This window comes from Scyliorhinus torazame, chromosome 3, assembly GCF_047496885.1.
Source record: "Scyliorhinus torazame isolate Kashiwa2021f chromosome 3, sScyTor2.1, whole genome shotgun sequence".
NCBI classification, from domain to species: Eukaryota; Metazoa; Chordata; class Chondrichthyes; order Carcharhiniformes; family Scyliorhinidae; genus Scyliorhinus; species Scyliorhinus torazame.
This window is the reverse complement of record NC_092709.1, coordinates 42,353,934-42,498,112: the sequence shown is the minus strand read 5'-3', so window position 1 is coordinate 42,498,112 and position 144,179 is coordinate 42,353,934. Positions and strand designations below refer to the sequence as shown.

The 144,179-nt window shown below is 53.1% G+C and overlaps 1 protein-coding gene across 1 annotated transcript; it reads right to left on the bottom strand.

Annotated features, from left to right (window-relative positions):
* Positions 1-63,275: 63,275 nt before the first annotated feature.
* On the bottom strand, positions 63,276-142,955 carry LOC140408417 (cystine/glutamate transporter-like). Its single transcript, XM_072495574.1, has 3 exons — positions 142,804-142,955; positions 130,115-130,292; positions 63,276-69,300 (listed from the first exon to the last, which is right to left on the bottom strand). The coding sequence occupies exons 1-3, from the start codon at positions 142,933-142,935 to the stop codon at positions 69,236-69,238; spliced, it is 375 nt and encodes a 124-aa protein (XP_072351675.1). The 5' UTR covers positions 142,936-142,955; the 3' UTR covers positions 63,276-69,235.
* Between the last annotated feature and the right edge of the window lie 1,224 nt (positions 142,956-144,179).

Below are 144,179 nucleotides of genomic sequence, written 5' to 3'. Positions count from 1 at the left end.
CCTTTTCGATCTGCACGTAGCGCTGATGCAATGGGGGCCCATGATGAGGCCTCATCGCGTTGCAGGAGCACCGTCCCAATGCCGGATTGGCTGGTATCCGTTGAAATTTTTGTTTCCTTCGTGGGATCAAAAAATGCCAATACCGGGGCCGTGGTAAACTTGGTCTTAAGCTCCTCCCATTCGGGCTCGTGGGCGGGAAGTCATTGGAAGTCTGTCATCTTCCTGACCAGGTTCCGGAGAGCTGTGGTATGGGAGGCGAGGTTGGGGATGAACCTCCCCAGGAAGTTGACCATGCCCAAAAATCGGAGGACCGCCTTCTTATCCGCTGGCTTCTGCATGGCCGTGATGGCTGCATCTGGGAGATGTGGTCCCCGAGGAACTTGAGTTCGGTGTGGCCGAAGGAACATTTGGCTCTGTTGAGGCGAAGGCCTTGGTCCAGTATTCGTTTGAAAACGCGCTGGAGGTGACTGATGTGTTCCGGACCAAATGATGATGTCGTCAACATAGACGTGCACACCCTCAATGCCCTCCATCATTTGCTCCATGATCCGGTGGAATTCTTCTGATGCGGATATAATCCCAAACGGCATCCTGTTGTAGCAATATCTGCCAAACGGGGTATTAAAGGTACACAGCTTTCTGCTGGACTTGTCTAGTTGAATTTGCCAGAATCCTTTCGAGGCGTCAAGTTTGGTGCAGATGTTGGCCCGAGCCATCTCGCACGTGATCTCCTCGCGCTTGGGGATAGGGTAATGCTCCCTCATTATATTGCGATTCAGATCCTTTGGGTCAATGCAGATCCGGAGCTCGCCGGAAGGCTTCTTTACGCACACCACGGAACTGACCCAGTCGGTTAGTTCCGTCACTCTGGAGAGCACTCCTTGGTCCTGGAGGTCCTGCAGCTGCTGCTTGAGGCGGTCCTTGAGGGGTGCTGGGACTCTGCGAGCTGCATGAACCACAGGCGTGGCGTCTTGTTTGAGCAGGATTTTGTAAGTGTATGGAAGCATGCCCATGCCTTCAAAAACGTTGCGGTGCTGGTCGATGATGGTATTGAGTTGCGCCCTGAAGTCCGCATCCTGGGAGGCAGATGTGTCCTCTGGAGAGAGAGAGTGTACTAGTTGAATGAGTTTTAGGTGTTTGCACGCCTGTGCGCCTAGCAGAGAGTCCTTCGAGGAGCCCACAATCTCGAAGGGAAGGATGGCTTTTCGCGAGTTGTGCGTCACTTCGAGTTGGCATGAGCCGGTAGCAGGAATGACGTTATCATTGTAGTCCACTAATTGGCAGGTCGACGGAAGAATGGTTGGTTAAACCCCAAGGGTCTGAAAGTCTGACCACGCTAGGAGATCAGCACCAGTGTCCAGGCAGAATCGTATCTGGGATCGGTTGACCGTCAGGGTGGCACACCACTCGTTGTCTGGATCAATGCTGTGCACCAACAGCGGCTGGTGGTTTTGATTGGGAGACAGCCTGGTCTTTGTTATAACAGCGACTGGAAAAGGCTCACTCGGGTCCTCGGTGTCACTGGTCTGCGGGAAGTCGGAATCGGACTCGGTGAACGTGGGTTGAATTGCCCAAACGTTCCTGCGAGGCTGGCTGAAGCGATGCGAATTGGCAGGCTGAGCTGCTCGACAGCAGGCAGCATAGTGGCCAAGTCTGCCACATCGTAGGCATTGTCGCAATTTTGCAGGACATTGCTGCTTTAAATGGGTGGAGCCACAGTTGCCGCACGTCGTGACATCAGTACGCTCGTTGCGCCACCGCGCATGCGCGGTTCGGTCCTGCGTGGTGCGCGCCTGCGCATCACGTTCCTCCACGTCACCGTCCCCTCGTTTGGGCGATACAAGCGCGGGAGGCCACGAAAAGTGGGCGAAATGGCCACCCTCATCCAGGCTGCAGCCTTGGAGGTGTTCAAATGTTTGGACCTGTTCCGCCTCATGGGGACCTTGCTGCGCCGTTTCAGCCACCTGTATGTGGGAGTACCAGATGGTGGCATTTTCATGCAGGACACAGGTCTCGATGGCAGTCACTAGGGTGAGTTGCTTAATTTTGAGGAGTTGCTGACGCAGGGGGTCCTACAGAACACCAAATATGATTTGGTCGCGTATCATGGAGCCGGAGGTGGGCCCGTAGCCGCAGGACTGCGCAAGGATGCGGAGTTGTGTTAAAAAGGATTGGAAAGGCTCGTCCTTACCCTGCAAGCGCTGCTGGAACAGGTATCTTTCAAAGCTTTTATTGACCTCTATGCTGAAGTGGGTATCGAATTTGTGAAGAACCGTCTTGCACTTTGTCTTGTCCTCGTCGTCTGCGAATGTGAGGGAGTTGAAGATGTGGATTGCGTGTTGCCCGGCCGTGGAGAGGAGCAGAACAATCTTCCTGGTGTCCGAGGCGTTCTCCCTGTCCGTGGCTTAGAGGAAGAGCTGGAAACGCTGTTTAAAAATCTTCCAATTGACCCCGAGATTGCCGGCGATGCGGAGCGGCGGCGGCGGGTTGATGTTCTCCATACTTGAGGATGCCGGAATGTTGATTAGTTGCAGGTGGGTCTCAGAAGTGCTAGTACGCAACCACGCCTTGTACCATGATGTTTTGGGTGTTCTGGATCACAAGCAGGTCACCAACACTGGAAGTGGTGCAACTCTATTTTATTATAAACTTAACTATATTAACATACTTGAACTGTGGGTAAATGCAATACCAGCTTTAACTGTTGACCCTTGCCTAGTCCTAACCAGGTGATGCACTCAGCACATGGTGAATGTCTGTGTTGCTGGCTGCGAGCTCTGTGCTCCGAGCTGGCTGCTACTAGAATGAGCGGGAACTCTCCTGTCCCATGTCTTTATAGTGCGTGTGCTCTCACAGGTGATTGGCTGTGGTGTGTGTATGCTGATTGGTCCCACTGCATGTCCATCAGTGTGTGTGTGTGTGTGTCTGCACCATGATATACTGGTGTATATTATGACACGTTCCATTAGCCTTTTTGATCATATCACATATGAGCTAACTGGTCTCACTTTTGAATGAACACATTATCTAGCAACCATTTACAGATTTTATTCTTCATTCTTTATGGGATGTGGATATTGCTGGCAAAGCCAGAATTGTTGCCCTTCCCTAATTGCCCTTGAACTGAGTGGCTTGCGAGGCCATTTCTGAGGGCAGTTAAGAGTCAACCACATTGCTCGGGGTTGGGAGTCACATATAGGTCAGACCAGGTAAGGACATCAGGGGCGAGATTCTTCGAAAACCGGCGGGGCGGGCAACCCCGGCGTGAAGGAGTGGCGTGAACCACTCTGGCGTCGGGCCGCTCCGAAGGTGCAGAATTCTCCGCACCTTCAGGGGCTAGGCCGGCGGCGGAGTGGTTTACGCCGCGCCGCTGGCACCATGCCAATCGGCGCCGAAGGGCCTCCGCCATTCGGCATGAGGTGGCGCATGCGCGGGAGCGCCATCGTGTGCTGACATCATCCCAGCGCATGCGCAGGGGGGGTTCATCTCCGCATCGGCCATCGCGGACTGTTACAGCAGCTGACGCGGAGGAATATAGTGTCCCCACGGCACAGGCCCGCCCGCGGATTGGTGGGCCCCGTCCGTGGGCCAGGCCACCGTGGGGACACCCCCCTGGGCCAGACCCCCCCCGCGCCCCCCCCCCCCCCCGAGGACCCCGGAGGCCGCCCGCGGAGCCGGGTCCCGCCGGTAAGTATCTACCTTGATTTACGCCAGCGGGACCAGCCTAAAACGGGCGGCCGCTCGGCCCATCGCCATTCTCCGAGGCAGGCGGCGCGATTCAAGTCGGGGGGATTTTCAGGGGGCCAGAGAATTCGGCGGCCGGCGGGGGCGGGATTCATGCTGACCCCCGGCGATTCTCCGACCCAGCAGGCGGTCGGCGAATCCCGCACCAGATTTCCTTCCTTAAAGAGCATTAGTGAATCAAATAGCTCTTTATAACAAACAATGATAGTTTCATGGTGACCATTAGTAATGTATTCCAGATTTTATTATCTGAATTCAAATTCCACTAGCTGTCATGGTGGGAATTGAACCAATGTCTCCAGAGCTTTTAGCCTGGGTCACTGGATTACTAGTCCAGTGACATTACCACCACACCACTGTCTCCCCTTAAATGGGGCCATTGACATGCTGTAGCAGAGTGCCAGTGTCTGTGAAGGGATGTCCTCACCACCCACCCTGGCATAAGATTGAAATGTTGCAGCAACATTAAGCACAGGGCAGTTCTGAAAGGAATTGTCAGGCCATCTCTCTTTGGATGGGAATACCGGGCGGGATTCTCTCAGCCCGGGGCCGGGCCGGAGAATCCCCGCGACCAGCGCGAATCGCGCCACGTTGCCCCGATGCCGCCACGCGATTCTCCGCAGAGTGGAGAATTGGCACCATCAGTGCCGGCGTGGTTGGCGCGGCGCCCGCTCTATGTGGCCGGCCCGCCGATTCTCGGTCAGGGATGGGACGAGCGGCCGTCGTAAAAACGCCGAGTCCCACCGCCGACGTCCACACCTGCTCTCAGCCGGCGGGGAACTCAGTATGGAAGGGTCGGAGGGCTGCCTGGCTGGGGGCGGGGGGCGACCCCAGGGGGGGGGCCTTCGCCCCGACCCCAGGGGGGGCCTTCGATGTGTCCTGGCCCACGATCGGGACCCACCGATCGGCTGGCCAGCCTCTCTGGCTGGAGGCCTCCTTTTTCCGCGCCGGCACCTGTAGTCCTGTGCCATGTTGCGTCAGGGCCGGCACGTTGAAGGAAGCCACTGCTCATGTGCGCGTTGGCGCTGGTGCCGCTGCTCATGTGCGCGTTGGCGCCGGTGCCAGTGCGCATGCGCAGATCTCGCGGTGCACAGTTCACTCCGGGTTCAGCAGCTGGAGCGGCGTGAACCGCTCCAGTGCCGTGCTGGCCCCCAGTAGGCACCAGAATTGCTCATCGTGAGGCCACGTTGACGCCGTCGTGAAACGCGACGGCTTTTCCGATGGCGTCAACACTTAGCCTCAGGATCACAGAATCCTGCCCCCCATCTCCTCCCTGCGCTTTGGGACCATTGCGCAGCTGACAATATAGTCTGCACTTACTCTAGACAGTGAGAAGTCTGAATAGGTTTCTCAGGAGATGGACATGGAGGAATTTACAGTGTGAATTCAGGAACCTCCCCAACCCCCTTTGATGTGTGAGGCCAAGTGGGCAGAATATCCATCCATTGTGCCCTTACTGGAACCCACTGGCATGGATTTCGGTCCCATTGCCTGGCTCTGTCCGTTTTTGGCCCGTCCCGCCGGCGTGAATCACTCAGCTCACATACCAGCGGAACTGATGTGTTAGGCAGGTTGGTCCGATGTGGACTGCACTTGATGCAGGGAAGGTAGAAACAGACGTCTAACACAGGAGAAGATCCAACACTGTTTTATTCAACTAGATGAACTGCTGTACATATTCAGCTGTGGGTCGACACTATACTGATCTGACTAGTGACCTTGTGGTAGCCTGACCAGACCTACTAGCTACCGCATGGTGTTTGTGCTTGCTAGCTCGTGGACTCTGACTGTCTCAGTAGCTGGGTCCCGAGAGACCGGGAAACCTAGTGCCCTCTGGCTTTATAGTGGTAGTATCCTGTCTGGTGATTGGCTGTGCTGTGTTGTATGCTTACTGGTCATCCTATGTGTCAATCACTGCCTGTCTGCATCTCATTATATACATGAGTGGATATTATGACATCTGCCCCCCCTTTTTTTTGAGTTAAATAAATACTGAGGTGTGTATATATATATATATATGCCTGACTATATACAAACGGTGATTGAACAAACGTGTATAGACATGGGAAGGTGTCGATAGTGCAGATACATGGCAAACTAAGCAATATTTGCAAGAGTTAAGTCGATGGATTCAGTCACAAAAATTTACAAAAGTTAAGTCTACAGATTCAGTCTTTGTGGCGGGCGACAAATTCTTGTCGATCGCCGCAGAGGTGGATCAGGAGCCGCCTACACGTGGAGAGGTGGGATCGCTGCAATTGCAGTCGTCGTGTGGCCTCGTGGCAGGGTACGTCCGTAGGAAACATGATAGCCGGCGGAGCACTGCGGTCAGGTGGTGGGCATGGAACTCTTCGCAATGCCCGTCTGTTACGCCGTAGCAGGGAGCCATCAGCCATGCGAACCTCGGGGCAACTTGTTTGACAACAACAGCTGTGGCTGACCAACCGCCTTCAGGCAACTGGACGCAAACATGATCGGCTGGAACCAGCTCAGGTAAATCCGTGGCATGAGCATCATATGTGGCCTTCTATTGGGCCCAGGACTGCTGCACTTTTTGTAGTACCGTGAGGTGTTCAAGGTGTGGAACATGGATGGCTGGAACTGTGGTCCTCAGAGTGCAATTCATGAACATCTGCGCTGGAGACAACCCAGTGGACAGTGGGGTTGCCCTGTATGCCAGCATCGCCAGGGTGAATGTCGGAGCCTGAGTCTGCAGCTCTGTACAGCAACCGCTTGACAATATGGACCCCTTTCTCGGCCTTCCCGTTTGATTACGGGTAGTGGGGACTGGAGGTAACGTGACAGAAGTTGTAGGACTGTGCAAAATCAGACCATTCTTGGCTGTAAAAGCATGGACCGTTGTCGCTCATTACCGTGAGCGGTATCCCATGCCTGGCGAACGTTTCTTTGCAGGCTTTGTTGACCGCCTTAGACGTGAGGTCGGACAGTTTCACCACTTCTGGGTAACTGGAGAAGTAGTCGACCAGGAGTGCGTAGTCACGCCCCTTGGCGTGATAAAGGTCTACACCTACTTTGGACCACGGAGAGGTCACGATCTCGTGCTGTTGCCGTGTTTCCTTGGGTTGAGCCGGTTGAAACTTCTGACAGGTGGGGCAGTTGAGGACCGTGTTGGCAATATCCTGGTTAATGCCCGGCCAGTAAACCACCTCCCGAGCTCTGCGCGGCAATTCTCTACTCCAAGGTGACCCTCATGGAGTTGACCCAGCACCATAGCCTGCATGCTTTGAGGAATAACAATCCTGCTGAGTTTCAGAAGGATTCCCTCCACAACCGTCAGCTCGTCTTTGACATTAAAGAATTGGAGACAGTGTCCCTTCTGCCAGCCATGGGTAAGGTGCTGCATCACACGCTGCAGTAAAGGATCCTTGGCCGTTTCCTCACGAATTTGGACCACCCGTTCGTCAGAGGCTGGGTGGTTGGTGGCACACAATTGCACTTGCGCTTCTATGTGGCAGATGAAGTCACTTTGTTCACACGGTGTGGTGATGGACCGGGATAGGGCATCTGCAATGATCAACTCTTTGCCTGGCGTGTAGACAAGTTCGAAGTTATAGCGGCGGAGTCGAAGAAGAATTTGCTGTAACCGAGGTGTCATGTCATTTAAATCCTTTTGGATTATGTGGACTAGACGCCTGTGGTCCGATTTCACTGTGAATTTCGGCAGGCCGTAAACGTAGTCATGAAACTTGACTACTTCTGTCAGGAGACCCAGACACTCCTTTTCGATCTGGACATACCGTTGCTCAGTGGGCGTCATGGCCCTGGAAGCATATGCCCCTAGAGCCCAGGACGAGGAGCCATCCCGCTGGAGAAGCACCACCCCAATGCCGTCCTGGCTTGCATCAGTTAATATCTTGGTTTCCTTGGTTGGGTCGAAGAACGCGAGAACTGGGGCTGTGGTGAGCTTTGCCTTCAGCTCACACCATTCCGCTTCATGTGTGGGCAGCTACTGGAATTCCGTTGACTTTGTGATGAGATGGCGGAGGGCCGTGGTGTGGGATGCCATATTGGGAATGAATTTCCTGAGAAAATTGACCATCCCGAGGAAGCGGAGGAACGCCTCCTTGTCCTCCGGTGTCTTCATGGCGTTGATCGCCAAGACCTTGTCGGCGTCTGGCCGCACACCCTGCCGCGAGATGTGGTCGCCTAGAAACTTTATATCAGAGTGACCAAATGAACACTTGGCCCTGTTGAGCTGGAGACCATGTTCATGCATTCGCTGGAAGACCTGCTTGAGGTGAGCGATGTGTTTCTGGGGCGTTGTGGACCAGATGATCACGTTGTCCACGTATACTCGTACCCCCTCGATGCCCTCCATCATCTGCTCCATGATGCGATGAAACACTTCGGAGGCAGATATGATACCGAAAGGCATGCGGTTGTAACAGTAGCGACCGAATGGGGTGTTGAACGTGCACAGCTTGCGACTGGACGCGTCCAGCTGTATTTACCAAAAACCCCGGGAGGCGACCAGCTTAGTGAAGAATTTGGCATGAGCCATCTCACTGGTTAACCCTTCACGCTTCGGGATCGGGTAGTGCTCCCACATGATGTTGCGGTTTAGATCCTTGGGATCAATGCAAATGCAGAGCTCCCCTGATGGCTTCTTTACGCAGGCCATGGAGCTGACCCGGTCTGTTGGCTCCATGGCCTTCGAGATGATGCGCTGGTCTTGGAGGTCCTGTCGCTGCTTTTTCAGACGTTCCTTCAGGGGCGCCGGCACCCGGCGTGGTGCATGGATTACAGGGGTGGCGTTCGGCTTGAGCAGTATTTTGTATCGGTCTCCATTCCATCGAATACGCTGTGGTACGGCGTGATAATGTTGTCTATGTCGGCTTGCAAATTTCCATCGGACGAGGCCGTCGCCGGTGACGATGACATGGTGTGGACTCGCTGAACCAGGTTCAGGAACTTGCAGGCGCGAGCACCGAGCAGGGACACCCTGTCAGGCCTGACGATTTCAAATCGTAACATTGCCTTGATCGCCTTGTTGGATACCCCTAGTTGACAGAAGCCACTGGCAGCTATGGCATTGCCATTGTAGTCAAGGATCTGGTAGACCGGTGGAAGAATGCTTGGTCGGGCCCGGATGGTGTTGAGGTCTGATTGTGAGATGAGGTTCGCAGACGGGCCGGTGTCCAGTTTAAATCGGATGCAAGCTTTATTAACTGTAAGGACAGCACACCACTCGTCGTCGAGATCCACACTGAGGATCGAAACGTGTTGCGCAGGTGTGTTGGAGGCCAGCTCATGTGTGGTTATGATGCCCACCTGATATGGAGACTTGAGGCAGTCAGCATCAGGGTCCGTTGGGCTGTCGGGATCAGAATCTGGCATGCCTTGTTGTATTGAGCGGATACTTCTGCGCCGCAGCTGGGATCGTTGGTTGCTGAGCGGTGGAGCAGATCTGCAGACGGCTGCGTAGTGGCCAAACTTGCCACACTGGAGACATTGGCATCCTCTTGCCGGACATTGGCGCTTTAAGTGGGCGGAGCCATAATTCGGACACGTCGTGATGCTGACGTCAGCGCGGTCCGTGCGCAATCGCGCATGCGCAATGCGGTCGGCCGACGTACGCACCTGCGCAGTCGGGTTTTCGGTCTCGTCGTCCACTTGGTCGCGGCACGCCTGTGCAGGGATCCGAGAAAAGTGCGCAAAACGGCCACTCTCCTCGATGCTCAGGCCCTGGATCTGTGCAATGGCCTGCACTCTTTCTGCCTCGTCGGAGGCCAGCTTTGCAGTTTCTGATGCCCTGATGTGGGAGTAACGGTTCTTGGCATGCTGATGGACAACGCACGTCTCGATAGCGACAGAGAGCGTCAACTGTTTGATTTTAAAGAGCTGCTGCCGCAGAGAATCGGAGTGGACCCCGAAAATGATCTGATCCCGGATCATGGAATCAGCCGTCGAGTCATAGTTACATGACTGCGCTAGGATGCGGAGATGAGTCAAGAAGGACTGAAAAGGTTCATCTTTACCCTGAAGCCTCTGCTGGAAGATGTACCGTTCAAAGCTCTCATTCACCTCAATGTTGCAGTGGTTGTCGAACTTCAGCAGGACTGTTTTGAATTTTGTTTTGTCTTCGCCGTTGGCGAACGTAAGCGAATTGTAGATATGGATGGCGTGGACCCCGCAGTGGAGAGAAATAGCGCGATCTCCCTGGCATCCGATGCTGCCTTGAGGTCGGAGGCCTCGATGTACAAGAGGAACTTTTGCTTGAAGATTTTCCAGTTGGCGCCGAGGTTGCCGGAGATGCGGAGGAGGCTGGATGTTTTCTATTTCGCTTGCTGGCCGATGCTGATTCACTCGAGGGAGGTCCGTCAAGATCAATATCACTCTGGTACCATGATGTGTTAGGCAGGTTGGTTCGATGTGGACCGCACTCGATGCAGGGAAGTTAGAAACAGACGTCTAACACAGGAGAAGATCCAACACTGTTTTATTCAACTAGATGAACTGCTGTACATATTCAGCTGTGGGTCGACACTATACTGATCTGACTAGTGACCTTGTAGTAGCCTGACCAGACTTACTAGCCACCGCATGGTGTTTGTGCTTGTTAGCTCGTGGATTCTGACTGTCTCAGTGGCTGGGTCCCGAGAGAGCGGGAAACCTCTGGTTTTATAGTGGTAGTGTCCTGTCTGGTGATTGGCTGTGCTATGTTGTATGCTTACTGGTCATCCGATGTGTCAATCACTGCCTGTCTTCATCTCATTATGTACATGAGTGGATATTATGACCTGGCAGGTAAGTCGGCTGGGGGGTCCTTGGAGGGGCGCGGGGGGATGTGACCCCGGGGGGGCCTCCACGGTGGCCAGGCCCGTGATCGGGGCCCACCGATCTGCGGGCGGGCCTGTGCCGTGGGGGCACTCTTTCCCTCCACGTCGGCCCCTTAGGGCTCCGCCATGGCCGGCGCGGAGAACAGAACCCCCCACGCATGCACCAAAACATGCCGGTGGTTCCGCGCATGCGCGAGATCACACCGGCCCTTTGGCGCAGGTGCGAACTCGCGCTGTCCCTTCGGCACCGGCTGGAATGGCGCCAACCCCTCTGGCGTCCACCTGGTCTCTGGAAGAGCGGAGAACTCCGCACTTTCGGGGGCTGTTGACGCCGGAGTGGTTGGCGCCGGTTCTCCCGCCGGCGTGGGGACTTAGTCCCCAGAAGGGAGAATCCCCTGATGTTTGCATCAGGAATATTGCCATTGTGTTTAGTTTGATCCAGTATTTGGCTGGGACCTGCATTGCAGCCTATATCAAAGCTAATGATTCCTAGATTACTTTCATAGAGTCCCTGTAGTGCAGAAGGAGGCCATTCAGACCCATCAAGCCTGCACCAACCCTCTGAAAGAGCACCCTCCCTAGTCCCACTCACCCGACCTATCACTGTGAACCTGCCTAACCTTTTGGGCACTCAAGGGCTATTTAGCCTGGCCAATCCACCTAATCGCCATATTTCTGGACTGTGGGAGGAAACCGGAGTACGCGGAGGAAACCCACGCAGACATGGGGAGAACGTGCAAACTCCACACAGTCATCCAAGGTCAGATTCAATCCCTGGCGCTGCGAGGCAGCAATGCCACCATGCCTGACTGTACACCCCTATTTGTAATAAAACCCTTTGTATTCTGAAAATATATATAATCGTTTAAAACTTCATACACAATCTTCCGCGGCTGGGTTAAGAATCAACCTGAAAATAGACCTGCCAACCTGTGGTTATAATAACCACTGCAGCATGTTTTGTACTGTAGAGCAGGGGATAGAATGCTAATTGAAACATGAGGTTTAATCGGGCGTCTTAATCATCTCTCAGTCCAAAGCTTGCTGGAATATTCATTGCACATAATATCCGGGAAGGTCTCACTTCATAATGTTTTGAATAACCTCTAAAGACGATGTTTGGTTTTTCAGTTTCGTTGCTGAAATGTTAGTGTGTTCCAACAAAAAGCACATTCATACACAAGGGAAATAAAGTATAAAAAATGAAAAAATATTAGGATTTCTGTCATCTTATTTTCATTATTTTTCAACACGAAATCAGGTCCACTTTGAGTTCCAGAGTATAATTTGACAGACCTCAGTAGGGGGAGGTTTGCTTGTGGGGAGGGGGGGGGAGGGATACTGGGGGGAGGGGAATTATTCTTTCTGCTCTCATCTGAAATTGGACAGCCACAGAGAAAAGGAAAATGGGAGTCTTTTCCTCCCCTCTCAGTGTGTTAAAGTGGCGCTAGGATGATGGGGGGTGGGCATGGTGTATCAATGTCCTGCGCCCCCGAGATCCTACCCATTCACACACTTCAATGTCTTTTCAATATGAGAGTTGTAATTCATTGGAAGGCAAAGGGAACAAGGTCAATCAATGGAGAGGGGAGGGGCATTGTACTAGCCTCCTCCCATTCCCAATCGATGCTGTCATTTTTGGGATGCTTTCACCCCTTTTATTCTCTCACCGGGAATTTTCCACCCTCCCACTGACCATCTCCCACAAGGGGTTTGTCCATTCTTCGGACAATTAATTATTGAGTCGGTTAAGTGTCCCATCAACATCTGACAAGATGAAAATATTATCTTCCAGAATGCACTGAATACTGAACTTAATCCATAGGGCATTCTCCGGCACTGAAACACAGCTTTGTGAGCGACAAAGGCTAGAAGATATCAGCTTTGCTCTGCTGGTGGTATCTGAAGATAGCTTCATTCTGTGTCAAGCTTTCAGAAGACTGTGGAGCCATGGAATAATCATAGGATGTGGCTACTTGTCTGGAATGATTGTTTTGTTGACTGCCTTGAAATTGACGCAGAGTCTAAGATAGCCATTTTTTCGTCAAGCAATGACTGTGTTTGGCATCCACAACGTTGAGCCTATCTACCTCAATGACACCATCTACCTCTTAGTGTCTCAGCTCCTGTAACACCTCGACAGAAATTGAAAGTAGCCACCACGTCAAATTTTGCAAAACTGGTGAAACTGACTTGCCAATGTGAGGACAGTGCCCCCTTAATCTCCCCAAATCTGGTAAATAAGGAAGGATGTTGTTGTGTATGGTCATTGTCCTCAGTCATGCAAATGTGTGCTCTGGTGGGGTCTTATGGTCAAATGGACAGGATTCGAATGGCTGCCCTTTTTTCCCTCTCCTTGTTTGACTGCAAAAGGCTTTTTGTTTGCCAATTTAGTGGGTACTTAGCTGTTCACATGCTGCGATCATAAGTGAATAACCAATAGAACAGATTCTCTGGAGTTTGGCAAGCTTTATGATACTTAAACCGATCCAATAAAATAACTTAATATGCTCTGACTTCCACACACACACACACCACACATCCAAAAAGATCAATGACAAAGTGCGAAGGATATGTTGGTTAAATTGGAGCCCATATAAAGTAAGAGGAATATGCAGTCGGTAGTTTGGTCAAGCTAGCTTCAGGCCGAATTCGATTGTTTCAAATCTTCTGATTTAAAGCTGTAGTTGGCTGGTCTGTATGTTCTTTAGGAGACAGCAGTCTGGGTTAAAATTATTTTAAGAAGTCCCTGTCTTCAGCAGGTGTGTCCCTGGATGGTTACAGTCAGCAAACAGGATCCATAGCTTGCATTGCAGGGACGGAGAGAGACAGGAAGGACCGCACTCAGTTATTCTCTGCCAGTGTCTCAACTTCTTGTCCGCAGCCTTGCAGAGAAACAGGCGCTTAAACATACAAAGGGTCTGATTAATAAGGGGATCAGGGGTTATGGGGAGAAGGCAAGAGAATGGGGGATGAGAAAAATATCAGCCATGATTGCATGGTGGAGCAGACTCGATGGGCCGAGTGGCCTAATTCTGCTTCTATGTCTTATGGTTGGCTTGCCACGTGGCACCCGATGTTCAACTGCCCAATGAATCCAAATAAGGTAATTGCGAATGTATCCCAAACTTGACTTGTTGAGACTACGGGCGGGATTCCCGATGGCGTGGTACACTTGTGGTTTCATAAATCGTGAGCCTGCGTCGTGGCTGAGGAGTGAGAGAGGAGGTAGGACAGGGAATGGAGTGACAGCGGGCTGCCAGCCCGGGCACTGGCCATGCTGGCTGGGGTGGGGGGGCCTCCTGCCAGGGCCAGGGGAGATGGGGAACAGGCCGAGCAGCCGGGTGCCTCTCCAGAGGACTGGGGTGGTGTCCAGACACCGACCGCTATTACGGTGGCCATCTTGCTGACCACCCACCTCGGACCCTGGTTTTACACAGTGACACCGGCCATTTGGGTGCACCCACCATGGCATCCACCCACCCCCGGCCACGATGTGGGTTCGGAAGGTGATGTCTAAGGAACCTTGGCGAGTTACTGCAGTGCAACCTGTAGATGGTACACACATCTGCCACTGTTCGTCAGTGGTGGAGTGTTTGAATCTTTGTGGAAGGGGGAGAAATCGAGTGGACTGCTTTGTCCTGGATGGTGTTGATCTTATTGAGTGTTGTTGGAGCTGCACTCATCCAGGCAAGTGGAGAGTATTCCATTCCTGACTTGTGCCTTGTAAATGATGGACAGGCTTTGGGGAGTCAGGAGGTGAGTTACTCGCTGTAGGATTCCTAACATTTGCCCTGCCCTGGTAGCCACAGTATTAATATGGCTAGTCCAGTTCAGTTTCTGATCAATAGTAACCTCCGGGATGTTGACTGTGGGGATTCAGCGATGGTAATGCCATTGAATGTCAAGGGGCGATGGTTAGATCCTTTCTTGTAGGAGATGGTCATTGCCTGACACTTGTGTGACACAAATGTAACTTGTAGACTGGTAGGGTGATAATTGGCTTGGTTGGATTTGTCCTGTTTCTAATGTACATGACACATCTGGGCATTTTTCCACATTGCCGGGTAGATGCCAGTGTTGTAGCTGTACTCGAACAGCTTGGATAGGGGTTCAGCAAGTTCTGGAGCACATGTCTTCATTACTATTGCCAGAATATTGTCAGGGCTCATAGCCTTTCCAGTATCCAGTGCATTCAGACATTTCTTGATATCACGTGGAGTGAATTGTATTGGCTGAAGACTGATATGAGTGATGCTGGGGACCTCCGGAGGAGACCGAGTAAGATCATTCACTCGGCACTTTTGGCTGAAGATTGTTGCAAATGCCTCAGCCTTGTCTTTTGCAGATATGTGCTGGGCTCCTCCAACATTGCAGATGGGGATATTTGTGGAGCCTCCTCCTTCGGTGAATTGTTTAATTGTCCACCACCATTCACGGCTGGATGCGGCATGACTGCAGAGCTTAGGTCTGATGCGTCCATTATGAAATCACTTAGCTCTGCCTATTACTTGCTGCTTATACTGTTTGGCACAGAAGTAGTCCTGGGTTGTAGCTTCACCAGGTTAACATCTCATTTTTTGGTATGCCTGATGTTGCTCCTGGCATGCTGACATCAAAAAGAAGTCGGTGCATTCCAAGCACTAGGTGCACTCCAATCACTCAAGCATTTGATTTCATTGCTTTCTCTTTGATATGGTCAATGTTTGCAAACATTGGGGTGTCACCGGTTAGGCCACTGAACCATGAAGGGAGATGAATGAATCAAAGCTGCAGATGGTTTGTCAATCACAGATCATTACTAGAAAGCTATGAACGGCTTGCAGCTAATGGATCTGTGGGAACCAGATGCAGGTCACAGCTGTTCTCCTTCCAAGAATGTGTACGTGGAGCTGCAAGGTAAGTGTTACATTTGTAATACGTCTCACAGTTTCTGCAACTGCTCTCTAGTTTCCAGACCGGAGTGTCTTTTCTTCTGGGGGAGGGGTGGGGGAGATCTGTGGGGGGTCCCCTTAGGCAGGGGCCTTCTGTGGTGGGTTCCCCTATTATAGGGGTCTCTGGGGCATTCCCCCGTTACAGGGGTCCCTGTGAGGGGTTCCACTACTACAGGGGTCCCTGTGGGGAGGGGGGGGGGGGGGGGGGTGCCCACCGATGGGTTCTGATGGCCTCTACCAGCATGGTGCTGGCATGGTAAACCTCACGGTGGGCCAAGGAAGAAACTGTTGCCCCTTTGGCCCACCACAAGGTCCACAATGCAGGGCCATGCTGGAATAAACCGCCTGATTCAGTCGTGAAGACCCGGGAATCACGGAAGGCCGGAGCACAGCCCGCTAAATGCATTCAGTTACATGCTCCGCTGGCGTGTGGTGTGGACCTGGTTCCCACCGTCAGCAGGGAACCGGAGCATCACGATCGGGTGGGGCCTGGAATCGATCCTGATTTTGCCCCGGCACCTGATTCTCCGTCCCATCGAAGAAAGCGATCCCGGTGCCTCGGGGCAGAGAATTCCGCTCTCTGTTTTTAAAAGTTCAATTCAAGTTTCTCGCTGAAGGATTAAAAGTCCTCATTTGACATGAAGCACATTTTCATGACACTCACAAGGCCTTTGCCTCTGTTCAAAGTGAACCTGTCTGTGGTGACATTATTGTAGTGACTGAAACTATGATCATTCACAAAAATGGAATAGCCAAGCCAAGCCACTGTAATCTTGAAGAGTGCCTGTTTCGGGAGTGAGAAAAAGTTGTGAAAATAATGATGGTAGATTTTGTTTCCCAATATAGGTACTTTCACACCAACATTTGTGAGGAGATACACTGAGATGTCTACAATCTCTATTTCACGTTCCTTAAAATGACCTGGTGTTTCCTTCACACTGTACCTCAGTCTCAGGAAGAGGGCCATCCCTGTATCGAACCGATGAAGTCCTCTTCTAGGATGGCCTGCACACCCTCGCAAAGTGGTTCCATTATAAGCATGAATTACATTTTTACCCTTGGGCTAGACATGTTTTAAGGAACCGCTGAGCACCTGCACAATTTCGTCACATTTTTGAGCATATCTGACTGTGCTGGGTTCTCTGAAATCTTGGTGGAACGTACACCATTCAACCATCACTATTTGGCTTGAAGTATTTTTTGAGAGAACATCTTGCCATATCAAACAGCATTGTACCTCCCGCGAGCTGGTCGAATATTTATTGGCCGTCTGCTCCAAGACAATGTATGAGGGTCGCTTCTACATCCAGACTGCCCATCCCTGCAGCAAGCAATAGATCTTGAACCCCTAAATTTATTGATCCCATGGCATGGGTGGAAATCCTGGTAAAGAAAGGAAATGCGCTGGAGCTGGTAAATTTAAACTATTCTGCATTCTCGTAGCCAGCTGCTGTGTTTTATGCCGCGGAGATATGTAGAGATGACACACCACTTGTTTATTTTCAATGCTTCGACAAGTCTGCTTACAGCTTCTTGCTTTCAGTTTGACTCCTGTTTCACTCTGTAACTTCACCCAGGCTTGACTAACAGAAAGCAGTCATTGGACAACACAATCAAACACCAAGCCATTGAACAATTGAATATTACAGTGTTCACGTCTGGAAAGCTCAACTTTGCGCCAGAAGAAGTAAAAATGCAGAATTATATGGTTCCGTTTTGGTGCAGAGTTTACTCTACTTGATTCACTAGGTTCCTGCTGTACTTAGTTCAACTTGCTTGGAGCACCAGAGGCCACTGAGAAACAAAACAGTTTAAAATCTCAATCGCAAGACACAAAATGATCGCTGTGTAGTTGTTTCCAATTGCATTCGTAGTTTTAATTCGCTGGCTGCAGATTTGAGCTAAACGTGAAAATAAGGTGATTGGTTTAGTTGTGAAGCTGATAAAATGGTGACGTTTGGCAGCTAGCCTCTGGCTTAATAAATAGTACCATCTTGAAAGGTGCTGATTTATGTCTCTAGAATTGTGTGCAGCCTTTTTCATATAATGGAAGTGCTTTTCATCAGATGTATGACCATAATTCTTTCATAACGTCAACTTGCTCCAACCACTTACATGAGGCTTTATTGATAGTTGCTAATTCTTTGTCACCGCAGATAGGCAGCTGCTTCAAAGTCTATCCACCATCATACCCATTACAGCCATTACTCTTTATGCTTCACTGAGTTGGATTTGCAACCTGGCAGGTGACGAGTTTCTGTGTTATTCTTGCCTGGTAATATAGTTCGGAGTTGTGTTTACTCACTTGGCTGGACAGCTGGTTCATAATGCAGAGCAAGGCCAGCAACACAGGTTCAATTCCTGTACCAGAGGTTATTCATGAAGGCCCCACCTTCTCCCCCTTGCCTGAGGTGTGGTGATCCTCAGGTTAAATCAGCTCTCCACCTCAAAGGAGAAAGCAGCCTTTGGTCATCTGGGACTATGGTGACTTTAGCTTTTATTTATGCCTTGCTTGAAGGTATCTGTTTGTGGCGAAATGACTGAAAGGAGATTGGGAAGGATTTTGCCATTCTCCGGCCATTTTCGGGGCGTGAGCTGGGGGTTTCACCCGGCAACGCTGCCAGCCTGTCACCGGTTCCACAATCGGTGAGGGTTCGGCAACGATTTTTCGGTCGATGAACCCCCGCAAATTTTCCGTTTGAGAGTCCAACCCGATGTGCTTTAGTCTGATGCCAATCCTGTACAAATTATTTTGAATCTTCCAGTGCTTTTGCAAAATACACGTTTCTGAGATATTTGCTCCTGTTATAGTTGTCACTAGTTGTGTCTTGCTGTACTGTTACAAAAGGAACTACAAAGAAAACAAACTTCTTTTTAATATTTATGACATGAGATATCTTGTTTGAAATTCAAAACAGGTTTCATGGATTGCAGTGAACCAAAGTTAACTGCAAAGAACAAGACGACAAGAACAAATTAATACAACAGGTACAGTTCAGAGACCCATCAGTTCAATATTCAGCATATCAATAATTCCATTAAAATTTTATTTGTTGCATAATTTTTTTAATTAACGCTTATTCACAAACAGCTGTGCTGCAAAATCAGGCATGCGACAAGCTGTGAAGTTGTAAATTATGGTGACATGTATTGTAATTAAGCATTTTCAATTTGAGAAAGTACCTGGAAACTGCTCTGGAAATGCTGTCCTTTGGAAGGAGTGAGGACCCAAAGGGACGATGACACTCTGGACTCACAGTGCGAATCTGGACTCACAGCGCAGAAGGAGGCCATTTGGCCCATCAAGTCTGCACTGACCCTCTGAAAGAGCACCCTATCTAGGCCCACTCTGCCCACTAACCCTGTAACCCAACAACCCCACCTAACCTACACATCCTTGGACACTATGGGGAAATTTAGCATGGTCAATCCACCTAACCTGGTCAGGTAGGCAGGGTTGTGGGAAGGTAAGCAGGGTGAGGTGGTAGAATGAACATCAAAAATGTCTGATATAATCAATTTGAGGTCCGCGCCAGGTTACATTGCCGTCCTACAAGCCAACAGACAGAGTTGGCCAACTTTGACAGGTTAAAATTACAGGGCCTGGAAGCCACTCACTGAAACAAAAATAATCCATTGAATTGGATTGGAACTATTTGGAATGGGTTGCGGTTTGCACTTTTCGTGCATCAGAGTCCCAAAGTTTCCTTGTGGAGCCTTCCTGCTTCTCTTGGCTTCGCCATGGAATGTTTTTGATTTATAGGGCTTCCTCCTCTTTTCCATTTGATTTTATTTGCTGGTCGTCCATAATGGACACTTCACTCCATATACCACTGCGATCCGAATAATCTGCAGGATCCTGATTTACGATTCGGTCGGTTGCCTAAACAAAAGGCACAGTTAAGGTAATGGTGGGTGGGAAGCGATCAGGAAAGGAGTGGTAAATCCGTGCGCAGCTGTTTTCAATGTGCAGCGAACGAAGTTGAATAAAATTCGCATTGTCTCTGGCTGATTGGTAAGACTCTCCATTAACGAACAACTTGTAAGAAAATGCAGCTTTTCTTCCTGAGGCGGAGGCTGCCGGCCAGATCTTCCAATCCCACGCGGCGTTTTGTGTGGCTCGCACCCTCCGCCATCGTGAAATTCGCCACGGGGGGAGGGGGGAGACGGAAGATCCCGCCAGCGGGAAGAGCCCAATAATTCAGGACAATAAATATTAGTCGCAAAATTTAAACTAGCTTAATACAAAAGAATAATTTAGATGCATAACGTGATGAAACAACTGAAAAAATTGCAGAGATATATTAACCAGAACATTACAGTACAAATCTTCAGAGGTTAAGCTAAGTTTTACATTGCAGCAAATGACTGCGTTTGGTTCTGGCCCCTGTGCCATACAAGTGATACACGTAATAGAGAAAGTGTAGTAAACAGGTGCAAAATGTGTCCCAAATGGAAAGGATTAGTGGAAAGATTTTTAAATGTTTCCTAGCTCGACAAAAGGTGGGATATTGAATAGTATTGATGAGGTAACCTCTGAGAATTACTTGAAAGTAAATTGGAAACGTTGGATTAAAGGTTACTTATTAAAGTTAAGTAGTGTTACAGACAGGAGAAACAGTTCAAGCTGCACTGATTTCCACTTACCACCCTGTTTCTAAGCAGAAAGTGTTTGAATTAGTTTTTTCACGAATAAGCAGTGATGTGTCTTCCCAACCAACGGGGTTGTGATCAATTATGCTACTAAACCACAGCAAACTCGAATTAAGGTTGACTCAGGTTAGATTGTTTTAACATTCAAAACCCATGAAAGGGAGTGTCCATAACGCACATCAAACAGCAAAGGGAGGGATCGAGAAAAGGTGTTTTACATGACAAGAATCACAGGAAAACGAATATGGTTCATGAGAGTGCCAGAATGCAAAGTTTGAACCCAGTGAGAAATTCTTTCAAGTAAGTGTTTGTTGAATTCAGCTGACTGAAAACCAGCATTGTAGGATTTGCTTTTCCACTGCGGCTAATGGCGCAAAGTGAGATAGGCACGCAAAGATTGACTAATTTCTGTATGCGAGGATACAAAATCTTCCAACAGAGTCCAGATAACTGCTTAGGTTGTCTGGCCTGGAGGAGCCTGCTTCTTTGTTGCTTATCCGGAGGATGTTAAACAGCAGACTGGGTATCAAAACCAAATAAATAATAGTCAGAAGGCTTTGGTTTCAGGACTGATAATATCTCAGTCATTAGTTGTTGAAAGGGGTGCCATTAATTTTGAGAGTCCAGCATTTGGGAAGCCATTGTCTCAGGAGACTCACTGACTCCGTCAGCAGAGTTGGCTTATCAAATGTCTGACAAATGTATTTATTAAATAACATTTTTAAGACAGTCATCAAAACACACTCATAGAGAGTGTACAGAAACTAAAAGACAAGCAAATCTAATCTGTAAACCATGATGCCATAGAGGGTGTGATCTACTGGCCGCGCAGCGCCCCCGTTCAGGCAATCCCGCGAATCTCGCGAGATGTTGCGATTTGAATCCCGCCCATTGTGGGCGGGGTCAGTATTTTCCAAATCTGCATAATAGAGTGAGGCATCTTGTCTCACTCTGATATGCACTCGCTTGATTTACCGAAGCCCTGGGATCTAACCCCTTTGTCTCGGAGACCTTAGGTGAGTGCCATAACAAATGATCACCAGGTGGAACGGCACTTGGGGGGGGGGTTGTCCCAGTGGATCAGAGGCCCGCAGGTGGGTTGCCCTCTTGGCAGGGTGGCACCCTGGCACTGCTGGTGCCACCTGGACATCTTGGCCCTGCCACCTTGGCTCCCTGGCACTGCCAAACTAGCACCCTGGAAGTGCCAGCTGTGTGGCAGCCTGGCACTGCCAAGCCCAGGTGGCACTGTCAGGCTGACAGGGACACTGCCAGGGTGCCAGCTGGTGGCGCCAAGGTAACAGGCTGGCATTTTTCTCACGCTGCAGATTGGGCCTGGGGGTGTCCTACCCATGTGAGGTGGGATGCAGTGAGAGGCCCCGAGGACCCCCTAATAGGTGAGTTGGGGCTATGAGGGGTCGCCTCGGGAAGGGGTTGAGAGATTTGGACGCCATTTAAAAATGGCATCCTGATCTTCTCCGGCACTGAGGCACTCTGACAAACGGAGCTCTTCAGTGCAGGAAATGGGACAAACTGGAGCCTTGGCAGTGTATTCCCCGCTGAGGCCCCGGATTGCAACAGAGTCCTGTTAGATAGGCTAAATGTGCTCGTCACGGGACTCTGTTGCAATTCAGTTAGATCGCACCCAGAATCTTTGAATCACAGAATCTCATCACACAGGAGGAGGCCATTCAACCCATAATGTTTGTGTCAGTTCTTTGAAAGTGCTACCCAACTGGCCCCACTCCCTTGCACTTACCGCACAGCTCTGTAATTTCCTTTCCTGCAAGTAATTCTTCAATTCCCTTTTAAAAGCTATTGTTTAAACGTCTCCCATTACCCTTTCAGGTTGTGTATTACAATTACAGAGTTTGCTCTGAGAAAAACTTCATCCTGATCCCACTTCTGACTTTTTTGCCAATTGCCTTAAATCTGTGTCCTTTGGTTCCCGATCCCTCTGCCAGGGAGAATTCAGTTTCTCAGTTACCCTATCCATCTCTAATTTTGAACATCTCTACTAAATCTCTCCTGTACCTCCTGTGCCCTAAGAAGAAACTCTAATCTCTGCAATTAACCAAAGCCCCTCCACCACTGAAGCACAGTAGCAGCAGTGTGTAGACAAGATGCACTGCAGCAAATCACTGAGGCTATTTTGACAGCACCTTCCAAACCCGTGACCTCTATCACCTAGAAGGACAAGAACAGCAGGTTACGGGAATGCCACCATCTCCAAGGTCCACTCTACCCTCATCATCCTGACTTGGAACTTTGTCGTTCTTTCACTGTTTTTGAGTCAAAAAACTATGTGTGTACCTACACCACCTGGACTCCATTGATTGAAGAAGGAGGATCAGAACCACCTTCGCAAGGGCAATTAGGGTTGGGCAACAATGGCTGGCTTTGCCAGTGTGCTTGCATCCTGTGAAAGAATAAAATAAAAATCAGGAAACATGGGTAAGAAGTCAACTGAATAATATATTCAGAATTTGTAACAAAAGGTATACGTGTCCTCGTTCAGGCCTCATTCTCTGAGTACAATAATACTGGGAGCAATCAGCATGCAAAGTGTTCAAAGCCTTAATATTAAGTGTTACATTATGCTTTTAATCTTTCAAGGTGATGGTTGCCAGGTTTAAGGCACTCAGTGTCAGTGTCAAGCATCCCCGTGTCAGGTACAGCACAGCCAGCTTGAATGCTAATTCTGCTTCTGTTCTTGCAATTTGCCTTGGGACCCAGCACAAGTCAGGGCTGCATGTCCCATCGTGCATGGGTGCCGCCCTTTGTCCCATGTGAGCTAGCTAGGGACGGTTTAGAAAACTGACTACTCCTGGCACTGTCACATGGGTAGGGATTCTCCGCTACCCGGCGGGGCGGGGGGTCCTGGCGCCAAGGAGTGACGTGAACCACTCTGGCGTCGTGCCAGCCTCAAAGTTGCGAAACCCTTCAGGAGCTAGGCCCGCCCCGGGGTGGTTTGCGCCCCGCCGGCCGAAGGGGAAGGGGCTTGGCACCACACCAGCCGGCGCCGAAGGGCCTCCGCCGGCCGGCGCGTGTTGGCGCATGCGCGGGAGCACCAGCGTGTGCTGGCGTCATCCCCGCGCATGCGCAGAGGGCTTCGTTTCCGCGCCGGCAATGGCGGACCGCTACAGCCGCCGGTGCGGAAGAATAGAGTGCCCCCACGGCACAGGCCCGCCCGCGGATCGGTGGGCCCCGATCGCGGGCCAGGCCACCGTGGGGGCACCTCCCAGGGCCAGATTCCCCCCCCCAAGAACCCCGGAGCCCGCCCGCGCAGCCAGATCCCGTCAGTAAGGACCTACTCCAATTTACGCCGGCGGGACTGGCAAAAAACGGGTGGGACTTTGGCCCATCGCGGGCCGGAGAATTTGGGCGGCCCCGGGGCCCATTGAGTCGCGCCAGTCCCCGCCATTCTCCGAGGCGGGCGGCGAGACTCCCGCCGGGGCGATTTTTTGGGGGGCCGGAGAATTCGGAGGACGGTGGGGGCGGGATTCACGCCGACCCCCGGCGATTCTCCGACCTGGCGGGGGGGTCGGAGAATCCCGCTCATGGTCTTCCATCATTTGAGAGCAATGTCAGTTACTCTCAGAGGCTGGTGGTTTAGTTTCAGAAGGTGTCTGTTTTTTTTACTGATTCAGTAACTGATGTATTTGTGATGTGGATTCCGGTTTCAATCTTGTGTGAGTCAGGTCCATGGCAATAAGTAATTCCCATTCAGTGTTGCAATTTAGGCTCGGGGGGGCGGGTATTGATTAGTGCCGTCTGACACCACTCACTTTGAGTGGACAAGTCTTAATTTTCTCTATATAGGGCACAGGCTCGTGATGCCTCATGTGAAGAGACAGCATCTAAATGGATGGTGTCTTTCTCCATAATGCTATATGTCTATGTCATGGGGAGACGGCATACATTTGGGACTTGTTCCGCTGCAAAGGGATATTGTCTGTCACTGTATGGCACGTTCATTATCCGTTTCAAAAGGGGAAACCCAAATGAGTACCTTCTCTTTGCAAAGAGCATGACAGCACTGTAAAGCAAGACAATATGTATGCTCACTAATGTCATTTAGGAGAGGAATTCTGCTATCCTTACCTTGTTTGGTCTGCGTGTGACTCGAGACCTACAGCAGCGTGGTTGGCTTAATTGCCTCAGAAGCCTCTCAGCTGTACCTCAAGGGCAACTTGAATTGAGCCTGAACTTATCCACATTCCATGAATGAAGACAAAAAAGTGTCCACTTCATTGCTACAGACCCTGAGTGGACACAGATTTTTCTGTGTAGCACATGTGCTGGCCCTGGGAAGGAGGCTGGTTCTATTCTAGTGAACGTAATTAGTTCAGTTGGCTAGATGGTTACCATGTGGTTCCAAATAATGCCGACAGTGCAATAATCCTGTTCTGGCTGAGGTGAATTTGGGACCTTTCCTCCTTACCCTGCCTCTGTTCGTCAATTACTTATATTATTGCAAAGAAGGAAATTAATTTTAAAAAACTATAAAAAAGGGCGGGATTCTCCGGTCGTTGACGCAGAAATCGCGTTCACCAATTGGCCAGAGAATCAATGTTCGCGCCGAAACCGGGGTCGTGCTGCTTTCTCAATGCTCCGCCCCCTCCAAATTGTGCCCGGCCTTCGGCCGGCTCGCGACCTCTGGACCACCCTTCAACAGTGCCCCCAGCTCCTTCCTGCCCGAGCCCCATGTCCTGCCCATCCTCGTCAGACGAGAACTGGTATTCATCCTTCTCCTACGGCACGTTGCCCCTCTGCTGCGCGATGTTGTGGAGGACGCAGCAGGCCACCACAATGTGGGTGGCTCTCTCAGCGTCATACTGGAGGGCCCCTTCAGCACCTGAACCGCTTTTTCAGGAGGCTGAAGTACCACTCGATCATGCCCCTGGTCGCTTTATGGGCATCGTTGAAGTGGATCTCTGCACCAGTCTGTGGCCGCCGGTTAGGGTTACGGGGATAGGGTGGAGGCATCAGCTTAAGTAGGGTGCTCTTTCCAAGGGCTGGTGCAGACTTGGTGGGCTGAATGGCCTCCTTCTGCACTGTAAATTCTATGACTCTCTCACCCTCTCCAGAAGCTGCAGAGAACCTGGATGAATGAACCTATAGGAAAGCCATTACAGGCTGTAGGCAAAGACTAGGGTTCTCTAACCCTAACTCTAACCCTTCGACAGAAAGGTTGTGAGTGCTGTATTCCTCAAACTACTGAGGCCTGAATGAATCTACAGTACAAACCTCAAACTTACAAAACTAGTGACTGTAATCATTGGACAGCCAAGGGCCATAGACTTGGGAGTATTTTTATGAGAATTATTGGTAAATTCACTTGTGTTGTGACTCCGGGTCAAGTGGGGTTGGAATTGACCACGCAGTTGCTACACTAGTAACGGGACTTATAAATCACCATAGACTTCAATATTCCCCTGCTCCCATGATCATTGGGTTTCACGTCCTTCTGGTCCCTGCTGGACAATAGCTATTAGAAGGCCCAGATTCAGGCAAATAGGAGCCTTCAAAATCACCCTATAACTAACCTAGGCTAGGCTGGGAAATTTGCACGACATTACCTGTTACAAGAATAGTGCACCTCAGACCTGTTGCACCTTGTCGAGAGCAGAGCTCCGCCATCCTAAGCATGGCCACTGAAGCAGAAGGCATGGGCTGGGATCTGGAGACTCCTCTCACTACTGATGCATCAGCAGAGATTTTATTGGATCTGTTCCCAGGGCCAGAGGATTGCGGAATACGGTAAGCAGTGAAATACTGTGCACGTTCCCTAACAGTTGTGCACCACAACACGCCTAATTTTCCATTACTTGTTGCACCCGAGTAATCAATCTAGCCTGATCCATTGAAATCCGCAGTCAGGAAGATAATAGCAGCTTGAAATGAACTTCCAGCAACATGATGTGATTTGCCATTCCCTAGTCATTCCCCTTCAACTTCTCATACCTACTCTTTTCTGCTAGTACATAACCAAAGAGGTGTCACAGGAATATCCAAGGAGTAGCATATTAGAGAAAATAGGTACACCAAAATCCATGCTTTGTGGTATAGAAACAGCCAAAACGTAGCTTGGAAGCATTCCTAAAACGGACAGAAGATTACCATTTGTCCCACCTTGCCAGCTCTTTCAAAGAACTATCTAATCAGTTCCATTCCCTTGCTTGTTCCTTAATTCCCTACATTTTGTTTCCTGTTCAAGTATTTATCAAATTCCCTTTTGAAAGTTACTATTAAATCTGCTTTCACCACACATTTAGGTAGTGTATTCCAATGTGTAGCTTTAAGTTTAATTTATAGTTTGTATTTTGGGTGTTAAGAAAGGTGAAACCTGTTTTTAGTTTCATTTAGAGGTTTTTGTGACTGGATGCCTGAGGTCCTAATTGTTTACCTGCATTTTTAATTAGGCTTTACAACTCTTGAAGTGAAGAGCGGGGTTACCAAGGGGTTGGTACAGGAATTCAGAGACACACAGAGAGACAGGGAAACACAGAAGGACAGTCAGTTAATGTGTAAATGCCAGTTTGGATGTCACAAATTGTTTGTGCAAATATAAATGCTCTTGAAGGGCAGATAAAGTCTGTTTAACTGTCATGATCTAAAGTTCCTTTTTAAATCCCCCACTCTTTAAACTGTAAAACAAAACACTCTGCAACTGCAGTGATTGTTTAAAAAAAACCTCTGCTGCACTGGTTTGGTTGACAGGTCAGATGGTGTAGCATCTGCTCAAGTAGTTACAATAGAGTCAGTTGTTGATATTTACCTAAGGGCTATTGATAATGAATGCTTGTTTCAAAAGCTATAATTGTCCCAGCAGGGGTCGCTTGGTTCACAGCTTGATTTACAGCACAAAGCGGCTAGTCAAAGATTAGGGTAGGTAAAGCAGTGTGTTTGTAATAGCTTTGATGCCTTCATGAAGAAGAGTTTGAAACAAATAACAAATATGTATAGTGACAGCTATATTATATATTTTTTAAAATGCCATCTCCAAATGGCTCTTGAAGTCTGCCCACGGCGGATAATGAATGTGATGGCACTAGGTGGGCATGAGGGTATGTGGGACCATGATGGATATGTGGGGGGGTCACGAATTAACACTGAGTTGGAGGGTGAAGGCGGGAGGGAAATAATTCTTCTAAAATAGCTGAGAACAAGTCCAGGGAAGAGAGGCAAGCCTGCTAACCAACCCACTTTGGAACATGCCTACCCACATGTCCTCATGACATCTGCTTCCGGTGGGTCTGACCTCATCCCACATCCACCCCCTGCCCACGTACCCACCCCCAGCTCACCTTCCTGCCCCCCAAGTACCTGCAAAACCCTTCCCCCCACCTCCAATTACCCTCTCCTGCAGTAAAACTCTCTTGCTTTAGGCATTTTTTACCGACATGGGTATGATGAGTTAAGAAATTTCCTGACTTGAGCTCCCCGCCTTGGTAACCAAAATCTGCCCCTTTGTCTTTATTTATAAAGTCAAGGATCCATGTCCTTGCTTCAGCAGTCTTATCAACTTGACATGCTATATTGTACCTGTTATATGTATGCCCATTCCCTCAACCTGTCTGTTCCTGCAGTCATTTAAAATTGTACCATTTAGTTTCTTATGCCTCTCTTCATTCTTCCTTCCAAAATGCATAAAATGTAATCAGCTATGTGTCTGCCCAGTTCACTGGTCTCTCAATGTCCTCCTGAAATTAGATACTATTCTGTTAGTTGCTCCACTTCCAAGTTATATGTTTTGTGCAAACTTTGAAATGATGCCCTTTTATACCCATGTTTATATCATTAACATATATCAAAAAGAGCAATGTTCCTAATGGTTACCCATGAGGACACCATTGAATACTTCCCTCCAGTTGGTAAAGCTGCCGTTGACTGCTAATCTCTGCTTTCTGTCCCTTAGCCAATTTTGTATCCATGATGCCATTGGCCTGCGAACGGGGCCCATGGATCTGCGGGTGGGCCTGTGCCGTGGGGGCACTCTTTCCATCCGCGCCGGCCGCTGTAACGGTCCACCATGGCTGACGCGGAGAAGAACCCCCATGCGCATGCACTGGGATCACGTCAGAACACGCTGGCGCTCCCGCGCATGCGCCAAATCGTGTTGGCCGGCGGAGGCGCTTCGGCGTTAGTTGGCGCCAGCTGGCGTGGGGCCAGCCCCACCGGCGTCGGCCTAGCCCCTGAAGGTGCCGAGGATTTCGCACCTTCCGGGCGGCCCAACGCCTGATTGGTTCACGCCACTCCTCGGCGCCGGTACGGCCCACCCTGCCGGGTAGGGGAGAATCCCGGCCATTGTCTCTAAAGGTTTCCCAGCATTGACCCGAGGCTGAGTGACCTATAGTTACAGGTTTTAACCCGCTCTCATTTTGTAACAGAGTGCTAGAGGTGCAACTCTTGTTAACGCCTTAAGCTTTTCGGAAAAGCCCAAACAAAGAAACTCATGTGAGGTTCTGCGGTGCTGTAAAGTGCCTTGATGGAATATCAGCATGACGTCACTAGAAGGAAAATGTGCCATGTAATCCAGTCTTAGTTTTACTTTTGTTTTGTACAGAGTACATTGACACAGCTCTGATATCTTCAAGCTTTGCCCTTTCTGGAACTATCCTCATGTGCCTGGTGTTAATAAATGAACCCACAATCTGTTTACCCAATCTGTTATGAGTGATTGGTGCCTTGTGTCTTGTACAGTAAATAAACCCGTGAACAGAGTGGATAGAATGCAGCTGTTCCCCTCAGTTGAAGGGTCAGTTACGAGAGGACACAGGTTCAAGGTCAGGGCAGGAGGTTTAAGGAGGATTTGGGGAAAAACCTTTTTACCCAGACTGCACTGGAATGCACTGCCTGGGAGGGTGGTAGAGGTGGATTGCCTCACATCCTTTGAAAAGTACCTGGATGAGAATTTGGCATGTCTTAACATTCAAGGCTTTGGGCCAAGTGCTGGCAAATGGGATTAGGTAGGCAGGTCAGGTACTTTTCACGTATCGATGTAGGCTTTGAAAGCAGACCAAGGTAGGCCAGCAGCACGGTTCGATTCCCGTAACAGCCGCCCCGAACAGACGCCGGAATGTGGCGACTCGGGGCTTTTCACAGTAACTTCATTGAAGCCTACTTGTGACAATAAGCGATTTTCATTCATTTCATTCAAAGGGCCTCTTCTGTGCTATATTATTCTGTGATTCTGTATTATATCATTATAATAACACAGCAGGGAATGAGTGCAATGGGAAAAAGTTAGTATTTTTACAGCAGATGTTACAACCAACAAAAATTCTAAGCAGCATCACGGTCATCTCTATCAGCTATTCTGCAGGTGTGCGTTGAGATAATGCTGGCATGTTATTGGATCACTGGCATCATTACTAAATCTGGTATGTTAATATGACAACATAGTAATTATTCACTAATTGAGTGTGCTCCAGTATTCTGAATGTAATTCTGAAAAATGTTTTAACAGGCTGGCTCAATGAAGGTTCCTAATTTGTCTGTACGTCATTTTATAGTGAACCAAGAATTTCCACAACAGGTTAATTTATGACTTGCAATATTCCTATGTATATGCAGAACGTCTTTTTGCAAGTTGCTGTACTCTGAATCACAGTGTGACACAGATGTATTTGCACACTGTTTCACCATAATGTTCAATTTAGTTACTGGTTAATGGATTGAACAGGAGCAGTACATCGCAGGTACAGTGCAGGTTTTCAAACTACATAGAGGCACTGACTGGCACTTTACTACAAATTATGTATTCCTTGGTTTCTGTGTTATCCAGCACTTACATACTGACTAACTGCTTAACTGCATAGTTTTACTGTATTATCATGCCACATTATTAATGTTAACTGGAAATGTAACTGTAAGACACCGATTTACTTACAGATTACTTACTGTAAACTGTAAAAGACAAATCGATTGATTTACAGGTACAGTAAAATAGCATAGAAATATGCTACCATGTTAGTGCAAACCCCCCCTGCATCAACAATTATTTTATAGTAAAGAACTCCCTGTACCACCCCACCCTAGTTGAATATCTTCAAAATGTAATGGTATTTTACATTAATGTAGCCTGTGGAATCATTGGCATCCACAGTATATCAGGCATTAAATACCTTGCTACAATGCAGACAAAACCATCATTGGCATATAAAAGTTACAAGCGCCAATTGTAGTCTCTTGCAATGACATCACAAGTTTACTTAAAGCATCATTTTTAAGAGTTAGTTTGACTCCCCAACCTACCGGCATATGCCATGTCCTGATAAATTAACGAAAGCAGGGGCGGGATTCTCCGACCCCCCGCCGGGTCGAAGAATCGGCAGGAGCTGGCGTGAATCCCGCCCCCGCCGGTTGCCGAATTCTCCGGCACCGGATATTCGGCGAGGGCGGGATTCGCGCCGCGCCGGTCGGCGGTCCTCCCCCGGCAATTCTCCGGCCTGCAATGGGCCGAAATCCCGCTGCTGGAATGCCTGTCCCACAGGCGAGAATCAAACCACCTCTCTTACCGGCGGGACTAGGTAGCGTGGGCGGGCTCCGAGGTCCTGGGGGGGTCGCGGGGGGATCTGGCCCCGGGGGGTGCCCCCACGGTTGCCTGGCCCGCGATCGGGGCCCACCGATCCGCGGGCGGGCCTGTGTCGTGGGGGCACTCTTTTCCTTCCGCCTCGGCCACAGCCTTCACCATGGCCGACGCGTAAGAGACCCCCCCCTGCGCATGCGCGGGGATGACGTCAGCAGCCGGCGAAGTCCTTTCGGCCCGGCTGGCGTGGCGCCAAAGGCCTTCCACGCTAGCCTGTGGAGCGGAAACCACTCCGGCACAGGCCTAACCCCTCACGGTGAGTGCTTGGCCCCTAAAGGTGCGGACAAATCCACACCTTTTGGGCGGCCCGACGCCGGAGTGGTTCACACCACTCCATCCCGCCGGGACCCTCCGCCCCGCCGGATAGGGGAGAATCCCGGCCCAGATATCAAGCTGAAAGCCTCACCAGAATGTGAAGATTTGTTGAAGTCAGATTGAAAGATGTTGGACTTCATAATCTCACTGGATCAGGAGGAAAGAACTTGACTTTATGGAATAACCTTTACATCCCCAAGACATCTCTCAGTGCTCCATCGCCGGTTAGATCATTTTGAACTGCAGTCACTGTTTTAATTTGGGGGAAGCGGGCACGGCAAGATGGGACAAACAGCAATGAGGTAAAAGACCAGGGGCGTCATTCTCCGCCCCCCCAGAGGGTCGGAGAATGGCCGTTGGCCGCCGTGAATCCCGCCCCCGCCGAAGTCTCCGAAGGGAGAAAAGTCGGCGGGGCGTTAATGGCGCCGCTGCCGCGGAGAATGTCACGGGTCTGCGCAAGGCAGCCGATTTTCGGCCTGCCGATATTCTCCCTTCCGGATGGGCCGAAGTCCCGTCGACGTGATGACCGTTCACGTCGACGTGAATCAAACCTCCTTTTCATCGGCGTGACCCGGAGCTCCAGGCTCACGCCGACCAGCGAGGAGGTGAGTGACGGCCTGGGGGGTTGGCTCTGGGCAGGAAATGGCGTGGCCGCAGACTGATTGCGTGAGGAGAGGTGTGTCTCGGCTTGTGTGTGTGTGTGTGCGGCGGGTGGTTAGAGTAGGCTGGGCTCCGGGGGAGTGCCGGGAGGGGGTCCGTGCTGGGGTGGAGGTTGGGGAGGGGGTCCGTGCCGAGGAGGGTGATGGGAGGGCAAATGAGTTGGTCCACCTGGCCAGGTGCCAGCCTCCAACAGTTGGACCCATGCGGTCCATGCCACCTGGCTGGGGGGAGGAGGGGATATGGGCAATGATGACATGTCGTCGTTCCCCTCCCCCCCCACCAGGCCGTCATGTTTTCAGATCATCCAGCGATGTTGGCCGCCGTGGTGGCAGCCGCTCATGTCTATGTTGCCCTGGATGAGGAGGAGGAGGAGGAGGAGCGTGCCAGAGAGGCGGCGCAGGCTGTCGCAGAGGGGCAGGCGGCAGCCGCCCAGGCTGGAGGGACACGTGACTGACAGGACGAGGAGGGGGAGGAGGACGTCGCGGCCCCACGGCAACGGAGGCACCCGAGGGCGCCCCGTGTGTACCTTACGGACCGGGAATGCAGGAGGAGACTCCGGATGAGCCGGGAAACCGTGGCACACATCTGCCACCTGCTGGCACACCTGTCACCGCGTGGCACTGGCGGGGGACACCCTCTCCCCGTGTCCGTCAAGGTTACGGTGGCCCTGAACTTTTATGCAACAGGGTCATTCCAGGCACCGAGTGGGGACCTGTCCGGCATATCGCAGACATCGGTGCACCGGTGCATCCGGGCAGTGACAGATGCCCTTTATGCCATGGCGCACCGCTACATCTGCTTTCCCGTGGACCGGGCCAGCCAAGATGCCCGGGCCGTGGGCTTCTCTGCCGTGGCCGGGTTCCCCATGGTCCAGGGCGCGATCGATGGGATGCACGTCGCCGTGCGGCCACCTGCAGATAACAGGGCCGTGTTCACTAATAGGAAGGGGACCTATTCGATGAACGTACAGGTGGTCTGCGACCACCGCATGATGATCCTGCACGTCTGCGCCCGTCACCCAGGCAGTGTACACGACTCATTCGTGTTGTCGCGGTCATTCATCCCCGGCATGTACGAGGGACGCCATCCCCGGCTGAGGGGCTGGTTGCTGGGCGACAGGGGCCACCCATTGCGATCGTGGCTGATGACGCCTATACGGAGGCCACGCAATGAGGCGGAGAACCGCTACAATGATGCCCATGTAGCGACAAGGGGAGTGATCGAGAGGTGCTTTGGCGTGCTGAAGATGCGTTTCAGGTGCCTGGACCTCTCTGGGGGCGCCCTCCAGTATCGGTCAGATAGGGTCGGCCGCATCATTGTGGTGTGCTGCGTCCTGCACAACATAGCCCAGCAGAGGGGTGATGTGCCGCAGGCAGAGGAGGGCGGAATGGAGGAGCAGCAGGAAGATGCACAGTCCTCCCAGATAAGGGGGATGGGGGCAATGGTCAGGGCAGACGGGGTAGACACAGGCGGGTGGCTGTCCACCGTTACCGGCTGGCCCAGCGGGCACGGGACAGACTGATAGCCGCCCGCTTCACTGACTAGATGGGCGTGGGAATCGGGTAGTATGGCCACAGACTGCACACCATGGCAACAGCCGACCACCCACACCCCCCACCCATCCACCCACCCAGCACCCTCACCCCCCTCCCCAACCCCACCCACCCCACCCGCATGCACACCACCCCCCCCCCCCATTGCCGATCCACCGGCGGCACAACGGGCCGGGCTCACCCAGTTGCGGGTGGACGCGTGTCTATCGCAGGCCATGGAGGATGATGACAACCCGCCCTGCGATGAGCTCCTGGCTCTACATCGTTGGACTATGTCTGACCCATGGCCACAGTACCACCATCCACCCGGACCATCCCTGCATGCGGCTGTGACACTGCAGCGCACGGTCCCGTCCTCTGCCCGGAGGATGTTGATGGCGGCCCAGGGGGAAGGGGGCAGACTCACCTGGGGCTGAGGTAAGACCACCCCTCACACACACACACTTGCGCTCAACGTACATGACACGCCCGCACACTTTGGACAGAGCACAAAGGCAGCTTCGGTAGGTGTAACATTGACTTTAATAACCAAAGGAGTTCATGCAAGTGCCATAGCCCCTAAAACTCATCTGTGCCCTGCACCCGTGCCAACTTACTCAGTGTCTAATTGTTTGGCCTTACGGGCCCTTTGACTACGTCTACGTGGTTCCCCAGACGGTACAGTAGAACTGGAGGTGGACTCCTGTGATTCCTGCCCTCTGACACTGGATCCCTTTGGCGGCCGTTTCCTGGGGCGTCCTGGCCTAGATGGGCCAGGCTGCGGCCCGGGCGACTGGGATGGCGAGCTGCCAGCCTGTCCTGTCCGATGCACCTGGGACGGAAGGGGGGGAGTCCGAGGTGTCGCGGTGTACCGGGACCTCCCCTACAGAGGGAGCCGGGACGGACCACACCACCTCCTCCTCCCTCGGGGTGCCCGATGGCCCCCAGGCCTCTACATGGGTGGGGAATGCGAACGGACTGGCCATCCGACGTCCCCCCGACATCTGGCGCTGCCAGTCCTGGAGGCCCGTGCTGGTATCGACAGGGGTCTGCAGGTTTGCAGCCATGGAGCCCAGGGTGTTGTCAAACCCTGTCTGTGACAGTGTGACGCCGGCTCGCACATGGCCACTGGCGCCGATGCCCTCAGCGATGGCCTGCTGAGACTGGGCCATGGCCTGCAGAGACTGGGCCATGACCTGCAGAGACTGGGCTATGGCCTGCTGAGACTGGGCCATGGCCTGTTGAGACTGGGCTATGGCGTTGAGCGCCTCTGCCATCTGGCGCTGGCACTGGCTCATGGCCTCCTGTGAGAGGGCAGCCATTTCCTGGGCCACAGACGCCGCCTGCACAGAAGGCCCCAGGCCTCGCAAACCGTTCCCCATGTCTGACACCGTCGCAACCATTGTCTCCACCGCGGACGCCACCCGTGCGGTGTCAGCCTGGGTGGCACGCATGACCGGGACCACTCCCAGCTCCTGGACGCGGGTGGACTCCTCCACCTGCGACCGCAGCCGCCGCAAGCCACCCGTCACCCTCTTCGCTCGTCTCCGGGTCGGTGGTTGCATCGGATCTATGTGTGGGTGTGGTAACTGCAGGAACCCGGGATCCATCTGGGCGGCAGATGTTCGCTTGGCCTGGGCTGCCCTCCGACCGCCCGGTCCCTCTGCTGCTTCTACCTCCACCTGCTGTACCGGGACGGCTGTGTTGTGCGCACCAGTGAGTGTACCAGACGCCTCATCACTAAAGTGCCCAACCGTGGTGAGTGTTTCTGCGATGGTGGAGGGTGTTGGTGACAGCAGTGGCGTTGTGTCGTGCTCTTCGTCCCACTCTGACTCCATGGCACTTTGGGGTGGGGGTTCGTCTCCACCCATCCACTCTGAGTCACTGTCCGGTATTTCGTCTTCCCGGGTAGGGGTGTCCTGGGTAGTGCTGTCCCGGGTAGTGCTGTCCCGGGTAGGGGTGTCCTGGGTAGTGCTTTCCCGGGTAGTGCTGTCCCGGGTAGGGGTGTCCTGGGTAGTGCTGTCCCGGGTAGGGGTGTCCTGGATAGTGGTGTCCTGGATAGTGGTGTCCTGGGTAGTGGTGTCCTGGGTAGTGGTGTCCTGGCTCGGACGTGACGGGGGCCTGTGGCTGCCCCCCTCATCGCTGGGTGGTCTCTCCAGCACGTGACGGGGGTGTCGTCTCCCTGTTGCTCCAGGTCTCTCCGTCTCCCGTGGTGTGCGAGGGGCATCCTGCGGGCGTCGCATGCTGGAGGGTGCGGGTCTCTCCGTCTCCCGTGGTCTCCGACGGGCATCCTGCGGGCGTCGCATGCTGGAGGGTCCGGGTCTCTCCGTCTCCTGTGGTCTCCGAGGGGCATCCTGCGGGCGGTCTGCATCTGCGGGGATGGGTGCCTGGACGTTTGGTCCTGCGATACACAATGAAGCATGCATGGTTAGACATCAGGCAGTGATCAGGTGATACGGGGGAGGGGGATATAGGGGAGGGGGGATATGGGGACGGGCTGTCGGTGGCTCACTTGCTGGTGGGCCCCCGACCTCTGCATCAGCAACCTCCCGGTCCTCAGGTCCGCCAGCCAGTTCCAGGGCCCTTTCCTCGTGTACGGTCAGTGGCCTCTCATCAGCGGGCCCTCCTCCAGTCCTCACATGCTCCCTATTGTTGTGTGCGCGCTTCTCCTGTGGGGAGGGCGGTGGTGGCAGGGGTAAAAGGCAACAGTGTTAGGCAGGTATATGAATGCACGCCATCGGTTGCGCGTGCATTGCAGAGGTTAAGGTTAGGGCTGGATTCACTTGGGGATATGGGGGATATGGGGGAGGGGGGGATATGGGGGATGTGGGGGAGGGGGGATATGGGGGAGGGGGGATATGGGGGAGGGGGGGATATGGGGGAGGGGGGATATGGGGGAGGGGGGATATGGGGGATATGGGGGAGGGGGGATATGGGGGAGGGGGGATATGGGGGAGGGGGGATATGGGGGATATGGGTGAGGGGGGATATGGGGGAGGGGGGATATGGGGGAGGGGGGATATGGGGGATATGGGGGAGGGGGGATATGGGGAGGGGGGATATGGGGAGGCTCACCCTGCCTGCTCTGACGAGGTCGTTCACCTTCTTGTGGCACTGGGTGCCTGTCCGTGGTGTCAGGGCCACAGCGGTGACGGCCTCTGCCACTTCCCTCCACAGACGCCGGCTGTGGCGTGGGGCAACTCTGCGGCCGTGCCCGGGATACAGGGCGTCCCTCCTCTGCTCCACCGCGTCCAGGAGCGCCTCCACATCGCGTGACTCGAACCTCGGGGCTGAGCGACGGCCAGCCATTCAGTCGGGTGTTGCGGTCGGGTGTTCCGGTCGGTTGGGGGGGAGCTGCGCGCCAGTGCCGTGGGGCCACTCTTTTTCTTCAGCCTTCACCATGGTCTTCACTATGGTGGAGGCGGAAGAGACCCCCTCCCCTGCGCATGTGCGGGGATGACGCGAGCGGCCGCTGACGCTCCCGCGCATGCGTCACCCGGCGAAGTCCTTTCGGCGCCGGCTGCCGTGGCGCCAAAGGCCTTTCCTGCCAGCCGGCAGGGCGGAAATCACTCCGGCGCTGGCCTAGCCCCTCAAGGTGAGGGCATGGCCCCTAAAGGTGCGGAGAATTCCGCACCTTTGGGGCGGCCCGACGCCGGAGTGGTTCCCGCCACTCCATTACGCTGGATTCCCCCGCCCCGCTGGGTAGGGCAGAATCCGGGCCCAGGGGCGCGATTCTCCGACCCCCCCGACGGGTCGGAGAATCGCCGGGGGCTGGGGTGAATCTCGCCCCCGCCATCTCCTGAATTCTGCGCTACCAGAGAATCGGCGGGGGCGGGAATCGCATCGCGTCGGTCGGCGGGCTCCCCCGGCGATTCTCCGGCCCGCAATGGGCCGAAGTCCCGCCGCTGTCAACCCTCGCCAGCCGGTGTTGATTGAACCACCTACCTTACCGGTGGGAGCAGATGGCGCGGGTGGACTCTGAGGTCCCGGGGGGGCGCGGGGCCTTCTGACCCCGGGGGGTGCCCCCAGAAGCCACCTAATGAGTGCAGCCATGCATGTTGCTGTGTGAGAAGCTTAAATTCTGGGCTGATTCTTGTCTAACTAACAGACGCTACCCGGGAAGTGCGTGAAATGCTAACAGATGGAATGTATGCTTCCTCTCACCACAGAATGTGTCGGCTACTTTTTGGGGGGCTCGGTTCTAAGGGTGGTACTTATTAGCATGTCCATTATGTGCGTGTAAGATTAACAATGAAAGTCGACATGTTGTTGACATTTCATTACGTTTAAGGTGCTAGTTAAATATAATTTATTGTTGTTCAACTGTGGCAAGCATCACAGCCATATCTGATGAAAGCAAATTACTGCGGATGCTGGAATCTGAAACAAAAACACGAAAATTCTGGGCCATCTCAGCAGGTCTGGCAGCATTTGTGGGGAGAGAAGCGTTTCGAGTCTGGATGACTGTTAAAGTCTGTCTTATCTGATCTGGTTCTCTGCTGACACATGTACACATGCAACTCTGTGCTGGGGAGGGCACCTTTATTCTGGGGTATGTACCCTATTGGGGGGGGACATTAGCTCAGTTGGCTGGACAACTAGTTCACAGAGCGAGGCCAGCAGCACGGGTTCAATTCCCGTACTGTCTGAGGTTATTCATGAAGGCCCTGCTGTTATAACCTGCCTACTTACGATTGGCTGGGGACTAATGACTATCCCACAATCCTATGGGAGTATGAACTTCCCCAATGAGGGGGACGGATAAACTCCTAGTATAAATAAGCTGGCCAGTTCAGGAACCAGCAGAAAGGAGAAGGTAGCAAGGGAAGTTACTGCTACTGTTATGTATATATTGTTATGGTAAATAAACGTTATTATTTTGTATCCTTAAACTCGTGCTGGATTCTTCATGGCCCTTACAAAACTGGCGACGAAGGTAAAAGTGAATAGCTGTCTACACTGCTGAAGCCACCTCCCTGGATTTTTTGGATACAGGTTGGAAGTTGTTTTCTATTATACCATGCCTCTATACGGACGTTTGGATGTTTTTGATGCTGCGCTGGAAAGCTGGAACCAGTACACACAACGGATGCGTTACTATTTCCGGGCAAACAATATCACTGAAAACGAGCGCCAGGTGGTCATATTGCTCACCGCCTGCGGGCCGCATACGTTTGGGGTGATTAGGAGCCTTACGTACCCAGCTGCGCCGGACACCAAAACGTTTGACGAACTTGTGAATATAGTGGGGCAACACTTTAACCCAACCCCGTCCACGATAGTCCAGTGTTACCGGTTTAATACCGCTGAAAGGACCCCTGGAGAATCCCTTGCCAATTTTTTATCCAGGCTACGCGGGATTGCGGAATACTGTGACTATGGTGAGACCTTGTCAGAAATGTTACGCGACCGTTTGGTTTGCGGCATTAACAATGCAGCAACCCAGAGAAAGTTGTTAGCGGAGCCAACATTGACTTTTCAACAGGCAATACAAATAGTCTTGTCCTGAGAGAGCGCAGAGCGAGGAGTACAGGAGCTACAGGGAATGGAAGTGCATGCCTTGGGGCGCAACCCTTTCCGCCCAGAAACGTCCCCCCGCACTCCTGCGGTACCTTGGGCGAGGCAACGACCGGACCGACGCCAGTGGCCATCGGACATTCCTCCCCGAAGGGAGCCTTCTCCAGAGCCAATGGATGAGGAGCCATGTCTGTGTCAGACTTGTAGGCGCCGACCCCGTCGTGGACGGCGGTCCTGGGGACGCCAGAGGCGCCGTCGTTCCCGCCGTAACTGGGACCAGCCCAGAGGCCGTACCTTCCATGTGGATGAACCTGCGGCGACCACTCCAGAGGACGTGGAGACGGAGGACGACTGCCTGCAGCTGCATTGTGTGGCAGCTCCCCGTGTGGCCCCCATTAAGGTGACAGTACGGGTCAATGGCCACCCGCTGGAGATGGAGTTGGATACTGGCGCAGCGGTCTCCGTGAGCGCCCAGAGGACATTCGACCGCATCAAGCAGGGTATACAGACCCTTACATTAACTGACTCACAGGCCAGGTTGGCCACCTACACGGGGAAACCACTGGACATTGCAGGAACTACAATGACCCCTGTTGTCTATGGATGCCTGGAGGGGCGTTTCCCACTTATCGTAGTGCGTGGCCATGGGCCCAGCCTGTTGGGTCGGGACTGGTTGCGCCATTTGCGGTTGCAATGGCAGCACATCCTCCAAACAGTTTCTGGAGGGTTGACTGAGGTGCTAGGACGATACCCAGAGGTATTCCAGCCTGGTTTGGGGAAAATAAAAGGGGCCGGAGCCCGTATCCAAGTTGAACCAGGAGCCACGCCGCGCTATTTCCGGGCGCGCCCAGTGCCTTACGCTTTGCTCGAGAAGGTAGAAGGGGAGCTCACTCATTTGGAGAGTTTGAGTATTATCAGGCCCGTCCGTTTTGCTAACTGGGCAGCACCAATTGTACCAGTAATGAAGCCAGATGCCACAGTTCGCTTGTGTGGCGACTATAAACTTACAGTGAATACAGTTTCCCGACTCGACCGATACCCAATGCCTCGCATAGAGGATCTCTACGCGAAACTTGCAGGTGGACCCTCATTCACAAAATTAGATATGAGTCACGCCTACCTGCAGTTGGAGCTGGACCCTGCCTCCCGACCATATGTAACAATTAACACACACCGGGGCCTGTATGAATATACACGGTTGCCCTTTGGAGTATCCTCTGCCTGCGCAATTTTTCAACGTGTTATGGAGGGCATTTTGAGAGGTTTACCACGTGTGGCTGTCTACCTAGATGACGTGTTGATTACAGGGACGTCGGAGCAAGAGCATTTGGAAAATCTGGAGGCTGTCCTTAGACGCCTTTCGGAGGCTGGAGTCCGTTTACGTCACACAAAGTGTGTATTTCAGGCAAAAGAAGTAGTCTACCTAGGTTATCGGGTGGACCGCGAGGGTCTGCACCCCGTCGCAGAGAAGGTGCGTGCAATTCAACATGCCCCCACCCCGACTGACACTTCGCATCTTTGTTCTTTTCTCGGTCTCGTAAACTATTACGGGAAGTTCCTCCCCAATCTGGCAACTATGCTGGCCCCCTTGCACCTGCTGCTAAAGAAAAATCACACCTGGGTTTGGGGTCAGCCGCAAGAAACCGCTTTCCGGCGGGTAAAGCAACAATTGTCGTCGTCTGGGTTACTAACCCACTATGATCCGGGAAAGCCTTTGCTCGTCACATGTGATGCATCCCCGTATGGTATTGGGGCTGTCCTGTCCCACAAGATGGAGAACGGGGCCGAGCGACCGATAGCTTTCGCCTCCCGCACATTGACTGCAGCGGAGAAAAAGTACGCGCAGATCGAGAAGGAGGGCCTGGCAGTGGTTTTCGCGGTGAAACGCTTCCACCAGTACGTGTATGGCCGCCATTTCACTATCGTGACTGATCATAAGCCCCTGCTGGGACTCTTCAGAGAGGATAAGCCAATACCGCCCATTGCTTCTGCACGGATCCAGCGCTGGGCTTTGTTGCTTGCTGCATATGAATATTCTCTGGAGCACAAACCAGGTACGCAGATAGCAAATGCCGACGCAGTGAGCCGATTGCCCTTATCGACCGGCCCCATGTCGACCCCCACGACCAGTGAGGTGGTTGCAACCCTAAATTTTATGGACACCTTGCCTGTCACGGCATCACAGATCCGTGAATGGACCCAGGCGGAGCCAGTCTTGTCAAAGGTTCGGCACATAGTCCTGTATGGTGGGCAGCATAGACAGCTCCCAGGCGAGTTGCGGGCATTTTCCTCCAAGCTGTCAGAGTTCAGCGTGGAAGACGGCATCCTCTTGTGGGCGACGCGTGTGATTGTCCCGGAAAAAGGCCAGGAGCTGATATTATCAGACTTGCACAATGGGCATCCGGGCGTGACCAAGATGAAATTGTTGGCCCGGAGTTATGTCTGGTGGCCAGGCCTCGACACCGACATTGAGAAGGTGGCCCAAAACTGCTCCATTTGCCAGGAGCATCAGAAGCTTCCGCCGGCCGCGCCCCTACATCACTGGGAATGGCCAGGGCGGCCTTGGGCACGCTTACATGCAGATTTCGCAGGCCCTTTTCACAGATCCATGTTCCTTCTACTAATTGACGCCCAGTCCAAATGGCTGGAGGTGCGTAAGATGCAGGGGACAACGTCCTGCGCAACAATTGAAAAGATACGTTTATCATTTAGTACGCATGGCCTCCCCGAGGTGCTGGTCACGGATAATGGCACTCCATTCATGAGTGAGGAGTTTGCTAGGTTTACAAATATGAACGGCATCCGCCATATCCGCACTGCCCCTTACCACCCGGCTTCAAATGGGTTGGCAGAGCGTGCAGTGCAAACATTCAAAAGAGGCCTAAAGAAGCAGTCTTCCGGATCAATGGACACGAGACTGGCTCGCTTTTTGTTTACGTACAGGACCACCCCCCATGCAGTGACTGGGGTAGCTCCCGCAGAACTCCTAATGGGCCGAAGACTTCGCACCCGCCTTAGTATGGTCTTCCCGGACATTGGCGCAAAAGTACACCGCACACAAGAACGGCAGGGACAGGGATTGTCTCGGCATCGTCCGATTCGGCAGTTTGCGCCCGGTGACCCAGTATTCGTGCGGAATTTTGCTGGTGGTGCCCAATGGGTTCCTGGTGTAATCTTTCGCCAAACGGGCCCTATATCTTACCAAGTGCAAGCCCAGGGTCGTCTCCAGCGAAAACATGTAGACCACGTCCGGTCCAGAAGATCATCCCCTCAAAAGATTCCCCGCCCCCGGAGCTCATTTCAACAGCCGCAAAGACCAGAGACAAGGGAAGGTAGTCCTCACAATCTTCCACTGGTGCCTCACTCGAAGCCTGCGCAGGTCGTTACGGGACCGAATGGAGATAGAGACGCTGACATGACGGAGGCAGCAGACTCTGACTCCGAGATGGAGACACAGGATGAATCAGAGGGGGAATCCTCGGGTCCACAGGCCGTGGATGTACAACCGCGCCGTTCATCACGGAAACGCCGGTCTCCGTCTCGTTACACGCCACCTGATCCAGCGCCGCGTGCAAATGGCATCCGGCCTGCGGCCAAACGAGTTTGACGCCTTCCTTCGCCAGGGTCTTCGGTGGATTCCTTGGACTTTGTGGGGGAGGGATGTTATAACCTGCCTACTTACGATTGGCTGGGGACTAATGACTATCCCACAATCCTATGGGAGTATGAACTTCCCCAATGAGGGGGGGCGGAGAAACTCCTAGTATAAATAAGCTGGCCAGTTCAGGAACCAGCAGAAAGGAGAAGGTAGCAAGGGAAGTTACTGCTACTGTTATGTATATATTGTTATAGTAAATAAACGTTATTATTTTGTATCCTTAAAACTCGTGCTGGATTCTTCGTGGCCCTTACAAAACCCGCCTTCTCAACCTTGTCCCTCACCTGAGGTGTGGTGATCCTCAGGTTAAAGCCCCACCAGTCAGCTCTCCACCCTCAAAGGGGAAAGCAGGCTCCAATCATCTGGGACTGTGGTGGCTTTACCCTATTGGGCAAAGAAGAGTTCAGCAGTTCAGCCGGCCATGACCAGAATTATGCCCACCTCCAATATGCTTCCATCAGTGCCAAGACCCTTGAGTTAAAATTGCAGCTGGCATGAATGTGGTGGAAACACAATGGATTCCCACTAAGCATCAAACACCCAAGTCCACCCGAATTTCTGATGTGGCTGATTGCCATGCTGTATAATTTCTTCATCACTGCTGCCACTATGAGGAATTTTCCAAGACCCGTGCCTTTGGAAGCACGCTAAGTAGTCACAATACACGTGTTACAATTCAGGCTCTCCCAATACTGGGGCCAGAGCAAAAAGACAATTTCCTTAACAGACACATAGGCTCAGAAAGAATCACAGAATTGTTACAGAGCAGAAGGATCTATCGTGTCTGCATCGGCAGACAACTATTCTTGTTTGTGATGTAAGTAGAAATAGCAAGTGACAGGATTCGTAATTAACCCTTCTTTCCCCAGTATTTTGCAGTGAATATTACCTGAGCTGACAACCATGCTCACTTGTCCACTTCAAAGACAGTTAATAGCACGCTATTCGATGCCAACATGCAAGATGGAGCTGATAGTCAAATTACAGAGCATAATTTCAGAGAAGCAAATGAATACAGCAAGTAAACAAGAGAACTCGATTGACTTGACTTGCAAATACCTAAGTACTCCACAATGAAAATCTAGCGTGCAAAATCATATCATTTTCATCCATGTAACCAAGTCAATCTCACTGCTACAAAGTGGAAACAAATTGGCAAAAGGGGAAACCAAAGATAAAGGAATTCTATTATTCCAGGACTCTCCAGACTGATTGCAACACAAACATACAAATTAATTTATTTCCAAGAGGGGACAATCAATGTTGTTTAATCAGTTTTGACTTTCAAGCAAGAAGGTACGACTAGAAGAACAATATTCCATCAGTTCTGATGATAGTTTGTTTGGGCCAGCTCCCTGCTGTCCTGCTATCAGCTGGGTTGGGAGAACAGTTCGTCTGATGTGTTTCTTGATGCTTGCATGCATTCACATGCGGAAACTTTTGAAGCAAGTAACTTGCGCGCACAGGCAGCAACATCAACGTTTTACTCTCACCTACCACTGAAAAACAGATTATAGTGGGTGCCATTCTCCAACCCCCCGCCGGGTCGGAGAATCGCTGGGGGCTGGCGTGAATGAATCTCGCCCCCGCCGTGTCCCGAATTCTCTGCTACCAGAGAATCGGCGGGGGCGGGAATCGCACCGCGCCAGTTCGGGCTCCCCGCCAGCGATTCTCCGGCCCGCGATGGGCTGAAGTCCCGCCGCTGTCAACCCTCGCAAGCCGCCGTGGATTGAACCACCTACCTTACCGGCGTGAGCAGATGGCGCGGGCGGGCTCCGGGGTCCTGGAGGAGGCGCGGGGCGATCTGGCCCCAGGGGGTGCCCCCACGGTGGCCTGGCCCGCGTTCGGGGCCCACCGATCGGCGGGCGGGCCTATGACGTGGGGGCACTTTTTCTTCCGCCTTCGCCATGGTCTTCCCCGGCGGGGCAGGGGAATCCGGCGTAATGGAGTGGCGGGAACCACTCCGGCGTCGGGCCGCCCCAAAAGGTGCGGAATTCTCCGCACCTTTAGGGGCCAAGCCCTCACCTTGAGGAGCTAGGCCCACACTGGAGTGATTTCCGCCCCGCCGGCTGGCGGGATAGGCCTTTGGCGCCACACCAGCCGGCGCCGATAGGACTTCGCCGGGCAACGCATGCGTGGGAGCATCAGCAGGCGCTCAAGGCATCCCCGCACATGCGCAGTGGAGGGGGTCTCTTCCGCCTCCACCATAGTGAAGACCATGGCAAAGGCGGAAGAAAAAGAGTGCCCCCACGGCACAGGCCCGCCCGCCGATCGGTGGGCCCCGATGGCGGGCCAGGCTACCGTGGGGGCACCCCCCCGGGGCCAGATCGCCCCGCGCCTCCCCAGGACCCCGGAGCCCGCCCGCGCCATCTGCTCCCACCGGTAAGGTAGGTGGTTCAATCAACAACGGCTGGCGAGGGTTGACAGCGGCGGGACTTGGGCCCATCGCGGGCCGGAGAATCGCCGGGGGGGAGCCCGCCGACAGGCGCGGTGCGATTCCCGCCCCCGCCGATTCTCTGGTAGCGGAGAATTCGGGACACGGCTGGGGCGAGATTCCCTCCAGCCCCCAGCGATTCTCCGATCCGTCGGGGGTCGGAGAATGGCGCCCACTATAATCTGTTTTTCAGTGGTAGTTGAGAGTAAAACGTTGATGTTGCTGCCTGTGCGCGCAAGTCACTTGCTTCAAAAGTTTCCGCATGTGAATGCAAGCAAGCATCAAGAAACACATCAGACGAACTGTTCTCCCAACCCAGCTGATAGCAGGACAGCAGGGAGCTGGCCCAAACAAACTATCATCAGAACTTATGGAAGATTGTTCTTCTAGTCGTACCTTCTTGCTTGAAAGTCAAAACTGATTAAACAACATGATTGTCGCCTCGTGGAAATAAATTAATTTGTACGTTTGTGTTGCAATCAGTCTGGAGAGTCCTGGAATAATAGAATTCCTTTATATTTGGTTTCCTCATTTGCTAATTTGTTTCCACTTTGTAGCAGTGAGATTGACTTGGTTACATGGATGAAAATGATATGATCTTGCACGCTAGATTTTCATTGTGGAGTACTAAGGTATTTGCAAGTCAAGTCAATCGAGTTCTCTTGTTTACTTACTGTATTCATTTGCTTCTCTGAAATTATGCTCTTTGTAATTTGACTATCAGCTCCATCTTGCATGTTGGCATCGAATAGCGTGCTATTAACTGTCTTTGAAGTGGACAAGTGAGCATGGTTGTCAGCTCAGGTAATATTCACTGCAAAATACTGGGGAAAGAAGGGTTAATTACGAATCCTGCCACTTGCTATTTCTACTTACATAATAAACAAGGAGGAAGGAGGCTCCTGAGTAAGGTGCAGCACTCCGAAAGCTAGTGACATTGGAACAAACCTGTTGGACTTTAACCTGGTGTTGTAAGACTTCGTACTGTGCTCACCCCAGTCCAACGCGGCATCTCCACATCATAAACAAGAGTAGTTGTCTGCTGATGCAGACACGATAGATCCTTCTGCTCTGTAACAATTCTGTGATTCTTTCTGAATCTATGTGTCTGTTAAGGAAATTGTCTTTTTGCTCTGGGCCCAGTATTGGGAGAGCCTGAATTGTAACACGTGTATTGTGACTACTTAGCGTGCTTCCAAAGGCACGGGTCTTGGAAAATTCCTCGTAGTGGCAGCAGTGATGAAGAAATTATACAGCATGGCAATCAGCCACATCAGAAATTCGGGTGGACTTGGGTGTTTGATGCTTAGTGGGAATCCATTGTGTTTCCACCACATTCATGCCAGCTGCAATTTTAACTCAAGGGTCTTGGCACTGATGGAAGCATATTGGAGGTGGGCATATTTCTGGTCAAGGCAGGTTGAACTGCTGAACTCTTCTTTGCCCAATAGGGTAAAGCCACCACAGTCCCAGATGATTGGAGCCTGCTTTCCCCTTTGAGGGGGAAGAGCTGACTGGTGGGGCTTTAACCTGAGGATCACCACACCTCAGGTGAGGGACAAGGTTGAGAAGGCGGGGCCTTCATGAATAACCTCAGATAGTACGGGAATTGAACCCGTGCTGCTGGCCTTGCTCTGTGAACTAGTTGTCCAGCCAACTGAGCCCCCCCCCCCCCCCATAGGGTACATACCCCAGAATAAAGGTGCCCTCCCCAGCACAGAGTTGCATGTGTACATGTGTCAGCAGAGAACCAGATCAGATAAGACAGACAAGCTTTGACAGTCATCCAGATTCGAAACGCTAGCTCCCTTCTCTCCCCACAGATGCTGCCAAACCTGCTGAGATGGCCCAGAATTTTCGTGTTTTTGTTTCAGATTCCAGCATCCGCAGTAATTTGCTTTCATCAGGTATGGCTGTGATGCTTGCCACAGTTGAACAACAATAAATTATATTTAACCAGCACCTTAAACGTAATGAAATGTCAACAGCATGTCGACTTTCATTGTTAATCTTACACGCACATAATGGACATGCTAATAAGTACCACCCTTAGAACCGAGCCCCCCAAAAAGGAGCCGACACATTCTGTGGCGAGAGGAAGCATACATTCCATCTGTTAGCATTTCACGCACTTCCCGGGTAGCGTCTGTTAGTTAGACAAGAATCAGCCCAGGATTTAAGCTTCTCACACAGCAACATGCATGGCTGCACTCATTAGGTGGCTTCTGCACATATGAGCAAATATAAAGCATTCAATTTAGCGAGTAATTACAGCCGCACTTAGCAGCACCAGGTCTGTGCAAGATTTATGGCTCCCAGTTTCTCTGTTTAGCCAGTTTGGTGTCAGGTTAATTTCTTCGCTGTCATATTAGTCATTTTGGAGAACACACAAGCCCAGTGTTTCATGTCCACCCGGGTGAGGTAACCAATACAACTGTTAATCTTATTAATAGTTGCAGTGATGCATTCGAGGCTCAGTATAACTTTAAACTTATGTGTCTCATTGGTGGGGGGTAAAACCTCTTATTCGTCCAGAAATCCGACAGTGCAAAAAAAGGCGGGATTGCAGCTTAATCGTTGCTCGGAACGAAAGGCACACGTTGGGGCGTTGAGTATTTGAGTTAGTCTCATGTTTGCTGTCGGTTTTTTCTTCGCCCGGTTTGTGGGCCGGCGTGCATGAAGTGGAGAGAAAACTGGCAAGGGGTTTGTGCATCAGATGTTGCAGCAACTGCTCCAGACATATAAAATAGCAGGCGACAGCTATAGCACCAGGAGCTGCAGCTGCTGTCGACATCACCGCATTGTGGAGATGTCTGCAATATAAATGCAGCACTTTGTGAAAATCTGTTGTTGATTTTGCCAGCGGAATTAGTACCATTGCGAGCCTATGCCCGGGGCAATTTAGAATTCTGTTGACTTCCAAAGCTTTATTGTCTTTTGTTTTCACACCACCTGCTAATTAGACACAATTAGCAGTCTGTCTGGGAGAGTGAGCAGTTCCCCGCTGACCAAAGAATTAACAATGAACACCAAACCCGGCCTTAATCTTTTCAAAGTGTAAAAAAAAATTATATTATGTTCCATTTAGAGTCAAGTTCCCATGACATTGCACACGGGGCCTGGGGTATGTAAGTAGGGCCCAAAATCCCCCCTTTGGCGTAATCCTTTCACAGTTCTGGCGGGAGTGTGAGGGGAAGGGCCAGGTTTTTTTAAATGTCAAAATAAGCGGGACTGACATCTGTCATGTTCATTTGGAATGGCTGATCTACCCAGTCCCCCCCCCCCCCCCGCCCCACAAAAAAAAAGGCCGCTGATGTTGCAAGGGGCCAGGTCAAGGGACGGGGACTTGAGGATTGTGGAAAGAATTGAGGGGCGGGGGCGGGCGCGGGGGGAGAAGAACATGAGGAACTGCACAGGTTTTAGGTCCTGGGAAAGGAGTTACCAGATTAGTTGCTCACTGAATCTTAATTTCACAGAGCAGTGACAGGCAGCAGCATGTAAGGAGGCGTATTTGTTTCTGAGGAGACAGAATTCAGAGGAGCACCGGTACTAGAGTAGAAATAATAAAATAGATGAAGACCAAGATGGGATGGCGGGGGTTACAGAGAGAGGGAAAAGTTGGAAGCGAGAGACATACTGCTTCTCAGACTGTTATGTTTTTCCCCTTTGTGCTGCTCAAAATATAAACATTGTTCCCTTGGGGCAGGTTCCAAGACTTAAACAAACTTACATTTTGCAGAGAATAGGGGTTGGACGGTGAGTGTCCTGAGACTGGCTCCTTATTTCTTGGACAGTAGGTGTGTGACTTTGTATTTTGTACACATTCTCTGATATCTGCTTAACACTTATGTATTACTCCTTCTAAACGGGTTATGGAGTGAGCACATTGCTCCCAGGCATGATTCCAATCTCTCTCTCCAGACGCTAACACCTGACTGACTGACTGATCATCATCTGTCATACATTAGCATATCCCATCTGTTAACCTTTTACACTATAGTGAGGACATTGTTGTGAAACTACATTTTGACTTTCTACACTGTAAGATGCAGTTGGAATCCAATCTGCAGATATAATTGGAGGCCTGCAGGTGGAGCATTGTCCGTGTCAGCCTGACTTGCCAGGAAGTGGCTCAGGGAACAGCAGAGGTTCTCGGCAGAGATTTTTTATAGCATCAGACAGGACAGTAGGAGATCATTAGACTATTGTACCTGCTCTTTGAAAGGACCATCCAGTTCGTCCCAATTACATGCCTTTTTCACTTAGTTTTACATATTCCTCTTTACTTTTCAGGGGCGTCATTCTCCGACCCCCCAGAGGGTCGGAGAATGGCCGTTGGCCGCCGTGAATCCCGCCCCGCCGGTTGCCGAAGTCTCCGAAGGGAGAAAAGTCGGCGGGGCGTTAATGTCGCCGCTGTCGCGGAGAATGTCACGGGTCTGCGCAAGGCAGCCGATTTTCGGCCTGCCGATATTCTCCCTTCCGGATGGGCCGAAGTCCCGTCGACGTGATGACCGTTCACGTCAACGTAAAGTAAACCTCCTTTTCATCGGCGTGACCCGGTGCTCCAGGCTCATGCCGACCAGCGTGGAGGTGAGTGACAGCCTGGGGGGTTGGCTCTGGGCAGGCAATGGCGTGGCCGCAGTCTGAATGCGTGAGGAGAGGTGTGTCTCGGCTTGTGTGTGTGCGGCGGGGGGGGGGGGGTGGTTAGAGTAGGTTGGGCTCCGGGGGAGTGCCGGGAGGGGGTCCGTGCCGGGGTGGAGGTTGGGGGGGGGGGTCCGTGCCAGGGTGGAGGTTGGGGGGGGGTCCGTGCCGGGGTGGAGGTTGGGGGGGGGGGGTCCGTGCCGGGGTGGAGGTTGGGGGTCCGTGCCGGGGTGGAGGTTGGGGGGGAGTCCGTGCTGGGGTGGAGGTGGGGGGGGGTCCGTGCCGGGGTGGAGGTTGGGGGGGGGGTCCGTGCTGGGGTGGAGGTTGGGGGGGGGGGTCCGTGCCGGGGTGGAGGTTGGGGGGGGGGGGTCCATGCCGGGGTGGAGGTTGGGGGGGGGGTGTCCGTGCTGGGGTGGAGGTGGAGGTTGGGGGGGGGTCCGTGCTGGGGTGGAGGTTGGGGGGGGTGTCCGTGCCGGGGTGAGGTTGGGGGGGGGTCCGTGCCGTGCCGGGGTGGAGGTTGGGGGGGGGTCCGTGCTGTGGTGGAGGTTGGGGGGGTCAATGCCGGGGTGGAGGTTGGGGGGGGGGGTCCGTGCCGGGGTGAAGGTTGGGGGGGGGGGTCCGTGCCGGGGTGGAGGTTGGGGGGGGGTCCGTGCTGTGGTGGAGGTTGGGGGGGTCTGTGCCGTGCCGGGGTGGAGGTTGGGGGGGGTTCCGTGCTGGGGTGGAGGTTGGGGGGGGGGGGCGGGTCCGTGCCGGGGTGAGGTTGGGGGGGGGTCCGTGCCGTGCCGGGGTGGAGGTTGGGGGGGGGTCCATGCCGGGGTGGAGGTTGGGGGGGGGGGGTCCGTGCCGGGGTGAGGTTGGGGGGGAGTCCGTGCCGGGGTGGAGGTTGGGGGGGGGGGTTCCGTGCCGGGGTGGAGGTTGGGGGGGGGTCCGTGCCGAGGAGGGGGATGGGAGGGCAAGTGAGTTGGTCCACCTGGCCAGGTGCCAGCCTCCAACAGTTGGACCCATGCGGTCCATGCCACCTGGCTGGGGGGAGGAGGGGATATGGGCAATGATGACATGTCGTCGTTCCCCTCCCCCCCCACCAGGCCGTCATGTTTTCAGATCATCCAGCGATGTTGGCCGCTGTGGTGGCAGCCGCTCATGTCTATGTTGCCCTGGATGAGGAGGAGGAGGAGGAGGAGGAGGAGGAGCGTGCCAGAGAGGCGGCGCAGGCTGCCGCAGAGGGGCAGGCGGCAGCCGCCCAGGCTGGAGGGACACCTGACCGACAGGACGAGGAGGGGGAGGAGGACGTCGCGGCCCCACGGCAACGGAGGCACCCGAGGGCGCCCCGTGTGTACCGGCCCCGGCAGTCATACCAGGACCTCACGGACCGGGAATGCAGGAGGAGACTCCGGATGAGCCGGGAAACCGTGGCACACATCTGCCACCTGCTGGCACACCTGCCACCGCGTGGCACTGGCGGGGGACACCCTCTCCCCGTGTCCGTCAAGGTTACGGTGGCCTTGAACTTTTATGCAACGGGGTCATTCCAGGCACCGAGTGGGGACCTGTCCGGCATATCGCAGACATCGGTGCACCGGTGCATCCGGGCAGTGACAGATGCCCTATATGCCATGGCGCACGCTACATCTGCTTCCCCGTGGACCGGGCCAGCCAAGATGCCCGGGCCATGGGCTTCTCTGCCGTGGCCGGTTCCCCATGGTCCAGGGCGCGATCAATGGGATGCACGTCGCCGTGCGGCCACCTGCAGATAACAGGGCCGTGTTCACTAATAGGAAGGGGACCTATTCGATGAACGTACAGGTGGTCTGCGACCACCGCATGATGATCCTGCACGTCTGCGCCCGTCACCCAGGCAGTGTACACGACTCATTCGTGTTGTCGCGGTCATCCATCCCCGGCATGTACGAGGGACGCCATCCCCGGCTGAGGGGCTGGTTGCTGGGCGACAGGGGCTACCCATTGCGATCGTGGCTGATGACGCCTATACGGAGGCCACGCAATGAGGCGGAGAACCGCTACAATGATGCCCATGTAGCGACAAGGGGAGTGATCGAGAGGTGCTTTGGCGTGCTGAAGATGCGTTTCAGGTGCCTGGACCTCTCTGGGGGCGCCCTCCAGTATCGGTCAGATAGGGTCGGCCGCATCATTGTGGTGTGCTGCGTTCTGCACAACATAGCCCAGCAGAGGGGCGATGTGCCGCAGGCAGAGGAGGGCGGAGTGGAGGAGCAGCAGGAAGATGCACAGGCCTCCCCAGATGAGGGGGATGGGGGCAATGGTCAGGGCAGACGGGGCAGACACAGGCGGGTGGCTGTCCACCGTTACCGACTGGCCCAGCGGGCACGGGACAGACTGATAGCCGCCCGCTTCACTGACTAGATGGGCGTGGGAATCGGGTAGTATGGCCACAGACCGCACACCATGGCAACAGCCGACCACCCACACCCCCCACCCATCCACCCACCCAGCACCCTCACCCCCCTCCCCAACCCCACCCCCCCCCCCATTGCCGATCCACCTGCGGCACAACGGGCCGGGCTCACACAGTTGCGGGTGGACGCGTGTCTATCGCAGGCCATGGAGGATGATGACAACCCGCCCTGCGATGAGCTCCTGGCTCTACATCGTTGGACTATGTCTGACCCATGGCCACAGTACCACCATCCACCCGGACCATCCCTGCATGCGGCTGTGACACTGCAGCGTACGGTCCCGTCCTCTGCCCGGGGGATGTTGATGGCGGCCCAGGGGGAAGGGGGCAGACTCACCTGGGGCTGAGGTAAGACCACCCCTCACACACACACTTGCGCTCAACGTACATGACACCCCCGCACACTTTGGACAGAGCACAAAGGCAGCTTCGGTAGGTGTAACATTGACTTTAATAACCAAAGGAGTTCATGCACGTGCCCTAGCCCCTAAAACTCATCTGTGCCCTGCACCCGTGCCAACTTACTCAGTGTCTAATTGTTTGGCCTTACGGGCCCTTTGACTACGTCTACGTGGTTCCCCAGACGGTACAGCAGAACTGGAGGTGGACTCCTGTGATTCCTGCCCTCTGACACTGGATCCCTTTGGCGGCCGTTTCCTGGGGCGTCCTGGCCTAGATGGGCCAGGCTGCGGCCCGGACGACTGGGATGGCGAGCTGCCAGCCTGTCCTGCCCGTTGCCCACCCAATGCACCTGGGACGGAAGGGGGGGAGTCCGAGGTGTCGCTGTGTACCGGGACCTCCCCTACAGAGGGAGCCGGGACGGACCACACCACCTCCTCCTCCCTCCGGGTGCCCGATGGCCCCCAGGCCTCTACATGGGTGGGGGATGCGAACGGACTGGCCATCCGACGCCCCCCCGACATCTGGCGCTGCCAGTCCTGGAGGCCCGTGCTGGTATCGACAGGGGTCTGCAGGTTTGCAGCCATGGAGCCCAGGGGGTTGGCAAACCCTGTCTGTGACAGTGCGACGCCGGCTCGCACATGGCCACTGGCGCCGATGCCCTCAGCGATGGCCTGCAGAGACTGGGCCATGGCCTGCTGAGACTGGGTCATGGCCTGCAGAGACTGGGCTATGGCGTTGAGCGCCTCTGCCATCTGGCGCTGGCACTGGCTCATTGCCTCCTGTGAGAGGGCAGCCATTTCCTGGGCCACAGACACCGCCTGCACGGAAGGCCCCAGGCCTCGCAAACCGTTCCCCATGTCTGACACCGTCGCACCCATTGCCTCCACCGCGGACGCCACCCGTGCGGTGTCAGCCTGGGTGGCACGCATGACCGGCACCACTCCCAGCTCCTGGACGCGGGTGGACTCCTCCACCTGCGACCGCAGCCGCCGCAAGCCGCCCGTCACCCTCTTCACTCGTCTCCGGGTCGGTGGTTGCATCGGATCTATGTGTGGGTGTGGTAACTGCAGGAACCCGGGATCCATCTGGGCGGCAGATGTTCGCTTGGGCTGGGCTGCCCTCCGACCACCCGGTCCCTCTGCTGCTCCTACCTCCACCTGCTGTACCGGGACGGCTGTGTTGTGCGCACCAGTGAGTGTACCAGACGCCTCATCACTAAAGTGCCCAACCGTGGTTAGTGTTTCTGCGATGGTGGAGGGTGTTGGTGACAGCAGTGGCGTTGTGCCGTGCTCTTCGTCCCACTCTGAGTCCATGGCGCTTTGGGGTGGGGGTTCGTCTCCACCCATCCACTTTGAGTCACTGTCCGGTATTTCGTCTTCCTGGGTAGTGCTGTCCCGGGTAGGGGTGTCCTGGGTAGTGGTGTCCTGGGTAGTGGTGTCCTGGGTAGTGGTGTCCTGGGTAGTGGTGTCCTGGGTAGTGGTGTCCTGGCTCGGATGTGACGGGGGCCTGTGGCTGCCCCCCTCGTCGCTGGATGGTCGCTCCCGCACGTGACGGGGGTGTCGTCTCCCTGTTGCTCCAGGTCTCTCCGTCTCCCGTGGTGTGCGAGGGGCATCCTGCGGGCATCGCATGCTGGAGGGTCCGGGTCTCTCCGTCTCCCGTGGTCTCCGAGGGGCATCCTGTGGGCGTCGCATGCTGGAGGGTCCGGCTCTCTCCGTCTCCCGTGGTCTCCGAGGGGCATCCTGCGGGCGTCGCATGCTGGAGGGTCCGGGTCTCTCCGTCTCCCGTGGTCTCCGAGGGGCATCCTGCGGGCGTCGCATGCTGGAGGGTGCGGGTCTCTCCGTCTCCTGTGGTCTCCAAGGGGCATCCTGCGGGCGTCGCATGCTGGAGGGTGCGGTTCTCTCCGTCTCCTGTGGTCTCCGAGGGGCATCCTGTGGGCGTCGCATGCTGGAGGGTGCGGGTCTCTCCGTCTCCTGTGGTCTCCGAGGGGCATCCTGCGGGCGTCGCATGCTGGAGGGTGCGGGTCTCTCCGTCTCCTGTGGTCTCCGAGGGGCATCCTGCGGGCGGTCTGCATCTGCGGGGATGGGTGCTTGGACGTTTGGTCCTGCGATACACAATGAAGCATGCATGGTTAGACATCAGGCAGTGATCAGGTGATACGGGGGAGGGGGATATAGGGGAGGGGGGATAGGGGGACGGGCTGTCGGTGGCGCACTCGCTAGTACGCCCCCGACCTCTGCATCAGCAACCTCCCGGTCCTCAGGTTCGCCAGCCAGTTCCAGGGCCCTTTCCTCGTGTACGGTCAGTGGCCTCTCATCAGCGGGCCCTCCTCCAGTCCTCACATGCTCCCTATTGTTGTGTGCGCGCTTCTGGGGGGGGGGGGGGGGGGGGGGGGAGGTGGTGGCAGGGGTAAAAGGCAACAGTGTTAGGCAGGTATATGAATGCACGCCATCGGTTGCGCGTGCATTGCAGAGGTTAAGGTTACGGCTGGATTCACTTGGGGATATGGGGGATATGGGGGAGGGGGGATATGGGGGAGGAGGGATATGGGGGAGGGGGGAAATGTGGGAGGGGGGATATGGGGGAGGGGGGGATATGGGGGAGGGGGGATATGGGGGATATGGGGGAGGGGGGATATGGGGGAGGGGGGATATGGGGAGGGGGGATATGGGGGATATGGGGGAGGGGGGATATGGGGAGGGGGGGATATGGGGGAGGCTCACCCTGCCTGCTCTGACGAGGTCGTTCACCTTCTTGTGGCACTGGGTGCCTGTCCGTGGTGTTCGGGCCACAGCGGTGATGGCCTCTGCCACCTCCCTCCACAGACGCCGGCTGTGGCGTGGGGCAACTCTGCGGCCGTGCCCGGGATACAGGGCGTCCCTCCTCTGCTCCACCGCGTCCAGGAGCGCCTCCACATTGCGTGACTCGAACCTCGGGGCTGAGCGACGGCCAGCCATCAAGTCGGGTGTTGCGGTCGGGTGTTCCGGTCGGGTGGGGGGGAGCTGCGCGGCCTTATGAGCCGTCACGCCGTGCAGCGCGTATGACGCTGCACGGCGTGAACCACTGCGCAAGCGCGGATCCCGTTACGTCGCTGCTAGCCCATTTCGGGCCGCAGACTATCGGCCCATTTTTATGACGTGACGCAAGTGGGATTTGCGCCGTTTTTTGCGCCGATCGGCGGAGTTTCCGCCGATAACGGTGAATTTTGCCCCATGTTTCTAGTAAAAAAATAATATGGTGCTCACCCGACATCTGCTAGCTATGAAACATTTCGCATCCATACCAACACAGATATTCCAAACTTTGAAAAATTTTGGAATGCAAGACACTTTCGGCCCCAAGCATTTTGAATAAGGGATGCTCAACCTGTATTTTGCTTTTATATTAATCTAACCAGTATTCTAACTTTTGTACTCTGTGGTCCAGATTTTCACTCCGGGACTGGGTGCACAGAGACGGGAGAATTCCCAGCTCTGCGAACCCAATCTTCAAAAATGGCAGCCCACAATTCAGATTTTTGTTTTGCGGGATGGGGGTGCCCTTGAAATAAATATGGAGGCAGGCGAGTGTGGAAGAAGGTGAGGCAGAAGGCCTGCCTCTGTGCTGCAGCACTTTGCCAACTTAATGCCAATTTATGCCAATCCATGTTCTTAACCCCTCCATGTCAATTCATATGGTATTCACTAGTTCCAATGAGTTTGACAGTTCTTTGACAATATTGACAGTTGTTTGACCGCTTTGACATATCCAGCAGGTTTATGTACTTTTTATGCAAAATTATGTTCATTTTTACCACTCCCAAAGGGTGCTTAACCTATCCCAAAGGGTTTCTTACCTCTCCAAAGGTATCCTGGGACTATATGCAAAAGGATACCTTACCCCTCCAAAGGGATAGCTTGGCTATCCAAATGAATCCACCAAGTCCAGGTTACCTTTTACTTGGTCTTACCTGCACATGTCAGCTTTCACATTCATGGCCTACCAAAATCCCACTTCAGTGGAATCAGCTGTCTCCATAAACTGCGTGTGCACAAATCCCGTCTCAACTCTAGTTCTGCTTCTGCGAAAATAGGAACTGCTGTGTTCAGGGGCGGGATTTAGGATTTCCGGGCTAGTTCGCCATTTTCAGCACGATGAAAAGTGTTTCCATCCTGGTGAAAATCTGAGCCTAGTGGGACTGCTCCAGGGCTTGGTGAAATCATCAACACGTGTGCTCAAGGTATGTAGGTTCAGCCACACATCTGTCATAAGGGAATTGCTCAAATCCATTACTAAGGAGGTTCTAGCAGGCTTCTTAGGAAATCATAATGTGGACTTTGGGTGGCGGTCATGGTGTTGGTGGTCACAGATTTGGTGGCTTCCGCTTGTGGTGGAATTTGTGGACCTTTTCCCCAGCTTATGGGTGGATCTTTTGATTTAAAAAGGTGCAGGAGGGGTGGTAGGAGAGAGTTTCCCACCGGTGGATGGAGTCGTGGACCAGAAATGGCCAAAAAAGAAGGGAACAGTTGGGTGATAGCTGGAGTGGTGCCTGCAACACAGGAGAAGATGGCGGAGGGTCAGGAATCGGCCCTATCCTCTCAATGGTCGACATAGCACTTCTCCTTAACGAGAAGTTCACGCAGCAGACGAATGAGAATTTGGAGGACCTGGCTAGGGTGGTGGACCCAATAAAGGCGGGCATCGACCGCATGGAGACGAGGCTGGAGGCCCAGGGCCAGGCGATCCAGAAGATGGAGGAGATGATGGGGGAACATGAGGAGCAGCTTGCCACATTGGTAGCGGAGACGGGGTTGATGCGGGATCAACAGAGGCGGCTGCAGGAGAAAGTGGAGGACCTGGAGAATCGGTCTTGCAGGCAAAATTTGAGGATCGTGAGACTGCCGGAGGGCAGTGAAGGAGCGGACTCCGGCGTGTATATTACTCGAATGTTCGAGAAGCTGCTGGGAGTGGGGGCATTTATGCGGCCTTTGGAAGAGGACCAGGCTCACAGGGCGTTGATGAGGAAGCCACAGGGGAACGAGCCGCCGAGGGCAATTTTGGTGCACCTTCACAGGTTCTTGGACAAGGAATGGATCCTGGGGTGGGCCAGGCTGATGAGGCGCTGTACCTGCGAGGGCAACGAGCTGCGTGTGTACCAGGACCTTGGCTAAAAGAAGACCGGGCTTCAATAAAGTGAAGGCGGCCCTCTTTAAGAAGGGGGTGAAGTTTTGCATGTTGTACCCGGCGCGCCTGTGGGTGACCTATAAAGGTCGAGAGCTGCACTTTGGGATGCCAGAGGAGGTGATGGATTTTGTCAGGGAAAATGAACTGACAGGAGAAGGAGGACACTGAACTTTGGAGGAAATGTTCCCTTTCTGTCCCATTGGGGTTTGTTTGGGTTATTTCTGTACTGTGCTTGGGGCCATTGCTCTGGGTTTGTTCTTGGTAGGGGATGGGGAGGTTGCTCTTTTCTTTGTGTTTGGTAGCTGTTGTTAAGTTTGCACTGGGAGAATGTTTGAGTGCGGGGTAGGGGAATCAGTAGCGGGTAGGATGCTGGGTGCCATGAGCGGGAGCTACCAGGCTAGCTGGGCGGGCTAGTTCACGGAAGCGCAGTAGGGGGTGAGCAGGTGGTTAGTGTGCTGATGGGGGTTGGGGTTGTCATTTTGTGATGAGGGGTACTGCTGATAGGGAGGTGGTTTCTAGAATGTGGTATGAGGAGGGTCGCTGGTAGAGGGCGCCAGTAGGCAGGCCTGAGGAGGTGTGGGACACAGACTGGAGGCTGGTACAGGAGGGGCTATGGTTGATTGGCAGGGAGTGGGGGCAGCGGGTTGCCCGCCGACCAGGCTGATCACATGGAATATGCGAGGGTTGAATGTGTCGGTCAAGAGGGCCCGTGTGTTCCCACATTTAAAACGTCTAGAGGTTAACGTAGCTCTGTTGCAGGAGGCATCATTTTCGGGGTACAAATTGAATGTGGGTAAAAGTCTGTGCGATCCAGGCGAGGGATCCGAAGAAGAGATTGTGTGAGATGCCATTCAAGGTGGTGGGAGGGAGCTTTCGATATTTGTGTATCCAGGTGGCGCGGGGGTGGGAGCCGTTGCATAAGCTGAATCTGGCTCGGTTGGTGCAGCAGATGAGGGGGGACTTTAGAAGGTGGGATGCACTCCTGCTGTCACTAACAGGGAGTGTTCAGATGGTGAAGATGACGGTCCACCCGAGGTTCTTGTTAATTTTTCAGAGCCTCACAATCTTCATTCCCGAGGCGTTTTTCAGGGAAGTGAATGCAGTGACCTCAGGGTTTGCGTGGGCGGGTAAAACCCCGCGGGTGAAGAAGGTGCTGCTGGAGCGGGGTAGAGTGGGGGTGGGGGGCTGGCTTTCCCGAACTTTATAAATTACTACTGGGCGGCGAATATAACGATGGTCGGGAAATGGGTGGTGGGGGAGGGGCTGGTGTGGGAGTGGATGGAGGTAGCCTCATAAAGATATGAGCTTCGGGGCACTGCTAATGGCGCAATTGCAGTTCACGCCAGCAAAATACTCCACAAACCTGGTAATGCTGTCAGCTCTGAGGGTGTGGGGACAGTGGCAGCTGCACATGGGGCTGGAGGGGGCATTGGTGTGGGCACCGATGTGCGGCAACCACCGGTTTGTTCCAGGGGGGCTGGATGGGGGGGGGTTTAGGGGATCTGTTTATAGATGGGGCTTTCCGTGTTTGGAAGAGTTGGAGGAGAAGTTTGAGCTGCCCAGTGGGAATGGGTTTTGCGACTTGCAGGTGAGGGACTTTTTGCGGAGTTAGGCATTGACTTTCGCACACCTACCGCCCCAGGGGCTACAGGATAAGGTAGTGTCGAAAGCGGGATTGGGGAAGGGGAAGGTATCGGAAATATATAAAGAGCTTATGGATTGGGATGGAGCCCCGATAGGGAAGGTGAAGCGGAAGTGGGAGGAAGAGCTGGGCGGGGTGTTGAAGGCTGGGTTATGGGAGGACGCCTGAGGCGAGTCAATGCGTCCTCATCAAGCTTAGCCTGATACAATTTAAGGTGGTCCACAGGGCACATGACTGTGGCACAGATTAGCAGGTTCTTCAAAGGGGTGGAGGATAGTTCTGGGCGGTGTGCAGGAGGGCCTGCAAACCATGTTCATATGTTTTGGGCATTCCGAAGCTTAGGAGTTTTTGGCGGGGATTTGCTGACGTCATGTCGGAGGTACTGAAGGCACGAGTGGTTCCGAGTCCAGAGGTGGCGATTTTTGGTGTGTCGGAAGACCCGGGAGTCCAGGGGGCGAGAGAGGCCGATGTCTTGGCCTTTGCCTCCCTGGTAGCCCCGAGACGGATTTTACTGACATGGAGGGACTTAGAGCCCCCAAAGTCAGAGGTGTGGGTCAGTGATATGGCTGGGGTTCTCTGGCTCGACAAGATCAAGTTTGTCCTGCGGGGATCAATGCTAGGGTTTGCCGGAGGTGGAAGCGTTTATCGACTTCTTTGGGAAAAGTTAAGCTGTCAGCAATGTGTGTGTGTGTGGGGGGGGGGCAGGGGTGTTAAAAGGGGAGGCATGGGAAGTTGGATAAGATGGGGGAAGGTTGGTGGGGAATTGGGATTAGGGAGTTGTTTATGTAAGCCATGTTGGCTGGGTCTTGTTGTTGGTTTGGTGTGTGGTTGCTTATTCTGTTAAAATTTATAATATAAATGCCTTAATAAAATATTTTTCACAAAAAAAAGAAATTCATAATATAATCAGGCAGTGTCAACGTGATTTTATGAAAGGGAAATTGTGTTAAACTAATTTGTTAGAGTTTGTTTGGGAAGTAACAAGCAATGTGGATAAAGGACAACCTGTAGATGTGGTGTACTTGATAAGGTGCTGCATCAAAAGTTACTGCACAAAGTAAGAGCACATGGTGCAGGGGATAACATGGAAAAAGGATTGGTTAGCTAACAGAGAAGGGATAAATAGATCTTTTTTTTTGGTTGTCAAGCTGCAGCTGGTGGAGTGCCATAGGGATCAGCGCTGGAGCCTCAACTATTTACAATTATATCAGTGACTTGAATGCAGGGACCAAATGGTTGGTCGCTAAATTTGCCAACACTGCAAAGATAGTTAGAAAAATAAGTTGTCAAGTGGAGGTAGAGAGTCTACAAAGGAATATAGTTAGGGAGTGAAATTCTCCATCCCGCCCCGCCACATTTCTGCCCCGACCCGCCGGCGGGATGCTCCGTTACACCGGCCGGTCAATGGGGTTTCCCATTGTGGGGCAGCCCCACGCCGTCGGGAAACCCCCGGGCGCTGGCAAAACGGAGACTCCTGCCGGCGGAGAATGACGCCCCGGTTTAGTGAGTGGGCAGAAGTTTGGCAAGTGAAGTATAATGTGGGAAAATGGGAACTTGTCCACATTGGCAGGAAGAATAGTAAAGCAATATACCATTTAAATTGAGACTGCAGAACTCCGGGATACAGGGGGATCTGGGGGGCCTTCTACATGAATCACAAGAAGTCAGTATGCGGGTACAGCATGATACAGTGCAAGGGGAGTTGAATATAAATGTAGCAAAATTGTACTGCAGCTGTACAGGGCTTTGCTGAGACCACATCTGGAGTATTGTGTACAGTGCTGGTGTCCTTATTTGAAAAAAGGATATCATTGCTTTAGAAGCAGTTCAGAGAAGGTTCACTCATTTCATTCCTCGGATAAGGGCTGATTTTATGAAAAAAGTTTGAATATGATGGGCATTGGAGTTCAGAAGAATGAAGTGATCTAATTGAAACAAGATTGCGTCCCATTCTTCTAAACTCCAATGGCTAAAGGCCTAGGTTGGCAGGGTGGATAATGGGAGAATGCTTCCTCTTGTTGAGGGGAGACTAAAAAATATCGGGCACAGTTGAAGAACTATGGGCGGGATTCTCCAATATTGGGGCTATGTCCCCACGCCAGCGTGAAAAGCGGTGCCAACGACTCCAGCGTCAACGGTCCCCGATAATGGGGAATGCTCACCTTCCTAGGGGGCCAGGTCGGCGCCGGAGTGGTCCCCGCAGCTCCAGCCGGCGCGAGTTTAAGCATGTGAGCTACGGCCGGAGTATTTCCGCGCACGCGCGGTTCCCTTCTCCGCGCTGGCCCCCAGGCAATATGGCGGAGCCCTACAGGGGCCGACGCGGAGGAACATAGGCCCCCACGGAACCAGCCCGCCCGCCGATCGGTAGTCCCATATCGCGGGCCAGACCACCGTGGTTCCCCCCCCCCGGGTCGGATCCCCCTGCCCCCCCTCCAGGACGGCCCCCGCAGACTCACCTGTAAGGTCCCGCCGTGTGGGACCTGAGTAACCCACGCCGGTGGGACTTGGCCGAAATCGGCGGCCACCTGGTCCGTCTGGGCCTGGAGAATCACCGGGGGGGGGGGGGGCCTTTCAACCACCTCCGACCAGTGCGGCGGGAAGCCCGCGGGCGCCCGAGAATCAGCAGGGGAGAATCAGGAAGCCAGCGTCGGGGAGGCAGGGCGCGATTCTTGCGTCCCCCCGGGGATTCTCCGAACCGGCGTGGGGTCGGAGAATCCCGGCCTCTTTGACTTGCTTTCAAGATGTAGATTAGGAGCAAATTTCTTTTCTCTCAGAGGGACTAGGTAATTCCCTTCCCTAGAAAGCAGTGGCAGCTGGGTCATTGACGTTTTTCAACTTTAGATAGATTTTTGACAGACAAGGGAGTCAAGGGTTATGTGGAGCAGACAGGAAAGGGAAGTTGAGACCACAACCACGTCACCCATGTTCTTATCGAAGAAGGGCTCGGAGGCCTGAATGGTCTATTCCTCCTTTGTATATATAAATGATTTGGAGGAAAATGTAACTGGTCTGATTAGTAAGTTTGCAGACGACACAAAGGTTGGTGGAATTGCGGATAGCGATGAGGACTGTCAGAGGATACAGCAGGATTTAGATCGTTTGGAGACTTGGGCGGAGAGATGGCAGATGGAGTTTAATCCGGAAAAATGTGAGGTAATGCATTTTGGAAAGTCTAATGCAGGTAGGGAATATACAGTGAATGGTAGAACCCTCAAGAGTATTGTCAGTCAGAGAGATCTAGGAGTACAGGTCCACAGGTCACTGAAAGGGGAAACACAGGTGGAGAAGGTAGTCAAGAAGGCATACGGCATGCTTGCCTTCATTGGCCAGGGCATTGAGTATAAAAATTGGCAAGTCATGTTGCAGCTGTATAGAACCTTAGTTAGGCCACACTTGGAGTATAGTGTTCAATTCTGGTCGCCACACTACCAGAAGGATGTGGAGGCTTCAGAGAAGGTGCAGAAGTGATTTACCAGGATGTTGCCTGGTATGAAGGGCATTAGCTATGAGGAGCGGTTGAATAAACTCGGTTTGTTCTCACTGGAACGACGGAGGTTGAGGGGCGAATTGATAGAGGTCTACATAATTATGAGGGGCATAGACAGAGTGGATAGCCAGAGGCTTTTCCCAGGGTAGAGAGATCAATTGCTAGGGGGCATAGGTTTAAGGTGCGAGGGGCAAGGTTTAGAGGAGATGTACGAGGCACGTTTTTTACACAGAAGGTAGTAGGTGCCTGGAACTCGCTGCCAGAGGAAGTGGTGGAAGCAGGGACGAGAGTGACATTTATGGGGCATCTTGACAAATACATGAATAGGATGGAAATAGAGGGATACGGACCCAGGAAGTGTAGAAGATTTTAGTTTAGACGGGCAGCATAGTCGACACAGGCTTGGAGGGCCGAAGGGCCTGTTCCTGTGCTGTACTTTTCTTTGTTCTTTGTTCTTTTGTTCTTTGTTCCTACAAAGTTCTATCTTCATAAGGGCAGAGTTTCTCCGAAGCACTTATGTCGTCATATTTAGAGCAATTGGATGTGCCCCTATTATCGTGGAACATGATTAATGTCATACTCTCCAGTTTTATAAAAATGTTCTAAATTTGGTAAACAGCATAAATGATCTACTGTTGAATTGACAGAAAGACAACAAATTGTTATTTGGACGAATGGTTAGTTTTATAATGTTCAGCTCCCCCTGGCTTTGGGGAATGCTTGTGTTTTGGAACCAATAAAGACTCTGGTGATGGAAAATCTATAAATGCTTATACAACATCATTGCATCTTCAATACAAGTTAATATTTGCACTTATTTATGAATAATAGCTCACTCACTTTTCAATTTTCAAACAGAATTTCCGTCCGACTAAACTTTTGCAATTAATTTGCAAACTACTTTTGTTTTCTATTTCAGTCATAAAGGTAACATTTGGTTGGAACATCATCATTCCACCATGAACAGATGTACACCCTTTCAGATGGCTGGAACTTAATATTAATACCAATATATATAACCAGATGCATAAATTCACAAATGATCATCCTCCCTGCCTGTTTCCACAATTGTTACAGAGCTCCATATCTATTGCTCACACATGTAATTAGCTGAAGGTAATAATAATGTGTCTTTCAATAGACAGATAAAACCAACCCCTGACAGAAGTTCAACATTTATAGATGCCATTCTATCAATGTAATCCAAATAATTTCCAACAAAGTTAAGCCCAGCATCACCACCCAAATGCTCCATCACCTCTCAAAAGGTTTGTGCCTATGTAAACAGTAGATATCTTGCGCTGTGGGTGGCACGGTGGCACAGTGGGTAGCACTGTTGCTTCACAGCGCCAGGGTCCCGGGTTCTATTCCGGCTTAGGCCACTGTGTGGAGTCTGCATGTTCTCCCCGTGTCTGCGTGGAGCTCCGGTTTTCTCCCACAAGTCTCGAAAGACGTGCTTGTTAGGTAAATTGGAAATTATGAATTCTCCCTCAGTATACCCAAACAGGCACCAGATTTTCACAATAACTTCATTGCAGTGTTAATGTAAGCCTACTTCTGACATTAATAAAAATTATTACTATTATTGAATTTTGGGGACCCGCCGAGGGCAGCAGCAGAAGTAGATGGGCCTGAAAATACCAGCACTGGCCCACATGCCAGGTTCTTGACCCCGTTTCTGTTGTCCGTAATTTTTGCTGAGGTAGGTTTGGGATCAGCATGGCGACCACAGCCCAATTAGGCTCTTTAAGAGCCTTGTTAAGTACACTTAAAGAGGCTCTCTGATATGATTCCCCGGCGGTGGAATCTCATGATATGTCAGGGGAACATGAAGAGTAGCAGGCAGACCTGGGTGCCCTCTTTGCCTGCTTGGGTGCGGGTAATAGTCGATGGTTGCCCTTGCGAATGGAAAATTGTTCAAGTGGTGTTCCCCAGGGCCCGGTGTTGCAATACTCACTGTTTGTGTTATATATTGTTTGGGTGTGAACTTCCGTGGCATGATTGGGAAATTTGCAGACGACACAAAGATTGGCTGTGTCGGATAGCCAAAATCTTCAAAGTGATATAGATGAGGTGGTAAAGTGGCAGATGGATTTTAACACAGAGAAGTGCGAGGGCATGCATTTAAGGAGGTCAAACGGTTATAGGGACGAGATTAAGAGGGGCAGATGAATTGTGAGATCTTGGCTTACAAGTATACAGGCCTCTAAAGGCAGCAGTTCAAGTAGTCAAGGCTGTAAAGTAGGCATATGGAATGCTCTCCTTCATTGGTGGAGCAATGGAATGTAAAAATAAGGATATAATGTTGGAATTGTATAAACCGCTGGTGAGGTCACAACTGGAATATTGTGTGCAGTTCTGGTCACCACATTAAAGGAAGGACGTAATTGTTCTGGAAAGGGTGCAAAGGAGATTTACAAGAATGTTGCCAGGGCTAGAAAAGTGTGGCTATGAGGAGAGATTGGATAGATTGGGGTTATTCCATTGGGCAGAAGATACAAACGTCTGGGAACGCGCACTAACAGGTTCAAAAACAGCCTTTTCCCCACTGTTACCAGACTCCTGAATGACCTTTTTATGGACTGAACTGACCTCTTCACACATCTTCTCTATTGAGTAGTACTACGCACCATATGCTCACCTTATGCCTGTGCCTATGTACTTACATTGTATATTTATGCATGTCCTATGTTTTTTCAGGTATGCTACAATCTGCCTGGACTGTATGCAAAACAATATCTTGGTACATGTGACAATAAATCAAATCAATCAATGAATTTTACTTGGAACAAAGAAGACTGAGGGGTGACTTGATTGAGGTGTACAAAGTTATGAGGGGAAAAGGTAGAGTGGACAGAATAAAATTGTTTCACTTGGCAGAGAATTCTAGAACCAGATAAGCTTCAAGATAAGTGGCAGAAGGTGTAGAGGGGACAGGAGGAAGACATTTTTATGCAGAGGGCAGTGGGTATCTGAAATTCACTGACCGAGTTGGTGGTGAAGGCATGGACTCTAAACTCTTTTTAAAAAGTACCTGGATATGGACCATAAGGGCTGTAAGCGACAGGGCTACGGGTTGGGTGCAGGAAGGTAGGATTGGAAAGGGCACATGGGTATCCTTGGGCTAGCATGAACAAGATGGGCCATGTCATAACCTGGGTAAGCAAGTCATGGGACACTAATGAAACCTTAAACAGGTCATGGTACACTTATGAGGCTGGGGGATTGATATTCCCAAACGTTCTGGGCAATATGCACTGCCTCACCGAGGAGCGCGGCACCCCTTCTGCATCCTGTCTAAAACAGGAGGGCCATGAACTATGAGCTGGCTCCTCGAGTAGAGTAACAGCTCTGTACACTTGCGGTTTGGGTCCATGAAATGAAAATCGCTTATTGTCACAAGTAGGCTTCAATGAAGTTACTATGAAAGGCCCCTAGTCGCCACATTCCGGCGCCTGTTCGGGGAGGCTGTTACAGGAATTGAACCGTGCTGCTGGCCTGCCTTGGTCTGCTTTCAAAGCCAGCAATTTAGCCCTGTGCTAAACAGCCCCTAAAAAAAAAAGGAAACCATCCTGCCTGCTGTTTCCCACCTGACACTAAAACCCAGCCCTGAGTTTCAAAGCCTATCCGTTACCATTTCCTCACGTTGCTTTATCACCATTCCTATTTTGTGTTTTATTTCATTTGTTATTTATTTCATGGTCCAATGGAAGACATTCCTCTCCTCTCACTTGAGGTAACCAAAAAAATCATGAATATAAAGTGGTCAACTACAACATTTTACTCGGGTGTATGTTCTTGCTCCACTTCCTGAAGGACTGAGTTCGCCCACCCCATTCTTTTTCTTAGCGGATTTAGTTTTTCTGTTTTCTCATGGCAGGCGCCAAAGAAAATTACAATTCATAAAGCTGAAAATGGAAGATGGCTGAAGTAGATGGAATATGTATTTAGCCTGAGGGATGAAGAAGGCCAAAATAAACCCAGGACAGGCCAGTGAGAAGTTAGGGAATAGAAAAGAAAATGTGGCTGGACAGTTAGGAAGGTGTAAATGAACGCGGGTAATGGGGAAGGGGGAGGGGAAGTGAAGAGAAAGAAATCCAATGCATCCACTCTTGCAAACCTTTATAAATATCTGGAGGAACAAATGATTAAAGTCACAGCCTTTAAATTACGTCGAGAGAAACTACCATGGGTATTATGCCGGGTGGCATGGTGGCACAGTGCCAGGGATCCAGGTTCGACCTTGGGTGGCAGTCTGTGTGGAGTCTGCACGTTCTCCCCATGTCTGCGTGGGTTTCCTCTGGTGCTCCGGTTTCCTCCCACAGCCCAAAGATGTGCAGGTTAGGTGGAATGGTCATGTTAAATTGCCTCTCAGTGTCCAAAAGGTTAAGTGGGTTTGCGGGGATGGGAGGGGGGGGATTGGACGGGGATGGGACGGGAGGGGGCTTGGGTAGGATGCTCTTTCAGAATTTTGTGCAGACTCAATGGGCCAAATAGCCTCCTTCTGCACTGCAGGGATTCTGCGTGTCTGAATTTTGTGAAGTCAATTTTGAAATTGGATAAAAAAAGCAGTTGATGCACAAACCAGGCTCCAAATTTGCTACTGCCCCAACTGTTGCCCTGGAAGAGATCAATTTCACCTCCAACGACTGATCCTAAAGGAAACGACTTTGCAATAAGCCGGATAATACATTAACAAGCCAAAATGTGCACTTAGCAAGGAAACATGAAAGTCCTAAAATTTTGTGAGAGTTCTCCCTGTGGGAGATCCATGTAGCTCCCACGGAAAATGTATTTTAAAAAAGTAAATGTTAGCAGTTGGTGTAATAGGTATGATTCAATGTCTTAATGAGGTGCATCCAACCATGGGTCGGGTTTTTGTGAAGGAGACGGTTATCGGGAATTGGGAAAGTTCCCGACCTCGCAACCCTGCTTACGCTAAGGAGCCCCCCCCCCCCCCCAAATCCATGATATCTTCACCCGGGAGGCGAGGTGGGATGGAGTTTGGATTAAGCCTGCAGCACAAGTGGTCAGGTAGCAAGGTTGACGGGTTGAAAGGTCTGACGGGTTGAAAGGTCTGACGGGTTGAAAGGTCTGACAGGTTGGAAGGTCTGACAGGTTGGCAGGCTGACAGGTTGGAAGGTCTGACACGTTGGAAGGTCTGACAGGTTGGCAGGCTGACAGATTGGAACTCCCATCTCTGTTTACTGAATGAAAGTCAGGCCCTCAAACTCTCAACCCTGACTCTCCTCCACCCCCCACCCTACATGCTCCCTCTTGGTTAGGGTCTTGTTTAGCACAGGGATAAATAGCTGGCTTTTAAAGCAGACCAAGGCAGGCCAATAGCGCGGGTTCAGTTCCCGTACCAGCCTCCCCGAACAGGCAACAGAATGTGGCGACTAGGGGCTTTTCACAGCAACTTAATTTGAACCCTTCTTGTGACAATAAGCGATTTTCATTTCATTCTGGCAACTGTATCAACAAAAACGTGCTGAACAGGTGGCCTCATTATGAATGCTTGGCTGAGCGCCAAGAATGGACAATCCGTTTGCATCTTAGCAAGCAATGTTTGTGCAACGCAGAAGGGAATGAAATATTTGTTTGATTGACAGTTTTATTAACTTGTAATGAACTGCTCATTCTTTGAAATGTCTTTTCACTGTCGTTGAGTTTTTTTACAGAGGTCAGAAATGGAGAAGAGATTCTGACATTGTTACTATTAATAGTTGTGATTGATTGACAACTTCCTTTTATAAGAAGGTAAGAGGGCCAATGTGTTTTAAAGGGAATGTTCAATGCCTATATTTTTGGTTGATGATTCAAGACCGGGGTTCTCCAAGATTCACAATTCCTCAGAGGGTCTCTGAACCACATCTACATACATAAAGGGCCAAACACCACTAAAATTGCCAGGGGGACAGTTGGTCTTTCCACCTCCACATTGGAGCTGGAAAGAGTGGGTAATTGCGTGCTGGCAATCCGCACGGGCAAAAACTCTCAGAAATGGGAATGGGGGTTCTGCCCCACATTTTTTAAGAGCTCTCAACTTAGCCCGACTGAGCAAAATGCGGACCAAATCGTGTATAAGCAGGAAAATAAGCATGATCATACCTCCAGCACAACTACATTACTTCACAGGCAAAGTAATTCTGGCATTGTTTCTACCTAAAAAAAAGTGGTTGGCCTGTATACCTACGTATACTTTCAGAAAAACATATACTGCTTTAATAAATACAAGGCTCTCGCTCATTTTTAAATAATGAATAGAGTCTTTCCAACAGAGGAAATAACCTGGTCCTGAAATAAGATTGGGGAGGAAGACAAAAGAGGGGGAATTCTTCTAGGTGTCTTGCCATAAAGTGGGCGGATGATCAGCAGACTCATCCCACTCCCAGAGAAGTGGTTTAGATAACTGTATACACTCAATCTCTGACAGTCTCCTTCCTGACAAAAGACCAGAAGAGCTCCCAACCGCAGGACCGGCACAGAAATATCCACAAGTTATTTTTTGAACTGTTAGGAAGAGATTAGGATTCCAGTGAACGCGTCCTTTGAAATGTCCAAGCACTTTTTTGACATTTTCAGTTTCACAGTATTCATAACAATCAGCAGCTAGTCCCAGCAGTGGAGCGAATCAGTCATCGTGTTGTTCTGGTGGTACTACCTCCAGAATGATCTGGGCTGTCGTGGTCATTGAATCTGCCACAGAAAAACAAAAGGTTACAAATGCTTTACCCAGTGACAATTAATCCTAGGAGGAACAAAAAGAAATATAAGCATGACTGCTGTAGATCTGAAATAAAAGCAGAACATTCTGAACAGTATCTAAGAGAATAAGATAAGTTAACATTTCAGCTGTGAGCCTTCATAAGAGGGACCATTACATTTATTTGAACTGTCGACTGAACTGCTGTACATTTCCAGTGTTTTCTGTCTTACTTTCAGCAATTTATTGAATAGAGGATATATTGACATGTGTGGCAGTCTATTAAACAGTGTCACGAGGCTATGCCCCTTTATCTTTGAAAATATGTTTTTCCAACTTTGAACTGACTGGAAATTTTGCAATTTGAACTGAGACAAGTCATAGATCATAGTATTTACAGTGCAAAAGGAGGCCATTCGGCCCATCGGGTCTGCCCCAGCTCTTGGAAAGAGCACCCTACCCAAGCCCACACCTCCACCCTACCCATAACCCAGTAACCCCACCCAACACCAAGGGCAATTTTGGACACTAAGGGCAATTTAGCATGGCCAATCCACCTAACCTGCACATCTTTGGACTGTGGGAGGAAACCGGAGCACCCGGAGGAAACCCACGCACACACGGGGAGAACGTGCAGACTCCGCACAGACAGTGAACCAAGCCGGGAATCGAACCTGGGACCGAGGAGCTGTGAAGCAATTGTGCTAACGGCTATGCTACCATGCTGACCCAGGTAAAACAGCTTGAAAATGTCAAGCCACAGGGGCAGCAGGGCGGCGCAGTGGTTAGCACTGGGACAGCGGCGCTGAGACCCGGGTTCGAATCCCGGCCCTGGGTTTGCACATTCTCCGAGTGTCTGCGTGGGTTTCACCCCCCCACAACCTAACAATGTGCAGGTTAGGTGGATTGGCCACGCTGAATTACCCCTTAATTGGAAAAAAAAAATATATATATTTTTTAAATGCCAAACCACACTCCAAGGTGAAGGTGAGAAACAAACAAATTATCCTTAGAGGATTGTGAAGAGAGAGAGATATTTCCTATAATCCAGACACCCATCGAAGCTCTAACTGTCTAAGGAAGGAACAAAAATGGAAATTTAAAAATATTGAAACAATGGCTGTCAGAGCCAAAACCTTTTGGAAATACACAGTGTCCTGATATTCATATAAACATATCATGGTGCAATCACATACACACACTGATGGACAGATTAACGGACCAATCAACACACACACAATATCACAGCCAATCACCAGTGAGAGCACACGCACTATAAAACAGGGAACACCATAGTTCCTGCTCATTCCAGCAGGAGATAGCTCAGAGCACAGAGCTCACAGCGTGCCACTCAGACATACACCATGTGCTGAGTGCTTCTCTAAGATAGTGTTCGGGCTGGGTCCACAGCTTAACAGGTAAAGTACGAATCACAGCCATGAGTTAAAAGATGTTGTTATCAAGAGTAATAAAACAGAGTTGTACCATCTACAACCGTGTTGGTTCGTTTGTATAGCGGAACACCCAACACGACACACAGCAGGTGAGGTATTTGAAGGCAAGGCTTCCCATCCACTTGAGAGGAATTGTAAGTAACACATTGTTGTCAAGAAAGCTCTTTAGCAGGCGAAACAGGCTGGAGGCTCTTCTTTCTCCCTCTCTCTCTCTTCAGAGTAAAATTGCCAACCCGATTGAGAAGACAACTTTGCCAGAACCGACCAATATCTCTTACGAATTGCAAGGTCTTCTACATCTGACAATTCCACTAAACCAGCTGAATCAAAGCAGCCACAGCATTTTAAAATCGAAGCCTCAAGGTCACTTAACCCAACATCCTTTTCCTTGTTTTTTAATTTGGAATCTAACTCCCTTTGATACGTCTGTGTGTATTTGTCTTTGTGGACCCAAATGACTTCACAAGGGTTCAATGCTTGATGTCGCATTATTATTATTTCTTAGTTTTAGTAGTTAATGAATTTGCTCTATCATTGACTCAAGAAAACATTGGTTTGATTGGCTTCTTATTGCTCACAGCTTAAGTAGTTAAATGTATTTTGATTTGGAAGAGGCCTATCTCTTGAAAAATCAACTTAAGCCTTTGTTGTGACCAACGAAGGAGGTTGAACAGACAGGAGACAGTTAACCCCTTCGCATCTGGTCAATGCTAAGTTAAACAGAGATCTGGGGCGAAATTCTCCGTTATCGACGGAAAGTCCGCCGATCGGCGCAAAAAACGGCGCAAATCCGACTTGCGTCACGTCGGAAAAATGGGTCGATAGTCTCCGGCCCGAAATGGGCTAGCAGCGACGTAACGGGATCCGCGCTTGCGCAGTGGTTCACGCCGTGCAGCGTCATACGCGCTGCACGGCGTGACGGCTCATAAGGCCGCTCTGCTCCCCCCCACCCGACCGGAACACCCGACCGCAACACCCGACTGGATGGCTGGCCGTCGCTCAGCCCCGAGGTTCGAGTCACGCGATGTGGAGGCGCTCCTGGACGCGGTGGAGCAGAGGAGGGACGCCCTGTATCCCGGGCACGGCCGCAGAGTTGCCCCACGCCACAGCCGGCGTCTGTGGAGGGAAGTGGCAGAGGCCGTCACCGCTGTGGCCCTGACACCACGGACAGGCACCCAGTGCCACAAGAAGGTGAACGACCTCGTCAGAGCAGGCAAGGTGAGCCTCCCCATATCCCCCCTCCCCATATCCCCCCTCCCCCATATCCCCCTCCACCATATCCCCCCTCCCCCATATCGCCCTCCCCCATATACCCCCTCCCGCATATACCCCCTTCCCCCATATCCCCCTCACCCATATCCCCCCTCACCCATAGCCCCCCTCCCCCATATCCCCCATATACACCCCTCCCCCATATCCCCCCTCCCCATATACCCCTCCCCCATATCCCCCCTCCCCATATCCCCTGCCCCATATCCCCCTCTCCCCTATATCCCCCTCCCCCATATCCCCCCTCCCCCATATCCCCCCTCCCCCCCATATCCCCCCTCCCCCATATCCCCCCTCCCCCATATCCCCCCTCCCCATACCCCCCTCCCCCATATCCCCAAGTGAATCCAGCCCTAACCTTAACCTCTGCAATGCACGCGCAACCGATGGCGTGCATTCATATACCTGCCTAACACTGTTGCCTTTTACCCCTGCCCCCCCCCCCCCACAGGAGAAGCGCGCACACAACAATAGGGAGCATGTGAGGACTGGAGGAGGGCCTGCTGATGAGAGGCCACTGACCGTACACGAGGAAAGGGCCCTGGAACTGGCTGGCGGACCTGAGGACCGGGAGGTTGCTGATGCAGAGGTCGGGGGCGTACTAGCGAGTGAGCCACCGACAGCCCGTCCCCATATCCCCCCTCCCCTATATCCCCCTCCCCCGTATCACCTGATCACTGCCTGATGTCTAACCATGCATGCTTCACTGTGTATCGCAGGACTAAACGTCCAGGCACCCATCCCCGCAGATGCAGACCGCCTGCAGGATGCCCCTCGGAGACCACAGGAGACGGAGAGACCCGCACCCTCCAGCATGCGACGCCCGCAGGATGCCCCTCGGAGACCACAGGAGACGGAGAGACCCGCACCCTCCAGCATGCGACGCCCGCAGGATGCCCCTCGGAGACCACAGGAGACGGAGAAACCCGCACCCTCCAGCATGCGACGCCCGCAGGATGCCCCTCGCACACCAAGGGAGACGGAGAGACCTGGAGCAACAGGGAGATGACACCCCCGTCACGTGCGGGAGGGACCACCCAGCGACGAGGGGGGCAGCCACAGGCCCCCGTCACATCCGAGCCAGGACACCACTACACAGGACACCACTACCCAGGACACCACTACCCAGGACACCACTACCCAGGACACCCCTACCCGGGAAGACGAAATACCGGACAGTGACTCAGAGTGGATGGGTGGAGACGAACCACCACCTCAAAGTGCCATGGACTCAGAGTGGGACGAAGAGCACGACACAACGCCACTGCTGTCACCAACACCCTCCACCATCGCAGAAACACTCACCACGGTTGGGCACTTTAGTGATGAGGCGTCTGGTACACTCACTGGTGCGCACAACACAGCCGTCCCGGTACAGCAGGTGGAGGTAGGAGAAGCAGAGGGACCGGGCGGTCGGAGGGCAGCCCAGCCCAAGCGAATATCTGCCGCCCAGATGGATCCCGGGTTCCTGCAGTTACCACACCCACACATAGATCCGATGCAACCACCGACCCGGAGACGAGCGAAGAGGGTGACGGGCAGCTTGCGGCGGCTGCGGTCGCAGGTGGAGGAGTCCACCCGCGTCCAGGAGCTGGGAGTGGTGCCGGTCATGCGTGCCACCCAGGCCGACACCGCACGGGTGGCGTCCACGGTGGAGGCAATGGGTGCGACGGTGTCAGACATGGGGAACGGTTTGCGAGGCCTGGGGCCTTCCGTGCAGGCAGCGTCTGTGGCTCAGGAAATGGCTACCCTCTCACAGGAGGCCATGAGCCAGTGCCAGCGCCAGATGGCAGAGGCGCTCAACGCCATAGCCCAGTCTCAATAGGCCATGGCCCAGTCTCTGCAGGCCATGGCCCAGTCTCAGCAGGCCATCGCCCAGTCTCTGCAGGCCATCGCTGAGGGCATCGGCGCCAGTGGCCATGTGCGAGCTGGCGTCGCACTGTCACAGACAGGGTTTGCCAACCCCCTGGGCTCCATGGCTGCAAACCTGCAGACCCCTGTCGATACCAGCACCGGCCTCCAGGACTGGCAGCGCCAGATGTCGGGGGGGCGTCGGATGGCCAGTCCGTTTGCATCCTCCACCCATGTAGAGGCCTGGGAGCCATCGGGCACCCCGAGGGAGGAGGAGGTGGTGTGGTCCGTCCCGGCTCCCTCTGTAAGGGAGGTCCCGGTACACCGCGACACCTCGGACTCCCCCCCCCTTCCGTCCCAGGTGCATCGGGCTGGGCAACGGGCAGGACAGGCTGGCAGCTCGCCATCCCAGTCGCCCGGGCCGCAGCCTGGCCCATCTAGGCCAGGACGCCCCAGGAAACGGCTGCCAAAGGGATCCAGGGCGAAATTCTCCGTTATCGGCGGAACGTCCACCGATCGGCGCAAAAAACGGCGCAAATCCCACTTGCGTCACGTCAGAAAAATGGGTCGATAGTCTCCGGCCCGAAATGGGCTAGCAGCGACGTAACGGGATCCGCGCTTGCGCAGTGGTTCACGCCGTGCAGCGTCATACGCGCTGCACGGCGTGACGGCTCATAAGGCCGCGCTGCTCCCCCCCACCCGACAGGAACACCCGACCGCAACACCCGACTGAATGGCTGGCCGTCGCTCAGCCCCGAGGTTCGAGTCACGCAATGTGGAGGCGCTCCTGGACGCGGTGGAGCAGAGGAGGGACGCCCTGTATCCCGGGTACGGCCGCAGAGTTGCCCCACGCCACAGCCGGCATCTGTGGAGGGAAGTGGCAGAGGCCGTCACCGCTGTGGCCCTGACACCACGGACAGGCACCCAGTGCCACAAGAAGGTGAACGACCTCGTCAGAGCAGGCAGGGTGAGCCTCCCCCATATCCCCCCTCCCCATATCCCCCCCTCCCCATATCCCTCCTCCCCCATATCCCCCCTCCCCATATCCCCCCTCCCCCATATTCCCCCTCCCCATATCCCCCCTTCCCCATATCCCCCCTCCCCCACTCCCCCATATCCCCCCTCCCCCATATCCCCCCTCCCCCATGTCCCCCCTCCCCATATCCCCCCTCCCCCATATCCCCCCTCCCCCATATCCCACCTCCCCCATACCCCCCTCCCCCATATCCCCCCTCCCCCATATCCCCCCTCCCCCATATCCCCCCTCCCCATATCCCCCCTCCCCCATATCCCCCTTATCCCCCCTCCCCATATCCCCCCCTCCCCCATATCCCCCATATCCCCAAGTGAATCCAGCCCTAACCTTAACCTCTGCAATGCACGCGCAACCGATGGCGTGCATTCATATACCTGCCTAACACTGTTGCCTTTTACCCCTGCCACCACCACCCCCCCCCCCCCCCCACAGGAGAACCGCGCACACAACAATAGGGAGCATGTGAGGACTGGAGGAGGCCCCGCTGATGAGAGGCCACTGACCGTACACGAGGAAAGGGCCCTGGAACTGGCTGGCGGACCTGAGGACCGGGAGGTTGCTGATGCAGAGGTCGGGGGCCCACCAGCAAGTGAGCAACCGACAGCCCGTCCCCATATCCCCCCTCCCCTATATCCCCCTCCCCCGTATCACCTGATCACTGCCTGATGTCTAACCATGCATGCTTCATTGTGTATCGCAGGACCAAACGTCCAGGCACCCATCCCCGCAGATGCACACCGCCCGCAGGATGCCCCTCGGAGACCACAGGAGACGGAGAGACCCGGACCCTCCAGCATGCGACGCCCGCAGGATGCCCCTCGGAGACCACGGGAGACGGAGGGACCCGGACCCTCCAGCATGCGACGCCCGCAGGATGCCTCTCGGAGACCACGGGAGACGGAGAGACCCGGACCCTCCAGCATGCGACGCCCGCAGGATGCCCCTCGGAGACCATGGGAGACGGAGAGACCTGGACCCTCCAGCATGCGACGCCCGCAGGATGCCCCTCGCACACCACGGGAGACGGAGAGACCTGGAGCAACAGGGAGACGACACCCCCGTCACGTGCAGGAGCGACCACCCAGCGATGAGGGGGGCAGCCACAGGCCCCCGTCACATCCGAGCCAGGACACCACTACCCAGGACACCACTACCCAGGACACCACTACCCAGGACACCCCTACCCGGGACAGCACTACCCAGGACAGCACTACCCAGGAAGACGAAATACCGGACAGTGACTCAGAGTGGATGGGTGGAGACGAACCCCCACCCCAAAGTGCCATGGACTCAGAGTGGGACGAAGAGCATGACACAACGCCACTGCTGTCACCAACACCCTCCACCATCGCAGAAACACTCACCACGGTTGGGCACTTTAGTGATAAGGCGTCTGGTACACTCACTGGTGCGCACAACACAGCCGTCCCGGTACAGCAGGTGGAGGTAGGAGCAGCAGAGGGACCGGGCGGTCGGAGGGCAGCCCAGGCCAAGCGAACATCTGCCGCCCAGATGGATCCCGGGTTCCTGCAGTTACCACACCCACACATAGATCCGATGCAACCACCGACCCGGAGACGAGCGAAGAGGGTGACGGGTGGCTTGCGGCGGCTGCGGTCGCAGGTGGAGGAGTTCACCCCCGTCCAGGAGCTGGGAGTGGTCCCGGTCATGCGTGCCACCCATGCTGACACCGCACGGGTGGCGTCCGCGGTGGAGGCAATGGTTGCGACGGTGTCAGACATGGGGAACGGTTTGCGAGGCCTGGGGCCTTCCGTGCAGGCGGCGTCTGTGGCCCAGGAAATGGCTGCCCTCTCACAGGAGGCCATGAGCCAGTGCCAGCGCCGGATGGCAGAGGCGCTCAACGCCATAGCCCAGTCTCTGCAGGCCATGGCCCAGTCTCAGCAGGCCATGGCCCAATCTCAGCAGGCCATGGCCCAGTCTCTGCAGGCCATGGCCCAGTCTCAGCAGGCCATCGCTGAGGGCATCGGCGCCAGTGGCCATGTGCGAGCCGGCGTCGCACTGTCACAGACAGGGTTTGCCAACACCCTGGGCTCCATGGCTGCAAACCTGCAGACCCCTGTCAATACCAGCACGGGCCTCCAGGACTGGCAGCGCCAGATGTCGGGGGCGTCGGATGGCCAGTCCGTTCGCATCCCCCACCCATGTAGAGGCCTGGGATCCATCGGGCACCCCGAGGGAGGAGGAGGTGGTGTGGTCCGTCCCGGCTCCCTCTGTAGGGGAGGTCCCGGTACACCGCGACACCTCGGACTCCCCCCCTTCCGTCCCAGGTGCATCGGGTGGGCAACGGGCAGGACAGGCTGGCAGCTTGCCATCCCAGTCGCCCGGGCCGCAGCCTGGCCCTTCTAGGCCAGGACGCCCCAGGAAACGGCCGCCAAAGGGATCCAGTGTCAGAGGGCAGGAATCACAGGAGTCCACCTCCAGTTCTGCTGTACCGTCTGGGGAACCACGTAGACGTAGTCAAAGGGCCCGTAAGGCCAAACAATTAGACACTGAGTAAGTTGGCACGGGTGCAGGGCACAGATGAGTTTTAGGGGCTAGGGCACTTGCATGAACTCTGTGGTGTTGGGTGCTCTGGTGCACAGATGAGCCAACACAGTTGTATGTGGTACAACTCTATTTTATTTTAACTCTTATAATACAGTTCGTTCTGGATACTCTGCACGTGCTGTCTCCCTGAGTGTGTTTGGTAGCAGATCTGTCCTGGTCCTCCTCTGCAGCTAATACTGACCACCGGGGGTCGTGTCTGTGCTTTTATATCTTTCTGTCATTGGTTGTGGTGTTGTGTGTTCTGATTTGTCTGTTGGTGTGTCTATCATGATGTGTGTGTTTGAATATCATGACATCCCCCTTTTTTACAAAGATATGTGCCTACGTGGTTATAAATATAATTGTGTCGTGAGTGCATCTAAGAGTGTGTGTGTGTGTTGTGTACAGCGTGTGTATATGACGTAACTATTTACATGGGGCGATGTCGGGTGCGTCACACTAACAAGGTTGTACCATAACAAAACACGGATGCGAGAGAGAAAAAAAAACTTGAACAGTGGTCCGGTCAGACGATATCTGGAACAATAAACAACAACAGGTTATAATACAGAAGTGTTTGACTTTTTGAACGTATGAACAGCGTTATAAGTCCAGTCTAATGGGTGACCGCCTCAAGAATGGGCTGGTCCTCAAGCCGGTTCAGCTGTGGAGATTTGTGGTCACACTGGTTCACCTTGGACTGTTGGAGGTGATGCTGTTGCCGAAGTCTCTACTTTACCATTTGTTGTACTTCGTGCAGTGCTTGGTTTTTTCATTCGTGCAAATATAACATTCAACATCTTTGTTAGTGTTGCCTTGGCTGTGGTTTGGTTCTGGTGGCGATGGAAGGGGCATGATCCGTGGCATCTCCACAAAGTCATCCTTGGGAACCAGTGGAGGATCCGGCGTGTGCGTACGGTTCAGTTGCGAGCGTGGAAGGCGGCGCAAAGCTCGCTGATTGCGCCTACGCACCAATCCATCTGCCCTGCATGCCAGGAACAAGGTGGAGTCTTTTTTCTTTTTATGTTTGTGGTGGACGGCATCTTGTAGCCGATGGATCGTTGCCATCAAAGTAGCACCATCACTAATATCATGCAAGGCGATGACTGTGCCAGATGTGGAAGTTGGCCGAGACCGTGCACGCTGGTTCCGGCCACCTGCTGTGCCGGAAGGGCGACTCCGCAGAGAAACGTCGAAGCATGACGCCTTGGAGAGAGAATTGTTGCTCGCATCAACGTCTGGCGATGGCGCGAATTGGTGTGTCCATCTTGGACCGCCGGTGCTGGTTGCCACTGCCGACCCAGTGGGACTGCCACGCGATCCATTCCCTGTCGCCGTGGCATCCGCCGTCACCCTGAGCGTGCCATCACCGAGGCCGCGACACCGCCCGTCCGGAGCAAGGTCTGGCGTGCGCGAATCAGAGTCGGCGCTTGGCTGCTCCCCATCTGGAGTCCGGTCTGCCTTCCGTCGATGCCCCCCCGTCCGGAGTCCCAACAGGTTCACTGGAGGCAGCCGAGATTCCCTGAAGCTGCACTTCTGGAGTCGGAACATGCAGGAATGCACCAACCAGTGGAGAGGCTCGAGCCATCGAGGGTGGAAGCGGTGCGCCGCCACCGCAGTCGTCAGTGGTCCCACCGTGATCGTCGAGTGCCTCGGTACGCACTAGGCGAGGTCTGTCACCTTGCACCTTTTGCATGGGAAGTGGGATGCTGTCGTCACTCGTCTCACATCCCGTGGATAGATCCTCATTAGCAGCTTGCTGTTCACTAGGGTTGGGTAAATTGTCAAGAGTTTTCATCTGGTGGTGCACACCATGTCGGTGGACTGTCATTGTCTTGCCGTTGTCCTTCATTTGGGCTTTTCTTCTTTGGAATTTTAAATCGTCCCCCAGACATTGCAGAACCTTGTTTATTATCCTCAAATTCTCCCATATGTATGGTCTCGAATATAGGATCCAATGTTTCTATCGACATTGTACTATTTTCCAAAGAACATTCCGTTTCACTTTTCTTCTCAGGTACCTCATATGTATCTTTGTCTAATGTACATGCCTTCATGGTCTCTGGGTCTGATTTTGCTGGGACTGGCATGGTCACAGTCTCTCTTTTACTGTTCTCAATTGCCCACATTATACTCCCCATACATAACTGCTTAATCACTGGGGTTAGTGTGGTACAATGGATAATCGGGTCGACCTTATCTGCATCTTCACCATTAGTGGAAAGCACACTTGGTTCACTTGAAACTGCTGTGGGTTTTAAATTCGTTATCTGGCTACTCGATGTCGGTGTCCTCAGGATTCTTGCTCCAATGTTCTGCTCATTTATCAGTGGAGTGTGTATAGGTTCAATGCAATTAATGTTCCCCTCAAGGTTTGAAGAGTCATTACTGACTAACTGCTGGTCTCCGAAGTTGGGACTTTGCGGCGTTGTGTTGAAAGGAGACATTTGTCCCTGCTGTAGATATGATTCAGGTTGTGTTATCTCCATTACCTGAGGATCAATGTCTTGTCCATTTTTTCGATCCGTACTAAAACACTGGCAATTCTCAGTCTGCTCCTTGCAAGTTAAACATTCAATTAATTTCTTTAGCAAATCCTCAGCATCCTTCTGTGGCCGTACAGCATTATTCATCTCTGTTCGGCTATAATGATCCTGAAGGTCAGCGCATAAACCTTTTTTCTTCGGGCTTGTACGAGGCGATTCCTTTGGCTTGTCTTCAGTTGGGCTTGAACATTCTTCAGCGCTGTGCCCTTCATTGTAGCATGAGAGACCGTCATGGTCATGCTGCTGTGTAGTGGAGCATGGTAGGCTGTTATAGCCTTCTTGCTGTTCACGTGAGCATGGCAGACTTGCATCGTCTGCCGCTGGTTGGTCAGGAGAGGTTGCTAGACCCTCATGGTCATGTTCCTGCAAGGACGGCACTCTGGAGTCTTGCGTTGCCTCTATCGTGGAGGCTGTCCACGAGCTCCCTGTGGAGGCTTGTGACTCTGGAGTCACTTCTTGTTCATGCAAGGACTGCGCTCTGGAGTCTTGCGTTGCTTCTATCGTGGAGGCTGTCCACGAGCTCTCTGTGGAGGCTTGTGACACTGGAGTCGCTTCTTGTTCATGCAAGGACTGCGCTCTGGAGTCTTGCGTTTCTGCAATTGTGGAGTCTGTCCACGAGCTTGCTGTGGAGGCTTGTGACACTGGAGTCACTTCTGGTTCATGCGAGGACTGCGCTCTGGAGTCTTGCATGTCTTCTTTCATAGAGTCGGGAACGTTGAGCGGGACGTGGACCACGCTCTGTGTGGCAGCAGGGCGCTCTCCGTGTGCTTGCAGCTTACCCTGTCTGTTAATGTCAGGCTGCAGCATCATCCGGTACTGATAAGTTGGGACGTCATATCTGCTGGATTGAAGATCCTCAAATCCAAAAAATGAATCCGCATCTGCGTCAGATTCAATGTGGGGGCCGCCAATGTGCAACACGAAAGGTTCGTCCGAGTCATAGTCGTATAGGACCACGGAGCTATCATTGGGCTCGCGAGGTCCGGAAACACTGTAAAGATCGTCATCGAAGTATTCGAGGTCGGAATCATCGGCTTGTGCGTAGGTAACTGCTTGTCGGAGGGTTCTTCGGAGGTCAAATTCATCTCCTGGGTCAATTTGCGGCAATGTGCTGTCATTCCAGGTGAGGGAAGGTTGTTTTACAGCTTTAACAGATTTTTGTTTTTTTGATTTGGGACGTTTCCCTTTTAAATTGGATTTGGGACGTTTCCCCTTTAAATTGGTGCAGTCTGGGGCCTCTGACATCCTGACGCTCGGTATGTAGCACGTAGGAAGCGACTGCGCATGCTCAGATCGCTGTTCCTTTACCGATGGCCGTTTTCTTGACTGCGCATGCGCAGCATCTCGCGCATGCGCAAACGAAACTTCCGGTTCTGCGCACTGCTCGCGCAACTGTGCTAGCGTGATACCTTTAGCAAGATGGCCGCCGACCTCGACCCAGCCCTCTCTCAGGCCCGGGATTTCGGCCTCTTGGAATTCGGGCTCCGGGATCCCAGCCACGAGGTGAGTACTGCAGCTTTTCTTACCTTTACTTGCCGATTGGATTGCGTTTTCTTCACAGTACTTGGAGAATTTGTCCAGGACTGCCTGGTAATCGTACCTTTGCTGCCTCCTGAAGAACCTGAACCTTGTGAATATTTCTCTTGCCCTTGCACCGGCGGTGGTGAGGAGAAATTCAATTTTTTCGCTATCATCCAGGTCTTGGAGTTCAGCTGCCAGCAGGAACAATTCGAACCATTGCCGGAATCGCCGCCAGTTTTCGCGGAGATCGCCGTAGCACTGGAGCGGCTGCGGAACCGGGAGCTCTATCATTTTGCCTGGGCACTGCTGGTTGTCTGTGTACACTGAGGTATGCCGGCAGGTATCGATCCACTCCTATACCATGTGGTGTTGGGTGCTCTGGTGCACAGATGAGCCAACACAGTTGTATGTGGTACAACTCTATTTTATTTTAACTCTTATAATACAGTTCGTTCTGGATCCTCTGCACGTGCTGTCTCCCTGAGTGTGTTTGGTAGCAGATCTGTCCTGGTCCTCCTCTGCAGCTAATACTGACCACCGGGGGTCGTGTCTGTGCTTTTATATCTTTCTGTCATTGGTTGTGGTGTTGTGTGTTCTGATTTGTCTGTTGGTGTGTCTATCATGATGTGTGTGTTTGAATATCATGACAAACTCCTTTGGTTATTAAAGTCAATGTTACACCTACCGAAGCTGCCTTTGTGCTCTGTCCAAAGTGTGCAGGCGTGTCATGTACGTTGAGCGCAAGTGTGTGTGTGAGGGGTGGTCTTACCTCAGCCCCAGGTGAGTCTGCCCCCTTCCCCCTGGGCCGCCATCAACATCCCCCGGGCAGAGGACGGGACCGTGCGCTGCAGTGTCACAGCCGCATGCAGGGATGGTCCAGGTGGATGGTGGTACTGTGGCCATGGGTCAGACATAGTCCAACGATGTAGAGCCAGGAGCTCATCGCAGGGCGGGTTGTCATCATCCTCCATGGCCTGCGATAGACACGCGTCCACCCGCAACTGTGTGAGCCCGGCCTGTTGTGCCGCCGGTGGATCGGCAATGGGGGGGAGGGGTGGTGTGCATGCGGGTGGGGTGGGTGGGGTTGGGGAGGGGGGTGAGGGTGCTGGGTGGGTGGATGGGTGGGGGGTGTGGGTGGTCGGCTGTTGCCATGGTGTGCGGTCTGTGGCCATACTACCCGATTCCCACGCCCATCTAGTCAGTGAAACGGGCGTCTATCAGTCTGTCCCGTGCCCGCTGGGCCAGCTGGTAACGGTGGACAGCCACCCGCATGTGTCTACCCCGTCTGCCCTGACCATTGCCCCCATCCCCCTCATCTGGGGAGGACTGTGCCTCTTCCTGCTGCTCCTCCACTCCGCCCTCCTCTGCCTGCGGCACATCGCCCCTCTGCTGGGCTATGTTGTGCAGGACGCAGCACACCACAATGATGTGGCCGACCCTATCTGACCGATACTGGAGGGCGCCCCCAGAGAGGTCCAGGCACCTGAAACGCATCTTCAGCACGCCAAAGCACCTCTCGATCACTCCCCTTGTCGCTACATGGGCATCATTGTAGCGGTTCTCCGCCTCATTGCGTGGCCTCCGTATAGGCGTCATCAGCCACGATCGCAATGGGTAGCCCCTGTTGCCCAGCAACCAGCCCCTCAGCCGGGGATGGCGTCCCTCGTACATGCCGGGGATGGATGACCGCGACAACACGAATGAGTCGTGTACACTGTCTGGGTGACGGGCGCAGACGTGCAGGATCATCATGCGGTGGTCGCAGACCACCTGTATGTTCATCGAATAGGTCCCCTTCCTATTAGTGAAAACGGCCCTGTTATCTGCAGGTGGCCGCACGGCGACGTGCATCCCATCGATCGCGCCCTGGACCATGGGGAACCCGGCAACGGCAGAGAAGCCATCTTGGCTGGCCCGGTCCACGGGGAAGCGGATGTAGCGGTGCGCCATGGCATAAAGGGCATCTGTCACTGCCCGGATGCACCGGTGCACCGATGTCTGCGGCAGCCTGCGCCGCCTCTCTGGCACGCTCCTCCTCCTCCTCATCCAGGGCAACATAGACATGAGCGGCTGCCACCACGGCGGCCAACATCGCTGGATGATCTGAAAACATGACGGCCTGGTGGGGGGGCAGGGGAACGACGACATGTCATCATTGCCCATATCCCCTCCTCCCCCCAGCCAGGTGGCATGGACCGCATGGGTCCAACTGTTGGAGGCTGGCACCTGGCCAGGTGGACCAACTCACTTGCCCTCCCATCACCCTCCTCGGCACGGACCCCCCCAACCTCCACCCCGGCACGGACCCCCCCCCCAACCTCCACCCCAACACGGACCCCCACCAACCTCCACCCCGGCACGGACCCCCCCCCCCAACCTCCACCCCAGCACGGACCCCCCCCAACCCCCAACCTCCACCCCAGCACGGACCCCCCCAACCTCCACCCCGGCACGGACCCCCCCCCCAACCTCCACCCCAACACGCACCCCCACCAACCTCCACCCCGGCACGGACCCCCCCCAACCTCCACCCCGGCACGGACCCCCCCCCAACCTCCACCCCGGCACGGACCCCCCCCCCCAACCTCCACCGCGGCACGGACCCCCTCCCCAACCTCCACCCCAGCACGGACCCCCCCCAACCCCCAACCTCCACCCCGGCACGGACCCCCCCCCCAACCTCCACCCCAGCACGGACCCCCCCCAACCCCCAACCTCCACCCCAGCACGGACCCTCCCCAACCCCCAACCTCCACCCCGGCAAGGAGCCCCCCCCAACCTCCACCCGGGCACGGACCCCCCCCCCAACCTCCACCCCGGCACGGACCCCCTCCCCAACCTCCACCCGAGCACGGACCCCCCCCAACCCCCAACCTCCACCCCGGCACAGACCCCCCCCCCCCCAACCTCCGACCCAGCATGGACCCCCCACAACGCCCAACCTCCACCCCAGCACGGACCCCCCCCAACCCCCAACCTCCACCCCGGCAAGGACCACCCCCCCCCCCAACCTCCACCCGGGCACGGACCCCCCCCCCCCCAACCTCCACCCCGGCAAGGACCACCGCCCCAACCTCCACCCGGGCACGGACCCCCCCCCCCAACCTCCACCCCGGCACGGACCCCCTCCCCAACCTCCACCCCAGCACGGACCCCCCCCAACCACCAACCTCCACCCCGGCACGGACCCACCCCCCCAATCTCCACCCCAGCACGGACCCCCCCCCAACCCCCAACCTCCACCCCGGCACGGAACCCCCCCCCCAACCTCCACCCCAGCACGGACCCCCCCCAACCCCCAACCTCCACCCCAGCACGGACCCCCCCCAACCTCCACCCCGGCACGGACCCCCGCCCCCAACCTCCACCCCGGCACGGACCCCCCCTCCCCCAACCTCCACCCCGGCACGGACCCCCTCCCCAACCTCCACCCCAGCACGGACCCCCCCCAACCTCCACCCCGGCACGGACCCCCCCCCAACCTCCACCCCGGCACGGACTGACCCCCCAACCTCCACCCCGGCACGGACCCCCCCCCCCACCTCCACCCCAGCACGGACCCCCCCCCCCAACCTCCACCCCAGCACGGACGCCCCCCCAACCTCCACCCCAGCACGGACCCCCCCACAACCTCAACGCCGGCACGGCACGGACCCCCCCCCAACGTCCACCCCGGCACGGACCCCCATCCCCCAATCTCCACCCCAGCACGGACCCCCCCCCAACCTCCACCCCGGCACGGCACGGACCCCCCCCCAACATCCACCCCAGCACGGACCCCCCCCAACCTCCACCCCGGCACGGCACGGACCCCCCCCCCAACCTCCACCCCGGCACGGACCCCCCCCCAACCTCACCCCGCACGGACCCCCCCTCCCAACCTCCACCCCAGCACGGACTCCCCCCAACCTCCACCCCGTCACGGCATGGACCCCCCCCCCAACCTCCACCCCGGCACGGCACGGACCCCCCCCCCAACCTCCACCCCGGCACGGACCCCCCCGCAACCTCACCCTGGCACGGACCCCCCCCCCAACCTCCACCCCAGCACGGACCCCCCCCAACCTCCACCCCGGTACGGACCCCCCCCCAACCTCCACCCCGGCACAGCACGGACCCCCCCCAACCTCCACCCCGTCACGGACCCCCCGCCCAACCTCCACCCCAGCACGGTCCCCCCCCCAACCTCCACCCTGGCACGGACCCCCCCCCAACCTCCACCCCAGCACGGACCCCCCCCCCCAACCTCCACCCCGGCACGGACTCCCCCCAACCTCACCCCGGCACGGACCCCCTGCCCAGAGCCAACCCCCCAGGCCGTCACTCACCTCCACACTGGTCGGCGTGAGCCTGGAGCACCGGGTCACGCCGATGAAAAGGAGGTTTAATTTACGTCGACGTGAACGGTCATCACGTCGACGGGACTTCGGCCCATCCGGAAGGGAGAATATCGGCAGGCCGAAAATCGGCTGCCTTGCGCTGACCCGTGACATTCTCCGTGGCAGCGGCGACATTAACGCCCCGCCGACTTTTCTCCCTTCGGAGACTTCGGCAACCGGCGGGGGCGGGATTCACGGCAGCCAACGGCCATTCTCCGACCCTCTGGGGGGTCGGAGAATGGCCGTTGGCCGCCGTGAATCCCGCACCCGCCGGTTGCCTCTGGGGGGTCGGAGAATGATGCCCCTGTTGTTCCATTTTTGTTATGTATATTGGATCTCTTTAAGATGGGAATGTAGCCACATTGAGCAATGTAATATTTTTCCAATTTTATCTTGAAGTGGAACTGGTTTCTATATCAGTGTCATGAGAAACATGAGAAAACAATCACTAATCGCCCAATGGGGCTCAATGAATGCTACCTCCCCAGATAGGGGGAGGGGATCCACCACCTGGGGCTCGTTAAACCATTAGATAAAAGCAGGCCCAAGTCAGGACCCGGTGAGACCTATTTTCCCAGTAGGTCGGCGTTAGGAGTGAGATGCTGTGGAAAGTTTAACTTGTATATATGTAAACAAATAAGCCCAATGCTCCTGTCAGTTTCCTTAGGTGTTGCTATATTGGCGATGAGGATTTAAGGAAGCCCAGACTCGCCCGTTGTTTTGCATTGTCGGCCTGAGTTCATATTGACTTCTTTACGTCATTTTATATAAAATGCCGCTGTTCGGTAAACTGGATGCAGTCCATGCGGAGCTGGAGGATTGGGATCAATATGCAGAGCGCATGCAATACTTTGTCGAAACAAGTGGTATCCTTGTCATTTTTGATGATAAGAAAGGAAACTGTCATAAGACCCCAAGCTGCCTGCGATCATGTAATGATACTGGTTTAATGGGGCGAGTGTGTGACAGGCTTTTTGAACCATTTTTGGCACTTGGCTGAGCACTGCGAATTTGTGCAGTCCCTTTCAGAAATGTTATGGGACAGACTCGTGTGTGGTATAAATAATTTGGCCACGCTCCGCGGGTAGATTGTGGAGACCTACCACCTGATGCTTGTTAAAACTATTAGGATAAAAGCAGGCCCATGTCAGGTCCTGGTGAGACCTCTCCCAGTGAGATGCAATGTAAAACCTAACTTGCACATATGCAAAACAATGCACCTATATTTATGACAGTTTTCTTTCTTATAATCAAAAATGACAAGGATAGAACATATAAGATTCGTCCCTGCACAATGACTTACTGCACCAGAATTATGTGACAATCTCTCACATTCTCACCATTTATTGCAAATTAATGAATGTTATCTGAATTGAAACTACTTACAGGAGTTTTCAAATGTCTGAATTCTAGTCCAGTTCAGGGATTTCCCCTAACCGGCGGGGCGAGCCATACCGACGCGGAGGAATGGTGTGAATCACTCCGGCATCAGGCCGCACGAACAGTGCGGAATCCTCCGCACCTTCAGGGGCTAGGCCGGCGCTGGTGGGGTTGGTGCCGCGTCAGCTGGCGCCAAAAGGCTTGACGCTGTGCCAACCGGTGCCGAAGGTCCTCCGCCGGCCGGCGTGAGTTGGCGCATGCGCGCGAGTGCCAGCGTGTGCTGGCATCATCCCAGCACGTCCGCCGGCCATGGCGGACCGTTACACCGGCCGGCGCGGAGGGAAAGAGTGCCCTCACGGCACAGGCCCGCGCGCGGATCGGTGGGCCCCGATCGTGGGCCAGGCCACCGTGGGGGCCCCCACCCCGGAGCTAGATCCCCCTGAGGACTCCGCAGGCAGCCCGCAGAGCCAGGTCCCGCCGGTAAGGACCTGGTTTGATTTGCGCCGGCAGGACCGGCTGAAAACGGGCGGCCGCTCGACCCATCACGGGCCGAAGAATCGCCGGGGTGGCCGCTGCTAGCGGCTGCCGACCGGCGCGGCACGATTCCCGCCCCCGCAAAACCCCGGCGCGTTCGGCAGCTGACGTCGGGGCAGGATTCACGCCGCCGCCCCCCCAGCGATTCTCCAACCCGGCGGGGGCTCGGAGAATCCCACCCAATTTCTGTGTGTTTCCTTTGCAAGAATGAGAAGGAATCGAGTGCCAGGAGAGTGTTGTTTTTCAATTTTAATAGATTCTTACTGTCTGGCTCAATTCCCTGGAATACACATCAATCCTACTAGCCACCTTGCTTCTATCGATCCATCCAATTTCTCTGACTATGTGTTAATTTATGTAATTCCTTGTTAATTTTCTGAATCCAATATATTTGAACTTCGGGGGTGGGGGTGGTAAATGGACTTGAGGAAGATTCTCGCTTTGCATCAGAATCAGAAATCAATTTGGGACTTCTTTCTAAAAATCTTTGGGCTGGATTCTTCGATTTTGAGGCTATGTCCCTAGGCAGGCATGGGAACGGTGGTGTTTTACGACAGAACAAATGGCGCAAAACGGCCACCGATCCTCCGTTTGGCTGGGAGCTAGCATCAAGGCAGAGTAGAGCACCCTGCTCTAGCTGCTGATACGGCCTGGAGAATTGCTGGGTCCGTGGCTGCGCATACGCACAGCGGCGGCCTGCAGCAGCCGCGCCGTACATGACACTGGCCGCTCGCGGGCCCAGCCTGCAAAATAGTACCCCCCCCCGCTTTGGCCGGCTCGCACACCCGGGACCATCCCCCAACAGTGCCCCAGCCCCTGGCAAAGTCACCCCAGCCCGTGGATTGGCCCTCCCCCGACTGTGGCGGCGCTGGACTGAGTCCTCAGCCGCCACGCCGAATTCCCGACGGATGAGACGGCACGCGACAGGCGCCGTCGGGAACTCGGCCGATCGGGGGTGGATTATCGGGGAGTTGGCCTCAGGCAATGTCGATACGCCGCTTTGGAGGGTGCAGAGCTTCGCGAAAGCAGCACCGTCCCCGATTTGGTCGTGAACGGGGATTCTCCGGCCGATCGGTGAACGACAGAACAAATGTTTCGGCGGCCGGAGAATCTCACCCATTGTTTAGTATTCCTATTTGAAAAGTATACTCTCTAACCGTGGAGGTGGGATGAAATTCTTGCAATCTTTATTTGATTTTTAATTTTTTGGTTGAACTTTGCAAAAGCATCTCAATTATTACACTTGCAGGCACAGGCACAAGGACATTAACATGTCTTGCTTTTTCCCCTCAGTCCATCTAACAAATTCATCACCATTTCAACAACTACCTAGGATGCTGGAAGTCACAAAAAACAATCAGAAAGTGCTGGAAACACTCAGCAGGCCTGGAAGCATCTGTGGAGAGACAAAGAGAGTTGATGTTTCAGGTCAAATATGAATCTTCATCAGAATGATTCTGGTGAGTCACATTCGACTTGAAACCTGGGGCGAAATTCTCCAGAAATGGCGCGATGTCCGCCGACTGGCGCCCAAAACGGCGCAAATCAGACGGGCATCGCGCCGCCCCAAAGGTGCGGAATGCTCCGCATCTTTGGGGACCGAGCCCCAACCTTAAGGGGCTAGGTCGGCGCCGGACGAATTTCCGACCCGCCAGCTGGCGGAAAAGGCCTTTGGTGCCCCGCCAGCTGGCGCGGAAATGACATCTCCGGGCGGCGCATGCGCGGGAGCGTCAACAACCGCTGACGGCATTCCCGCGCATGCGCAGTGGAGGGAGTCTCTTCTGTCGCTGCCATGGTGGAGACCGTGGCGGAGGCGGAAGGGAAAGAGTGCCCCCACGGCACAGGTCCGCCCGCGGATCGGTGGGCCCCGATCGCGGGCCAGGCCACCATGGGGGCACCCCCCGGGGGCAGATCACCCCGGACCCCGGAGCCCGCCCGCGCCGTCTTGTCCCGCCGGTAAGGTAGGTGGTTTAATTTACGCCGGCGGGACAAGCATTTTAGCGGCGGGACTTCAGCCCATCCGGGCCGGAGAATCGCGCGGGGGGGCCCGCCAACCGACGCAATACCCGCCCCCGCCCAATATCCGGTGCCGGAGACTTCGGCAACTGGCGGGGGTGGGATTCACGCCAGCTCCCGGCGATTCTCCGACCCGGCGGATATCTGCCACTGCGATATATGGACAGCTTGCTGACCTTTTATCGATGAAACATGGAATATTTCACTGCAATAAAATAACTTCAGCAATTAAGTGACAAACAGTTCAGCTTAGAATTCTTACCACTGATGTTGTGTTGAATTTTCAGTCCACTAATAGTCTGGTATAATAATAAATAAGCGAGTCTTGTGGCACAGTGGTAACATCATTACCTCTGAGCCAGACGCTCTGGGTTTAATTCCCTCTTCAGGACTTGATACCCATGGAAGGTGTGTTCAGTGGTTAGTGTCGTGTTGGGTGTTCTGGTCTACAAACAGGTCAACACGGCTGGAGATGGTGTAACTCTATTTTATTAACAACTCAACTGTAATAACCTACTGTAAGCTTGGGTACGTGCATTACCAGCTTATCTGTGGACCCTGTCCTATCACTATCTAGGTGTGGCACTCAGCACATGGTGAATGTCTGAGAGGCAGGCTGTGAGCTCTGTGCTCTGAGCTGGCTGCTGCTAGAAAAGGGGCTGACCTCTGGTGTCCCCTGTCTTTATAGTGCGAGTGCTCTCACTGGTGATTGGCTGCAATGTGTATGCTGGTTGGTCCTACTGTATGTCCATCAGTGTGTGTGTGTGATTGCACCATGATATGCTGATGTAGATCATGACAGTTAGCACTGTTGCTTCACAGCATCAGGGACGCGGGTTTGATTCCCGGCTTGGGTCACTGTCTGCAGAGTCTGCACATTCTCCCCGTGTCTGTGTGGGTTTATTCCAGGTGCTCCGGCTTCCTTCAAAGATGTGCGGGTTAGGTGGATTGGTCACGCTAAATTGACCTGTAGTGTCCAAAAGTTAGGTGGGGTTGCTGGGTTGCGGGGATAGGGCGGAGGTTTGGGCTTAGGTAGGGTGCTCTTTCAGGGGCCGGTGTAGATGCGTTGGGCTGAATGGCCTCCTTCTGCATGTAAATTCTTTGATCTATGATCTAAAGTGGCCAAACAGGTTTTATTGTCAAATTCCTTGTGATACACTTATGGCAGCTGGTAAGAGCGGGTCAACCAGAACTCTGTGGTAGAGTATAACATTCCGCACCAAAAGATTCCACATGCAAACTCTTGCCATGGGCTGTACTCTGTGACAAGTTCCTCCTTGTTTTGAGGGACTGCTAGGAAGAGGTATAATAATATAACTGAAGTTTCAAAATTTATGTTTTCTAATTGTATACTGGCATCATTGTGTTCACAATGTATGGATTCGTCAGTGGTCTAATAGCCATATGCCTGTCTTTTTGATTTTAGAGAATTGTACCCAATTGTTTTTTATAATTCAGGGGCAATTTGACATGGCCAATTCACCTACCCTGCACATCTTTTTGGGTTGTAGGGGTGAGACCCACGCAGACACAGGGAGAATGTGCAAACTCCACATGGACAATGACCTGGGGCCGGGATCAAACCCTGGTCCTCGGAGCCGTGAAGCAGCAGTGCTAACCAGTGCGCCACTGTGCTGCCGTCTGTTATATGCCTGTACTAATATGTCAAGATACAGTTTAGAAATTAGATACAATCTGTCCTCGTATTGGAATGCATTTTAGAACATTAATAATGGAAAATAAATTGAGGATGAAGGGCGGGATTCTCCGACCCCCACCCGCCGGGTCGGAGAATCGCCGGGTGGTGGCGTGAATCCCGCCCCCGCCGGCTGCCGAATTCTCCGGCGCCGGGGTTTTGGCGTGGGCGGGAATCGCGGTGCACTGGTCGGCGGCTGCTGGCAGCGGCCAACCCCCCCGCGATTTCTCCGGCCCGCGTTGGGCCAAGTGGCCGCCTGTTTTCGGCAGGTCCCGCCGGTAAGGACCTGTTGTGATTTACGCCGGCGGGACCTGCACGATCGGGGCCCACCGATCCGCGGGAGGGCCTGTGCCGTGGGGGCATTCTTTCCCTCCACACTGGCTGCTGTCAACCTCCGCCATGGCAGGTGCGGAGAAGATCCCCCTGCGCATGCGCTGGGATTACGCCAGCACACGCTGGCGCTCCCGCGCATGTGCCAACTCGCGCCGGCCGGCGGAGGCCCTTTGGCGCCGGTTGGTGTGGCGCCAAACACTCCGGTGCTGGGAAGATGCAGAGGATTCCGCACCTTTGGGGCGGCGACGCGGATAAACCCGCCCGAAATGTTTGACGATTGTAATAATGGAACACTTAACTAAAACTATCCTGTGGTAAAAGTCAAAAAGCCATGTTTAAAGAGTACGAACAGGAAGTGGGGGCAGTTTAAAGAGCAGAAACATAGAGTGACAGCAGTTTAAAGAGCAATAACAGGGAGTGGGGCAGTTTAAACAGCAGAACATGGAGTGACAGCAGTTTAAAGAGCAGGAACTCTGAGCGACGAACTCCGTATTAAGCAGCGCTTGGGCTGTCGCAAGCCCAACGGAATCAAATGGACTCCCAGCCCACTGCCACCATCATGAGCTGGTGAGGCCACCCCTGCACTTTGTGAATCCCATGTGGGAGGGAGAAAGGAGGACAGTAGGGCCATGTGTGTTTGTATGACCTAGGCCCAGGCAACGGAGACTGGTCTCCAGTTGTTGGGAACCTCTTGCCACTCAACCAAGGCTTTACACTGTCAAGCCCGTATGATAGCTGGCGTGCCAGGCCACGTTAAAAGAACTCATGCACAGACGTCTTCCACCTCTTAAAATGATTTGGGACCTGGAACATCAGGACCCTCATGGACAAACTCAACAGCAACAGACCATTAGCACAGCCATTGTTGTCAGGGATTCAGGCATTTCACCATTGACATCGCTCCCCTAGGCGAGAGCTGATGGGTCAGGCAAGGCCGGCTCAAGGAACAAGGTGGCAGTTACACCTTCCTCTGGAAAGGTAAACCAGAAGATCGGCACCTCCAGGCATTGGCCTCACATTTAAAAACAAACCAGTTGGCCGTCTCAGAGACTCTCCATGCGGGAAAAAGGAATACCTTGCGACGCTTCAACTCACCCTAGTCCAGAACCAGCACGTACACCCTAACACTAGAAGCTACTGACTAATCCAAAGAGAAATTCTACTTAAGCCTCGAACAATCCTTGACTCGAGTCCCAACAGGCAATGAGCTGATCGTCTTTGGCGGGGCCCTCACCGATGATTCAACCACGTAAAACTCCCGGCCTCCACAAAATAAACGGCCGGATCCGTGGCCGTGCATGCGCACATTGACAAGCTGTAGCAGTCGCACCGTAAAACATGGCGCCAGCCGGGCGCGTCCCAACCTGCCAGACAGAGCCCCCCCCCCCCGGCCAGCAACACGGCTCCCGCCTGACTGTGGTGGCACTGGACACAGTCCATAGCCACCACGCCGGGTTCCTGCACGGCTGGGACCTGAAGTGAACTGCGCCGTCGTGAACTCAGCCCATCGGGGGCGGAGCATCGGGGGAGGGCCTTCAGGTGACACGGTGAAGCCACTCCAATGGCGTGCGGCGCATGCCGCGATGAAGCCATTTTGGAGGGGGCGGAGCATACGAAACCTGCGTCAAACAGGCACCGCCCCCGATTTTGAAAGGGATTCTCCGCCTGATCGCAAATTATGAGAATCGGAGAATCCTGCGCTATGGGGACCTTCAGTCTCCCAACTGAAGAATCCGGCCCAAGGTGCGGAATTCTCCCATCCTGCCTATGGTGGGTTTGGTGGTGGGTGGGAGCAGAAAATCGGAATGGGAGCATTTGGAATGGAAAGAAGCCCACCGGCATAAAAAGATGTTGCAATTCTCCCAATGGTGGGTTAATGGTTCAGTCTTCCCGCTGGCTGGCTCGTGGCATGAACATCAGTTACACCTCTTGAATGCTCATTAAAACAGCTGCCTGCCGTCATTCCATCAGGCTTTCCAACGTTGAGTCACGCCAGCGTGAAATTAGATCGGTCTAAAACCCAATTATGTGCACAAGGTGGTCCTCAGTTTGCGCGAGACTTTGAGCTGAGTTCAACAAAGCCTTTCTGCCATGGTGCTGCTCTGTTCCCGTTGCGCTGTTCACCACTCTGGCCAGGGCAGACTGGGTCCTGTCCTCATGGTCGTCATGGTCTGCACTGGGGTGCTGGACCTCTGGACCCTCCTGTGTCACCACCTGGGATTGGGGAGTATTGGGTTCTCCTTCCCCCGGTACCACAGACGGTGTCTTATCCGGACAGTGCTGAATCGCGGAATGGACATATTATTTGAGGCTGCTAGCTTTTTTCCTCTGGGTTGCTGACATATTACAAGGTTTGATGCAGACAGGTCGGCTGGAGAGATTAATATGAGTGCTGTAGTGGTTTAAAAATGGTGCCAGAATCTTGTAGCCTGACAGCTGTCAGTGGGAGGATGAATAGTGATTCAGAGGGGAACCCGTCTGTGTCTAATTAATTAGGTTACAAGCGCAGAACTTGTCATAGGATGCTGCCATTCTGACCAGCAGCAAAAGCACCGCCAGAGGTGTCCGCCACCGCACCTAGACTCAAAAATTGAGAATTCCGCCCAATGTGATTACTTGGGAGGGTGTTTTCTGCCCAAGCTTTCCTCCAGATTTCATCAGTGTTATGAAGGTGGAAATGTTTGATTTCATGTCCAGGGGTGGCTTTGGAGAGCAATGTGACAAGTTGAGGCTCTTGAATGTCTCTGTGGATGGGCCGGTGCAAGTTGCTGCAGATTTCTCTGCGTGTTGCTGTGTCCCGTCGAATGGAGGGAGGGATATTTGAGAGTATTGGTAACCACTGAACTGGAGTTGATCTCAGAGTTCCAGAGATTCTTCTCATCAGTGAAGTTTTTTTTGTCAATATAAGTTTTTTTTGTTGTTAAAAAAAAATGTCCTGAGTAATGAAGAAGGACAGCATTTGGAGAACGGTGACTTTACCTTGTCGACTCACTTTGGGTGTGGGCGGGATTTATCGATCACTCTGCCGCGTGATCTTTGGCAGCGGAGGCAGTCCACCTGGGGGATGTACCGACCGTTGTCAACAGGAGTTCCAGGTGGTAGCACTCCACATCCCCGGGAAAACTGTGCCCTGGTGTGGGACCGGAATTACCCGCAGGTGTGAACAGCCGGTAAATCCCGCCCTTCGAAAATAAGGAAAGGCAAATTGAAGCTTAAAATAAATCTGTCGGGACTGGAAATTAGCTAATTTCAATCATATGGAAGGAGACATACCCCAGATTGGTGGGTGGAAAAAAAAATGGCAAAAAAAGTAGTTAGAAATATTGAAATGGCACGGAGCAAGGCTTAGGGCAAATGCATTCTGACTGAGAGAACCTAAGGGAATGTGTTAAAAGCAGAGAAATTAAGGGAGTAAGTTTGCCTTTGTATGATTGCACAATGTAGATGGTATTGAAGTTATTGCACTTTATACACCGCTCCTGAATGAAAATGTGGCGAATTTACTCAAAATCAAAAACACCCTGAATGGATTTGAAAAAGAAGCTCTGGATATGCAGAGAAGGATTTGGAAGAAAATTCTGAAAAGTATAAATGGAGAGAAACAAAAGGAGAGATTAGAAAAGCTAGAATTGGAAGCATGAAACAACACTACCAACCTGATTCTCCGTTCGATTAAGTGTTGACGCCGGGGCAGGATTAGTGGAGTTTTACCACAGCAAAACTGGTGCCACAACTGGGGCGAAATTCTCCCCCAATGGCGCGATGTCCCCCGACTGGCTCCAAAAACGGCGCCAATCAGACGGGCATTGCGCCGGCCCAAAGGTGCGGAGTGCTCCGCATCTTTGGGGGCCGAGCCCCAACATTGAGGGGCTAGACCGGCGCCGGAGGGATTTCCGCCCCGCCAGCTGGCGGAAATGGCGTTTGTTGCCCCGCCAGCTGGCGCGGAAATGCGGCGCATGCGCGGGAGCGTCAGCGGCCGCCGACAGTTTCCCGCGCATGCGCAGTGGGGAGAGTCTCTTCCGCCTCCACCATGGTGGAGGCCGTGGCGGAGGCGGAAGGGAAAGAGTGCCCCCATGGCACAGGCCCGCCTGCGGATCGGTGGGCCCCGATCGCGGGCCAGGCCACCTTGGGGGCACCCCCCGGGGTCAGATCGCACCGCGCCCCCCCCAGGACCCTGGAGCCCGCCCGCGCCACCTGGTCCCGCCGGTAAATACCAGCTTTGATTTACGCCGGCGGGACAGGCAATTTCTGGGCGGGACTTCGGCCCATCCGGGCCGGAGAATTGAGCGGGGGGGTCCCGCCAACCGGCGCGGCCCGATTCCCGCCCCCGCCCAATCTCCGGTACCGGAGACTTCGGCGGGGGCGGGGGCGGGATTCACGGCGGCCAACGGCCATTCTCCGACCCGGCGGGGGGTCGGAGAATGACGCCCCTGATTCTGGATCAATTCAACGACCGTTAAGGGACTAGCACGTGGAACATAATTGATTTGAATGGGAAACAGTGCCGGATTCGCGACTGACACTCAGGCGGCTGACAAGCTGCAGCTGCATATACACACTTCACTCCCCATACACCATCCCAGCCAGCAAGATGGCAGCAGGACGCGCCGACCTGAGATTTACCTATGAGGAACTGGAGACCCTGCTAGATGCCATGGAGAGGTGGGTGACCCTGTACCTTGGGGTGGGAAGGAGGCTGTCAGCCGCCGCCACGTGCCGGGCCTGGGTACAGGTGGCAGTGGTTGTCTGCGCCGTGGGCAACACTTCGCGGACCGGCCAGCACAGACGCTCAGGGCGGCCAGGGTTAATAGTCAGCACTGTGCCCCTGGCACCAACCCTTGTAACCTCCATCCCACACACCCGTAACCCCACCACCGCCCACCAAGAGGGCGGCTGAATCCCACCCTGCAACACATTCCAGCACCCACACCGGCTGCCATGGCCGGGTGCCCTGGACACTGAGGCCACCAACTACCCACCCCCTGGGCTGCATGCGTAGGAGTGTCTAACACTGCATTTTCTGTTTCCTTCCCCTCCCCCCAGGAGAAGTCCGCACACAACCGCCAAGAACGGACGAAGACGGGAGGGGGACCACCTGACCTGCAGCCCCTCATCGCAGCAGAGCAGAGGGCATTCAGTGTGGTTGGAGAGCCCGTGGAAAGGGTTGTCGCTGGGGCAGAGGTCGGCATCGGGCGAGGAAGTCAGACCCCGCTGAATTGCGGTTCCCCATGGCATGTGTTCGGATGAGAATTTACAGTGCAGAAGGAGGCCATTCGGCCCATTGAGTCTGCACCGTCTCTTGGATAGAGCACCCTACACAAGGTCAACCCTCCACCCTATCCCCAGTAACCCAGTAACCCCACCCAACACTAAGGGCAATTTTGGACACTAAGGGCAATTTATCATGGCCAATCCACCTAACCTGCACATCTTTGGATGTGCGTCAGCCCACCACCCCACCCCCCAGCCCACGATGGAATTGTGCATCTTGTCTTGTGTCTGGCAGGAGCTGCTGGTGATGGTGTGGGCCCTTCTGGTGTCCCCGCTCCCAGTCACAAGCAGAACCCCGTGCGCTGACCAGCGAAGAGGATGAGACCGACACGGTCGGGAGCCCTCGACTGCATCCCAAGACATCCCGGAGCTTGAGTCCGGGCATGAACTGACTTCCCGGCACAGCTGTCTCCAACACCCTCCACCATCCCAGAGACACTCACCATGGTTGGGCACTTTAGTGAAGAGGCTCCTGGGTCACTATCTGGTGCGCACCACACACCTGCTCCAGTGTAGCAGGTGGAGGTAGGAACTCCCGAGGGGGTGGGGGTCAGAAGGTGGGCCACCCCAGGGAATAACTGCCGTCCAGACAAGTTTCAGGCTTCTGGACCGGACGGTCCCACTGATTGTGGGGATGCAGTCGCAGAGCCAAGGTCTGCATGAGCGGTTGTCGGCGAGCATCCAGCGCTTGCAGATGCAGTTGGAGGAGTCGAACCGTGTGCAGGAGCAGAAGGTGGTACTGACCATGCATGCCACCCAGGTAAACACCACACGGTTGGTGTCCGTGGTGGAGGTCTTCGGGGCGAAGGTTTCAGCATGTCCAAGGCCTGGGGCACTCTGTGCAGGCGCTGGCCGAGGCCCAGGGCAGGGCTTCCCTACCACAGGCAGCCATGTCCCAGAGCCACCTGGACATTGCAGCAGCGCTCCTGAGCATGGCCCAGTCATAGTGGGCCATGGTTGAGAGTGTCGGCGATATTGCCCAGGTACTGGTCGACGTGGCACAGACACAGAGGAAAGTGGCTCAGTCCCAGAGGGAGATGGCGCAGTCACTGGCTGATGTGGCAGACATCCAGAAGGTGGGTGCACAGTTGCAGCGTGATGTGGCGTAGCCCCAATGGAGCTGGTCCACTCCCTACTCCAGCAGGTCCTCGAATGACAGGCAGTGCCGGTACACACACAGCCTCATGCGGCGTCTCCTTTATACCTCCCTCTCGGCCTGTTGGGCGGCCGGCTCTCTATCCTCACCGGCTGCCTCCTGTTCCTCTGGGGCACGCTGCACTACTGCAGCGTCCTCCTCCTTGAGCAGCCCCAACTCGTACAGCCGCAGTGCACCCCCCAGGACTGCGACGACGACGAGGAAGGTCATCACTGCTGGTTGAATTCCAATTTCCATTGTCTGAAGAGGGTGAAGGGCAGACATGTTATCATGGTGCGTACCCTTGTGCCAACTAGATCCATTGGGCTACACGGTGGGCCCGGTAGGTACTGTGGACCCTCCCTCCGCATGTCCCCTCATCCCCGCACCCCTGGTCCCTGGTCCCATCAGTGCTCGGCACCGTGAGGGCTCTATCGTTGGCACCTATCCCTGCTGCCAGGGGCACCATCAGCTGGCACTGTCCATGCCAGTGGTACTGTCTGCAGGACCCATCTGGCACCCCCCCCTGTCGGGGCTACTGTGGGTATTGCCCTTGGGTGGGCTGCATGATGCCCTGGGAGGTGGCGGCCGGTTGGGGGAGTGGGGGGTGGGGGAGGAGGTGCAATGGTGGAGTGTGAGGTGAGGCGGTGGAGTGCGGTTTGGTGGGATGGAGGGTGGGGGTTTGGGGTGCGGGGGTGGGGGCACCAATACAGCCGGTGGCACTCTGCAGAATTATGAGTCATGGTAGGTGGTCTGTGGGTGCGCCAACGGCAATGGTGGTCTGTGCCTGGATACAGCACCAGTCCCGTGGGGGTTGTCATGATATTCAGATAAACATCATGGTGCAAAAACACATACACACTGATGGACAGATCAACAGACCAATCAATACACTCGCAACATCACAGCCAATCACAAGCAAGAGCAGATACACTATAAAACGGGGAACACGACACTTCCGATTCATTCCAGCAGGAGACAGCTCAGGGCACAAAGCTCACAGCGTGCCACTCAGACATTCACCATGTGCTGAGTGCCTCTCCAAGATAGTGTTAGGGCTGGGTCCACAGGTTAGAGGGTAGTGAACGAACCACAGTAACCAGTTTACAAATGTTAATACTGTTAGTAATAAAACTGAGTTGTACCATCCGCAACTGTGTTGGCTCGTCTATGTAGCAGAGCACCCAACACGACAGGGGTCACCCCAGCCCCACGACCCATCCCCTGGTCTCCCCCCACTCCATCTAGCCTGGCCAGTGTTAGGATAGGCAGCCCATTGTCAGTCCTCTGAATGTCCTACCTCCTCTGTCCCCTCTTCAGCCACGGTGCGTGTTTCCCGATTTTAAAAAAATGCACAATATATCTCGCCATCGGGAATTCCCCTTGAAGGATCATGGAAACCCCAAAGAATACCAGGCCAGGTCCGCTAACGATATGGAAACGGCATTTACTGTACGTATGGAGTAGAACACATTGATGCCACTGTTGAGGTGGTGGAGAATTGCGATTTGCGTGAACCTGGGGCGAAATTCTCCCCCAACGGAGCGATGTCCGCCGACTGGCGCCAAAAACGGTGCCAATCAGACGGGCATCGCGCCGGCCCAAAGGTGCGGAATGCTCCGCATCTTTGGGGGCCGAGTCCCAACATTGAGGGGCTAGGCCGGCGCCGGAGGGATTGCCGCCCCGCCAGCTGGCGGAAATGGCGTTTGTTGTCCCGCCAGCTGGCGTAAATGGTGTTTGTTGCCCCGCCGGCTGGCGGAAATGGCGTTTGTTGCCCCGCCAGCTGGCGCGGAAATGCGGCGCATGCGCGGGAGCGTCAGCGGCCGCCGACAGTTTCCCGTGCATGCTCTTCCGCCGAGGAGTCTCTTCCGCCTCCGCCATGGTGGAGGCCGTGGCGGAGGCGGAAGGGAAAGAGTGCCCCCACGGCACAGGCCCGTCCGCGGATCTGTGGGCCCCGATCGCGGGCCAGGCCACCGTGGGGGCACCCCCCGGGGTCAGATCGCCCCGCGCCCCCCCCCAGGACCCCGGAGCCCGCCCACGCCGCCTGGTCCCGCCGGTAAATACCAGCTTTGATTTACGCCGGCGGGACAGGCAATTTCTGGGCGGGACTTTGGCCATCTGGGCCGGAGAATTGAGCGGGGGGTCCCGCCAACCGGCGCGGCCCGATTCCCGCCCCCGTCCAATCTCCGGTACCGGAGACTTCGGCGGGGGCGGGGGCAGGAGTCATGGCGGCCATCGGCCATTCTCCGACCCGGCGGGGGGTTGGAGAATGACGCCCCTGATGCCGGCCACATCTTTGATGTCAAGACCGATTCTCCGCCCAATCGCCTTTCCCGATTTCTGTGTCAGCCAATGGAGAATCTCGCCTTCCATTTCAACATCGCAGAATCCCTAAAGTGCAGAAGGAGTCCATTTGGCTCATCGAGTCTGCATCGGCCTTCCCAAACAGCATCTTACCTGCCCTCATCCCCAGAACCCCAACTAACTTTTGACATTAAGGGGCAATTTATCATGGCCCATCCACCTCACAGAAAAGGACTTCATCAGCATGAAGAAATACTGCCAGGTTATTCGCATCATTGTTCACTCACAAGTAGGTACCAGGGCTTAATTCCCGAGGTTTGGGTAGGAATGTAGCAGCTTGCAATTGTGTGGGGGCCAGTGTCTAACCTACTTTGTAGTGACTGTGGGAGAAAACCGGAGCACCAAGAGGAAACCCGCACAGACACGGGAAGAATGTGCAATCTCAGACAGACAACCCACACAGATAGTCATCCGAGGTCGGAATGGTACTCCGGGTCCCTGATGCTGTGAGACAGCAGTGCTAACCACTGTGCCCCCCTTTGCAAAAGGAAAAAAGCAAGAACATATAAATTAAAAGAAAGGGTGAGACCATTAACTCTTACCAACTTTTACAGATGCACCATAGAAAGCATCCTATCTGGCTGCATCACAGCCTGGTATGGCAATTGCAAGAAACTTCAGAGAGTCGTGAACACCGCCCAGTCCATCGCACAAACCTGCCTCCCATCCATTGACTCCATCTACACCTCCCGTTGCCTGGGGAAATCGGGCAGCATAATCAAAGACCCCTCCCACCCGGCTTACACACTCTTCCAACTTCTCCCATCGGGCAGGAGATACAAAAGTCTGAGAACACGCACAAACAGCCTCAAAAACAGCTTCTTTCCCGCTGTTACAAGACTCCTAAATGACCCTCTTATGGACTGACCTGATTAACACTACACCCTATATGCTTCATCCGATGCCGGTGTTATGTAGTTACATTGTGTACCTTGTGTTGCCCTATTATGTATTTTCTTTTATTTCCTTTTCTTTTCATGTACTTAATGATCTGTTGAGCAGCTCGCAGAAAAATACTTTTCACTGTACCTCGGTACACGTGACAATAAACAAAATCCAACTTAAAGATGATGGCGCAATGTAACCAAGTTCTGGGCGGGATTAAGGAAAGGGAATGACCCTCCTGTATAAAGGCACTCTGTTTTCTTTTGGGGAAGGCACCCCCCATCCTGAAGGATTCCGACGAGTGTAGCTCCTCAGTGCAGAAAGAGATCAGGGTAAAATGGCGTCCTGATCTCTTGATCCCCCCCCACCCCAATGTGACTCCTGGACCCCCCCCCCCAACTCACCTGTTGTGGGGTTTTAGAAACCCCCCACCCCACCTCACATGGGATGGCCACCCCTGGGCCCAGACCCCGACGTGGGCAAAATGCTGCTTGGGCACCTTTGCCCTGCCAGTGCCATGTGGGCACCCTGGCAGTGCCAGGTTTCCCAAGAGGTGTGGCCAGGCTGGCAGTGGTAAGGTGTCCAGGTGGCATTGGTAGTGCCAGGTTGCCGTACAACCCAGATACCTGCCCAACCGGATCTCACATGGCGTAGTGACCATCAGGAATCCTGGGAGAGGCTGGGATCTACGGGCTGTGTCCCATCCCGATTCCGGCGACCTCCGGTCATTAATTGGCAAACCCGCTGTTGAAAGGTCTGTTGGCAGCTTGCCCACTTAAAATCTCGCTGCCCTGCAGTGATAAGATGCAGAGGGCGGCCTTAACTACCTGGGAGTGGGACCTCTGTCTGTCAGGGACAGGACGTCCCATCCTCAAGAGCTGATGGCCAATCTGAATGGTGAGCAACGCGTTGGTCTCAGCAGCACCAGAAATATGTTGTGGCCACTGGAAGCCGTCCCCGAGAAGAAATAACGTGTTCCCCCAGGTTAAAGGCAAAGGTCCAGAGGGTTTGGTTGGGGAGGAAGCGGGGACCCTAGCGAGGGTGGGGGAGTGGTGGTGGATGGAGATGGGCGATTTTGCTTTTCGAGGCCTGGCAAGGAGGCAAAGGGGGTGAACCATTCTGGAAGGGGTGCCACTTTCACAGATGACTCTCCAAAACAGGTATCCCCTTCCTTCCCACTTTTACATGCGCTTCGAAATTTGTCAGGCTGCCTGCCTCCCTTCCGCCATCCCCAGCCCGAGATGAGTGAGGTCCCCGTTGTCATGATATTCAAACACACACATCATGATAGACACACCAACAGACAAATCAGAACACACAACACCACAACCAATGACAGAAAGATATAAAAGCACAGACACGACCCCTGGTGGTCAGTAAGAGCTGCAGAAGAGAACCAGGACACAGCTATTGCCAAAGACACTCAGGGAGACAGCACGTGCAGAGTATCCAGAACGAACTGTATTATAAGAGTTATAATAAAATAGAGTTGTACCACATACAACTGTGTTGGCTCATCTGTGCACCAGAGCACCCAACACCACATGGTACAGGAGTGGATCGATACCTGCCGGCATACCTCAGTGTACACAGACAACCAGCAGTGCCCAGGCATGATGTACGAGCTCCCAGTTCCGCAGGCGCTCCAGTGCGACGGCGACCTCCACGAAAACTGGCGGCGATTCCGGCAAATGTTCGAGTTGTTCCTGGCGGCAGCTGAACTCAAGGACCTGGATGATAAGGAAAAAATTGAATTTCTCCTCACCGTCGCCGGTGCAAGGGCAAGAGCAATGTTCAGAAGGTTCAGGTTCTTCAGGAGGCAGCAAAGGCACGATTACCAGGCAGTCATGGGCAAATTCGCCAAGTACTGTGAAGAATACGCAATCCAATGGGGACTTAAAGGTAAGAAAAGCTGCAGTACTCACCTCGTGGCTGGGATCCCGGAGCCCGAAATCCCGGGCCTGAGAAAAGGCTGGGTCGAGGTCGGCGGCCATCTTGCTAAAGGTATAACGCTAGCACAGTTGCGCGAGAAGTGCGCAGAACCGGAAGTTTCGTTTGCGCATGCGCGAGATGGTGCGCATGCGCAGTCAAGAAAACGGCCATCGGTAAAGGAACAGCGATCTGAGCATGCGCAGTCGCTTCCTACGTGCTACATACCGAGCGTCAGGATGTCAGAGGCCCAAGACTGGATCAATTTAAAAAGGAAATGTCCCAAATCCAATTTAAAAGGGAAACGTCCCAAATCAAAAAAACAAAAATCTGTTAAAGCTGTAAAACAACCTTCCTTCACCTGGAATGACAGCACAGTGCCGCAAATTGACCCAGGAGATGAATTTAACCTCCGAAGAACCCTCCGACAAGCAGTTACCTACGCACACGCCGGATCCTCCACTGGTTCCCAAGGATGACTTCGTGGAGATGCCACGGATCATGCCCCTTCCATCGCCACCAGAACCAAACCACAGCCAGGGCACCACTAACAAAGATGTTGAATGTTATATTTGCAAGAATGAAAAAAACCAAGCACTGCATGAAGTACAACAAATGGTAAAGTAGAGACTTCGGCAACAGCATCACCTCCAACAGTCCAAGGTGAACCAGTGTGACCCCAAATCTCCACAGCTGAACCGGCTTGAGGACCAGCCCATTCTTGAGGCGGTCACCCATTAGACTGGACTTATAAAGCTGTTAATACGTTCAAAAAGTCAAACACTTCTGTATTATAACCTGTTGTTGTTTATTGTTCCAGATATCGTCTGACCGGACCAATGTTCAAGTTTTTTTTTTTCTCTCGCATCCAAGTTTTGTTATGGTACAACCTTGTTAGTGTGACGCACCCGACATCGCCCCATGTAAATAGTTACGTCATAAACACACGCTGTACACAACACAAACGCACACTCTTAGATGCACTCACGACACAATTATATTTATAACCACGTAGGCACTTGTCTTTGTAAAAAGGGGGGATGTCATGATATTCAAACACACACATCATGATAGACACACCAACAGACAAATCAGAACACACAACACCACAACCAATGACAGAAAGATATAAAAGCACAGACACGACCCCTGGTGGTCAGTAAGAGCTGCAGAAGAGAACCAGGACACAGCTATTGCCAAAGACACTCAGGGAGACAGCACGTGCAGAGTATCCAGAACGAACTGTATTATAAGAGTTATAATAAAATAGAGTTGTACCACATACAACTGTGTTGGCTCATCTGTGCACCAGAGCACCCAACACCACACCCGTGTGGCCATTAATTAAAATCCATGCCCATGTTTAACTGTACGCGTGGGTGCCGAAGGTTGCTGTTAAAGTTACCCTATAATAAGCATTCGTAATAATGGACTCATCATTATTATGACAGCAAAATCCAGGCTACTAAACTAATCTGGAGGAGTGAAATCCTCTGTTACACATGACAGAAAGGAAGGTAAGACACACGGAAGGGGTGCAGCAAACGTTCACTCGAATTTTACGAGGAGTGAGAAGTTATACTCATGAACAAATGTGTGACTGGATGAGGAAAGGTTCTGAATGGATCGAATAGAGATTTTCAATCTATTGAGAGACTAACTAGTTCAAGATTAATCAACTATTGGAAATTATCAGTTACAAAGAGAAAGACACTCAGGATTGTCCTGAGGTTAGAGGACACTTTTGACATAAATGATTATGACTATGGAAAGCCTTGCTACAGGTGGCTGTTGAAGTAGTTACTATCAAAAGTGGACAAGCAATTGGAAAGGATGAACTTAAAAGGATACAGGGAAAGGATGAGTAGCATTGAAGCAGACAGCTCCATTTGAAGAGTTACATTAGTGATGAAATATAAACTGAATGGATACCTATTGATTATCATAGATTATCAATGAATTTACAGTGCAGAAGGAGGCCATTTGGCCCATCGAGTCTGCACCGCCCCTTGGAAGAGCACCCCACCCAAGCCCACACCCCCACCCTATCCCCGTAGCCCAGCAACCCCACCTTTTTGGACACTAAGGGCAATTTAGCATAGCCAATCCACCTAACCTGCACATCTTTGGACTGTGGGAGGAAACCGGAGCACCCGGAGGAAACCCATGCACACACGGGGAGAATATGCAGACTCCACACAGACAATGACCCAAGCCAGGAATCGAACCTGGGACCTTGGAGCTGTGAAGCAACTGTGCTAACTACTGTGCTACCGTGCTGCCCGATTGTACTGTACATGTTTTGGCTCTGTGGATTCTCCAACACTTCAGTAGCTGTGTATTTATTTATTTATTAATTTAGAGTCAGCTATAGTGGCTGTGCACATGCTCTAATTTGCAGTCGGTTGCATGATGTCCATCAAATTACTTAGCAGTCTGCTGCCTATGTGCTTGTTGTAATTCCTTCACAATCTATGCTGGCTCCTTGGGAATACAATGGAATCCAATAAGTCATGATTTTTGTGGTGGTCTGCTGTGATGTTCAATTGTTTTTTCGGTATTATTGGCACGCTCGATTCAATTTGTTCAACAAGGAATAATTTTTCTGAAAAATAAAATCAATAAGCCGCAGGACATACCTAAAGTGGAATTTTTAATGGGGTATGATTGCAAGATTAATCATCAAGGAGCGATAGATTCCATAGCCATAGTCACAGAGTCATGAATGACCAGTGCCATTATTGTGGGATGCATGCCAGAAATTCCCTGTTGTTGTGCTGTGTGTACTGGGCACAGTAATAGGCCTGCAACAAAAATCAAGTCCTGAGGCTCATTAGAAGTTTGGCTTCACCTATAAAACACCAGCCAATTCAGCAATCCGGACATGCTTTCCAGCTGGGCGTCTTATCAAACTTTGGGTAGCCCATAGGTCGGTACTAGGAGGGGCAAGCGCGTTGAGTTGAATGGGTGGGAAATGACCATTGCCGCTTATCCAGGAATGGTTCTCCTGCTTCTCTTGTCTCCACATTAAAAGATGAAGGTTTACCTCAGCTCTGAAGAAGGGTCATATTGGAGTTGAAACGTTAACTCTGTTTCTCTCCCCACAGATGCTGCCAGACCTGCTGAGCTTTCCCAGCATTGTCTGTTTTTATTTCTGATTTCCAGCACCTGCAGTATTTTGCTTTTATGAAAATTCACCTGCTGTTCTGTGACGTCCAGCTGTCCTTTTATGGTCTGTTGGTTAGACTACGATAAAACTGGCTAACCTAAAAGGAACGCATACATGCTGTGATCAATTGTGACTGGCTTGGGGCACTGGCACCTGAAAAAAGACATTCAATCTTCAACCCCTGATTAGCTTATTCGACAGGGCTTCTGCCTTTGATTTTTTGTCAAGAATGGCAATGAATAACTTTCAGAATATGAATAACCAGAAAAACATTGCATTAAAATGTAGATTTATTGGAGGGCGATTTCCCCAAACCTCTTTGCACATACTTCTGATGACTTCATAATTACTGTAGCCTGTTGCGGTAAATATAAATAGAACCATAAAAATGATACAACACAGAGGGGGCCCATTCAGCCCATCTTGTCCATGCCGACCCAAAGATACACAGGTGCCCTTTTTAATCCCATCCTCCTGCACACAGCCCATGGTCCTGCAGCTTACAGCATTTAAGGTGCAGATCCAGGTATTTTTAAAAAGAGTTTAGGGTCTCTGCCTCCACCATTAACTCAGGCAGCGAATTGTAGACACCCACCACATATCGCAATCATGTCACCCCTCTTCCTTCTCTGTTCCAAGAAAACAACCCCAACCTCGACAATCTCTCCTCGCAGCTACAATTCTCCAGCTCTGACAAAGGTCCAGTAAATATTCTCTGCACTCTCTCCGAGAGCAATAACATCCTTCCTAAATGCGACCAGAACTGCACACAATACTCCAGTTGTGACCTCACCAGTGTCTGATACAGTTCCATCATTAGATCCCTACTCTTGTATTTTACACCTCTGCCATTGAAGGGGAGCATTCCATATTCTTCTTTAAAAACTTATCAACCTGTACTGCTACTTGTACGCAAGATCTCTCACTTCATCCACCCCTTTCAGTATATTTCCATTTATTGTGTTTTCCCTTTTAATATTTCCCTTAATTACCTCACACTTAAATGGTAAGAAACAGTACCAAAAATGGCCACTGAATGGCAGAGGCAGAAGTTCTGCTTCTGTATCTTTTGGCAGCCAGATTGCCGGAGACAGGGAAATATGTGGGGCAGGAAATCCACCTGCCCTTAGCAAAAGGCCCAAGATCAGACCTTGAAGGATTTTCAACAGGACAGGTGTGTTGGAAGCTGCAACCCTGTCGAATGCATAGAGGTGGGTGTAGAACCCGAAAGAGAGAGACGACAGGAACACACGGTCGGGAAGAAATGAACGACAGGTTTATTACGGTGTACACAAAACTACGAAAGACTATGGGCTGGATTCTTCTACCCCGCCCGCTGCAAGAACATCACGGGCGGGACGCGGACAATGGAGAAGTCCATTGACCTGAGGCAGGATTCTCCGGTTGACGGGCTGATGCGGCCGGAGAATCCTGCCCTATAATTTCTCTCCCCATAGAGCCACCCTCCCTGACCTGCGCCCAGGTCTGGTTTTTACACTGTGTGGATTTCCCTTGTGAAGGGGAAACCCCGCCCCAATTACCAGGGGATTTCATACTCAGCTGTGTAAGGCGGAAAACAAATGGAGCATGGTCCTTGGCTCCCAAGGGGGTTTTAATACCTCTCCTCCATCCCAGGTCCGGAGAAATGTCCATGTCCTCGGGCTGAGGCTCTCTTGTCCACTTTGGGAGTGGATGACGGTCCGGTGTTGACGGGACGGGTCTGCGAGGTGTGTAAGCACTGGCGATCGCCGTTTGGGAGTGGATCATTGAGCTGGGGGTAGCAGGGGTGGTGCGGCCGGCAATGGTGTTGGCACTGCAGGCGGCTGGACGACCACGACGGGTGGGCCGATGTCCATATCTGAGTTGGTGTTGGAGTCTTCCGATGAGGTGTCAGGCATCTCAATGTCTTCGGCTTTGACGGGCAGAATGATGGTGACTGGCGTGGTGCTCGAGGAGGCGCCGTGGACTCGGACTGGCGCGTCCAGAGTCTGTTCTGGGGGCTCCCACATGTGGTGGCGGATGTGGTCTAGGTGGCAGCTTGCTTCATGTCTCTGTGTCCGGACTGAGTACAAAACTGGACTCGTGGCCCGGAGAACCACTCCCGGGACTCATGTGGCGCCGTGCCAAAATTGCACACATAAACACTGGTTTGAACTCACGCTGCTGTGAGCGTTGGCCTGTGTCTGTCTCAGAGCGGTCTTGCCACTGGTAGACCCGAGCACTGATGTGCGGGATGACCAGGCTGAGACGGGTCCGGAGCCAACATCCCATCAAGATCTCTCCTGGTACCACACCCATGGTGGCATGGGGGTTCGTCCAGTAGTTGAATAGAAACCGGGCCAGTTGTGTCTCCCAGGACCCTGGGGGTCAGCTTTATCATCGCTCTCCTGAAAGTTTGGACCGCTTTCTTGACCAAACTGTTTTGATGCTGGGTGCTAGGGGGCAGTCCGAACAAATTGAAACCCACCTTCATCACCAATGTAGAACCCAAACGGGAGAGACAGCAGGAACACACGGTAGGGTAGGAATTAACACCAGGTTTAATACCGTGTTCACAAAACTACGAAAGACTGTAATTCCTCTCCCTGAAGGGGCATCCTCCCTGACTTGCACCCAGGCCAGGATCTTTACACTGTGTGGATTTCCTTTGTTAAGGGGAAACCCCGCCCCAGTTACCAGGGGACTTCATACTCAGCTGTGTAAGGGGGGAAACAAATGGAGCACAGTCCTTGGCCCCCAAGGGGGTTATAACAGTGCGCGTAGCCATGAGCGCAGTACAGGAATATTCTTGAATGTTAGGTTCGAGGCCTATAGGTGGCACTGGAGGCAGATCATCACTGACGCAGGTAAGTAAGGAAAGTTGTAGAGACAGAGGGATGACGCCACATCGAAGCACCAAATTTTGGACAGCCATTGGTTTTGATGGGCCAGCTCACTATTTAAGTGAACCTCAGTTGCCAGCAGACCAGCTGTCAACACTTACAAGGGATCATCAGGACACTTACAAAAATAATGGCTGAAGAGCACCCTTCAGCCGGCCTGATCTGGGGCCATCCTGCCTCAGTGCTGTCGATTGAGACCGCAGACCGGCTCCGGCAGAAAGTGACACATTCCACCAGAAAATTCCTTTTCCCACAGCTTGGCGATGAAGCCGGGATCGCAAAGGTGGAACTAGTCCCGCTTTCTGATCCCCACCCCGACATGAAAATCTGGCCCGGGATTTTTGATTCCCCTTCTGTTAATTCCTCACAGCACTATATGACGTGGAGCTTTTGTTTTCTTCCCTCTTCCTCCCACCTAGCACCACACACAGGCTTCTGCCAATGCTTGGCTAAATGGCCAGATTTGGTGCACTTGTCCGATGACCTTTTACCACACCACTACATGGTTGAGTGAGCCTGTTCACTCCAGAACTGTTGGACGTGTGGCATGTAGCTCGTTGTCAGGTCTGGCAGCAACCTCCATTCCCATGCTATTCAAGACCTCTGTAGCCCTTGGTCTGCCTTCTATCAATAGTTTTCTCTGTATTGACTTTCCTTTCAAACCTCAGACAAAATGATGCCTTACTGCATCATCGAGAAACCCATCAAGGTTACGTTTTCCTCAGTCTGCCACTAATCCAGCAACATCTTTTTTTACCTCTTTCCCTCCTCAAACATAATCTGCTCTGCAGCTAAATTTATGCTCTTGATCATTTGGACTAACCCAACACATGTTTGGATTTAGGTCAGGAATGGCCAGATTCTTAATGAATGCATCTGTTGGAAGTCTGCAGATTATAAACAAAATGGTTTGCTTTTTGGCATTGATTAAACGTTTGCCTCAAAATTTAAATTAATTCTGTTTCCATTTGGTGCTCGAAATTTTTCACAACTAATTCCAATATAAGAAACAAATGGCGACAAGGTCGACCACAACTTAAGTAACAACAGTGTCCATAATTTTTTTTTAACTATGTGCTGATCTTTACCCCTTTTGTCACCGTTATGTCCAAATAAAGACACAGTGGTTCTAACTAACTGATTATTGCCAGACCTTAACATAGAACATAGAACATACTGTGCAGAAGGAGGCCATTTGGCCCATCAAGTCTGCACTGACCCACTTAAGCCCTCACTTCCACCCTATCCCCGTAACCCAATAACCCCTCCTAACCTTTTTGGTCACTAAGGGCAATTTATCATGGCCAATCCACCTAACCTGCACGTCTTTGGACTGTGAGAGGAAACCGGAGCACCCGGAGGAAACCCACGCAGACACGGGGAGAACGTGCAGACTCCGCACAGACAGTGACCCAGTGGGGAATCGAACCTGGGACCCTGGCGCTGTGAAGCCACAGTGCTATCCACTTGTTCTAACGTGCTGCCCCAACAAAGGATGCCAGAGGAATACTACAATGAGTATACATCATCAATCACCAAGGTGCTCTGGCCTTCCCTGGTGCCTCGCATACATTGCCACACACTGTAGGCCCACAATTTTGGCAAGGTAGTGACACGAGTTGGTTCCCTCCAGAGATAATAAACTCCAGTCCAAGAGGTGTTTTCAGCAGAACCCATGAAGTAAAGGGAAATCTAAACAATGCCTTCAGTCTTATTTTATGTTTTCCTTTCTTTTCTGGTGCTCTGCGTTTGTGCAGTGTTGGTGTCTCCAGCCCAGAATTCACCCTGCACACATGGAGGCAAAACGTTTTGTATTCAACACTGCAAACCGCAGTTACACAGTCCACTTCCCACTCCTGAGCTGGCAGTGCTGATAAAATACCGACTGAAAGAAAGGCAGGCAGGCAGCCAGCCAATCAGCTCATTAGAAATGTCCTCAGCTATTGAATTAATGTTCTCATAGTCAGTGAGGTAGCAGTTAAGAGGAAAGTACTGTTCCAGTATGAGTGAAGCTGTGTTAACTGGGCTGAACCCAGATGAGAGGAACAATCGTATAGCTGAGGAACAATGAGTCTCTGAAGTGATTTGTATCAATGGATTAAATGTCAGGTTGGAAATTGTATCTTTATAGTAACTGCAGACCATGGGAGCATAAGCTGAACCAAAAGAATGAAGTTTCTTCAACAAACATAATCAGTCATCAAATATTAGACACTCCAGTAATATTCCCCTTTTAGCGATGTGGCCCTCCATGAAGAAATGGGATATGTTATGAGCTATGCAGCTCCTCACAAAAATTGGAACTGGTTTCCGGTTGTGTTAGCTTGCCGAAATCTCGCTCACTGCATCATTGACATATGTCCCTCAGTCCTTTTCCTCTTGTCTTTAGAGGGAAGATGATGGGTGACAAAGGCTTGGTGGAGCAGGGAAAGGAACTGCCAGCAACTCCATTTCTGATGGAGGTGGTGGAGCGTCTTTCACTGAGTGGCTTCCCTCTCCCATCTCCTATCCCAAACATTCATTCATTCCCAATCCCTTGTTATCACAAAAACATTGGGATGGATTTTACAACCCCTGGCAGGCATGATTCCCATGGCGCGGGGGTGGGGGGGGGGGTGGGGGGTGGGGGGAATGGCAACAGCATTTTATGGCTGCGGGGCGGGACAGCATGGAGCGTGTTAGCTCCATGCCAATGTGGTTTCTGTAGAGGGAGGTATGCATTCCACTTCTCCCACCCACCCTGCTCTGTATTATTGTGACCAGGAACTGGTGTAGGCCATTTGGTCCTTTGAGTCTGCTCCACCATTCAACAAGATGATGACTAATCACTGTACTATATATCTCCATATCCCAAATGTCCATCAACCTCTACATCGAGTCTTCTCAACAACTGAGTATGCACAGCTCTTTGGGAAGAGAATTGCAAAGACTTATAATCCTCTGGTGAAGAAGTTTAATTTTCATCTTGATGCGACCATCAATTCACTCAAAGACACTTGGAGAAGTAAATCGTGGTTTTAATCAGCTTAGAACTGAGCCTGCCTGCGACCGGTACAATACTGAAGGTGGCTCCGCAGGTCAGCTGCTCTTATACTTCCTCTAAAGGGGTGGAGCCATGGGCGGAGCCCGTACATGCCCCAACATATCCCCCTGAGGGTGAAGCCACACAATGGCCCATAGGTGGAGCCCACTGGGCTAATAACATAACACAGTGCACTGGTGAATTATCAGTAATTATACATTCACCACATTCACCCCCTGTTTAAAAAATGAATTCCGGTGGGGGCAATGGGCTCATAAGTTCAGTCGGTCCTGTGCCCGGATCGTGCACTGCAATCGCCGAAGCACTGGTGTTGCAGCCGCTTCGGGTGGCTGTGGAAGTGGGTCTGGAGCGGGCACAGGCGTGGACTCCGGGAGCGGCTCTTCCGGAGCTTCATTCCTGTGATCCGGTGCGGTGGGTGGGAGGGAGTGCAGGAACCATATAGGGGTGGTGGCGCTAAACATGGGAGGTTGGACGGGACATAGAGTGGGGGATGCAGTAGTGTAGTGGTGGTGGAGCCTGCGGGCGCCAGGTCCGGAGGGAGACGGTATCTTGCCGGCCATCGGGATGTTCGACGTACGCATAGTGTGGATTGGAGTGCAGGGGGTCGGTCTTATGGCTCCGAACGTGTTTTCGGAGGAGGACTGGACCCGGTGTCATCAGCCAGGGCGGAAGCGTGGCCCCTGAGGTAGCTCCACTTGGGAAAACAAACACACGGTCCATGAGGAGTGTGGTTTGTGGCTGTGCAAAGGAGGGACCTAATAGAGTGGAGCACATCGGGGAGGACCTCCTGCCAATGAGAAACTGGGAGAGTCCTGGACCGGAGGGTCAGTAGGACGGTCTTCCAGACTATCGCGTTCTCCCTCTCCACCTGCCCATTTTCCCGTGGGGTTTTAACTGGTAGCCCTGCTTAAGACGATGCCCTTACTGAGCAGGTACTGCCGCAGTTCGTCACTCATGAATGACGAGCCCCTGTCGCTGTGGACATAACTGGGGAAACTATGCAGGGCTTTAATGACAGTGGGGGTGGTCATATCGGGGCAGGGGATGGCAAACAGGAAGCGGGAGAACTCATCTATGATGTTCAGGAAGTATGTGTTGCGGTTATTGGAGGGGAGGGGCCCTTTGAAATCGATACTGAGGCATTCAAAGGGCCTGGATGCCTTTACCAGGTGGGCCTTATCTGGTCGATAAAAGTGCGGTTTACACTCCGCACAGATCTGGCAGTCTCTGGTTATAGCTCTGACCTCTTCGGTGGAGTAGGGCAGGTTGCGGCCTTGATGTAATGGGCGAGCCAGGTGACCCCCGGGTGGCAGAGATCATTGTGGATAGCCCGTAGTCGGACATCTTGTGTGCTGGCGCATGTGCCACGGGGACAGGGCATCTGGGGGCTCGTTGAGCTTCCCAGGACGATATACTATATCGTAGTTAGAGGTGGAGAGTTCGATCCTCCACCTCAAGATCTTATCATTCTTGATTTTGCCCCGCTGCGTATTGTCAAACATGAAGGCAACCGATCGTTGGTCGATGACGAGGGTAAACCTCCTACCAGTGAGGTAGTGCCTCCAGTGCCGCACGGCTTCCACGATGGCTTGGACTTCTTTTTCGACCAAGGAGTGTTGAATTTCAGAGGTGGTGAGGGTGCGTGCAAAGAACGCTACCGGTCTGCCTGCTTGGTTGAGGGTGGCGGCGAGCGCGACCCCTGAGGTGTCGCTCTCCACCTGGAAGGGTACGGACTCGTCCACCGCGCGCACCGCGGCTTTGGCGATGTCCGCCTTGATGCAGTTAAAGGCCTGGCGGGCCTTGGCTGCCAGTGGAAAGAGGCTGGCCTTAAATAGTGGGCGGGCTTTGTCCGCATACTGGGGGCCCACTGGGCGTAATAGGAGAAAAATCCGAGGCACCTCTTCAGGGCCTTGGGACAGTGAGGGAGAGGGAGTTGTAAAAGTCAGGGTCGGACCCTAGGACCCCGTTTTCCACGACGTATCCGAGGATGGCTAGCCTGGCGGTGCGGAAAACGCATTTCTCCTTGTTGTAGGTGAGGTTGAGTTTTTGGGCGGTTTGGAGAAATCGGTGGATGTTGGCGTCGTGGTCCTGCTGATCATGGCCGCAGATGGTGACATTGTCCAAGTACGGAAATGTGGCCCGCAGCCCGTACTGGTCCACCATTCGGTCCATCGCTCGTTGGAACACTGAAACCCTGTTTGTGATGCCAAAGGGGACCCGGAGGAAATGGAAAAGGCGGCCGTCTGCCTCAAACGCCGTGTAGTGGCGGTCCTCCGGGCGGATTGGGAGCTGGTGATATGCAGACTTCAGATCCACCGTGGAGAACACCCGGTAGCGCGCGATCTGGTTAACCTTGTCTGCAATCCGGGGAAGGGGGTACGCATCGAGTTGCGTAAACCGGTTAATGGTCTGGCTGTAATCAACCACCATCCGGAACTTTTCCCCGGTCTTGACGACCACCACCTGAGCTCTCCAGGGGCTATTGCTGGCCTCTATGACCCCTCCGCAAGAGACGCTGGACCTCGGACCTAATGAATGTCCTGTCCTGCATGCTATACCGCCTGCTTCTGGTGGCTACTGGCTTGCAATCGGCGGTGAGGTTTGCGAAGAGGGGGGGGGGGGGGGAGGGGGTCGATTTTTAGGGTCGCAAGGCTGCACATGGTGAGCGGGGGCAGGGGCCCCCCGAACTTAAGAGTTAGGCTCCTGAGGTTGCACTGGAAGCTGAGTCCCAAAAGGCGAGGAGCGCAGAGGTCTGGGAGCACATATAGTTGAAAATTAGCGTACTCAGTGCCCTGTATCGCTCGGGTTGTAGTAGTGCACCCTTGGATTTGCACCGAGTGCGACCCAGAGGCGAGGGATATGGTTTGTTGCGTCGGGAATATTGGGAGCGAGCAGCGTCTTACCATGTCCGGGTGAATGAAGCTCTCTGTGCTCCCGGAGTCGAAGAGGCAAGGTGTCTCGTACCCGTTAACCCGGACGGCCATCATGGAGCTCCAGAGGTGCTTAGGTCGCGACTGGTTCAGGGTGACCGCGCTGAGGTGTGGGTAGCTGGCGTGATCGGAGGTGCTGGGGCGGCCCCGCGATTGCTGTCCATGTAGGTCGTACGTGTCGAGCGGCGTAGCAGATGGCGGCCAAGGTGGCAGCTCCCGCTGGTCAAGCCTGGCGGGCGGTGAGGAAGATGGCGGCCCCCATGGATCGCATGTGGCCGGCCGCATGGGGGAGGATGGCCAAGATGGCAGCCCTCATGAGTCGCACGTGTGCGGAGGTGGAGTCGGCAGACACGCTGCCACCTTGCGGGGTAAGCGGGCTTGTGAATCTGTGGATCGGGTCTGTGAGTTCGAATTCTTAGACCTGGCAGGCAGACCTTGGCGAAATGTCCTTTTCGCCCGCAGCTGCTGCAGTTTGCGTGGCGGGCCGGGCAGTGCTGTCGGGGGTGTTGGGACTGGCCGCAAAAGTAGCAGGGTAGCTCCCCATGATGGGCGGGTGGCCGCGCGGCACAGGCCTGGGGTAGTTGCAGGTCGGGGGCCCACGAGGGGGGTCGCGTGATCGGCCGGGAACGCAGTAAGGCTCAGAAAAGCGGCTTCCAGAGAGGTAGCCAGTTTTACCATGTCGTCCAGATCCTTGGCCTCCTTTTCGAGCAGGCGCTGTCTCACATACCCCGCCACGTAAACGTCTTGGACGGCGAGCTCCATGTGCTGAGTGGCCGTAACGGCCTGGTAGTTACAGTTGCGCGTGAGGGCTTTGAGGTCGCGTAGGTAACAATCTAGCGACTCCCCGGGGCGCTGGTGGCGAGTGGTGAAGACGTGACGCGCGTATACCTCGTTCACATGCCACACATAGAGGCGTTCGAGTAGTGCGAGAGCCTCTGTATAGGAAGCGGCTTCGCCGAGCTGGACAGAAATGCGATGGCTCACCCGTGCGTGGAGGAGGCTCAGCTTCTGTTCATCAGTGACGGATGGCGTAGATGACGCGGTGTGATAGGCCTTGAAGCATCAAAGCCAATGTGAAAAAATTTATTTCGCCTCCGCGGCCTGTGGATCGAGTTCCAGTCTGTCAGGTTTGAGGGCTGCTTCCATAATAATATTTTAAGCTGATTAAATTGATGCAACCGTCAATTCACTCGAAGGCACGTGGAGAAGTCAACCGTGGTTTTAATCAGCTTAGAACTGTGCCTGCCTGCGACCGGTTCAATACTGAAGGCAGCCCCGCAGGTCTGCTGCTCTTATACTTCCTCTAAAGGGGTGGAGCCATTGGCGGAGCCTGTACATGCCCCAACATATCCCCCTGAGGGTGAAGCCACACAATGGCCCATAGGTGGAGCACACAGGGTTAATAACATAACATAACATAACACAGTGCACTGGTGAATTATCAGTAATTATACATTCACCACACATCTCAACACTAAATGACCAACCCTTAAATCTGAAAGTGTGACCCTGTATTCCACATTTCCCAGTTTTCTCAATATTTACCCTGCAAGCCCTTCACAAATTTTCAATGATTCAATTAAATCACTTCTCTTTCTTCACTTAATCCAGTGGATCAATCCAATGGTCCAGTGAATTTATACACTCCCGCAGGGCCAGTATTTTCTCTCTTAGGTAAGGAGATTAATGCAGCCCGCTTGATTGTCATGCCATCGACAAACATTCACTCCCTCTACGATCGCCGCAAAGAAGCAGTAGCGTGTGCCATCTACAAGATGCACTGCAGGAATTCACCAACGTTCCTTAGGCAGCACCTTCCAAATTCATCACCGTCACCATCCAGAAGGACAAGGGCAGCAAATACTTGGGAACACCAACACCTGGAAGTTTGCCTCCAAGTCACTCACCATCCTGACTTTGAAATATATCTCCCTCCATAACACCACATGGACTTCAGCGGTTCAAGGAGGCAGCTCACGGCTGCCTTCTGATGGACAATTAGGGATGGCCAATAAATGCTGGCCTAGCAAGCGACACCCAGATCCCATTAATTAATTTTTATAAACTGCACACAGTACTCTAACTGTGGCTTCATCAATGCCCTGTAAATTTATAGGAAGACGTTACTCGTATATACTCCATATATTTGCAACAAGTTAACCTACCAGTTGCTTGCTTCACCATAGAATAGGAACCTTAGAATTCCTACAGTGTAGAAGGAGGCCATTCAGTCTATCAAGTTTGCACCGACCCTCTGAAGGAACACCCTACCTACGCCCAATCTCCCACCCTTTCCCTGCAATCCCATCCAACCTGCACATCCGTGGAAACTAAGGGGCAATTTAGCATGGCTAATCCACCTAACCTGCACATCTTTGGACTATGGGAGGAAACTGGAGTACCCGGAGGAAACCCACGCAGACACTGGGAGAAAGTGCAAATTCACACAGTCACCCAAGGCTACAGTTGAACCCAGATCACTGGCATTGTGAGGCAACAGTGCTAACCACTGTGCCACCCTTGTTAATATTTTGTGATTCTTATCTGAATGCTCGCTGAATGCTCCTTCACATTCCTAACCTTTCACCTTTATACTACGGCTGCTAGCCCATCACCGGCCGGAGCATCGGTGCGGGGGCGCCGCCGACTTTTTTATTGTAAAACTAGATACTTCCTCCGGACATAGCCTCAAAATCGGAGAATTCAGCCCACAATCTTTCCATGGGAAATTGTTAAGAGCCCATGGGTGGGATTTTCCTTTGGATGACGCTGGAATCGGGAAACGCGATTGGTCGGAGAATCGATTTTGATGCCGAATGGCGGGTGCCGGATTCACGCCAAATCGCAGTTCTCCGGTGCCTTGACAGCAGCATCAATGCATTCCGGAATGCATATACAGTAAACACTCTTGGCATATCATTAGCGGGCCTGACCCGATACTCTCCTGGACATCCGCCATTCTCCGCCTCCACTATGGCGAATTCCCGATGGCAAAGTTCACTTGCGTTTTAAAAACCGTGAAACCGGCATCGTGGCTGCTGAGGGAGACAGGGGGGGTACAGAAAACGTCCAACGTCATCATAGTTCGCTGACAGTCGTGCCACTGTCTAGGGCTTCTGCCAGGGTCGGGGGCAGGAGCGGGGTGGGGGGTGGACAGGAGGTGGGCTGTAGGTTTGGGATGGACGGGCACGGAACCCCATTGCCGCAGCCTGCAAGGCAGCCATGCAACTGCACATGCTGCTGACTGCCCACTGTTAACTCGTGCCATGGTCCGTATGTGTGTTCCCCCAGGCAACCCCCCTCGGTGCTTTCTGTCCCCAGCTGACCCATCAGCGGGATGGGCGCGCTCCAACACAACCAATGCCGTCTTGTTGGCTGGGATGAGTGTGTGTGGGGAGTGAAGTGTGTATATGCGACTGCAGCCTGTCAGCCTCCTGAGTGTCAATCGCGAATCCAGCGAATCCTGCACTATTTCTCATTGGAATCGATTGTGTTCCACGTGGCACTGCTGGTGCTAGCCCCTGAATGGTCGTTGAATCAGTCCAGGTGCGGCGCCAGTTTTGCTATTATGGAAGTCCGTGAATCCCGCCCCAGCGTCAACACTTAGGGCTGGATTCTCCGATTCTGCGGCTATGTCCACAGGATCCGTCAGGTCGTACAACCAAAAGTCGGTGCCGCCCCAGCAACGATCCCCTGCCCGGTGGGGGGCTAGCAGCCACACTGTGTAAAGCCCCCGCTTTACCTGCGGATATGGCTGCTGAATGGACGGGTCCATGGCCGTTCATGCGCACGGCGACAGCATGCGATGGCCACGCCACACAACATGGCATCAGCTGCGCATGCACCCGGCCTGCCAAAACCTGTCCCTCTGTAACTCCCATGGCCACCCCCAGACCAGCCCCACCAGCCCCCCCAAATCCTCCCCCTGCCAGCGGAACGGCTTCCCCCGACTGTGACGGAGCTGGACCCAGTCTGCAGCCGCCACATGAGGTCCCTGAAAGTTGAGAGGCCATGCGCCCCATGTCATTGGGGACTCGGCCCATCGGGGGCGGCGCATTGTGGGAGGGCCCTAGGTGACGTCCTGAAGCTGTCCCGGCTGCATGCGATGTACTCCTCGAGTGCACCATTTTTGAAGGGGCGGAGCATCGAAAAAACAGCGCCCCCCTCCGATTCCAGCTTAAAAACCCATTCTCTGATCGTAATTTCGACGTCGACGATCGGAGAATCCAGCCCTTAGTCTCAGGAACAGTGAATTCCACTGCACATTACTGTATTGAAATAATGGGCGGGATTCTCCGCCCCCGCGCCGGGTCGGAGAATCGCCAGGGGGCCACGCGATTCGCGCCACGCCACCCTGACACTGCCCCTACTCCGGGACGCGATTCTCTGCAGAGCTGAGAATCAGCGCCATTGGGGCCCACATGCTCAGAGCAGTGCCGGTCAGGGGCCGTGCGCGATCTTCCGGCCCGCATTGGCCGAGCAGACGTAAAAAAAAAGAGTCCCGCTGGCGCCGTTCTAACCTGCTCTGAGTCGGCGGCACCACGGCGTTGAAAGGTCGGGTGGTGGCCTGTCGGGGGGAGGGTTGGTCCGACCCCTGGGGGGGGCCTCCAATGTGGCCTGGCCTGTGATCGGGGCCCACCAATCGGCTGGCCGGCCTCTGTGGCTGGGGGCCTCCTTATCTACGCGCCGGCCCCTGTAGCCTTGCGCCATGTTGCATCGGGGCCGGCGCGTTGAAGGAGGCCACTGCACATGCACGGATCCCGCGCCGCACAGTACGCGCCGGGATTGGCAGCTGGAGCGGCGTCAACCGCTCCAGTGCCATGCTGGCCCTCTGTAGGGGCCAGAATTAGTCCTCGGCTCGGTCCGTTCACACCGTCGTAAAGCGCGATGGTTTTTACGACGGTGTGGACACTCTGCCGCGGGATTAAAGAATCCCGCCCAATATTCCTGTAAATTTTTTAAGGTTCAAAGGACATTTTTGTGTCAATTAAGCTTGTAAACATTGCTCCCTCAATCCCCACCCACCAGGAACAGGATAAGGCAGAGACAGCCATGTGCAATGTTACATAAAGGAACCATGATCCGCTATGGAGATTGATAGATTTTTGAAGACTAAAGTAATCGAGGAATGAAGATAGTGCGTCAGAAGATCAGTCATGATCTTGTTGAAAAGCAAAGAAGACACAAAGGACTGAATGGCCTACTCCTGCTCTCATCTCTTGCTTCTTATGCTCTCATGAATAAGAGTATGCCATTCAAATGTCCATTCCTGCTCTAACCAGGTTCAGTCAGATCATGGTTGATCTACACAATTTGACAATTTGATATGTATCTCGATTGCTTCATCCAAACCATCAATATGGTAAATTTTGAGCCCCAAAACCTATCTCTGAGGAACGGCATTTGTTACATGCCAGCAGAGTACTGACCTATTAACCCCACCCTCTGTCTCCACTCTCCCAACCACCTTCCAAGAAAGGTTAATAATTCACCGATAGTTCTGTGCATCCTCAATCTTACTTCAAGAAGTCCACTTATCTAATGCCCTGACCTAGATTATGAGTGATCTCTTCAAAGAAATCAATCAGAGAAGTGACATGTGAATTATACTTAACAAAGGCAAGCAGGCTCTCTGATCAGTTCAGATTTGTTCAAGTGCTCAGTCGCTCTATTCCTAATGAGAGATTTTAGTGGTTTCCAATAACTGACGTTAAATTGACAGGCCTGCATTTATCGGCTTTCTTTCTCCCACTCTTCATAGATGATGGAGTGGCATTAGCAATTTTGCTGTCTTAACGCACAATTTCTCAGTCAAGAGAGCTTTGAAAGATTATAACTAAGGTTCCAGCAATTTCTTTACCCACTTCTTTCAATATCCTAGGGCAGAAGCCATCATATCCTGGAGTTTTACCTATCCCAGGTCTCATTTCTTTCCCCCCCGTTTATCACTTTGTTACTTCTACTGAATGTTTTGATTGATGTTCGAGTTTTCCTACTATTACTGCTGTTTAATCTTCACCCTGTCTGAAAAAATTGGTCCCAAATACTTGTTCGATAAATCTGCCATTGTATTGTTATCTATTACCGTATCAGCATCATTTGTTCCTATTGGACTCACATTTCCCTTTGGAAATCTCTTTTGTGACTATTAATATTTTCTCTGTGTCCTACTGTTGGTCTCTATAATTCTCCCAGTCCACTGGATTACCATTTGGCTTGGCATTTATGGAAGCAACACCCTTTAGTTTCATACTCAGTCTTGTGACATATGTTGACCGTGGTTGCCTGACGATACAAGTGGAACTTTTACTCCTTAAGGGTATGTATTGATCTTGCGCCAAATACGTCTTTGAGTACCTTCCATGGTCTTCCAGTGAGGTTTGCCTGTTCAAGGCTCAGCCCAGTTTAACCTGTTCAGCTAGGCCCTGCTGGATTTCTTCAGCAATCTCTGTTTTTGTTCCAGATTCCAGCATCCACAGTATTTTGATTTTATTTCGACGAATATAATTGGCCTTGCCAATGTAAAATATTTAATTTGAATGTTACTTTGTTTATGCCCTGAAAGTGGACATTCGGAGCGGAATTCTCCGGTCTCCCAGCTGCATGTTTTTGAGCGACGGGAGTCGGTGTGCCGCTCGCTGGCGACAGGATTATCTGTTCCCGTCTCTGTCAATGTCCATTTGAAGCCATCCCGTGCTGCCAGGAATCCCGCAGGTGGGGGTGTGCAGCGGGCGGGACCAGAGAATTCCGCTCCCAGTATAAGGCCAGAGAATTCTGGCCTAGAAATTTCAGTTACTCGGGGAAGAATTCTGGAGAAATGAATTTAGAAAACATTTTGAAGGTTTGATAGAAACCAGGTGATCAAATTTGCATAATTACAGAGTGATATACTTCGACGGGAGCAGCTAGTATTTGTCACATGATGCAATACCTTTAATTTTGAAAATACCAATTACCTCATCACTTACAGGACCAGCATTTAAGTTTCATTGTTCGATGATCATACGTTGAGTTTTCAGTGTAGCAATAAACTAAAGTGCACTGAGCAGTGTGTTTTTTTTCTCCACCCTGTTCTCAATAAAGGGACCATAAACTGTTTATATTGTTGAAGCTCCTCTCGTCAACCTAAGGGTTCAATGTATCAGCCGTGCTAGGGAACTCTGCCCACTGGGCTTCTGGTAGCATGAATGCTCGATCTAGAATGCCAGGAAATCCAGATGCATAGGTCACCCCTCATTCCAGCTGTTCTCAGAAGCCACCTCTGCACCAACACACACCACAGAAGTGTCAGACAGCATGCAAACAGACACATGACAATATTAGGCAACCACGGAATTGGGCAAAAGTCACAGTTGGACCACTTGAGAGTTATTCGCCAATACCCCTGACCGATATTGAATATAACGGTAGAACAGTGACTCTCAGTAATCGTCCAGCGATTTGCGAGATCCTGATGGATTAAGATTTTGCGAGATCCGTATGGATTGAAAAATTACTCTTTATGCAGCTCTGACTGTTGGGTTCATTTCCACCATTCCGTTTTAATTTCGGGTAAACAACTGGTTTCCCCAAACACTCAAAACAGTTTTCCGAAGCTGATTAAATGCGCCTGCCTGAGTAAGTTGCTCAAACCAGTTAGGTGACAGCTTGCTGTTGCACAGAATGTGAAAATTATTGTTCTTTCAAATCTCAGGAATTAGATCAGCAGAGAGATTGCAAATGTTTGACTGAGCTGAAATATAACTGAGAGTGCACAGAGCAGTCAACATTTGAAACAGAATGTCAGATTAACCACTTCTGGCGAAGAACTTCATCCAAATGACTAAGCTGTCCTTTTTAAAAAAAAAATAATTTTAATTAAAGGTTTTCATAAAATATCAATAACAAAATGAGAAAGAAAAAAGAACCCAACAGGGTTAAGTACAAAACACAATCTAAAAAAGCAACCCCCCAAACCCCTCCCCCCCTGTACGTAAATAAAAAATTAACATTAACACCCTGACTTAACACAGCAGGTGAATACACCCCCTCAGACCCTCCAGTGTAAATAACATAAACAAACATAAAGTAAAACCCACCCCCCCTCCCCCGAGTTGCTGCTGCCATTGACCAATGTCTATCGTTCTGCCAGAAAGTCTAAGAACGGTTGCCACCGTGTAAAGAACACGTGTACCGACCCTCTCAAGGCAAATTTCACCCTCTCCAATTTAATGAACCCTGCCATATCGCTGATCCAGGATTCCACGCTTGGGGGCCTCGCATCTTTCCACTGAAGGAGAATCCTTCGCCAGGCTACCAGGGACGCAAAGGCCAGAATTCCGGCCTCTTTCGCCTCCTGCACGCCCGGCTCCTCTGCCACCCCAAATATTGCGAGCCCCCAGCCCGGTCTGACCCTGGATCCTACCGCCCTCGACACCGTCCTCGCTACGCCCTTCCAAAATTCCTCCAGCGCTGGGCATACCCAGAACATATGGGTATGATTTGCTGGGCTCCCTGAGCACCTAACACACCTGTCCTCACCCCCAAAGAACCGGCTCATCCTTGTCCTGGTCATGTGTGCCCTGTGCAGCACCTTAAACTGTATGAGGCTGAGCCTCGCGCACGAAGAGGAAGAATTCACCCTCCCTAGGGCATCTGCCCACGCCCCCTCTTCGATCTCCTCTCCCAACTCCTCGTCGCACTTACCTTTCAACTCCACCACCGAGGCCTCCTCCTCCTCCTGCATCACCTGGTAAGTTTCCGAGATCTTCCCCACTCCCACCCACCCTCCCGAGAGCACCCTGTCATGTACTGTGTGTGGCAGTAGCCGCGGGAATTCCACCACCTGCCGTCTGGCAAACGCCCTTACCTGTAAGTATCTGAAGGTGCTCCCCAGTGTGGGAGCCCGTACTTCTTCTCCAGCTCACCCAAGCTCGCGAACTTACCGTCCACAAACAGGTCCCCCAACTTTCGTATCCCTGCCCTGTGCCACCCCGGAAACCCTCCACCTGTTCTTCCTGGGGCGAACCGGTGGTTCCCCCGTAATGGGGTCCATACCGAGGCCCCAACTTCCCCCCTATGCCGCCGCCACTGCCCCCAGATTTTGAGGGCCGCCACCACCACCGGGCTCGTGGTATACCTCCTTGGAGGGAGCGGCAGCGGCGCCGTTGCCAGCGCCCCCAGACTCGTACCCACACAGGACGCCATCTCGAGCCTCTTCTCTGCAGCCCACTCCCCCTCCAACACCCACGTGCGCACCATTGTCGCATTGGCGGCCCAGTAGTACCCACAGAGGTTGGGCAGCGCCAGCCCCCCCCCTATCTCTACTCCGCTCCAGGAACATCCTTCTCACCCTCGGAGTCCCTCACGCCCACACAAACCCCATTATACTCCTGTTAACCCGCCTGAAAAAAGCCTTCGGGATAAACATGGGGAGGCACTGGAACAGGAACAAAAAGCTTGGGAGCACCGTCATTTTGATTGACTGCACCCTACCCGCCAAGGACAGCGGCAACCCGTCCCACCTCTTGAACTCCTCCGCCATTTGCTCCACCAGCCTTGTAAAGTTAAGCCTATGCAGGGCCCGCCAGCTCCTGGCCACCTGGTCCCCCAAATATCTGAGCGCCTCTCCGCCCTTTTTACTGGGAGCTCGCCAATCCCCCTCTCCTGATCCCCTAGCTGAACTACGAACAGCTCGCTCTTCCCCATATTGAGCTTGTACCCCGAAAAGTCCCCGAATTCCCTAAGGATCCTCATTACCTCTGGCATTCCTCCCACTGGGTCCGCCACATACAGCAGCAGGTCGTCCGCATATTGAAAGCGACACCCTATGCTCCTCCCCACCCCGCACCAACCCCCTCCAGTTCCTCGACTCTCTCAGTGCCATAGCCAGGGGTTCAATCGCCAGTGCGAAGAGCAGGGGGGACACGGGATACCCCTGTCTCGTCCCTCGGTGCAACCGAAAGTACTCGGACCTCCTCCTATTTGTGGCCAGACTCGCCATCGGGACCTCATACAACAGCCTAACCCACCTGACAAACCCCTCCCCAAACCCAAACCTCTTCAGCACCTCCCACAGGTACCCCCACTCTACCCGAGAGAAGACTTTCTCAGCGTCCATCGCCACCACTATCTCCGCCTCCCCCTCCCTCGCCGGCATCATGATAACGTTCAAAAGCCTCCGCACATTCGCGTTCAAATGTCTCCCCTTCACAAACCCCGCCTGGTCTTCATGGATGATCTGCGGCACACAATCCTCAATCCTCGTGGCTAAGACCTTTGCCAGCACCTTGGCATCTACATTTAGCAAGGAAATCGGTCTGTAAGACCCACATTGCAGGGGATCCTTGTCCCGCTTCAGGATCAAGAAGATCAGTGCCTGGGACATCGTCGGGGGTAAAGCCCCCCCCTCCCTTGCCTCATTAAAGGTCCGAACTAACAGTGGGCCCAACAGGTCCATATATTTTTTTATAGAACTCGACCGGGAAACCGCCCGGCCCCGGTGCCTTCCCCGCCTGCATGCTTCCTATCCCTTTGATCAGCTCCTCCAGCCCAATCGGGGCCCCCAGTCCCGCCACCAGTCCCTCTTCCACCTTTGGAAACCTCAATTGGTTCAGGAAACGGCCCATCCCTCCCTCCTCCCGTGGGGGCTCGGATCGGTACAATTCCTCGTAGAAGTCCCTGAAGACCCCATTGATGTCAACCCCACTCCGCACCACGCTCCCTCCCCTGTCCTTAACTCCCCCGATCTCCCTAGCTGCATCCCGCTTCCGAAGCTAATGCGCCAGCATCCGGCTTGCCTTTTCCCCATACTCGTAGACCGCTCCCTGGGCCTTCCTCCACTGCGCCTCTGCCTTCCTGGTGGTCAAAGGTCGAATTCGGCCTGGAGGCTGCGCCTCTTCCTCAACAATCCTTCCTCAGGTTCTTCCGCATACCTCTTGTCTACCCTCACCATCTCCCCCACCAGCCTCTCCCTCTCCCCCCCGCTCCGTCCGCTCCATGTGGGCCCTAATGGAGATCAGCTCTCCCCTCACCACCGCCTTCAGTGCCTCCCATACCATCCCCACTCGGACCTCCCCGTTGTCGTTGGTCTCCAAGTACCTCTCTATACTTCCTCGGACCCGCTCGCTCACCTCCTCGTCCGCCAACAGCCCCACCTCCAAGCGCCACAGCGGGCGCTGGTCCTTCTCCTCCCCCATCTCCAAGTCCACCCAATGCGGGGCGTGGTCCGAAATGGCTATTGCCAAATACTCGGTATCCTCTACTCTCGCTATCAGCGCCCTAGTCAAAATGAAAAAGTCGATTCGAGAATAAGCCTTATGGACATGTGAGAAGAATGAAAATTCCCTAGCCCCCGGCCTTGCCAATCTCCAAGGGTCCACCCCTCCCATTTGGTCCATAAATCCCCTCAACACTCCAGGCTTCCTACCCGTCCTAGACCTGGAGCGATCCAGTGCCGGATCCAACACCGTGTTAAAGTCTCCCCCCATTATCAGGCCCCCCAATTCCAAGTCTGGGTTCCGACCCAACGTACGCCGCATAAAACCCGCATCATCACAGTTCGGAGCATACACATTGACCAGTACCACCCTCTCTCCCTGCAACTTACCACTTACCATTATGTACCTACCGCCATTATCTGCCACAATGCTCGACGCCTCGAATAACACCTTCTTTCCCACCAAGATCGCCACCCCTCGATTTTTGGCATCTAGCTCCGAGTGAAACACCTGACCTACCCACCCTTTCCTCAGTCTTACCTGGTCTGCCACCTTCAGGTGTGTCTCCTGGAGCATAACCACATCTGCCTTCAGCCTCTTCAGGTGCGCGAACATGCGGGCCCGCTTAACCGGCCCATTCAGTCCCCTTACATTCCAGGTTATCAGTCGGATCAGGGCGCTACCCGCCCCCCTCCCCGCTGACTAGCCATGACCCCTCCTCGGCCAGCCACGCGCCCGCACCCCACACCCGGCCCGTTCCCCACAGCGGCATACCCCCATCTCGACCCCCCCCCCACTCGCTCCAGCTCCTCCTTGACCTTAGCAGCAGCCACTCGATTCCCCCCCCCCCCCCACCGGCTAGGACCCATCCTAGCTGGTTTACTCCCCCCACTGCACTTCCGCAAGTCAGCTGACTCCTGCTGACCCCGGCCACTCCCACCTCCCCTTCGACTCCTCCCATTGTGTGGCACACCCTCCTCTCCCGCCCCCCATCCACAGGCTCTCCCCCTCCCCCCTCCGTTCTAAGCGCGGGAAACAATCCTCGCTTCCCCCCCCGCCCCCCCAGTCTTCGGCGCGGGAAAAAAGCCCGCGTTCTCCACCTACCAAAACAGTGCCCAACCCGCCCCATCCACTCTCCCCAACCCGAAAGAGAAAAACACAGAGAAAAAGAAACCCGAAACAATGCAAAGGCTCCACCCCCCCCACCCCCCCCCACCCCCCCCGAACCAAAAATAGGCATAACATATCCACCGCAGTCCCCAATCGCCCATCCCGACCCTCAGTCTGTGTCCAGCTTCTCGGCCTGAACAAAGGCCCACGCCTCCTCCGGAGACTCAAAATAATGGTGCCAGTCCTTGTAGGTAACCCACAGTCGCGCCGGCTGCAACATGCCAAACTTCACGCCCTTCCTGTGCAGCACCGCCTTCACTCGATTGTACCCAGCCCTCCTCTTCGCCACCTCCGCACTCCAGTCCTGATATATCCGAACCTCCGCGTTCTCCCACCTGCTGCTCCTCTCCTTCTTGGTCCACCTGAGCACACACTCCCGATCGTCGAACCGATGGAACTGTACCAGCACCGCCCGCGGAGGCTCGTTAGCCTTGGGCCTCCTCGCCAACCCTCTATGGGCCCCTTCCAGCTCCACAGGCCCCTGGAAGGACCCCGCTCCCATCAGCGAGTTTAACATGGTGACCACATAGGCCCCCATGTCCGGCCCCTCCAGCCCCTCCGGGAGGCCCAGAATCCGCAGATTCTTCCGCCTCGACCGATTCTCCATCTCCTCGAACCGCTCCTGCCATTTCTTGTGGAGCGCCTCGTGCACCTCCACCTATACCGCCAGGCCTAAGATCTCGTCCTCATTGTCAGAGATCTTTTGTCGAGCCTCTCGGATCGCCACCCCCTGGGCCGTCTGTGTCTCCAGCAGCTTATCAATAGAAGCCTTCATCGGCTCTAGCAGGACCGTTTTAATCTCTCTGAGGCAGCGCTGGATACCCTCCTGCTGCTCCTCCGCCCACTGCCTCCACGCTGCCTGGTCTCCGCCCGCCGCCATTTTGTCCTTCTTCCCTCCCTTCTTCTGGTCCACCACCACCTTTTTTGTCGTCCCGCTCCTAGTTAAAGCCATATACTGACAGGGAGCTATTATTAATTCCTTCTCACACCGTGAAACGTCCAAAAAGTGCCCTTGATGGCCCTGAAAAGAGCCCAAAAGTCCGTTTTTGCGGGAGCCACCGAATGTGCGACTTAGCTCCGCATTGCCGCAACCGGAAGTCTCGAGAGGGAATCCTTTTGGCAGTGGTCTGAGAGTCCGTTCCAAACGGGAGCTGCCGAATGCGCGACCTACTCCTCCAAGGCCGCCACCGGAAGCCTCGTCCCCGCTTCTTCAGTGGCCTTGGTAGATCTTTTCACAGCTGTTCCCTCTGCTGCTAGAATTCACCTTTAATAAAGGCCCCCAAGTCAGCTTGCAGCTTTAAGCATGCCCTTCCCCTGCCTGCATGCTGGAAGAGGCTCTGTTTATCCTGCAGTTACAGCCAAATCTTTTACTGTTTCTGCCGGGTCTGGTAACCAAGAGACATACCATTCCTGGGGGACACTGTCGGGGGAATGTTGCAGTCTTCCTCCCACACCAGGGAATGTCAAACAAATGCCGTGGGGGGCCCTGTAAAGAGCCCAAAGGTCCGTTCCCAGCGGGAGCTACCGAACATGCGACCTAACTCTGCATAGCCGCACCCGGAAGTCCAAGCTGTCCTTTTGAGATGCGTGCGACCCTACTGTGCATCTCTATCATTTACCATTTATATTTCTAATTTGCGGGCATGTGCAGTTTGTATCATGACATCTGGCTGGGTATCATGTACGAGTCGTAACCAGGCAGAGAAAAATAACCACAATATTAAATAACCACTGTGGTTAGGTACTCAAAATGGAGGTGCTTTCTCTCCAATTAGAAAACAGATTGAGCAGCCGGCCCACCATTGCGGAGGGTGAATGTATCCCTCCACAAGGAGGCAGCTGTGTCCAGGGTAAGTTTTTGGGAAGAATGGGGTCTTCAAAGCCTGCCTGGAGTGCGGACCCCTCAGTCACCCACTGGGAGGTCACCTCCATGTCGCGGAGCTATTCCCCAACAGCCCCGGGGTCCAGAGGCGACTAGGAAATAGTCATAGGAATAAGATCTTAATTGGCCTTTAACTATTGCTAAATGGCTACCTGTCACTTGTGGAGGGGATAGTCCTGCCGCCTCCCATCCCAGCTCTGGTAAAATGGGTCCGGGTAGAGCATGGGACAGAAAAGCAGCACGGTGGCCATTAGCCTGAATTTTGATGCTCGCCTGCCACCATAATTGGCCCCTAAATATCCTGCCCCCTAGCTGACACAGCACAATGGGTGAAAAATCATGCAGAGATTTATATTGTACACTGAAGCAGAGAGATTTATTACTTACTCATCAGTCTTTTGAAGCACTTTGGCTTTTTGTCCCAAACCACAAACAGATAGTAGGCAGGAATACCAGTCAGAGTGATGATAAATCCAATGCCAGTGTTGAAGGGATCGGAGTAGAGTGACAGTGCCACTATGAAGAGACAGGTCAAGGCAAAGAAGGCCGGGATAAACAGAGGCACCTGTAACAACAAAGAAGAATTATTGAAATACAACTCGGCAAAGTTTCACCTTCGCCGTCTGGGTGATGATTTGGTAGCAGATGGTTCACCCATCATCAAAGATTATCATAGAATTTACAGTGCAGAAGGAGGCCATTCGGCCCGTCGAGTCTGCATCGACTCTTGGAAAGAGCACCCTACCCAAGGTCAACACTTCCACCCTATCCCCATAGCCCAGCAACCCCACCCAACACTAAGGGCAATTGTGGACACTAAGGGCAATTTATCATGGCCAATCCACCTAACCTGCACATCTTTGGACTGTGGGAGGAAACCGGAGCACCCGGAGGAAAGCCACGCACACACGGGGAGGATGTGCAGACTCCACACAGACAGTGACCCAAGCCGGAATCGAACCTGGGATCCTGGAGCTGGATTGGATTGGATTGGATTGGATTTGTTTATTGCCACATGTACCGAGGTACAGTGAAAAGTATTTTCCTGCGAGCAGCTCAACAGATCATTAAGTACATGAGAAGAAAAGGGAATAAAAGAAAATACATAATAGGGCAACACAACATATACAATGTAATTACATAAGCACTGGCATCGGATGAAGCATACAGGGTGTAGTGTTAATGAAATCAGTCCATAAGAGTCCATTTAGGAGTCCATTTAGGAGTCTGGTGACAGTGGGGAAGAAGCTGTTTTTGAGTCTGTTCGTGCGTGTTCTCAGACTTCTGTATCTCCTGCCCGATGGAAGAAGTTGGAAGAGTGAGTAAGCCGGGTGGGAGGGATCTTTGATTATACTGCCCGCTTTCCCCAGGCAGCGGGAGGTGTAGATGGAGTCAATGGATGGGAGGCAGGTTCGTGTGATGGACTGGGCGGTGTTCACGACTCTCTGAAGTTTCTTGCGGTCCTGGGCCGAGCAGTTGCCATACCAGGCTGTGATGCAGCCTGATAGGATGCTTTCTATGGTGCATCTGTAAAAGTTGGTAAGAGTCAATGTGGACATGCCGAATTTCCTTAGTTTCCTGAGGAAGTATAGGCGCTGTTGTGCTTTCTTGGTGGTAGCGTCGACGTGGGTGGACCAGGACAGATTTCTGGAGATGTGCACCCCTAGGAATTTGAAACTGCTAACCATCTCCACCTCGGCCCCGTTGATGCTGACAGGGGTGTGTACAGTACTTTGCTTCCTGAAGTCAATTACCAGCTCTTGCTGGCATTGAGGGAGAGATTGTTGTCGCTACACCACTCCACTAGGTTCTCTATATCCCTCCTGTATTCGGACTCATCGTTATTCGAGATCCAGCCCACTATGGTCGTATCGTCAGCAAACTTGTAGATGGAGTTGGAACCAAGTTTTGCCACACAGTCGTGTGTGTACAGGGAGTAGAGTAGGGGGCTAAGTACGCAGCCTTGCGGGGCGCCGGTGTTGAGGACTATTTTGGAGGAGGTGTTGTTGTTCATTCTTACTGATTGTGGTCTGTTGGTCAGAAAATCGAGAATCCAGTTGCAGAGTGCGGAGCCAAGTCCTAGGTTTTGGAGCTTTGATATGAGCTTGGCTGGGATTATGGTGTTGAAGGCGGAGCTGTAGTCAATAAATAGGAGTCTAATGTAGGAGTCCTTGTTTTCGAGATGCTCTAGGGATGAGTGTAGGGCCTGGGAAATGGTGACTGATGTGGACCGGTTGCAGCGGTATGCGAATTGCAGTGGATCAAGGCGTTCTGGGAGTATGGAGATGATGCGCTTCATGATCAACCTCTCGAAGCACTTCATTACGACTGAAGTCAGGGCCACTGGTCGGTAGTCATTGAGGCACGTTGCCTGGTTCTTCTTTGGTACCGGTATGATGGTGGTCTTCTTGAAGCAGGTGGGGACCTCGGAGTGGAGTAGGGACAGGTTAAAGATGTCCGTGAATACCTCTGCCAGCTGGTCCGCGCAGGCGCTGAGTGCACGACCAGGGATCCCGTCTGGGCCCGTCGCCTTCCGAGGGTTCACTTTCAGGAAGGCCAATCTGACTTCGGAAGCTGTGATGGTGGGTATGGGTGAATTATGGGCTGCTGGGGCACTCGCCAGCGGATTGTTGGTTGCCTGCTCGAACCGGGCATAGAATGCATTGAGTTCATCGGGGAGGGTTGCGCTGCTGCCAGTGATACTGTTCGGCTTCGCTTTGTAGCCCGTTATGTTGTTTAGTCCTTGCCACAACTGCCAAGAGTCTGTCTGTGACTCTAGCTTGGTTTGATATTCTCTCTTGGCATCTCGGATGGCTTTGCGGAGGTCATACCTGGATTTCTTGTTTTGGTCAGGGTCGTCTGCCTTGAACGCCTCAGATCTGTCCTTCAGTAGGGAGTCAATCTCGCGATTGAGCCATGGTTTCCGGTTGGGGAACGCACGTACTGCTTTCTTTGGCACGCAGTCGTCCACACATTTGCTGATGAAGTCTGTGACGGTGGTGGTATGCTCATTTAAGTTGGTCGCTGAGTTCTTACATATGGACCAGTCCACTGTCTCTAAGCAGTCACGTAAGAGCTCTTCTGTCTCCTCGGACCAGCACTGCACAAACTTGCACAACAGCTGTGAAGCAATTATGCGATCCACAATGCTACCGTGCTGCCCACATCACAGATGTTAACGGGATGAAAATTGGGTGGGCTTTCCAAAAGGGAGATCAGCTCTGCCATGTGGGTGGCTGAGGATGGAGAGACTTTTAATTCATTCTGCACACAGTCATGAATGAGTCTGGTAAAATGCTTTTAATTGAGGTAGTCTGCTGAAGTGCAAGCTCCAATTAAGAATAAACTTGTTCACACATTTGTAGAATGCTGCAGCAGGGAAAAGGACAATTATGCCCATTAACCCAGCCTTGGTGTTTACAAAGATATTTCCCTATACATGGCACTACAGGTATCACTGTAAGAATTCACTCAGTCGGCAAAGACTTTGGATTGCTAGAAACAAATCAGTAACTCAGCAGTGTGCTTCCTCCGATTGTGTTTTGACCTAACTCAGTCCCATGGGCTGGATTCTCCGTCGCCGAGATCCTCCGCCTTGCCAGCAGCGCACCCACCCCCTGCGGATTTGCCAACGGTGTGGGGTGCCCACAATGGGAAACCCCATTGGATGGAGAATCCCGCTGCCGAAGAGGGTGCGCCGCACCACAAAATGTGTGTGGCAGGACGGAGAATCCCCTCCCAATGTTTAAAAATGGTAAATTCTCATAATAATTTTCAATTTAGTTTTGGGAGAGAGTAAAAGTGAATGTGTAAGGAAGGCATGAATGTAAGCGAGCAAAGCAATGAGAGTGTGAGTGGGACTGAGAGGGAGCGTAAGTGATATAAAAGTGAAACGAGAAAGAGAGTTACAAATCGAAGGGTGTCAACTGATAGAAAAAGTGATAGAAAAAGTAAACCTCGCACCAAAACAGTTCCCAGTGCAAAGGCCTACCCACAAGTTATATTTGGACAGAGTACTCCAACTATGGCCTACTTACTGCCTCGATGTGCAAAACCGAAGTAGAGATCATCAATTAGATAGAGAAGTGAGTGAGCTGGAGATGGAGGTTGGAGCATCCAGGGGTCACTCTGGTCTCACCTCCGTCCCGTGGAGTAGACTGGGGGCCACTGAGCACCCTGAGGGAGGAGGAAGTGATGGGGCCATGCCGGTGCCTCCCGGAACACCTTGGCGCTTCTAAATCCCCCCCCCCCCACCTGACACTGCCGCACCTGATGGGCAGCAGGCAGAACAGGGTGACACCTCGTCACCTGCGACACCTGAAAGACAGCCGGGCCCATCCAGGTCCAGGCCCTCCAGAGAACAGCCACCAAAGGCATCTTGGGCCAGATGGCGATATACGCTGCAGGCCGTCTCCGCATCTGATGTGCTGTCTGGGGTCATACCCAGAAGGAGAGTTAGAGCATGTAAGATGAGAAAGTTTGAGATCAATTAAGTTGGCACGGGTGCAGCACATGGGTTAGAGGTATGGGTCAGGGCACAACAATGTATGTAGTCATGATTAAACACCTTTTCACCATTCCAACCTGCCTCAATCCTTTGTCTGAAGGATGTGAGGGATGGTCTGGGCTGGGTATAGAGGGAGTGCTGGGTGGCGGGTGGGGGAGGATGGCGTTGTGGGTATTGCAGGATGGTACGAGGCAATGTCCCGAGGACACTTGAATGTTCCACCTGAGGTCACCCTCAGAGGTGGCAGGGAATGAGGCCAGAAGTGAGGCTGCCTTGTAGGACAGCTTACCCAGTGAGTGACCCGTCACCGCATACCATCTCCATAACACCATCAACCCCCCCCCACCTCCACCACAACCCCAAAGAATATATGGGCCCATTAGATGGAAAACTCAACAAACATGCAGGGGTCACCCAGGTGGACAGTGGAATGTGATCCTGAAAACAGGGGCCAGACTTTGTCAAACGATGAGGAACACCAGAGCTCGTTTCACAGCGAGTCGTCATCAACCTCCGTCCCGTGGACAAGACCTGCTGATACTGCCTGCCCAGGGCCAACACTTGCACTCTTGTGCTGATGCTGGTAGGACCCTCTGAGGGGGTGGGGGAGCTGGGGTGGTGGGATGGAGTGAAGCAGAAACTCAAGCGGGAGAATCTAGCTAAGAAGGTCGTGCAGTGCTGGTCCGAGGATACAGAAGAGCTCTTACGTGACTGCTTAGAGACAGTGGACTGGTCCATATTTAAGAACTCAGCGACCAACTTGAATGAGTATGCCGCCACCGTCACAGACTTCATCAGCAAATGTGTGGACGACTGCGTACCAAAGAAAGCAGTACGTACGTTCCCCAACCGGAAACCATGGCTCAATCGTGAGATTGACTCCCTACTGAAGGACAGATCTGAGGCGTTCAAGTCAGACGACCCTGACCTATACAAGAAATCCAGGTACGACCTCTGCAAAGTCATCCGAGGTGCCAAGAGAGAATATCAAACCAAGCTAGAGTCACAGACAGACTCTCGGCGGTTGTGGCAAGGCCGGAACAACATAACGGGCTATAAAGCGAAGCAGAGCAGTATCTCCGGCAGCAGCGCACCTCTCCCCGATGAACTCAATGCATTCTATGCTCGGTTCGAGCAGGTAACCAACAATCCACTGTCGAGTGCCCCAGCAGCCCATAACTCACCCATACCCACCATCACAGCTCCTCCTCGGCCTGTTGGACAGCCGGCACTCGAGCCTCACCGGCAGGTCCCTTTTTTTCTGGGGCAGAGTCCTCTTGTGCAGGCTCCTCCCCGAGCAGGCCCAGCCCCTCTGGCCTCCGTGTGTCTGCGGCCAGGTAGATAGCAGGCATTCCTGTCTGTACTCCGCAGTTCATTCTCTGGCAGGGGGTAAAGAGAAGTCTTGTTAGCAAGATGAGTATTCTCTTACCCATCCAGACCCAACAGACTACATGGTGACCCTGAGTTGCACTTCAGCTCTGCCCTCCACATGCTGCACCCCCCCCTATCCCGCCCCCGATATTTTGCCTTCCACACTGCACCCCTGTCCGCATCAGTGATTGACAGCGGGCCTGTGATGTGGGGAGCCTCTTTTCTCACCACTCGCACCTGCCAACAGGAAGGCTGCCCTAACCAGGCTCTGTGACCCCTGTGCTGTTTCCCCAGTGGGCTCTACTATGGGTGTCCTCATTGGGTGAACTGTGTGTTATCCCGCCAGCAGGGTGGCACCTGGTGGTGAGGTGGAGAAGGTCACCGTGTACCACCAATCACCACCATGCTTGGAGGCTAATGTATGGGCAGGTCCTACAGCTGGGGGTGAGCGAGGGAAGTGTGCTTCTGCTTGGAGCACAGCTGCAGTGTGATATAGGTCCTGTGTGTGACAGCCTGTCCGGGGGCAGGATGGATCGGAGCAGGGTCACAGTGATAGTAGCTAATAGTATTACTGGTGAGGCCTCTGCCCTGAGACCGGCAGTGTGCCAGGGAGGGTGCCAAAGGCCACGGTGCAGGTGCCCTTTGTTTGGGATGAGCTTTGCTATTCCCCTGCTTTCCTGCAGAGGGGCTGTGCTTCTGATGAGTGCACTGAGGAGCGGCAGCACCCATTGATAGGTCAGCTGGGGTCTGAGGGTTTCCAGAGGGGTGGCCTGGATGGGTTCCCAAATGACCAGAGGCTCTGTGAACATTTACAGGACACAGTGAGCAGAGGGAGCAGTCAGCAGAGTGAGCAGCCAGGGGCCTGTAGCTTGTACCAAATGGGTGCGTTTAAAATAAATACTGCAGCAATGGCGGTCTGAGCTAGTCCACCCCGACCCCAAGGAGGGACATAAATCCACGGAGCTGTCACTTCCCGCTACTCCCCCTGGCCCCCCCCCCCCCCCCCCCAGCCACCGCTACAATTTTAAAGTTTTTGAAACTTTGCTTACCTTCTCTCTCCCCCTCAGCAGCAATGGCACCCAGTCCACGTTTGTGACTGCGTGTGACTTCCACCTGAGTGGGGTTGAGTATTGCGGAGGCAGGGAGCATATTGGGTCAAACATGCTAAATTAATGTAAATGCCGGCCCCCCCTCCACTGGCACGGGGCGCAAACCTCATTTTCACCAGCAGGGTGGGCCGGAGTGTGGCTCCCAAATCAGGTTCGTGCATGAACCTCTATTTGGACAGACGCCCAATCGTAGTTCGCATTTCTGGCCTCGCCGGAGGCGGTTCAGAGAAGGTTCATTAGGATGATCTCCAGTATGGAGGGATTGTTTTCTGAGCAAAGGTTAAGCACGTTGGGACTCTACTCATTGGAATTTAAAAGAATGAGAGGTGATCTCATTGAAACATATAAGCTTCTTAAGGGGTAAATGCTGAGAGGGTGTTTCCCTCATGGGAGACTGTAAGACCAGAGGGTGTAGTCTCAGAATAAAGTGGTGCCAATTTAAAACTGAGATGATGAGGAATTTCGGGCGGGATTCCCTGATACTGAGGCTAAGTGTTGACATCGTCGATAACGCCGTCGCGTTTCTCAGCTGCGTCAACGTGGCCTCAGGATCAGCAATTCTGGCCTCTACAGGGGGCCAGCACGACACTGGAGCGCCCCACGCCGCTCCAGCTGCTGATCCCGGCATCAACTGGGTGCCACGTTATCCGTGCATCCACAGTGGCAGCTCCCTTCTCCGCGCCGGCCGCGACGCAACATGGCACAGGCCTAAAGGATGGGCCCCGATCGAGTGCCAAGCCACAACAGAGGCCCCCTCCCGGGGTCGAGGCCCTGCTGGCTGAGACCAGATTAGAACGGCGCCGGCAGGACTCGGGCATTTTGTTACGGCCGTTCAACCCATCCCGGGCTGAGAATTGGCAGGGGGGCTGCGTAGAACGGCCCCCGATCAGTGCCGTGCCGACCATGCTGGTACCAATGGCGCCGACTTTCCACTCTGTGGAGAATCGCGCTCTGGCGTCGGGGCAGCGTGGCGCAATTCACGCCGGTCTCGGCAATTCTCCAGACCAGTCCCGGGCGGATAGAATCCCATCCTTCTTTTCTCAGTCAGTTGTGTGTCTTTGGAACTCTTTACCACAGAGCTTGGTCAGGATTCTCCACTGGCGGGATTCTCCGTTGCGCCGGCAGCGCACCCATGCCCGGGAATTTCCCTATGGCGTGGGGCTGCCCAAAATGGGAAACCCCATTAGCTGGCTGGCGGGACGGAAAATCCCACTGCTGGCGGGGGTGGGCAGAAAATTGGTGCAGCGGGCAGAGAATCCCGCCCCTAGTGTATACTTGAGGCTTAGCCAGATAGATTCTTGATCAGAACAGGAATCAAGGATTATGGGGAAAGGGCACGAGAGTGTGCGTGAGAAATTTTGGATCAACCACGATGTGATTGAGTGGCAGAGCAGGCTCGAGGTGCCGAACGGTCTACCCCTGCTCCTATTTCGTATGGCCTTAGTAGGACAAAGAGTGAGATCTGGCAAGCATGAATGATAAAGGCTGGGATTCTCCCCTACCCGGCGGGGCGGGGGGTCCCGGCGGGATGGAGTTGCAGGAACTGCTTCGGCGTCCCGCACCTTTAGGGGCCAAGCCCTCACCTTGAGGGGCTAGGCCCGCGCCAGAGTGGTTGGCGCGCCGCCGGCCGGTGGGAAAGGTTTTTGGCGCCACACCAACCAGAGCCAAAGGGACTCCACTGGCCGGCGGAAGTCAGCGGCTGCTGACGTCATCCCCGCGTATGCGCAAGGGTTGGTCACTTCCGCATCGGCCATCGCGGAGGCTATGGCTGAGGCGGAAGGAAAAGATTGCCCACACGGCACAGGCCCGCCCGCGGATCGGTGGGCCCCGATCGCCGGCTAGGCCACCCTGGGAGCACCCCCGGGGCCAGATCGCCCCGTGCCCCTCCCAGGACCCCAGAGCCCGCCCTCGCCGCCAGTCCCGCCGGTAAGGTAGGTGGTTTGACTCACGCCGGCGGGACTGGCATGACAGCAGCAGGACTTCAGCCCATCGCGGGCCGGAGAATCGCTGGGGGCAGGCCCGCCGGCCGGCGCGATTCCCGCCCCTGCCGAATTTTCGGTGCCGGAGAATTTGGCAGCCGGCGGGGGCGGGATTCACGCCGCCCCCTGGCGATTCTCCGACCCGGCGTGGGGGGGTCGGAGAATCCCGCCCAAAAGTGTGAGAGTGTGAGGAAACTGGAGGCGGAAGGGATGTAAACGAGACCGAAGTGTCCCAGGATTCCTGTGCTGGTCTGAGTGAGCATGGATTTTAGGGAAACGTTCAGCCCGCCATCCCTGACCCTATTGGAAATCACGAGGCCCTGATAATTAACACCTTGTGTATTTGTCCACCTCATTTCCACCGCAACAGGAACATCTGCCTCAACTGTTGGCGAAAGGAAGGATTCGCTGCAGCACTTTGCGGCAATGTTCAAGATGCTGCAGTGCTCAATGCAGGAGGTGGCAAATGGATTGAAAAGCTTGTCTTTGCTCCCTTGTTTTTGGCATTTCAAATGACTGCGCTCCATTGCATTGTTTCATCCAGTACAATCATTGATTTAGTTCAATCTCCTATGGCTGTAGCAATGTTGGGAGCCACGGAGTCATATTATCAGCATACTTCCATCTATGCAAGATGGTGGGTAAATATTCAGCAAATCCATTGGCAATGGGCTGGTTTCCAATAGCCCTCAAATGTACAACAACATGTAATGGGGCTGGATAGAGGTGGAATCCTGTTATATCTGGAATCTGTCCCTAATTTCAGCCTGCGAACAGCCTGTTTCCACGACACTGCCCTTGCTCCGAGTGATTTTGAGCCTGAGGCAGACAGCTGTCCTGTGATGGAATGACTTGTCGACATTTTTATTTTTCTCACTTGTTTCCCCTCACAATTTAACACACGATGTGGAGATGCCGGCGTTGGACTGGGGTGAGCACTGCCTGGGACGAATGTTCCCTTCCAGTCGGGGAACACTTCAGCAGTCAAGGGCATTCAGCCTCTGATCTCCGGGTAAGCGTTCTCCAAGGCGGCCTTCAGGACGCGCGACAACGCAGAATCGCCGAGCAGAAGCTTATAGCCAAGTTCCGCACACATGAGTGCGGCCTCAACCGGGACCTGGGATTCATTCGCATTACATTCATCCCCCACCATCTGGCCTGCGAAATCCTACCAACTGTCCTGGCTTGAGACAATTCACATCTCTTTAACCTGGGGTTACCCCATCTCTGGATCTGTAAAGATTTAATCACGGGCTAATGGTAGCATTCCAAGCATTGTCTGGCATCTTTGAATTTGTCTATATATATGTTTCTGGAACATACCTCTTCATTCACCTGAGGAAGGAGCAGCGCTCCGAAAGCTAGTGACATCGAAACAAACCTGATGGACTTTAACCCGGTGTTGTAAGACTTCGTACTGAATTTAACACACAGTCTTAGCTGAGAGTGTACTGGCATTGTAATACCACCCTCCATGCGTTAGGGAGTACAGTAGAAAAAAGTGTCCAGAATGCATGGCAGAGTAAAAGAATGAGTTTGACTGAAGACACTAATAAATGTTATGGGTCAGGAAAGACCAGGGCCTCATGCTAATGTTGCTCTCGTGGTTTATGATGTCATGTGGACCGATCGGCACATTTCTGCCTTGCATTATATTCCTAGCGGTCTGATATTCCAGATTCATAAACAGCGTGAGGTAGCACCAGTTAAATCAACTCGGACATTTATCATTTTAACATAATCTGAATGAAGCCTTTGTCAGATTGCTGCTGAACTCAGAATTGGCGGGCAAGGGTCAAGAATGAAAAATGTAAATCGAGTGACATTTGGATTTAAGAAAAGCATGGATTCCAAGTAATGTAATCAGGCAAATTGGTCCTGTGCTGGGTGTGTGTGTGTGGGGGGATATGTTTTCCTCCGATCACTGCCAGACTTGAGTCTGTGCAAAATGTGTGGCTCCAGATGAATACAGTTTTTGTTCAGTGGATGACAGATTAATCCAATAATGCTGCCACGGAGTCTTACTTAGGGGTCTGTTACGAATGAGGCTGGCATGGTTCATGGATACCAGGTTACAACCACCTTCCGTGATCAGCATTTGTGTGCTCTTTTAAAAAAAACTTTTTCCAAATGTAGTTGTTCTCCATTTAGTTCCTAGCAGTGGGTTGACCATTTTCACCTCTTGCCCTTATAATTCCTTGTTTTAAACAAAGGTAATGTGTAACTAGAGATGATGAATGTTTGCTTTTCCCTTTAAAAAAACAACTCCTGTTGATCTTTTTCATCAGCCTAAATAAATGAAATCAATAATAACTAATTAATCAAACCAACTCTTCTCTGTCGGCAGGCTCGTTCCTGAAAAATCTCAGTGAGTTACACTCATGGCAGGAAAAGCAATCTGCGTAATTTATTGGACTGAGCAAAAAGCTAACGTGCAGATAAAATGAATAAATAAGCATAAATACATAATGCAATGCAATATGTAGTGTTATTATTTTTAATGCTCTATAGTTGAATATGATTTTTAAGATTCTGCCTTTACTGGTGAGAAGTCGTAGGATGATAATGACAGTAATTACCACAGTTTAAGCCATGGCCTAATGCTGTTTGTAAAATTTGCTGTTGTCTGCTCTTTTTAACTGTTAACCCTTTCATTGCCTCACTGAGTGCTGCTGCTGCTGGATTTTTCTTCAATATTTGACGCATACAAGCACAACAATATTTAATGCGTGGCACAAACTGGTTAATTTGTAGATTCTTGACTATTGATACGCAAAAGACAAAATGGCCTTTCAAACTGGATGACAGCTCAATAGCAAGGAGGGAGAAATGTTAATCTTGAAGTACATTTTTACCATTAGAAAAGGGTTTTAAAAAAACATTACATTTGGTTGACAATAAAGGAATTCAAGTAAAAAGCATAAGGTTAAGACAGCAAGGGAGAACGTGCGACAAATAACAGTAAGAACCAGGTCATCAAGAAGTTATTTTATTTGTTATGGAGTAATACAGGCTCCCCAGTTGTGAATAATTTAGTTATTGTGATTTTAGTTTTTATCATTGGATCGGAATACATGAGATAAAAACATACAGACCAGTTTGGTTTAGCAATATGATTTGTTGCTATGGCTACGGTAGTAATCTGCCACTCTTTTTTTTGTTCCAGGTGAACAAGGATGTAGTCATAAATGGGTTTTGTTACTTTTAACCTCCCAAGTCAGCTTCATATATCGGATGCAGTTTGCTAAGTTTAAAAAGGTAAAGTTTATAAATGTGTCCACGTTGAACAAGGCAACCTTTCTACGTACAAAATAGCGAGGCTGCAGAAGTGATGAAAATAACTGGGGCACTGGCCTGAAAAGTGCGGTGTGATATTGGACCCACAGAGACTCTTGGGTTTTGATGAGGTACGTGCATTAACTGTGGCAAGAATTAGATTACAACACGTCACATCCGTGTAATTCGGTTTGGAGAGTGAGGAAAGGCGACCGTATCTCCTGCTGGTGACCATTTGTGGACACTGGGGTATCTAATGATACAAAATTCTTGGATTTTTCCATGAAGATATTCACTTGGGCGAGGTACTGGAAGTTGACCAGGACGAATCCAACCATACTCCAACATTAAATTAACACTTCCATATGAGGAAGGAAAAAAAGGATAAAGCTGGGGGAAAAAAAATAATGGGCGGGATTTTCTGCACCCCCTCCCACCCACAGTGGGGGAGGCAGCCCACCATTGGCTGGCGGCGAGATTGTCCAGTCCCACCATTGTCAATGGGGTTTCCCATCCTTCACAAGATTCCGCTGGCAGGAACGCATGGAAAATCCTGCCCATTGAAACCACACTGAGACTGGGAATGAATTTAAACCCTCAGTGTTATTTGATTGGAATCATGAAAAAAAGGTACAGCAGCGAATGAGTATATTTTCAGCAACAGTGTTCCATTTTGATGTTTGAGGAGAATTAAACAGGAATGCTTCATAGTAATACACATCATCAACGTACTGAGCCAACAAGGGACAAGAAATGCACAGCGTCCCAGTACTCATCTTTCCAAATTGAATTGGCCAGCGCCAGGCTACAGTACAGACCTGCAGTGAACATTACCTTAAATGGACGTGGCATGTCCGGACGCTTGTACCGCAAGTATATCAGACCAAATACTGCCAGTCCAATGAAGAGCCATCGGGCAAAGCTCAAGAAGTTCAATAGACTGTAAATATCGCTCATAAACAGCATGAAGATAGTTAATGGGTACTGCAAAAGATGGAAGTTTAAACAAATGAAAGACTGGAACAGAATCAGCAGGATTTAGCAGGATGAGGTAAGACAAAATATTGTATTAGCGTAATAATAATAGTTTATTGTCACAAGTAGGCTTCAATGAAGTTACTGTGAAAAGCCCCTAGTCACCACATTCCGTCGCCTGTTCGGGGAGGCCGGTACGGGAATTGAACCCACGCTGCTGCCTTGTTCTGCATTACAAGTCAGCTATTTAGCCCACTGTGCTAAACCGGCCACGTGTTAGCTGTCGAGATATTGCTCCAGTCTTAATCTCATTGTCCTTGCACATATTAAAGATCTGAAATGCTCAAGGGTAATAGAACCAACAGAAGATAAGTGAAGTATATCCTTAGTTTGTAGAACGTCAAGTGTCAAGATTTTATTGTGCAGACTGAGACAGGAGTACTCAAAGGTAGAATGAATCCACCAGCATCTACTTGTGAAGCCGCAGATTTAAGGATGATATTCCACCTGTTAATAAGTATCTTCTCCTCTTATCTATCTTGAGTCTTCCATTATTGAAGAGTCAGTTTAAAGAATGCCTGCTCCCAGGGGACGGGGCTACCCAATGTGAATTGTATTCCTATTATGCAACCAGTGGTCATTAGGAACATAGGCCAGAATTTCATGCTCCCCTGCTGGCCGGATTATTTATAAAAAGGGGGGAGGGTGCGTAGTGTTAACTGAAGGAACAGGACTTTCAGCCCACCCCGACCTTTCAGCAATTTGATGCTGGGCGGGCAAGCCCTCGGCCCACCCTTGTCCCAGTGAAAATTAATGGGATTAGATCTTGGGCAACACAAATAGGTAGCACCCCTATCAGAAGCCCGCTGCTGACCTTGGGCTCCCCCACCCCCCTCCACATGGGCCTTTCCTCCAAAACCTCAAATGCCTACTTTCTAACCCCCCCCCCCAGGTATTGCTATCCACTCCCTGGAATTAGACTATAACATGTTGAAGAAATTCCTCTTCTGTCCATTGCAGTGCCTGTTGTATGACATGGCTGGGGGGGGGGGGGGGGGGGGGGGGGGGGGGGAGCGGGGGGGGGGGGGTATATCAGAGTCAGCAGGGATGTATTCCAGGGACACAGATGATGGGAAGAGAATTCCCGCTTTCCAAAATATTCAACAAATAAGAACATTTGGATGAGGTATAGGCATTCACCCCCTTGATCTTGCTCTGCCATTCACTTAGATCAT

What these genes read in the sequence shown, in the direction of transcription:
- LOC140408417 (XM_072495574.1), bottom strand. Translation starts at nt 142,935, where the DNA reads ATGCTGTTTATGAGCGATATTTACAGTCTATTGAACTTCTTGAGCTTT. An exon ending in ACATGCCACGTCCATTTAAG is followed by an intron (nt 130,293 to 142,803) that starts GTAATGTTCACT and finishes TTGTTGTTACAG; the next exon opens with GTGCCTCTGTTTATCCCGGC. An exon ending in GTGCTTCAAAAGACTGATGA is followed by an intron (nt 69,301 to 130,114) that starts GTAAGTAATAAA and finishes TTTCTGTGGCAG; the next exon opens with ATTCAATGACCACGACAGCC.